Here is a 136,097-nt window from a genome sequence, read left to right on the forward strand (position 1 = left end):
ACACGGTATCTGTTTAAAAGAATATAATATATCATAAAAATCTTTGCCTCTGTTTACATTAATTATTACGTATATACAGTAATGGCCACATGAAACAGAAGAATTCATTTGCAATTGTGTGCTGTTCCACGCAATATTTTTTCCGCTACTTACTAAATATGTTTTAATTTTTTCTGGTGGAGATATACCAAAACTGTCAAAATATAAAATATTTCTTAAATATGGTTTGTTTACATAACATACCCAGTGTGAGCCGTAACAATTAGAGGGTTGAAAATTAATTATGCCTGATTCATCTTTTCTAATTTTTTTTGGTAACATGTCAATTGCAAAAACACCTCGAAAATTTCGCGTAGCTTCATGAATTTTCTCATTTTTCATAATATCAGATATTTCTATATTACTTAACCCCCTTTTCCTATCAATTTTATTCCTTGTCCATACGTCTCCGACTTGTTCAGCTTCTTCGACTTTGCCTCTGGGCTCGCCCTGCCAGTCTTCGTTTTTTTTTTATTCTTTTTTAAACCATCTCCGAAGGCTTTTTGTGCCAATTTAGTACCTGCATATACAGCTGCACCTAATCCCAATGCTTTGGCTACAGCTATTGCTGCAGGAATTAAAGCAGGCAAAAATCCACCTATCTGTGTTGGAGAAAATTTGATATCACAGTATTTCTTCTTGTCTTTTTTACATATTTTAATTTCATCAATCTGTTTTTCTCTTAATTTAATAGTTTTATTAGCTCTTTCTGTTAAATCAAATCTTATATTACAATCTATCCTTTTATCTTTGTAACTTTGGAGATTCTTTATTTGATTAGGTGATAAATATACTTTATAATCAGTCATTTATTTAATTAAAAACTAAGCGAAGCGTGAGGCAGGCTACTTCATTTCCAAGTAAATCTTTTCATCTATGATATTCATATTTGCAATTCTTTGAGATTCAACTACAGCATATATATGTATAGTAATTAACATTTTGATAATCTTTTAATGTCCAATTAACTTCTAGTTCAGAAGATTTTGTTTTACTAAATAAATTTTCATCATTTTCTTTTGTTACATCAAAAGCAACAACTAAATATCGGTTACAAAATTTTTTATAGCTAACACACGTACCTTCATCCAAATCTTTTTTATAATTACATGAAAGGAATGCGGCATACAAACGTTGTAAATCCTCATTATTCACCAGATATTCATAAGTAGGATGTTGGGTACCATTGATTTTAATATTTATTCTTTCTAAATTCATATTATCAAAAATCATCATTGTCTTGGTAAAATTATCATTTCGTTCAGCTCTAGAAAAAACTATAAAAACTCTAGATATTTTATTTTGATTATTTACAACGCGTCAGTTTCCACTTCCAGAAGACCACAAATTACTACGGTAACAGTTCAGTGCGTTCCATCCACAAAGAAAGCTAGAATTGCTAACTAATAATGAAGATAATATTTTTTCAGTTTCTAGTGAGGGTTTTGTTATTGGGATCCACAAACTAATATCAGATATTTCATAATCATAATTCCCATCAACTTTAGCATGTAATATATATTTCACTCGATTTTTACGTAATTCAATGCGAATTTTTCCATTCAAAACTTTGTTACAGTCTCGTACAAATCGGAAAATATTAGATAAAGGAATAAATTTTGTAATAGTTTTTTCATCTTTTGTTAATAACCATCTCTCTAAATATCCTTTATTGAATGCAGAATTATTCGTGATTTTTTAAATAATAGTTTTTATATCAACGTCTAAATCTTTAAATTTTTCAGATTTATTTTGCGCATCATATTTCTATTGAGATGTATCTGCTGAATCTGCTGTGTCTGGATACCAACATAATTGTGATGCTGAAGTGTCAGACACATCTCCTGAAAATTCAATTAGATTTGAAATTAACGTAGCAACACCCACATAATTTGTTTCTTCTATTAATACATCTTCATAGAATAGCCTCACATAGTCAAAATCATTTATTCCATTGTTTGATATAGTTGCATAATTATTTGAATCGTTTTTAATTTTAGATTTGACAAAAATATAAGCACCTAATAAATGTTTCCAACCGCTTATGTTAGTTTCGAGCGTATACTGTTCAAGTTCTTTCACATTGACATTACTTTCTCTTATTTCATTGTAAGTATAACTTTTTGTTGATTCATCAATTACAGGCATTTCATCAATACGCCATAAATTGTCTACAACGTTTTCCATTTATTTAAATAAAAAGAAGGCTGATGGAACTGTCTTTTAGGAAACTTCAGCCTTCAGCAGATTTTTAATGATATCCTTTGATTTTTTAGTCAATCGATTCGATTTGCTTATGGGGCCCTTTTTTATTCCATCACCTCGTAAATGTTCATTCAACGCTTTTTCTTTCATTTTGTTTAGAATGGGATTTATAATTTCCTCTTTATATGCAGAAAACGGCGGTGATTTTACGTATGTAGACGCTATATTTTTAAGCCCTGAAGTTACACCTTGAATGATACCCTCTTTATTATTTTTCCAAAAAGGTTTTAGTATATTGCGATATAAGAAGCCTAATGCTGGTATAGCAAATTTTTTTATAGATTGAAAAATATTTCTGTTGAAGTTGGCGCCGAAACCCGGGAGCGACTGGAGCGACACCACGCGCTTCACTCACGCCACAACGAGTCGTACCGTTCCTTCTTGATGAACAACATAAGTTCACGTGGTCTTCGATTTACTTTTTGTATTATCCTACTTATATTACATTAAACATTACTAACTAAAAACCGTGTTTACTCTATCGGCCTCTACAGGTTATGGGCCCAGAAGTCGCGGTAACACGGGGTGAATAGTTTTTGAGCGAAGTTAAATAAACGGGTGATCGCGAGTGAGTCCATTTTTGTACGGGCGTACCGCAAGTAATGGAAATGGCAATGGCGTCGGGAAGCATGGCCCGCATTCCACTGTTATCCCGGGATAACTACGATACGTGGAAGCTGAGAATGCAAGCCGTCATGACCAAGAACCAAACATGGGCGTACGCGGTTGGACGAACCCCCAGACCAGAAATAAGGAACCCAGAAGACGCAAATCAAGTGGCTGCGCTTTCATCATGGCGCGAAAAAGACGACAATGCGAAGGCAGACTTGTATCTGGCCATCAACGACGCCGAACTCAAACAAGTAAGGAATTGCGAGACGTCGAATGAAATTTGGCTGAAGTTAGAAAGCATTTTTGAGTCAAAGGGGCCTGCCCGAAAGGCGTCGCTATGGAAGAAACTAATGAGTCTTCGACTAGAAGAACACGGGGAAGTGAACCGACACATAAATGAATTTTTCGATGTGATCAATAAGTTGTCCGAATTAAAAATCGAAGTATGCGACGACCTGCAATCAATTATGCTGCTACATAGTTTACCAGAAAGCTATGGTAACTTCCGGTGTGCCATAGAATCCAGGGACGTTTTGCCAGATCCCGAGACTCTAAAGGTCAAGATTATCGACGAAAACAACACGCGACAGCAGAGAGTTCAAAATGGTGACAACGCGATGTTCGCGAAAAACATGAAGAAGAAACCCCTGCGAAGAACTGAAGAGTCGACATTTAAGTTCAAATGTCATCGTTGTAAGCGGGTCGGCCACAAAGCAGCGGAATGCCGTGTAAAATTAACAGAGAAGCAGAGGACGGCGTTAGCCGAAGAAGAAGACGTCGGAGAAATCTCGTTTTTCGCTTCAACGAATGAAGAAGCCAACAGGGTCAGCAAAACCAGTGGCGAAGAAGATAGATGGTGTTTGGACAGCGGTTGCACTTCACACCTATGCGGCAAGCGCGCGAAATTTGAACAGTTAGAACTTTCCAAAAACACCAAAGTGAACATGGCGAATAGTGCTTCGACCGTAGTCAGCGCGAAAGGTACCATAAAGATAGTTGCGTTCGACGGAACAAAAAATCGCCGTGTAAAATTGGACAACACTCTCTACGTACCTGATCTCAGAACCAACCTACTGTCGGTATCGACGATTGTTGACTCTGGCAACAGCGTCATCTTCGAGAAGAAACGAGCAACAGTGAAGAACAGAAACGGGGATGTTTTGCTGGTGGCCGATAGGGTAGGCAACTTGTACTACGTGGAAGAATGTACAGAAGAGTTTGCAGGCGCAACCAACAAAACACCAGAACAGTCGAAACTTTCTGTCTGGCACCAGCGTATGGGTCATCTCAATAAATCAGACCTTCTGGAAATGAAAGAAAAGAAGCGGTTTTAGGTTTAGACTTCGGTACCCAAGAGAATATGCCCTCATGTGAAATCTGTCTTGAGAATAAATTGAGCGTGCAACCTTTTCCAAAGAATTCAAGAAGAAGCGATGAGTTGTTAAACATTGTCCACACAGACATTTGCGGGCCAATGCGAACTGAATCGAAAGGAAAGGCAAAATATTTTGTCACATTTACGGACGATTATTCTAGGTATACGGAAGTAAAATTTCTACGACGAAAATCAGACGTGTTTGCAGCGTTCAAGGAATATTTGCGCTCTGTCGAGCGACAGACTGGAGGCAAATTGAAACGGCTGCAATCAGATAATGGTACCGAATTCAAAAGCGACAGTTTCGAGAAGTTTTTGAAGAACGAGGGCATTCATCGAAGGCTCACTGTAGCATATACCCCCCAACAAAACGGCGTCGCCGAAAGGAAGAACCGCACACTCGTCGAAATGGCAAGATGTATGCTACGACAGTCAAAACTTCCTGAACAATTTTGGGCTGAAGCAGTGGTCCACGCGAATTATATCCGAAATCGATGCATCTCATCTTCTTTGAACGGGAAGACACCTTATGAACTGTGGCACGGAGAACGACCATCCCTGAGTCACTTGAGAATATTCGGGGAAGAAGTTTATTCGTTAAACAAGCAGCCAGGGAAAGGAAAATTTGATTCACGAGCTACGAAAGGAAGGTTCCTCGGCGTAGATGCAAGTTCGAAGGGCTATCGTCTATGGATGCCAGAGACAAACAAGGTAATCATCTCACGAGATACTAAATTTTTGGGAATGTTCAAGGGGGAGCCAAAGAACCAGCAAAAGTCAGATGTACCCCCTAGAAATTTGTATGAAGAACCAACATCTGATGACGAAGAAATACGTGAACCTGTCATAGAATTCATCTTCAACCCCACGACGAAGACAGTCACAACGTTGCCTGATCCAGATCCAACAGAAATTGCTACTGATGCGGATCCAACCGAAGACGAAAATGCACCGGGTCCATCACAAGAAACAACAAAAAGGGGGCCCGGTAGACCAAAGAAATTGAAGACTGGTGAGCGAGGCAGACCAAAGAAAGTCTACAATTTGAGGTCGACATGTAACGAAAGTAGCGTTACCGAAGATGAAGAGTCCCAATCAGAACCGGAAGAATCTGTAAACGAACCATCTTTAACGGAAAGAAAAACACCAGAAGACGAAGTCAATTTTGCTTTAATGGGTGAAATCTCTTGGCGCGAGGCGACGGAAGGACCAGATTCACAAGAATGGCATGAAGCCATCTCCGATGAAATAAAGTGTTTGATCGAAAACGACACTTGGAACATTGTCGATCGTCCCAAAGATAGAAGAATTATCGACTGTAGAACGGTTCTCAGAAACAAATACAACCCGGACGGGACCATACAAAGAAGAAAAGCACGAGTAGTAGCAAGAGGTTTTTCACAACGTCCAGACATAGACTACCACGACACATTTGCACCTGTGGCTCGACTAAGTTCGGTTAGACTGTTACTCGCACTTTCTACGGAACTGAATTTGAAAATAAATCAATTTGACGTCACAACAGCATATTTAAATGGCACTTTAGAAGAAGAAATCTACATGAACCAACCAAAATTGTTAGCGGAATCCCTCCGCGACATAATTGATTCCAGAAGAGCCAACGTTTCCATCATAATTAAGGCGAAGAAGATGTTGGAAGAGATTAAGAAGCCGAATAAAGTTTGCCATTTGAATAAGTCTCTCTACGGTTTGAAACAGGCCGGAAATTGCTGGAACAAACGCTTCGACGATAAACTGAAGAGCATGGGGATGAAAGCTTTAAACGCAGACCCATGCGTTTATTTCACCGAACGCAAAGGAAAAATTGTTCTGTTGATTTACGTGGACGACATCTTGGTGGCTTACAACGACCCTGAAGACTTAGAGTTTATACACCATGAACTGAGAAAAGACTTCGACCTGAAAAACCTGGGAAACGTAAACTATTGTTTAGGAATAGAAATTAAGAAAGGCGACGACGGTTACTCCATGTCACAAAAGGGCTACATCAATGAAGTATTGAAACGTTTTGGCATGATGGATTGTAATCCCGTTTCTACGCCTGTTGACACAAGTGCCAAGTTAACAAAGAGTTCTGAAGATTCGACAGATACTGAGAACCTGCCTTATAGAGAACTCATAGGCGCACTAAACTACATTGCAGTGGCAACAAGACCAGACATTTCATATGCTGTGAGCCACCTTAGCCAATTTAACACGTGCTACAATAAGACACACTGGATCGCAGCAAAACGTGTCTTAAGGTACTTAAAAGGAACAGCCAATTTCGGAATTGGGTATAAGAAGACAACAGAAGAACTAAGAGGTTATGTCGATGCCGATTGGGCAGGCTGTCACGTAGACAGGAGGTCATACACTGGCTACGCTTTCTTATTGGCCGGAGCAGCTATAACATGGGAATCTCGAAAACAACGCACCGTAGCCCTATCTTCAACAGAAGCGGAATACATGGGCCTAACTGAGGCCACACGCGAAGCTATTTATCTGAGGAAATTCTTGCAAGAAGTGGGTTTAGCGGTTCATCAATCTACTAGAATATACAACGACAACCGAGGAGCTCAACTTCTGTCCAAAAACTCGGTACACCACGCCAGAACAAAGCACATCGACATAAGACATCATTTTATCAGAGAAGTCCTCAAAGAAGAAACCATCAAGTTGACGCATTTGGAATCAGAAAAAATGCCGGCTGACGTGCTGACCAAGGGACTATCAAAGGAAAAGCACCAGAGATGCCTGAGGGAGTTAGGTGTCTCTTCTCTAAATAACGCTCCATTCGAGGGGGAGTGTTGAAGTTGGCGCCGAAACCCGGGAGCGACTGGAGCGACACCACGCGCTTCACTCACGCCACAACGAGTCGTACCGTTCCTTCTTGATGAACAACATAAGTTCACGTGGTCTTCGATTTACTTTTTGTATTATCCTACTTATATTACATTAAACATTACTAACTAAAAACCGTGTTTACTCTATCGGCCTCTACAATTTCCACCTCTAATATCTCTGTGATATTTAAGACCAAACCCATATTTTTTCGGAAATAATAGTTTTCTATGAACGACAAGTACCATTTATTCTACAAGAAAGACCAGCAAGGCATCCCCATAGGGGACTACTGAATGTCTAGAACAAAATTTAAGCACTCTCCATTAAAATTTATCAATTGATTTAGCTGATTTGTAACAGAAATGCGAATATGAAATATATAATCCGTACGATTAATTGGTAAATATTTTGGATGCGTTGGCTCAATATTAATTAAAGATCTAGGTGAAATATTTGGAGTAAAAGCGTATATAACATCACTTTTAAGATTGTTTTGATAACTAGATGAAATTAAGGAACAGTGAATCAAAATTTGATCAATATCTTTGGTGATATTACCAATTTTTGTTGCATAGTTTATTCCTTGTTTATATATTTTTTTATCAAATCCTAAAAGCTCATGTATCTTTCCGTGGGAAAAGTCAATTTCATAATCTATGTCGCGTATAATTAGCATAAAACGATTAGTTGCATAATTTACATCAAAATAAAAAGGGGGTGTTTCAAACGTTCCAAAATATTCTTGGATATAATTATTTAATTCATTTTCATCGTACAGACCGTTTGGTAATTTTAATATTTTCCACTCCGATTCATTTCTAACGTTTTCTTTCTTGATTTCGTTATTTTTGGCAGACATACGGGGCACTAGTCCCTTTAGGGACGACCTGTAATTTATTTCATTATTTTTATACTCTTCAGTAATGTTATCCCAACTATACCAGAGACTTGCTGTTTTTAAAGCAATTTCACCTTTTAATCCGAATAAATTAATAAGATTTTCAGAATAATTTATTTCAAAATCATTTTCTTTAGATCTGATGTGTATAAGGCTCATTTATTAATTTAAAAAATAACTTGAAAACATCCTTTTGTGATCTGACTTTTTTATAAGTTTCATTTTAAACAATTTATCAAGTATTTCTACGCATTCATTATATACTTCAATTGAATCATTTCCAGCATTTTTTGACGCAATTAATAGATCAAGACGTTCTACCATTTCATTTGGATCTGAAAAAATACTGCTTCCTGTTTGCTGTCTTTCATAGAAAGGAATTTTTCGAATATCTTCTAAAGCACGTTTATATTTTTTCAACTGTGAATACACATTTTTGCAAAATTCACTGGACGTTTCCACACTTGATTCATATTCTTTATAAGGAATTGAAATCTTTAATCGTTGCAATAGATAGTTTTGTTTGCAAAAGTGATAAGGGTTCTGTTCTCTCAATGTTTGATAATATTTTGTTGGATATCGTTGATATTGTTTTAGATCCACAAATTCAGCACAATATTACTGGCAATGAGGAGTATTATTGAATTTAAGAAGCTAATTAAAGAACATTTTGTCGCTGCAGGCCAGTATTCACTCAAGAAAAATCCCCTAACTAATAGGACTGTAAAGTATTTTCAATGCCTCAACCCTGAAACAGTGAGAGAAGATTATGCATTGGAATATTTTTCTAAAATATGTGAGATGTTAAATATTGTTGTCCCAGGTAGCGCTGTAGACGAGTACACATTATTGAACCAGCACTCGACAAGACCAATGCAATTGATCAGTACTGGATAAGCTTTTTTGAAACAGAACGAAATTTAGAAAAGTACAAAAATTTAAAAATAATATTTTTAGCTGCATGTTGCCTAAGTCACGGAAACGCCTCTGTGGAAAGGGGGTTTAGTCGATCAAAGCTAATTTTGACTGAAGATAAAACTGATATGTCTGTTAGAACATTGAATGCAAGACTGACCGTAGCAGATGCTTTGAAGCAGTACAACAATCAACCAGAGAAGATACCGATTACTGATGATTTATTACGTTTAGCGGGCCAAGCCAGAAAGCACTACCAAGATTACTTAGAGTGAGAGAAACTCAAAGAAAAGGAACAATTAGAAAAAAGAGAAACAGCAGATTGTAACTAAATGAAAACTGACCAAGACTGGTTGCTAGCAAAGCTAGTCTCAGAAAGAACAATCTGCTGACAAATTGTTAGAAGAAGGGAACGTCAGATTAAAAGCTGCATTATCAGTGAACGATACTACTGATGCAAGAATTGCTCAGGGATGGAGAATTATCTTTGTGGGAAGAAGAACGGCAGAGTGGCAAAAAACTCACCGCTTTACAAAAACGCAAAGACAGTGTTGTTTTCAACTATTTCAATAAAAAAATGAAATTTAATTAGCCCAATTTTTCATTTATTGTTAGTTGTTATTTATCGGAGAATTTATGTTTTGTTTCACGTTTTTAAAGCAATAATAAAATTCACTTTTTCTCACTATTTTCTTATTAAAGCTCACTTTTTTAACTTTTTTGGAATTAAAATTGTGTGGAAGCCCTACGTTCGTCTCAGTTGGAAGACAAAGTGTTTGCCCTAGTTCTGCAAACATCTGCTTTAAAATCGTTAAAGTTAATGTAAAAGTTAATGTCATTTTACAGGGCAACATTGATTGATCAGGCTTTTGCAAACATGTGCTTGCAATGTTGATTTACATAAATCGGTAAGTGACTTACTATTATGTATAAACCTTTAATTTATGAAACTTTTGCATATTTGAGAAACTTAAACTTCTGGGCTCAACAGATTTAAGACAACAACAAATAAATGGTTGAGTCAGAGCGTCTGAATACCAGATCAACACCCTGGACAAATTCGGACAAAAATAAATTAGAATTTCCAGCAATGACCGACAATGACATCAAAACTTTGACTTTAGGGAAGTCTCAATGCGAAAAGGCAGTACAATTTACATGTCACCATTTAAAATACACAAAACCAGACCAATCAGTCAAACTCGCATTCAGTCGAAATACGTTAAATCTAAAAAACAACAATTATTGGCAAGTACTGTTTATTCATTTCTTTTATTTTATTATTTTTATTATATTATGGAATTGAATGTATGCTAAAACTTGTTTTAGATTATTTTTGTAAATGCAATTCAGGGGCACGTATTCCGACATTAGTGTGGTTTTTTGGTCGTGGGAGAAATTCGCCAGAAATTATTCCAAAAAAGCGTCATTTTTTCAAATTCATAATTAATGCACGTGAACTAGGGTAAAACTACACTTTTAAAATGACTCTGTTCTAACCACTTTTTAGCACTAGTTGTGCAGAGCAATAATTGCTTTAACATTCTGAGTTAAATTAATAGTGCCACTATTTTTCTGTGCCTCCTTCTAAATTATTATGGCTTTTGGCAAAAATTCGAAAATTCTTGGGTGTAAATCAGGCTTTCAATTCTTTAGGGAGAAAATTAGGGGAAAATTGAAGGTGGAGATTTTTGAGGTTAACACGTTGTCAAACTCGAGTGTATTAATCAATGATTAATTAAAATTTTGTTGTAAAAGAAAGGTTTCAATAGAGATTTAACAAGTTTTGGCGTTCTTGCGTAAGACGCATGCCACAGTTGCGTCAAGGCCAAACGCTTTCGCTGTCAACTGTTACGGATAAAAATCGTTAGGGGGTGCTGCCAACTTAACTTTTTAATGAGTGGACTGATAAGTTTTGAAAATGTTCATTGATTTTACCAGCAGAAAGTGGTGTACATCTCATACAGGCAAAAGAAAATCACTAAATATTCAATTTTGGACTTGATTTTTTATTATTTTTAATTTGTATGATTTTATTCTAGAAGTAAAAATACTTTATAATAAATTTATGAAAATTCAATCATGTTTCTTAAAAAATCGAAAAATTGCTCTGGTTTTTACAAAAGCAAACTTTGATAAAAAAAAACATTTTTCCCTTTCTTGGTAACGTAGAAAAAACCAAAATTTGACATTGCAAATTCTAAAACATATCTAAACATCTTCAAATCCCTAGTGTATAATTTTTCATAAAAAAATCGATCAAAAAACCACTTAAAATTGAAATTAGAATATTCTTTTAATTGATCATTCAATTTATAGGAAAATTAGAAAATTCCAAATGTTTTTGACCATTCTTGGTAAAAAGTGTGATTTTTCACTTTTAGTTGAGCAGATAAACCAGCACGAAATCGAAAAGTGGCTCTGCAACATTGTCATCTTTTTGACTTCCAAAAACAAAAAGGGCACAAAATTTAAAAGTTGCAACACAAATTAGCACAAAGTTAGCACGAAATTACAAGACTAGTTTGATTCATTTTGATGACATATGATGATAGGCGTCAAGTTTGAGTATCATTTTTGTTTCTTGAATAACTCGAAAACGAAAAGAGCACAAAATTTAAAAATTGTAGCAGAAATTGGCACAGAATTAGCCCAAAATTATAGCATATGTTTGAAATTTTTTTTGCGTTGCAAGTTACTCTTCTAATTGCAGAATATCAAAAACATACATGTTTGTAACACTTGAAAAAATTCAAGCGTCATTGACCATTGCGGGCAAATATTACCACCCAAGAAATAAAGACAAAATTTGGTGCTTTGAGGACCAATTTTCTGAACGAATACAAAAAGTATACATCCAGCAGACACAGCGGAGCTGGAGATGACGCAGTAAGAAATTATTATGACTATACAATAAGACAGATTCTTAAAACGAGTAAAATGCAGGTATACCAACCATCTATATGGTATTTTAAAAATTGTTTTTCGTCTTGGAACACGTCAAGCCACGTGAGGCAAACGACTCCTGCAGTCAAGATTCTTACCTGGAACATCAGGAATGCAGAGGAGATTCGCAAGACATTCCAGGGGTAATCGAAGACGCAATTGTGGGTGAAGTCGACCATGATGGACTGCGTGGTGAATGAAGATATTATGCCGAAATTATTACATATTATGCCGAAATTTAACCGGTGCGATGTATTTGGATATGTTGGAAAATACCACTGATCCTATGCTCACAGAAGTAGTTGAGAATAATGACCACTATGTCGAAGATCACGTGATATTTCAGCAAGATGGAGCTCCTCATTTCGCATTGCCGGTTCGTGAATTTTTAGATCAAAGATTAACAGGACGTTGGATAGGAGAAGGGGATCTATAGAATGGCCAGCGAGGTCACCTGACCTGTCACCTTTAGATTTTTTTCTTGTGGGGTTACTTATCAAGTAAGATTTACATCATCATCATTGGATGCTCTTACATTTAACTTAAATATGACTAGAGCTCCACTGGTTTTACATAAATTTACTGTACAACGTCCCATTCTCAAAGAATTCATAAACCAACTTGGATGATGAAGAATTACAGAACGAGTTATTCCAACAGGACAATGCAACTTCACATACAGCCAAAGTTTGATGACCGGTTAATTTTTATGTTAAAAAATTAAGAAAACTACCCTTATTTCTTAAAAATGTGAGCCAGAGGTAACAACTAAATCTGTGGTTCTTGTGGAAAAAAAGAGCATAGGAAATAGGAAAATGACTGAGAAAACTAGGCATAATAATCTGAGTCAAAACTTAAAAGAATTTGAAAAGACCAGGAACACTACCAAACGGTATTGTTAAACGCCACAAGAGATCAAACATCATTTGAAAGAACAGTGGGAAGTTGAAAGACAAAGCTATAAATAGCAATCTAAAATTAAAGAAATGGAAGATGCATTTGCATTGGTGAAACAAAATTTAAATGATCAACTGGTAAATTAACGTAATTTTCATAATTAAAAAAAAAATGTCAATGCTTTTTTTTTAGTGTACAGCAAAATACAAAATTTTATTGACCAATAAACTTCTCAATGTTAGAAGTTTTATGTGTTTCGTCAGAGAAGAATTTCTTTACTTTACAAGAGGATTTGTTTGGTGTGCGGTGTCTCTAGAAGAAAAAACACAACGACATAATTACAAGAAAACAGCTGAAATATGCACAAAATCATCGAAATTCTTACAGAAATCCCCTTATTTCGATGCTAAACGACGATTTCTCGCTGATTTTCGCCGTTTTCTGGCTTGGATTCGCAAAAAAAAGCTCGAAATCTACAAAACCACCAATTTTGATCAAGATTCAACGGCTGAATTGCAAGAAAACAGCAAAAATCTGCACGAAATCAAAATTCTTAAAGAAATCCGCTTATTTCGATGCTAAACGTCGATTTCTCGCTGATTCTCGCCGTTTTCTGGCTTGCATTTGAAAAAACGAGCTCGAAATCTACAAAACCACCAATTTTTATCAAGATTCAACGGCTGAATTAAAAAAAAACAGAAGAAATCTGCACGAAATCTTCAAAATTCTTAAAGAAATCCGCTTCTTTCGATGCTAAACGACGATTTCTCGCTGCTTTTCGCTCTTTTCTGGCTTGGATTTGCAAAGAAGAGCTCGAAATCTACAAAACCACCAATTTTTGTTAAGATTCAACGGCTGAATTGCAAGAAAACAGCAAAAATCTGCACGAAATCAAAATTCTTAAAGAAATCCGCTTATTTCGATGCTAAACATCCATTTCTCGCTGATTCTCGCCGTTTTCTGGCTTGCATTTGAAAAGACGAGCTCGAAATCTACAAAACTACCAATTTTTATCAAGATTCAAAATACGAAATCATCAAAATTCTATGCCCAAGAAAATCCGCACTGGATTCGTAAAACACATTTTCAAAATGTATTCTTAGTTAATATGTTTGGACCGGCATAAATAATCATACCATTGGTCCCTACTTTTTTATGGGTGTCTCAATAGTGTAATGTACTTAATTTTTTTACAAACTGAGTTGCCTAAACTGTTGAAAGATCTTGATCTAAATACCCGAGGAAATTTATGGCTGCAACAAGATGAGGCTCCTCCGCAAATATTTAGATCAAATGTTTAGAAATCGACGGATAGGTCGAGGATCTGAGAATTTGTGGCTACCTCGAAGTCCCGATTTGACAGCATTAGATTTTTTTTCTATGGGGCGTTATTAAGCAAAGGGTGTTTGACACAAATCGAGGGTTATAAAAAGAGTTTTGTTTACTGGTGTCCAATTGAGGGCACTTTATAATTTCGTTTCTAATTAAAATTTCAGTTTGATCCACAAAGCGAGTCCTTACCACCAATCGATATAAGTTATATAGTTGTATCAAAATGGCGGCGCCGTGTTTTCGCATTTCCCCCTACAACGATTAGTCTTCTATATCTATCTTTGTTTATAAAATGAAATCATTTCGTTGCTTATTTCGTGTGATCAATATTGTTTGTAATCGAGTCATCAGCCTTGCAAATTAATTTGTCGATAGTCTTTGATAGATTCGTACTGACAGCTGTCAACTGCAATGCCAAAAGTTGACAAATAGCGAATCAACGTTGACGATGTTCTTCCATTTTGTGTCTTACACCTTCCAGGATTTTTTTTGGTTCTCTTTTGTTGCTAGATTTACCTATTTTCACAGTTTCGGTTGTCAAAGTTCAATGACAATGTTAGATTAATTTTCATGGATGACTCGATTAGTAAGTAACAGTGGTTGAGCAGTTTTCGAATTTACTTAATTGCTACTGAAGTGGACAAGAAAACAGAAGCAATTCAAGTGGCTCAAATACTACACTTTGGAGACACAAAACTACAAAAAATGTATGGCACATTTAAACTCGCAGATGAAATTAGATCAAGAAATTTGACGACCATTTCACACCGCGACAAAATTTGACCTACCTAGTACAAATTTTTCCAAACAAAACAAGGAGCAGCAATGTCGTCAGGTCAGGTCAGGTCAACCAACGATGAAATCAGGCATTGCTGCAAGAGGATGAAGCAGACCTAGAAAAAGGCTCAAAAGTCTATGTGTCAAAAAAGAAAATTCACCAGTCAACAACCATAGAACCCGAAGAGCTCAACAGAATAATTCACACAGGACAGTGTAAAACCCCACCTAGAATTTGTAACTTACATTTTTAGATTGTCAATATTAACAGTTTTAATTATTTATTAATTAAAAAATTGATAAAGTCCAGTTTGAACTTGAGGTTGCCTAATTTCAACCCAAAAAACGAAATTCTGACAATTTGGACGGAAAACTCCACTGGTCAAAATCAAATTTTACTATGATATTAACAAATTTTTGTATCTATCCCTAGAGTTCACACTTAAAAAAAATTAACCATAAATTTCTTCTTAAGGGTCATAACCATACCCATATAAAAGAGCTAAAAAAGAAGAACTTATTAAAACAAGTAGAGAACGAAAGCAAATTAAACTGCATTCAAAGCAAATTAACAATTTTAAAAATTTTTATTTTTTGGCTACTTCTCCATTTGTGTCAAGAAAACTTAATGCTGATCGGGAAGCCTTCAAAATTTTTGAAATTGTATAATTAAAAATGAGTGCAAATTCTCAAATTTTTTTTGGATTCATCTAGAAATGATAATAAAATTAAAAGAAACAATTCGTCTTACTGGGATTACAAAAATCGCAAGAAAGAACCTAAAGTGTTCAAAGACTTGACTGCAAATACAAATCAAAATGCACACAGAAAGCTTCGTTGGATTGAGCAATGAAGAAATTCGAAAGTTTTGGTCGCTGGCTTTGTACATGGATGAGATACACTTCAAGGCCAGAATTTTTAAACTGGCAGATAAAATTCTCTGCAGAAAAATTGTCTACTAAAACCTTAGGACCCAATTTCAAGTCAGTGGCGCAAAATTGCTAAGGTAGCATCAGTTTGACTGGGGTTGCTAAAGTCGGATTCCACTTGCTTGCTCTAGCCTAGACCAGACCAGACATCCAAGATTTGAGTGACGTTTTTATAATTTCTCAGCCCCTTTCTGCGGTTGGACCGTAATAAAACATTAAGATGCAATTGCACCCCAAGTTACTGGTGGTCTGTCCAGGCTACGCCAGACAGCCCAAGTTGGTTCAGTTCCGTGAAACAGCAAACATAAATATGATCCACTTGATTATGACTGATATTCTATTAATTACACAGAAATAATATAAATTTTGTAATGATAAACGCAAGGTGTATTAAATTTTTTGCTGGTTCTGAATTTCAACAGAACGCCCTCCGAACCAAACCAACCATGGTTGTCCGGGAATTCGCCAGACAGGGCAAGTTGGTTCGGTTCTGTGGAACAGGATGATGAATGCTATTCTATTAATTACACAAAAATCATCTAAATCAGCTTTGCCTCTGTAATAAATACTAGACAAAGTTGTTGAAAAGAAGTAAATTATTTGTAGCAATTTGATAATTGAGATTTGATTTGAACTCAACGAGACGTTGATAAATCAGACAAATCCAGACAAAATTTGCAAAGTAGTTGGTATTTTTGAGAAACTGGCATCTGTGGAGTTAATTAAATTTTATTTAATGAGGGCATGATGAAAGCAGTTTATACATATGTTATTTCACAAAATAATGTAATTTACAAATCAAACTTAAGAAAGGCAGTCAACAAAATATGATTGTGAAAAAATTTGCATTAAAATGTGATTTTTTTCTAATTAATAAAATACCAGTCCTCATCACCGTTCCACAAAACTCAACCAACTTCCCGTGTCTGGCGAGTTCCCGGACAACCCCGGTTGGTGCGGTTCGGCGGCCATTGTATTAAAATTCAAAACCAGCAAAAAATTAAGTACACCCTTTTTTTCCATTAAAAAATTTACTGTGTAATTAATCGAATATCAGTCTATATCAGTTATCACCAAGTGCACCATATTTATGTCCGTCCTGTTCCATGAAACCGAACCAACTTGGCTTGTCTGGCGTAGCCCAGACAAGCCATCAGCAATCAGGGGTGCAATTGCATCTTAATGTTTTATTACGGCCCAACCGCAGAAAGGGGCTGAGAAATTATAAAAACGTCACTCAAATCTTGGATGTCTGGTCTGGTCTGGGCTAGAGCAAGCAAGTGGAATCGCGGCTTAAGGTGCAACTTTGATTTGCAATGTCGCAAGGCAACATGAAATTGTGCCACTAGAAATTATTACCCCTTGTCGCGTAAATAAGATCATCAATCATCAAATTTTAGACCTTTTAAAAATTTATAATTAATTTAGAAGATAGCGATACGTTAATAATAAGTGATTCTGATTCCAATTAATTGTTTTAATTGATTTTTTTTGTTTTAATATACAAATTTAACTAAACAGTGATTTATTAAACTATACTAAATTCTGATAGCCCTCGCTCTTTCTATGAAGCGAGAAAATTTCATTTGCTAAATTTTAAAAAGAAGAAATGCAAAAAAGAATTACGAACCGGTTTGAGACCTCTTGGACTACCTCAAAACTAATTTATGAGTAGGATTGAAAACCACGAAACAACTGCCAATGTTTGCGGTAGTCATGATTACCTCTTTAATAACACTGGTCTTAAAAAAACATTTTTTTCCTTTTATTTATTAAGCATATTTTTTATACATTTGATACTCCTGAATAAAGATGTATATAACAAACTAATATGTATCACGTATAGTTTTATTAGCTATTAATTTTTTAAAAACAATACTCATGTTTCGCATTAATTTCAAATAATAAAATCAATAACTGAAAAAATACTCGTTTTAAGACAAAAAAAAATTTAAAATGTTTCATAAGACAAATTTTAAGGCACAAATCCAAGTTTATAAAAATTAATAACCTTATGAACGAGGTTTTTATACTATTTTTCTTAATTTCTTGTTGTAATAAAGCTATTTTCGCTATTTCCGCATTCGATACAAGTACTATAATATCGCATTTCCTAAATTGTATTTGAAACATAACCAAGTTGCTATGAAAACAAAGCTACAAGGTGTTTATAAATGTTTCTAGCATCAAGGGTGGCTATGAAATGTCAAAGAAATTTGTCGCTCATTACAAATGTGGGTTTCGATTTTTCAACTGACATTTGCAGTTAACCTCAAACATGGAGCAAACGAAGTTTTGAGAAATAAACTGTTCTAGTTGTGGTTTAAAACCGGAAAATCAAAAACTTGGACACTAAACTGTAACTGAAACGTCATTGACGGAAATAACATTACAAATAATTTTCATGATAGTTATATTCACTATGAAAACAAAGCGGAAAAATAGTGTTCAACAGGAATTCCAGAGCCACTCTTGATGCTAGAAACATTTATAAACACCTTGTACTATAGCATTCCGTATCGAAATATGATATTGTAGGACTGAAAACGAATGAGAAAATAGCGAAAATAGCTCTGTTACAAGAACAAATTAGAAAAAATAGTATGAAAACCTCGTTCATAAGGCCATTACGGCACTTATTCATTATAAAACTTAGAACCGTGACTTAAAAGTTGCCTTATAAGACTCGGTGTTTTAATATACTATTTTATCACGGTTAGTTTGGCGTCGCGACGCCTAAGAAGTATAATTTTTAGCGAGAAAAATTTGAAATTAGTTCTAGAACTGAGCCTACTGTGAAAGACACATAAATATCTGAAATTTTCTCCAAATTTAAATGTTAATCCTCAAGTTGAGTTAAATGTTCACAAACACTTAGTCGACTCATTCAAACTTTAATGACTTTGATCTTGAAATGCAATTTATTTTGCCCTTATTGAATCAATTACGTGGAAAAACAACTTTTAAAAGATCGACTTAAAAAAGGGCTTTTATCATGTCTTCGTCTTCTGTAAAATTAACATCAATTCTTTTAATATAAATATGCAATGGAGCCGCTCTTGCGTATGACTTTGGCCCAAAATGGATTCAACATTGCTGGAAAAACAAATGTAATAGAAGTCCATATAATAGAATAAAAAGACTCGCTGAAAAAAAAACTTAACAAAAAAAAGTAATGTTACAAGGAGGATTTTTAAAGGAAATGAAAATATTAAAGAGCAGTAAAAAATTAAAAAAAATTATTTAAAGGTAACAAAAAATAAAATAAAATGATGTAAAACACATGATTATTATTATCAGGTGCAAGGGCAACTTTATGTGTGTAAAAAAAAGGCATGCCATTTCGTAGTGTGGACGCCAAAAGGAATTCATCTTGAAATTATAGAGTATGACCCTGAATTTGTAGCTAAAATGAAACAAAAACTTCTGTCATTTCATACAAACAATTTTGCTTTGAAAGTTGTTGATAGTAGACGTTCCAGATGATTGTTCGCGATATTTAATTAATTTGTTAGTAAATTCGTTAAGTAAACTATATACATAATATATTGTTTACATTAAATTGACATTAATGACATTTTTAAACACCAAAAGTTACAAAGCCATTATGGTCTAGAGAAATCACTAGATAAACTATAAAATTCTTGAAACCCGAATAAAGACTTATCTCTTGTTTGTATTAATAATAATGAGGCACTACTGTCTAAATTTCCAAACTGTTCTAAATAGTCAGCAATATTCACTGAAAATACTGAGGAATAATAATAATATAATAGGTATAATTTTATTTATTAGAATAAGAATTTGTTTAGTTTCTAAATTGACGCTGTCAGAAATCAGTTTCTATTTAAGTGAACTTTTTGTTAACATTTTCTCTTCGAACATAATTATTACTAATACGTAAATGTATTACTTTTTCATATACTTTATTTTTATGTTACCGAAAATTACATTACAAAATAAATTTAAACCACTAGCGAATCAGCCAGACTCCGATCTCAGTGATGATGAAGAATCCACTTATGAACAACAACAAGAAATGATCACACATGCAAGACCCAATAAAGAAGAAAAAGCGCCCCCAATTATCATTCACGAAAGATGCAGAGTAGAAAATATATTCGCAATGATGGACCAATTTACCGAACAAGAGGCTGAAATCAAATTTACGCAAAAAAGTACATTAATAATGGCCAAATCCATAGAAGATTTGAAGACGATAAAAATCGCATTATCAAAAAATGATCTGGAAATTGTCTCTCAAAATGCTGAATGTCTTGAAGATCTCGAAATCGAAGAAACATTTTGAGCTCGAACATTGAAAAACTTACGAGTTCTGGTAAATTCTTCTGTTGTTTTTTGAATTTGACATTTCACAAAAAAATCTTGCACAGACGAAACAACGGAATTTAAAAAAGCCAATGTGGAAGACAATGTAATGAAAAAACTGAAAGGTCGTCATTTCTTTCTTGAAATTTTGTTCTTTTCTAAACATCATAATTGAATAATTAATACATTTGCAGGTGAGAAAAGAATCAATTTCTCCACATATTGTGAAAACGCAGGAATGTCATTGAAGACGCAGCGTCTTTATCCACTTGAACAATGAAAATCCATTTTGTTGCGCCTACTAAATGCGAACAGATAAAATCCTGATAACTGTGCTAAAAACACAGATAGCCTTTTAGCTTGGATTCATATCTGATTCGTGTTTTGAAATCAAATATTATTCTCTCAAATTAAAATGCAAAACTGGCTAAAACAAAAAAGAGATAGAGAACGAACGACCACGAATCCCAAAAGCGAAATTATGATCATTGAAACTGTCGATAAATAACACAGAAAAGTAAGAGAGGAACAAACAATAGTGTGTGAGTTGTTTGATGAATATGTTTTAATAAAGCAATATGTAGCCAAAGAAAAGTTATGTGAGTGGCAGAAAAACAACACCAAAGTTAGTGACCGGTGAAATGAAAAACACAGATAAAAGGAGAAACAATTAAAACTATGACGAGAGCTATGATTATGACAAAAATTAATATTAATACGAATTAAAAGCAATCCAGTCTATCCATATAAAAATATTTTTTTAAAGAATATGGAATTGGGTTCTTTTTTTATAGAATTTATTATTGTTTTTCTTTTGGTATATTTGATATAATTTATCGTTTGTTGTTTTAATGTATTTTATGTTCCCTTGTTTTCTTAACTTTTTTAAGTCTTTAATGTCTTTATTTGTTACATTCGTTTTTTTTTTATAATATGCATACAACACTGTTATTAGGAGGTAAAAACTACTGATTTCAAATACTCTGGCATCTAGCATCATTTATGGCTTTGACTTCAACGTTGTTTTAAAATTTCTTGGACTTTCCAACATTTACTAGTATTGAATTCACTCCGGCAAAAACCTAACCACTTTGAGGGTGATGCCATTCCATTGTGGGATTAACTCTCGAATCTTAAAGTCACTTCAGCACTCAGTGTGGTCATTGTGAAATTTAGATAAATATGCCATTCTGATGTGGGATGAAATTTCTTTAGAATCATCATTAACATATAATGAAAAGAATGATATAATTGAAGGCTTTGAAGATGTGGGAAGTAGTAAGGATTCTCCAAAGTCAAACAAGATTGCCGACCATGCTATGGTTTTCATGTTGCGTGGTATCCGCAAGAAGTGGATGCAGCCAGTGGCTTAATTTTTTAGTGAATCAGGCATGAAGACAACTGATTTGAAGCGAAACATAAAAGAAGTGGTAAGAGCTGCTCGAGCTGCAGGTATAAAAATTAATAAAACTCACGACTAACACAGCTGCAAACAACTCTTTAATAAAAGACACTGAGATGTGTCTGAAAACTTGGAAAGTTAAATAAAAAGTATTGTTGAAAAAAATTTTTTTGTAAATAGCATATTTCTTGAGATATTGAGTAGTATTACTGTGCTAATTTGGCAACACTGTTACTACCTGTGTACCTATAAAGGTTAATTTTCATGAAACTTGGTACTTAGTAACTTGCATTTTTGAATTCCGAATTAATAAATGATTCTTGATTTCCATCGCACTTGCCAACAACTAGGTACATTGCACAAGACTCGTTTGCAGAAAATTCTACCATGTGAATGTATGCAAACAAGAAAATGAAAACTTAACAAAAGTCAATTTCATTGACTATTGTAAATCAGCTTTTGCAGTTTTCGTAGTTTCATGTTTTTAACAAAGATGTGATTTTAGGGTGTTGCCATGTTGTACAAACAACCTTTTTTTCAAATTTAACACTTTCAATACCCAATAGTAATGACGTTTTGATTATTAAAATTGGTTGCATTCGTTGCAAATGCTTTAAAACTTCATTATTATGGTTACAGCTTTCTTTAAAGTTCCCTGAATTTCCTAATAAAAAGGTATTTATCTGCTTGCTACAACTGCTTCTATCTTAAGAAGTGAAACTGATATAAAAACAAAAAACAGGTTTTTATGTTTGTGGGGCCCTTAAGAACACCATCCTAGACCAAGGCAGCAGTTTCGTCATAAATATCAAAATACCACAAGCTGTCCAGTTGTGGTAGCACTCAAATTTTGATGATTTTATTGTGCCTCAAACCCACTTGGTGGAACCATAAAGGGCCCCATAAACCTCGTTCTTGCACGACGGTTTTGAACGACGGTTATTTTTAATAATATGGTTTGATACTTTTTTATACTCCCAGCCTACACAATGCTCTTTTAAAATATGTTTTGGCTGTTGAATTTTTATACTCCCAGTCTACACAATGCTCTTTTAAAATATGTTTTGGCTGTTTCACCTTTTTACATACATACCCATACATTTGGGGCATCTCTGTCACCAACAACCCAGGTGGGTTTTCATTAACAAGTTGGAGACATGAATTTGCCACCTCTTATGCGTACGGAAACGTTCACAAAATCTTCCATTTTTCTGCAATAACATAAAAACACGGGAATCAAAGAAAGGAAGTGTCACTTTTGAATTCAAACCGTCAACTGGTGCGTAAAGTGCGTGCGCAGTTGGAGCTTGCTTGCTCCAGGGGGAGGGCGAGGATGAGCGCCCGGTGGAATACGCAAGTCGTTTGCTAACTAACGCCGAGAGGAACTACACGACGACGGAGAGGGAGGCGCTGGCCATAGTTTCGTGGATATCTGGAAGGAGTCCAGATCAGAGTGTCATCGGATCACCAACTGTTAAGATGGCTCATGACATTGAAGTCTCCCACTGGGAGATTGGCCAGGTGGGCGTTGTTACTACAAACGTATGACATCGCTATCCAACTACATCCTGGGACGAAGCAATGTTGTAGCGGATACTCTCTCCCGCCCATCCGTCGACATGGAATATACAGAGGCGCTAATGACGAGTGTGGATTTACCTTCAGCGTCACAGCGTACAGTGCGAGAAGAACAACTGCAGGATCCGGAGCTTGCGGAAATCGTCGCCACTCTCGAGGACTCAGAGAGAGATGGGACAAGGTGGACCGATCGGGGATAGCTGATGAACAACGGGGTTTTGTATAGGTACTCCCCCGACGAAGAGCAGGACGAGCCTCAGTTGGTTGTCTCAAAGTCAAAGATCGCTGAGAAACTACAAGGAGTTTCACGACTCGGCGATATCTGGTCACCCCGGGGTCGAGAGGACCTTAGACAAATTATCACGAGGCTATTTTTGGTCGACGATGAGGCGAGATGTCAGACACCATGTTCAACGGTGTCTGGAGTGTCAGCGTTATAAGAGCAGTAACATGAAGCCTGCTGGTCTTTTGCAGACTCCAGTGATGGCTCAAAGATTCGAGGTTTTAGCAATGGACCTGTTCGGGCCATTACCTGCCACCAGCAAAGGTGAACGTTGGGTCTTTGCTGTAGAGGACACAACAACGAGGTGGATGGAGTTGTTTCCACTCACGTCCGCTACCTCTGAGGCCTGCGGAAAATGCTTGGTGAATGAGGTCATTTTACGTTACGGGACCCCGCGCAGGGTGATAAGTGATAACGGAGTGCAATTTGTAGGCGAGATTGTGCAAAAGGTGTCTTATTGTCTTGGGTTCAAGCAGGCGCTGACTCCTTTGTACCACCCATCGGCGAATCCCGAGGAGAGGAGGAACCGTGACCTCAAGACGCAACTGGCCATAATCGTGGAAAGGGAGCACACTAAATGGAGTGAGGCGCTACCCGCTGTTCGTTTTGCCCTCAACAGTGCACTTCACACCGGGGTCGGACAAACGCCCGCGTTCTTGTGTTTCGGTCGCTGTCAAATTAATATTATATAACAGTGATAGTATTCATAATGCGATTTATCCCAAACCCCTACAGCATGGGATCATTAATGAAGCAGTTGCAGTAGATAGCTTTGAAAAATTATTTAATTTGAAAGTTTAAAAATTTGGCTTATTTGTGACCCAAGAAAAACAATTTTTAGCTGCATCTCCAGACGGCCTAGTAGGCAGTGATGCAATAATCGAGGTGAAATGTCCGTATTCCGCTAGGGATATGACAGTGGAAGAAGCCGTCCGAAATAAAATAATAAATTATTGTTGGCTAGCGGAAGACGGTACTATTCGATTAAAAACTGGTCATAATAATATGTATCAAATACAGGGTCAGTTACATATAACAAAAAGAGAAATGTGTTATTTTGTAATTTATACAAATAAAAATGTATACACTACTATAATAAAAAGAGACGATGAATTTTGGGCAGCAAAAATGTTTGATTCGCTTGAAAATTTTTATTTCAAAGTGTTATTGCCTGAAATCGTGGATTCACGCGTCAAAAGAAATTTGCAAATTAGGACCATTTTAAAGAAAGACTTGCAAATATTACACGTATTTTGTAATATACAAAAATATTCAAGCTTCTACTGTCTGGGCATACAGCTAGCTGCGTAGTTTTCTACCGCAGTTATAAAGGCAAAGAAGTTAAAAATGTTTTTTCCTAAATACATACTAATTTTGACGTTCTAATATAATATTTCGATATCCAAACCCAATTATTGACCAGTTTGCTCATTATTACAGATACAACCTCCCGCTTAAATACGATTGACTTAATCGCAATCAAATTATTGCATGAACTAGATTAGACTAGTGCTAATTTGAATCATAATCAGTAAATTTCGATCTTCTTCGATGTTCCAAAACATTTCGTTTTGGTGCATTTTATGAAAAAAGGGATTTCGACCTGGAAGATTGTAAAACGGTTTATTGGACCCCTTAGCTTGATGGACAGCTGTCGAAGACCAAGTTGAACTGGTTGCATATTTACGAAAACAGATATTTAGGTTGTGGAGATCTCTTCAAGAAGAGACCACCATGTTACGTGGATATTAGCAAATTCAAAAGCGGACAGTTCATTTTACACTTTATTATCAAGAAATAACAAATACCCGATACCGACTGTTCACCAAAATAGACTCGTCCGTGGCGGGGCGAGTTCCTCTAGGGTTCTCTAGTAGTTTGCTAGAAGTCGCTGTTCCGCCACATTGCGGATGTTCGCCAACAATAACATACAAACATAACCTATTGAAAAAATTGGCGAAGGGTGCGACATCTACCGTTGTTCGTCTGAAAAGCCGAAACGGTGAACAACAAAAACGGCCTGTATTTGAAAAGTTTTTTTGAACCGTTTTCGTTCTTGAATTTTGCAAATTAACAGTTTGAAATACTTTTACTTTGTGTCTAGGCCCTTTCCTGCGTACGACAAAAGTGATTTGTTGTTTTGTTTAGTATTTCAATGGTCAAATGTCTCATTGTTCAATAATAAAATGGCAAGATATGTTAACATAACTAAACAAATCAGGCTCACTGACACTGTTAAATGTTGAAAAAAAGTCTTATAGTAACAATTTGTTTCATGAGATATTGAAAATTCGCAGAAAACGCAGCCACTAAAAATATAAAATTGAAAAAAAGCCAAATACAGCTACGTTGATGTTAGTTTATGGATTTTACTTGCAAAAAAATTGTTGGAAAACATTCAATAGCCACAGGTGTATCATTTCCGTGACTATTATACAGGGTCCGGCAACACTTGTGTCCACCCCCAAAATCGTCTTTAATTTTAAAGATAAAATTTTCAAAATTTGCATACGCTCACAGTTGACAAAGCTCTAGAAGCTGACGCAAAAATTTGTATTGTATCACTGATAGTTTTGGCGCCGCGACGCCTTAAAAATGTAATTTTTAGTTAATTGTGAGAGTTTGTGATATCAACCCCTAACTTAATTTTTTTTCAATATAAATGTGTAAAAAATATCTCAGCTGTTATTTTAGATTCAATGCAAATTGTCTTTAAAATTTGAGAAAAAAATGCGGTTTTATCAAGTTAGTTTCCAATTACATTACGTCAAAATTGGGAACTACGTTTACACCCATCTGTCAACATCTTGTGTCACAAATGACATCTATCCTTTGGCTCGCTTTAGATTGTAACAAAAGTCTTAATTGGTGAAATTGTTACTTTGTGGATGTAAATTAACGATTTCTGGTGTCCATAAAGTGCAACATGCCCGTGTTAATCAAAATTAACCTTTATAAGAGTGAATGAAGTGACTTGTGAAATTTTGGTGTAAACGTAGTTTGCCGCTGCGCTGTCATAATTTTAAAAACTAACTTGATAAAACAATGCTTTTTTTCGCAAATTTTAAACACAATTTGCTTTAGGTTTAAAATAAAAACTCACATATTTGTATTACAGGTATGTTGAAAAAAAATTGAATTTGCGAATATTTCCGCAAAAACTCAAAAATCGCTAAAAATTATACTTCTTAGGCGTCGCGACGCCAAAACTATCGGTGATAAAAAACAAATTTTTGCGTCAGCTTCTAGAGCTTTGTCAACTATGAGCGTATCCAAATTTTCAAAATTGTAACTTTAAAATTAAAGACGATTTTGGGGGTGGACACAAGTGTTGCCGGACCCTGTATAGTATAAGAAATATATGCAAGCTTTATACAAAAATAAACACCACTAGTTCTAGTATATGTAAGTTGAATAAAAAAGTTAATGAAATCTTGAATTTTTCTTTTTTCTTTTAGAAATCCGAACAACAATTGAAAAATCTTATTCGACGAAAACGAAAGCAGGCAGAGTCCTTGCTTAAGGCTATACAGAAATTACGATCTTGAGTTTCTACCAAAGAAAAGAAACATGCAGATCTTAAATGTAAAATAAATAAACATGTATGTCAATTAAATGCATTGATTTATTGAATCCCTTGGTTATAATATTGCAAACTGATTAAGACTGAAAACTAGATGACAAAAATTGCCTTGCGTAAGCTATTTTTTTTCCATTGTTAATCATGCAAAAACATGTGGGGAGACTTAATTTAAATACTCAAGTAACTGCAACTTCTTAACAACAAAATTGGAGATAGATACTGTGCAAAAACTGTATTCAGGCTATGGACGGAATGAAAAAGATCATGACTGGAGCAATTGTAATACTAACTAACATTAGTGAAATTTCCAGTACAAACTTGGAGACTGAAAGTTAAAATTAAAACAACAAGAGTTAGAAAAGAATACAGAATTAAGAGCAATTTATAATGATCACGTTAGTAAAGAAACATCGAAGAGAAATAAAGAGTGTAAATAATACCGAGTCCCTTGATAAGAGTATTCAAGTGATGGAATTTACAGAATCGTCTATAGTTACAGAATCGCCTGTAACTATAGACGAAATCAAGACCTTTTTTGGCATCATCTTTCACATGGGGATCTTCACTTGCAAATTCACTTGAATTTGAAGCAATTTACTTGCAATTTGAAAACCGGAATATTTGTCTGCGTCTGTAACCATCGAAAGTCGGCATGCATTGTTCATACATTTTTCAGTACTTAATTAGAAAGTTTTCAAACAAGTTTTTTTTTTAATTCTGCAATGTTGAATTCAAATAGGGCAAAAGCATTTAACTTCTTTGCGCCAACGTTTTATTAGAACTAAAGCTAGGGGAAAGTTAAATTTTAATTAAATGTTTTGTGTTTTTATTTATTTATTTATTTATTATTTTACATTTTACTACTTTACTTTTATCTTTATATTTTACTACTTTACTTTTATCTTTACATTTTATTACTGTTTTCGGCAATCACGATACGAGAGGCTGGCGAACGTAGAGACTTGGAAATTAAGACTTAAACAAAGAAACATGAAAACAAAAACACACCGAAAAAACGCCAAAATTGCTAGACGACCAAAAGTTGTTTTTGCTAGAATAATTTATTGATCATTTTGCCAGGCGACAAAAATGAGAATTTACAAAAAAACAATCAATTTAGTAGGTGCTTCTGTCAGTTGGTTTAAGTTAACAGCAGTGATGAGTTTCACGTGTTCGCACACAGAGACGAAAAATGCATTGCGAAAATAAGATTTTGTCATCAGCAATTCAACTCGAAAGAAAACTGATGAAATAAAAAAGTATTTGAGCAAAACATTTTTACCACACCTTCGTAGAAGATGGCATGAGGCGGGTAGAAATAAAAAAAAAAAAGTTTTCTGGTAAGTACCAGGAATGACACGCAAATGCATGTTCCATAATAGTTGTGGAACCATCCAGTTCCACACAGGATGGTTCCGTTCAAAACTGTTCCTCACAGGGATTTCATGCAGGCTGGTTCCTCGCGAGGAGGTGGTCGTCCAGAAAAACCCTTTGAGGAGTGTGGCGAAAGAGCCAAACGCCGTAAAATAAAACAACTTTTGGACAGTGTTGAAAAAGAATTTTTAATTGCCGCATCAAAAAAATATCTCAATCCCACCTTTTCGTATTCGCCCGAAAGAGCTTTAGCCCTCCTGATAGATGCTTCGTTGTCAAAGCATGATTATAATAAAGTTCTGGGACTCCTGTGTACTCAATCAAACATTAACCTGTGCATTATTCTGCCGAACATAAGATACTACTGATAACAAGCAAATTATTTGGCAAAATCCGAACCCTTCATCAACAAGATATTGTCGCCCAATAAGGATCCAGTTGGCCTAAGAAACTACTAAACTTACCGTGCTAGAAAAAATTATACTCAACAACAAATAGACGTCCTAACGCCTACTACATACAGAACGTCTGACAATCAAGAAATTCTGATTTAGTCGCGCTTTAAACACATCATGTTAAATGTTAAATGTGATCTAATGATGGCAATACAACACGAATAATTTTTTGTAATCCCAAAATATCACCCGAAATCACAAGCATCTCTGAAGACCTAATATTTCGTTTTACTGTAATTTTGAAAACACTTTCTTGTAATGCAGAGATTGACACTAAGGCTTTCCATACATATTCAGTCAGCACTGCTAAGCTCTTTGTGCAAGAGTATGGCTGGTAATACGTGCCCCTCCCTGAGTGTCCACCGAATTTTGATTCATGGTGGCTATCATTGCCTCAGCTGTACTACCTATAGGTCAGCTTTTATAGGAAGCACACGAAAACAGGAATAAGGATTTTAGAAAGTATAGACTGCAATATACATGAATTCATTCCTTCAGGTATAGCGAAAAATACTGCCTTATCTTACTACAGTATTCTACCTTAGTAAATCATAGTAAATCATAATAGTAACAACACAATTCATAGCAGCATTTAAAAGGCTTTTGGTAAATCTGGAACTGAAACACATAAGAGCAATTGTATTGATCAAAACTCAAAACGAAACTTCGATTTTTATTTTTTCTACACAAAATGAGTTGGCGGGTAGCAAGGTCCTTGTAACAATGCAAATAGTGCATTGCTAGCCTTATGGCTCGGACGGAGAACAACCGGAAAGGTTTTCATGTTGCAGCATTATCGAAGAATGTATCAGTTTTGTTTTTATTTTAAAATATATTCAAGCTAGTTATGTTAACAGTTTCTTCGGAAAGTCTGTTTCTTTGTTTAATTATCTCTAATTAAATTTTGAAATCGTGAAGTGTCATCCTTGGAGAAGATTTGTAAGTCAAGCACGTTTTTTTTTGTTGTTCTTCGTTTGAGTATAAACTGTTGCGTCAATCGTCATCGCGGTATTTCAAACTTGAAAGGACATTAAAATTAAAATCTTTACCATTCCCACTAAAACAATATCCACATTGTTCCAATTCGATCAACTCTTCCGTACCAACAATTTTAAAACCGCGTTCTTAAACTATTATTGAAGTCAATATAGTTAACGAAGGAAATTTAAATGTTGGACTCTCACCGGAAATTAAAGTTCACGATGGTGTTTTCTTGGCAAAAGCTATTCTATTTGTAAACAAAGACAAGAAAGCCTTAACAACAATAGTTAACACTACAAACAAATTTGTAAAAATAAATCATATAAATTTACTTCTGGAAGAATTCAGTGAGGACCGCAGTAACATTTTTCTTAACACATCCGAGTCAAATATCACGAATCAAAAACAATACATTAAAACAGGATTGGAAACTCTTAATGCCAATCTTCGACTTGACCACTTAAACGACAAAGAAAAACAATCTGTAATTAGAATTTGTCACAACTATAACAATATTTTTCAACTACCAGGAGATCATTTAACGCACGCAAATGCAATTCGTCATAAAATCATCAATTAAATCAATAAATCAATCAATCAAATAAAATCAATTCAAAAATCTATCGCTTTCCAAAAGTACATCAAGTAGAATTATCTAACCAAATTGATGAAATGCTCGATCAAAAGATTATACAGTCTGTTTCACGAACTTATCCCGATCTCTCATAAAAGCGTTCAGAGCAAGAAATGAAGTACGTTTATGGTTTTATCTCTTTCTATCCGATAACTGAAGCTAAAGCAGACCATGAACACAATATACATTAATGTATAGCATTAAGATTGTGTTTCTCTCTGTTCTTTTCCAATTTAAGAAGTAAAGAGAGACAGAAGCTCTCAAATATGCCGAGTGTTAGATCAGCTCTCAGGGTGCAACTAGGAATGCGAACACCGACAACAATAGAACACAAAAATCACTAAAGAATTGCACAAAATTTACTCTAAGAAAACATAAAAAAATTTACCTCCATGTAAGTTCACTTGAGTACCTGAGGGATTAGTACCCGTGACTCACTGAACCTGACTTGGAACAAAATAATGAGAATTTAATTTTTTTTTAAATAAAGTAATATTTGACAGCGTACTCTGTCAAATACAGACAGAGCGGGATGTCGGTACTTGAACCGTACTCTTAAACTTTTATGAGAGATCGGGATAAGTTGGTGAAATAGACTGTAGAACTCTCAACTTCACCATTTAACGCACCACTATGGATCGTCCCTAAAAAAGTTGATAGCTCTGGTAAACCAAAGTGGCGCATTGTTGTGGATTATCGCAAATTAAATTCAGTTACAGTCGGTGATTCATTTCCAATTCCTAACATCGAAAAAATTTTGGATCAATTAAGGTCATTCATGTTATTTTTCAACTCTTGATTTAGCTAATGGGTTTCATCAGATCAAAATGTACGAAAACGATGCCTATAAGACAGCATTCTCGACACACACTGGACATTATCAATTCACTCGTATGCCATTCGGTTTGAAAAATGCTCCATCAACATTCCAAAGAATGATGAATACAGTTTTAACCGTATTACAAGGCTCACAGTGTTTTGTGTTCGTTGATGATATTGTCATTTATGCTTCATCAATTGAACAGCACGAACAAAAACTAAAGGCTATATTCAAGAGACTTCGCGAACAAATGCGAATTCATGAAAAAGGAAATAACATATCTAGGACATATATCTGCCAAAGGTGTGAAACCTGACCCTATGAAAATTCAAGCTGTTACTAAATTTCCCATTCCGACTAAAGTTCAAAATGTTAAACAATTTCTGGGCCTAGCAGGTTATTTCAAAAATTTATTAAAAATTTCGCAAAAATTGTTAAACCACTCACAAACGTTTTAAAGAAAAATCATTCATTCAAATGGAAAGAAGAACAACAAAAATCATTCGATCAATTGAAACAAATACTAACAACAGAACCTATACTTCAGTATTCAAATTTTGAGAAAACTTTTATCGTAACAACCAATAGTTCAAATTTTGCAACTGGTGCTATTTTATCTCAAGGCGAAATAGGCAAAGACTTAGCTATCTCTTATGCTTCACGCACGTTAAATCAATCAGAAATCAACTATTCAACAACTGAAAAAGAACTTTTCGCTATTTTATTTGCTGTAAGGCGATATCGCCCGTACTTATATGGTCAAAAATTCAGAATAATCACAGACCACTGTCCTCTCCAATGGTTATTCAATTGTTCAGATCAATCATCTAGACTTTTAAGATGGAAATTAAAACTCAGTGAATTTGATTATGAAATTGTGTACAAGCCTGGTCGTCTAAACGCAAATGCTGACGCAATGTCACGAAATCTAGTTTTAACTCATAACCACGGACGACAGACAGTATTCGAAATTTCTCGAATATCACTACAAAAACGACAAAACAATTGAATTTTCCTCTATAAAAGAAAATATCTTTAACGTAAGCCCTAATGCCGTATTTGTAGCCAAAGATCTACATCCAGACAACAAAAATTACGAAATTCTAAATGAAAAATACGATCTAAATGTTATTGAATGCAGATAACATTAATCTTCACGATGTTATTGTTTTACAAAACAACAACAGAACTTAGTAATGAGTATGAATCCCTCATAACGTCAATAATGTTTGCTAAACTAAACATCATATACCCAAAGGTAATCAATCCTCAAAACCTATGGACAGAACTTTCAACTATAAAAATTAGTACCCATTTTTTGTGATCATCTCGTATTCTAAGAACTCTCGTTACCATCCGACTCTTTTGCCTCTTTTGTCGTTTTAATTTTCAGTTTTAACTTGTCTGACCGCAGAGAAAGAAGTGTAAGTACAAATTATTTTTGCAAGTATGTTTAAATTTTTATATTTATATTTTTTTGGCAGCATGTCAAATCCAAGCATACACGAAGAAAGGTAAGTAAATATGTATTATGAAAAAATATTTTATAATTCATATAATATGTTTTTTTATAATTCATATAATATGTTACAGCGAATCCGATGCCGAAAGACCGCCACCGGACAGCGAAGAAGAACGCGAACGTCTTCGTCTGCGGCAGCAGAGCGAAGACGAAGAAGAAGCAGGAAGAAGAGAAGTAGTGAGTAATTAAGAATTTTTGAATCATAATAAAAAGGGTAAAAAATTGCTATTCAAAAAACAAAAACAACAATAGTTTTATATACTATATGTATTCATTAATTGAAGAATAAGTCATTCATAAAAATTTAATTTTTTTTTCTCATTTGCAGGCAGCCCGAGACACGAACGCCATAAATCTGCTATGGCGGTACGAAGTTTCTAATAATATGTAAAGGTTAGTATACAGTACATAAACATAATTTTGAAAGAATGAATAAAAAAGTCACCGTTAATGTAATTATTGTAAAATAAGTGATATTTTTTTTGTTACACATTTTTATTTTACAGACGACTTTTATACCAACACCGTGGTAGCAGTCGTGGCGGCCGTGGAGGCCGTGGGGCTCGTGGCGGTCGCGGGGACCGTGGGGGCCGAGGTGACCGTGGCGGTCGTGGAGACCGTGGCGGTCGTGGAGACCGTGGGGGCCGTGGAGGCCGCGAAGAAAATGGCGGCCATGAAGGCGGTGACAACCGTCACGGTGGTGGCAGGGGAGGGGGTGGCCGCAGCCAAGTTGTGATTCACGGTGGCGGCACACTCCATTTGTATTTTTGATATATGTATATTAGGACTAGAATAAATTATATTTTTGTTTTTAGTTTTTTGTTTTGTTTTTTTTTGAGTATTTTTAGGTTTATTTTTTTATGTATTTTCTGGTATTTTTTAATAAATTAATAAAATATAATAATTCTTTTAATGCCCCTTTAATCGTCAACTATTTTTAATCAACTACCATGTGAAAAGAATAGAAACTCTACAGTTTTATGTTGTAGATAAGGAAATCTTATTTTTTGAATTTTGAAATATTTGTAATCACATTGATTGATGAATAAAAAAAATAAAAAAATGATTTTGTTCAGACTCAACAATAAATCAGCATGCTAAACTTCAAAATTAAATGTAAGCTTACGACTAAGCTTTAATTGATGTATTTTTGAATTGATTTAACTTATACCTAAAAACCCTGTCTACAAAACTTTTCTGTATCAGTTTCTATAACCTTTTAAAAATTAAACCATGATTTTTGTAATAATAAATTGTTATCAATATTGGCTGAAACAAACTTTAAATTTATGAAAATTAAAAATCTAAAATCATCATAATTAATTAAAAGTGGTACTCAAAGTCAGTAATCCTTTTCTAATAAAGCGCCTTTTCCGCGTCCAATCAAGCTATATTCCAAGAAAATATTTGCAATAGTCAGCAGAAAATTTAAAGCGTGTTTCGCAAAGTTCTTTTAGTTGCGCAATTTCTTGTCTGTTACAAAATAACAGTGCTTTAGTCAATTCTTTGCTATTTTAGTTCTTTGGTATAAAATTTGTACTAATTCTAGTTCATTGCTTGATATAGTTATTAAGATATATTGTTCTTTTGGTCGAATTACACAACTGAAAAATGAATTCAATGAAGGCAACGATTACGACCATGTTGTGTTCCTGATTGTGATAATAAGGATCTTCCAAGGTATATATAATTAATATATTGTGTATACTTGACTGTCGATAATTTACTATCTCCATATTATTAAACGTAGGTGTGTATTTATTTGATGTTGTTTAATTGAAACGAACCTTCGTGGTCGTTTTTATAATGGCGGCGCGCGGGACACGAATAAAAATAGAAAAACATGTTAATATCAATTTCATTGTGTTAATTACTTATATTGTTTTTAGATTTAATATTCCCACAAATGAGAATATTCGAAAAATTTGGCTGCATCGCATTAAAAACCAAAAGTTGGAAAATATGGACGACGACTTATTGAACAGTTATCGAGTTTGTGCTCGACATTTTCATGGGTTGTGTTTTGATAATAACAAACTCAAGCGGTTTTCATTACCAACCCTACACCTTCCCGGTAAATTAAATCAGAATTCTTCAATGAGAGTTTGTATGTCTTGTTTTTAGAATTTACATTGGAGTCTACAGATGTGACTTGCTTTTCTCGTCCTAGAGAAGATGCGCCAACTTTCATCACTCCTGAAAAATTGCGTGGTAAATTTGCATTACCCATACCCTATTGTATTATTTCATGTTGTAAATAATTTGATTTCAGAAGCACTTAAAAATGTGCAACAGCCACAATTGACATTAGCTGAAAGTCCAACAAAATACAAACTTGTAAGGGAACCTACAAAAAGAGTATATGGACGATACGAAGTTCAGCTATTTTCAAGTGAAGAAGTAACAATGCCAATGCCTTCAACGTCGACTTTTGATGAGTCCTCCAGATTTTCATCAACAATTCCCACAGATGAGCAGGTCCCATTTGCCTCATCACCAAAAAGTAAGCTTCTTTATTTCATAAATGCCAAATGTTTAAACAACAAAAGTCAAAATTGCGTTACAAGTGAAATTTAAAACATATTCAATGAAATATTTATTTTTTATTTTAGAAGTCATCTGGAAATCGAAAGTGAGGGTATCGGCAAGGGAGAAAACATTGTTACAAACAATAAGAGCTGCCAAAAAACGTGTTCAAAGATTAAAGGCTGGCAAGAAGAAGTTGCAAAGCACTCTTCGTAATCTCAACGATAATCCTCAACTCTTGAAAGGACTGAGTAGACTCAATTCCACTACTCTAAATTTTATAGAGAGCCAAGTCAGAAACCAACCTCTGAGATCTAGAGGAAGAAGATTTTCTGATGAAGATAAAGTATTTGCTGTGTCTATTATGAAACACAGTGGCAAAGCTTACCGGTATTTAGCTAAAGTGTTTAGTTTGCCTTCACGAAAAACTCTCCAAAGAGTTTTGAACCGATTGCCGTTTTCCTGTGGAATTAATTCTCATATTTTTAGCAATTGAAATTGTCGGTGGAAAAAATGAAGGACATGGACAAACATTGTGTACTTATGTTTGATGAAATGAAACTGCAGGAAGGATTATCGTATGACAGCAAAACAAATTCTGTTCTGGGATTTGTAGACTTTGGTGGTGGAAATAGAAAGGCAGCGTTTGCAGATCATGCATTGGTTTTTATAATTAAAGGTAATATTAAAAATATTTTGAACATTAAAGCAACTTTCATTAACAAACTTTTAACTCATATAAAAATCAAAAATTAATAAAAATCACGAGACAATTTTTTGTTTTCTATTTTAAAATCTAAATATTTCTTTACATGTATCTACTTCAATTATAAATTATTATATATATTTGATTATTTATTAAAATGAGCGCGCCTTCATGTTGATAATGTGTATGGGTCTGAAACTGAAACTGACGATGAACCACTAATAAACTATAAAACCTCAAACCAGCTACTAACATCATCTCTACCTTTTGCCCAAGTTTGCGAAAAGACACGCACACTTGAAGACACACAACAACGTTCAACATCTCGGTTAAAAAATTAATTTAACAATGGCGATTTTGTCTTGGTGAGACTTATGCATAAAGCCACAGAATATCGTTACGTAGCTATGTGCACAGGGATTGAAGAAGATAATGAAGTTCAAGTAATTTTCTGTAAAATCTCGGCCAACACTGGTAAAAATTTTAGGATTAATGGCAACGACACTTCTTTCGGCGTATGGGATCAGATCATAGAAGACATACCATCCCCCAACTTAAAAATGAAAGGGCAGCGTATTTATTATGCATTTGACCAAAGTATTAACGTCTTTGAACGGGCGTGATCTCATTTGTTACCTTTTTAAAATATGTTAATTATGTTATGTTAATTATTTCTTATGTTTTAACAGAGCATTCATGCTCTATATTTTTATATAACTACTTGTTAATACGAAAAAATATTGTGATTTTTCTAAATAGATACAAAGTAATTATGTTTATATTATAATAATTAGAGTTATGTTGAAATACTGTTAATTGAAGTCTGAACTGATACTTGTAAAGTATTGTCACGTCTGTGACGGGGTCTTTCAATGACGACACAGTTTTGGGAGTATTTATTGTTTATTCTTAACTAATTCCTACTAACTACATTGATACTAATCTAATAAACTTAAATCTACTTACAATATGCAGATAGGGGTAGGCATTGTCCCGCTTGACCCAAAGGCTCACTAACTTAATAATAGTCACTGTTACCACTCGATGACCGCTACCACTCACTCCGTTATCTCTACTACTACTACTACTGGCTAACTACCCCTTGTACGTTGCTCATGTCACCTCGCTTCCGCAAGCTGACTTTGCTAGTCCTCCGTTTTGGAGTGCTAGCTAAGCCACTTGCGAAAACCCGGTGCAACGTACAAAGGTAGTTAACCTCTTAGTCGCAGCAATTATTAATTGCTGACATATGCCCACCCCTTAAGAATTGTCGTCTCGACAATTAACTTATAGCCTAAACCTTAACTAAATTATCCTAACCATTTAAATCTCTATCTTATGCCTAATCTCCTCTTCTGTCCCGCACTTCCCTCATGTCCGGAAACGTTGACTCCTTGCATCCTGTCACTAGCTTCGACTAGGAGAACAAGCAGAACTTCCCCACACCTCGGAGTGGAACTCTTCCAACCGCACTGACGTGTCTTTCTAGGTGCGAAAACTCGTACTGCTCTGGAGAGGGGCTTCGTCTTGGTCACTCTTGGGTTGTACCTTCTTCTTGACCATTTAGGAACTCTTACTCAGGAGGATCTTACTTAGGTTTTCAGGAAAGTTGTGTGGTTACAGGATTCTCAATAAGGGTGAGGTTAAGTAAGCAGGGAAAAAGAATGGTCGGTCTCGTTGTCCTCGCCGCTCCTTCGGCACCATGTATCAACTCAAGTAGCATTGACCTCCAGCCGTCCCTTCCAGATCACGCAGTTTCTTGTTGGTTCCGTTGAGTGGTCACTCTGCCTCCACTTTGCCCTCCGGTTCTTTGATGGTACTCCTGGAAGTCTGATGTTCCCTCTAGCCTACCACTAGGACAGTCTGGTCTTGTCGTGACATCTCGGACGGTCCATAGGTGATGGGACAAACAAAAACAACAATTACAAACTAAAATATTTAACTCCTAATCTAACCTTACAAGCTATTTACAAATTTCTCTAGCGTTTACACGTATTACCTTACTCTAAAACTGCTGACAACAAGAATGCGAAAATAACATTGTTGTTGTCGACCTTCACCTTTTGATCAGCTGTTCCATTACTCGCGTATATCTCCCAACCCAAATAAAATTTAAAATATCCCTCTTTAAAAAAGTTTCCCGTTTTTCCCCATTCTTTTTTTTTTTTTCTGTGTCTGTTGGCTTACCTTGTTTTACTCTCTCTCCTCTTCGCTCAAATTCCTTGGTGGGTAGAGTGTAATACTGGCACTCTGCCCCTTTGCCAATCCGAGTAGGGTCTCCTTCCCTATCTCCACATGGCACGTGCTCTGCGTTACCCTACTGTCCTCCTCTGGCAGTCTCCGAGACCTCTCTTCCCGGGAAGGGTAACCGTTTTCATCATGCTTCCTCCTAGAACTCTTTCTAATCGTCCTGACGATTAGATACTAAATTAATACGAAACACACAACAGACATCGCTATAATGATCGATTGGTGCCACCGCTGTTCCATCCATGTGCACCTGGAGTGGTGACGGCTAGAAATCCAATTGGGTTTCGGCGGATCAAAACATAGACCAACTCTGTAGATAATACCATGTTCCATATCAGTAGAATCGAATTGTATGGGGTAACGGATTCCAGTACACCCCCATACTGATTTCGACTAAGTCCGGTTGAACAAAGGTGTCATGACATAAAACTAACAATAACCTAAAATCACAAGAAATTTTATCCTAATATTAAAAAAACAAACAAGAAAAAAAAAATGTATGCCTAAAACTTAATAATAACATATTTTAGACGTCATCGCTACTGACCGGACTCGTCCATGGGTCGTAATAACTAAGTATACGACTGACGTGTACAATTTCCCTTTTTGATTTGTTGTTTGAACCCCGTTCGATTTCGTAATTGACGTCGTTAACCTTTCTGGTGATTGTGTATGGTCCGAACCATCTGCACATCAATTTTGGACTTTTACCCTTTTTTCTTGCAGGCATGAACAACTTTACCTTATCATTCACTTCAAATTCCAAATTTCGATGTTTTTCATCATAACGTTGTTTGTCGTATTGTTGACGTTTCGTGATGTTTTCTGCTGCGTTTGCTTGAATCGCCAACAATCGTTCTCTTAGCTGAATAATATCCGCGTTCTCTATCTCAGCCTCCGTGAGATTTGCCTGGGAAGGCAATGTTGCTAACCTACCGAAAATTACCAAATAGGGTGGATACCCCGTCGTTGCTTGCACGCTCGTGTTGTATCCGAATGTGACTGCTTTCACGTAGTGGTCCCAATCTCGCTGGTCAGTGCTCGTAAACATGGCAAGCATTTTCGCAAGAGTCTTGTTGTACTTTTCGACAAGACCGTTACACTGCGGATGGTACGCCGTTGTGTACAGATCTTTTGCGACTCCCATTAGTTTAAGAAGTTCGGTTACCATCTGACTCCTAAAAACTGTTCCTCGATCACTTAGAAAACAACGCGGCGCCCCGTATATACAAATTAAATTCTCAAAAATAAATTTGGCTACACTTTTGGCTGTGGCATCTCGCAGCGGTCCAGCTATCGCGTATCTGGACACATATTCCGTACATACTATAACCATCGTGTTTCCTGATCGAGATTTTGGAAAAGGCCCCATTAAATCTACTGATACCATTGACCAAACTCGGCCAACCGGAATTGGGTGTAGCAGTCCCGCTTTCTTCTTAAAGTCCTCGCCTTTTTTGGATTGACAGTCTGTACAACCCCTAACGAACTTCTCAACATCCTTTTGTAGTTTCGACCAATAGTACCGTTCCCGAATTTTGTTCAGGGTTTTTGTGGTGCCTAGATGTCCGCTAAGAGGATCGCAATGGTGGTTGTAAAGGATTTCTCCAATTAGATCTTTCGGGATAACTAGCAGTTCGTCAATTCCAGTTGCATTTGCATTCTTTTTATACAACACTCCATCCTTTATAACAAAGTTTTTTGACCTTTTCCTGACTCCGATTGGTAACTCATTGTCACTTTGTTTTTCTATTGCTGTTATGAGCTCTTTTAACTCGTGATCTTCCAATTGTTGCTCTCTCAGTTCTTGGTTTGATGTCAGATATGTGGGAATTTCATCTGCCTCAATTTCGTCGCTGATCTTTCCAATCAATACTGGGTTTCTTGACAGGCAATCCGCGTCTTGATGCTTTGAGCCGCTTCGATGCTCGATGCTATAGTCAAATTCTGACAACTTTATTGCCCATCTTGCTAGTTTTCCTGTTGGGTCCTTAATTGTTTTTAACCATCTGATAGCGCTGTGATCAGTTATAATCTTCACATGTCGTCCGTGAATTAGATGTCGTAGATAAGACAAAGCCCATACGCATCCTAAGCATTCTAGTTCCGTAATTCCCAAGTTCCTTTCATTTTTTGTTAAGCTCCGACTGACGTACGCAATTGGATGGCTTTCTTGTTCTTCGTTTTGTTGTAATAAAACGGCTCCTAAGCCTTGAAGACTGGCGTCTACTCTCAATTCACAATCCTTGTTTGGGTTAAACCGTTGTAGAACTGGAGCTGTGGTCATTTTCTCCTTTAAAGTTTTAAACGCTTGCTCTTTTTCGTCGCCCCATAAGAATGGCGTGTCCTTCTTTGTTATTTCGTGCAGTGGTCGTGCGATGGGCGAAAAATTTTGAATAAATTTTCTGTAGTAGTTGCACATTCCTAAGAAACGTTGAACTTCCTTGACTGTACGTGGTGTAGTAAATTTGGCGATACCCTCTATTTTCTTTGTATCCACACTAATACCGTTTGTACCCACTCGGAAGCCAAGAATATCGATCTCTTTCTTCATGTACACACATTTACTTGGTTTAAGAGTAAGTCCTGCATCTTGTAGACGTTGGAAAACTCTTTTCAACTTATCAATGTGTTCCTCTATAGTCTTTGAAAAAATTATAATGTCATCCAAATACAGTAAGATGTCCTTCCATTTCATGTCGAAAAATAACTTGTCCATGAGCGCCTGAAATGTTCCTGGAGCATTGCATAGTCCAAACGGCATGACTTTGAACTGGTACTGCCCCTGACCTTGAGCCACGAACGATGTGTACTCTTTGCACTCTTCTTTTACGGCCACTTGCCAGTAACCACTCATTAGATCTAATGTAGAAAACCAATTAGAGTCGTGCCCAATGTACGTCAACACATCATCAATGTTCGGTATGGGATAATTCCATTTCTTAGTCACTTGATTCAACTTCCGATAATCGATACAAAATCTCATATTTCCATCTTTTTTCTTCGCCAAAACTACCGGAAATCCCCAAGGACTATTACTGGGTTCAATTACATCGTCTTGTAACATCTCCTGGATCTGGTCATCAATAATATTGCGTTCCTTGTGAGACACTCGGTAGGGTTTGCATTTGATTGGCTTAGCATCTCCGACGTCGATGTCATGTTCCACCAATGTGGTTTTACCTAGCTGCGATGGTAAACTGGCGAAAATTCCGGAAAAATCTTTTAACAATTTCTTTAGCTGTTGCTTGGCTTCATCATTCAATTCGTTGTCGATGTTATGGTCTTCTGTACGCACTTGATCAGTCTCGAGTGTTGTTTGCAAGGTAAACTCATCCGCATTTAATGTGACCGAATCTTCTTGTAACCAAGCTAACGTAGTGCCTTTAAAAATTTTTATCGGTGTATTTGCCCTTGTGCTGATGACAACGTCCAAAGAGCCTTTGTTGCAGTCCAATTGTTCCAAAAGTAGGCCTTTTTTGACTAAGAAATTCTCATTTTTCGCAATCACTAAGTTTTCTGCTGAGTTGGGAATTCCCTCGACACTTAACGTCATTTGTTTTTCTTTTCCGGGTCGTATGACGCAATCTTGGGATGCCGTAACTTTAATTCTTTGGTCAGCGTTTATCGTTGTCTGTAGTGACGTCTCGGCTGGGTCATTGAGTTCTGACCTGATTACGTCTGTCCTCGTGTCGTCTTCTTTCTTGAAATCAATTTTTCCCTTACCAAAGTCAATTATTGCTGTTTCCCGCATTAAAAATTGTACGCCTAAAATAAGTGGACTTGGCAAGTTCGCTACAATGATGGCCTCATCCTCGAATTTCTGATCATCCACCATTATACTAAAATCCGTTTTTCCCCACGTCGACACTCTATGGTTACCTACCGTTTTTAGAAAAATATGACTACCTCTTATATCTAAATTACCTACCCAATCTCTTGAAATTAAATTAGAGCTACATCCCGTATCTATGATTATGTCTATTAATTTACCCTGTAACCTACCCTGTATTTTTAAAATATCCTGTCGCGCCCGTATACCTAACAAACTATTTGCGAGGACGACATCCTGACGCGCCCGCAATGCCGCCCTTAAACTTTTGGGACATTTTCCTTCGTTCCTTGATGACTCGATTTTTTGTCTGGATTGAATTTGTTTCTGCAATCCCTAGCAATGTGACCAATTTTTCCGCAAACAAAGCATTTTCTTCCATCCTGGTTCTTTTGGGAATTGCGACAAGCAGCCGCAAAATGACCTGGCTTTGAACACACAAAACATTTGGGACGTCCATCTTTTGTTCTTGTGGTCGGTAGCGTTCTGTTGGTCGAAAATTTTGAATTTCCGGTCTCTCGCGTATCCTGGTTAGTCCATTGGCGATATTCCCTCGTCGGACTTTGAGTTGTCAAAAATGCTGCGTCCGCAGACATGCTGTTTATTAGCGTCAGTTTCTTAACCTCGCTAATTTTGAACGCTAAGCATTTAATATCGTCCTTAGTCATGTCCGGCTTTGCAAACATATAGAAAGTTTCGGCTAATGCCGGTGATAGCCCTCTCTCAAATCGAGATCTGAAAGTCTCGTCTGACATCGCGGGGTCAATTTCCTGTTGCAACGCCAACAGTTCGAAAAAATATGCCTTAATATCTTCGTTTAAACCCTGTTTTCGATTTTCAAATCTAGTCCTAACCGCTCTTTTGGAATCACCGCCTCCAAATTCTTTGAGAAAATCCTCCATCAATTGTTTCCAATTCTTTGTCGCGTTATCCGGTTTTGTTATGTATTTCTGGAACCATCCTAGAGCCGCTTTTTCCAAAAACACAGGTAAATAAGAGATTTTCAATTTGTCGTCCCAGGAGTTCATCAAGGCAACCCTGTCGTACGACTCGATAAAACTGGTGGGTTCGGAACTAGCCGGATTAAATGTGGGGGGTGCCAAAAATTTCGGTAAAGCCGGTGTCTTATTTGAAGACAGTGCATCCCGTAACGTCACGTTCGCCATTCTGGTCTGTTCTTTATCCTCGTCTTCGACTTCGTCTTCGCTTTCGCCCTCTTTACTACTACTAGAACTTTCCAACGTAATAATCTCCGAGTTTTGTTCCTCGCGTTCTAACTCAGAACCCTCTGCTTTCCCCAAAATCCTTTGAATTTCGCTTAAAGTATCCTCAGGTACGTTTCGCGCCGATAATTCAAGCTTTACGTTAGCTCCCGTATTTTGAAATTGTTCAGTACTGCGATATGTTGGCTTGAATTTTTTGTATTCCGCTTCCCTTTGTCTCCTACGTGTTACAGGAGGTGATCCCCGGTCCGTCATTCGAAATTTTAACTAGCGCAAAATCGACTCCCATCACTATGTCATCTTTACTCGACCCTTACTACTCACACGATCACATCGGTACTTTCTCATAGTTGAGATGAAACAAATATGAAGATTTGTTTCCTGAGATCAAAACACCGCGCCTCCACCATATATGTCACGTCTGTGACGGGGTCTTTCAATGACGACACAGTTTTGGGAGTATTTATTGTTTATTCTTAACTAATTCCTACTAACTACATTGATACTAATCTAATAAACTTAAATCTACTTACAATATGCAGATAGGGGTAGGCATTGTCCCGCTTGACCCAAAGGCTCACTAACTTAATAATAGTCACTGTTACCACTCGATGACCGCTACCACTCACTCCGTTATCTCTACTACTACTACTACTGGCTAACTACCCCTTGTACGTTGCTCATGTCACCTCGCTTCCGCAAGCTGACTTTGCTAGTCCTCCGTTTTGGAGTGCTAGCTAAGCCACTTGCGAAAACCCGGTGCAACGTACAAAGGTAGTTAACCTCTTAGTCGCAGCAATTATTAATTGCTGACAGTATGACAAAAACTTTAATAAGTAAAGTTGTTTTTTGTGAATAATATTGTTTTCTTTTTCAATGTATATTTCCCCTGTAAGGTAAAGTATCCTACCCTGGCCTTCATGTCTCTACACTGGACCCTGTATCTCTCCTGGTCCACAAAAACTTTTGTAAAAATCGATTAATTAACTGGCCAACTTAAAACGGTATACAAAATACCTGCTTACATAGGTTTATTCGCGATTTCATTTATCAGTGAGACATCTGGTGGCCAATCTGAGAACTGGCGCTAAATAATACTCCTTCATCTAAGAATCATACCGCTCTACGTCGTTTGTATTGTTGACGCCCGTATTTTGTTTCTAAAATAATACAATTAGTGCAAACTGTTATTTTACAATGCCAAAATTGGATAAGACAACTGTAGCGTGTACGGATGTCACACATGTAGAAAATTCGACAAAAACAATGTTAGTTTTCATTATTTTCCACGACATGGAAGAATGATTGGGAATGATGATAATGGTGATATACGAAAAGCGTGGGAGAATGCATTATTAATGGGTAAACCGGCATCAAATTATATGAAGATGTGTAGCAAACATTTCACTTAAAAAAATTTAAAGACGCGAGAGAGGTCAACGACGCCTGATGTTAAAACACCAAGACGCAAAAAAAAACTGAGTTGTCCTTAAACTTTTGTGAGGATGAGGGTGAGATAGATGAATGTGAAAGAGGAGCAAGAAATCTTGATGATCTAGATGAGGCAGAGCGTCTCACAGTTGCCTTACTCAGTTTTAAACTATCCGGACCAGAACATTGCAAATGCAAATTTGTGTGTAGAATAGATAAAGAGGTACAAGTTCAATCAGGAGATCTTTCATCATCTTTTTTTTCTACAATTAAAAATAAAAATGACTTAAATGCCCTAAGTGGACTCACTAATTTTAAGATATTAGAGGATATTTGTTTTTTAGTTAAGAAGTATTTTCCCACAATTAGAGTTCGAAAACTATGTTTTGGGGATAGAGTGCTCCTTGTGTTTATGAAAATGAAAATGGCCTTAAAATTTAATGTAATTGCTTTTTTTTTCATATACATATGTGGAAGCAGTTGCAGACAAATATTTAATGAGTATGTGCAATATACAGAGTCCGGCAACACTTGTGTCCACCCCTAAAATCGTTTTTAATTTTAAAGATAAAATTTTGAAAATTTGCATACGCTCACAGTTGACAAAGCTGACGCAAAAATTTTAAAGACAATTTGCATTGAATCTAAATTAACAGCTGAGTAATTTTTAACACATCTAATATTAAAAAAAATATATTTAGGGGTTGATATCATTAACTCTCACAATTAACTAAAAATTACATTTTTAAGGCGTCGTGACGCCAAAACTATCAGTGATAAAAAACAAATTTTTAACTTTAAAATTGTAAAACTGTAACTTTAAAATTAAAGACGATGTTGGGGGTGGACACAAGTGTTGCCGGACCCTGTACAACCACTCAACCACTAGATATTTGTCAATATTAACAAAAAAACACTAAAACACAAGAGTAATCCTAATATGACACTTCAAACAGTATGATTTAGAGAACAGCTGATCACCGCGACGGTGGCGCCCTCAACGGTAGTCGAAATCGCGAATATGGGAAAAAGGGATTATTTTAAATATTTACATCACGCCATCTTTCTTAACATCAGATGCACATTTAACGTAGAATGACCCATTTACTATTTGTTAAACTCAAACACGTAAAATTGCTTCAATTCGAACGAAATGTCAAACTGTTAAATGGCGAATTTGACAAGTTGACTGACAAGAATAGTTCAGATTAAAGATTTCCCGGTGAAATTTTTCCCTGGGAATAATTCTTTACCCGACAGATCATTCTGAACACACTCCAGGTCCATATAACCCAAACTTATTCAGTGAGTTATGTGACATTTATTGAATCTCCGCATTTCTGTATCTTTGACGTGTTGTCCCGGTACAGCTAAACAAAACGAAAAAACTATTACATAGGTACTTACCGGTTACGGAACTGCAAATTTCTTACTTTTCTATTCGGATTTTACACTTTACACGCCAGTTTGTCAGTTTAGAACAATAAAAATGTTCAGTTCAGAAACACTAAACACAAAATTACTGTGCAAAATATTCTTAAAGCGTTTATGTTGCACTAATTCTAATAACTGCGTCCCTCGTGGCGCGTGGTTTTCTCGAACAGCTGTTCTCAATTATTGTCTGAAGTTAGCTGGCAACTAGTTGCAGCAAGCGCTGCAGCGTAAGTGGCGCCAATCCAGGGCTTCTGAAACAATAAAACAACGTCCAATCATGGTGATGTCACAATGGCTCGTATGAATAAAGTCGAAGTAAATGCTAAAGCTTCATGCAGTTGCTGAAGGTGTAGGTAATACTAGACTTACAAAGAAAATTCTTGAAATGCTACAACATTTTCTGTGTATACAGTATGTCCTCGGATTGAGTTCCCAAGAGGAAAAAAAAACCTTATTTTTCATTTTACAAAATAATGACAAAGGAATAATATTTTTTGCTTAATTTAAAATAAATAAGTCTTTAATTAAAACTTTAATATTATCAAGCTGCGTTCTTAAAATCGAAAAAAACAAAAAATAACGAAGAACTTTTTTATTTTTAATTTTACAAAAAATGTCAAAGCATTGAAATTTGTTCCTGAACTCAAACCAATTTCCACTATTTGATTCACCCATTACCTGTTTTAGCACATAGTTCAATTCTAACTCGTAAGTAATTCTTTACGACTGTTTCGAATTTTCTCAATTATTGTTAAAGATGCAATTGCATTTTTTCCGATTTTTTAATACTTACACATTATTGGGTATATTTTTCTTTAATTTTTAACGCACTATTTAATATTGCGATAACACGATTACAAAATTTAATAAATAAAAATAATAATAGATATTTCCATAACAAGTACTGAAAGTGACCAATTTCGCACGAGTGTGAAAATAGATGCACGAGGCGCCAACCGAGTGCTGATGTTACACGAGTGCAAGAAGGACACATTCCGACGAGTTATGTACACTATTTTTTCTACGACCCTTTTTCATCAGGAAGAAACCATAAGTTTCGACAATAGTTCATTTCTTATCTATTCTAAATGTCATTTTTCTACAACCTCATATAAAAGTGACGTATTCCACATAGTTAGATAGTTGATGTTTTCGTACATACATTTACGAAAGTAAAACTCACTAGTATGATATGAATTTATCCGCACAGACCAGTCAAAACTGATTTGTCAAAAACGACCTAACCAATTCATTTTTATCATTATGCAAGTTGTTTTACAGTGAATTGTCTACATATTTGGGACAAAACTTCAAGAATTACATTTGTATTTCAAAAAAACTGTCAATTTTGATAATAAATAATAAAAAAAAAAATTTATTTCAAGAGTACAAACTAAAAATTTTCAAATTTTAATTGCAGATTTATCTATTTTCAAATAAGCAAAAAATGTTATTCCTGTGTCATTTTTTTGTAAAATGGAAAATAAACTTTTTCCTCTCTTATGAACTTAATCTGGGGACATACTGTATAACATACTAACAAAAATATATGACTTTCAGAATTTATTAGTCTCAACAAATTGAATCGAAATTTCAAATGGCCTTTTTTTAACTGCTTAGTTTTTTCAAAAAATCGTTTTGAAAACAGTTTTGGTACAGTATTGATTGCATTGGTCATTCTTTGCGTCTTGATAATTAACAGACAGCTTAAAAAATCCAAATTCATGATTAACTGTGACAAGTTTTTGAATTCAAATTCCAATTATATTTTTCGGTTTTGGTAAAAATATTATTCGGAATTTTTTGTTCCGTTTGGGCAGAAGCTGCATCTTATGGATTTTATATATATATTCCTTGACACTCTGTATAAATACTGCATACTACTTTACGCACCCTGTATAAGCAAATTTGTTTGTATTTTTTGTTAAAAAAGAGTCCATAGTTCCGTTTTTTTTACTTTTTAAATGCAAAACGAAGCAAACTTAAGAAGTTTTTTAGACGTTTTTTAAACATTGAGTTTCTCCACTGCAGATGCACTTGAATTTTTAGAGAAAGCCTGGCTGCAGCGCCACTATTAAATTTATTAGAGATAAAAGATAAAAGTTTTGATTTTTTAAATAGCAGGATTCCATTTCAGGAGAGTTATAAGTCACCAATATTTTTAAATAACATTGTTTTTCCTAAAAGTTACATTTTTCTTTTTTAAACAATATATTTTACTTTCCTTTAATAAATTTAAACTTAAAGTAATGAATTAAACTTTTCTAGTGTATGCTATTGGTTACCAAAACATCAATTTGGAAAGTGACTTCCACTCACACTGAAATGGTTAAATATTTTGTAACATAAACAAATCGCTTGTTCAAATGCATGTACTTTTAAATTGAAAATATTTAAAATTCCTAAGATTTGATTTAAATAATTTAAACACTGTCTTGTCTAGTGTATTTTTATTTCTTTGGTCATTTTGTTTTTTTTAAGTTTGCGGTTTTTTGAATTTGGCGGAACTGGGTTTTAGATCATGTCAGTAATGACAGTAATGCACAGACTATACTCAATTTTTAGAAACTTTAGATTTCATGTCCGCGGCTAGAGATATTTTAATCCTAAAACACATAAGATCTTTTAAATCAGTTTGTTTTGCACAAATGTTACCACTAATTTTTTTAATAGGGTCCAATAGTGGCGCGAACGTTTGAAGCACTCTCCTACTTGAAAAAGCTGGTTTAAAACTGAACCTTATGTATAATGTCTTTAAGGATTCAAATATCCAAGCATCTTCTGCTAGCAAATTGTGCTTTTACTTGAAATACAGGGTGATTTTTTAAAAACGGCAGGCGGTGTAGAATTTTTATTTATAAACCGATTTCAAAAATCTAAAGAACAAATTAAATGGTTTTTAATTTACTATAAACTGATAATTTTTGAATTTTTTTAGTCGTTTTAGTATCTTTTGGGCGATATTCAACTTCCTTATTTTAAATTGGCACCCATATTTTTTTACAATTTGAAAGATATTAATTTTTTTGATTCAGAAATGTCTAATATGTTAGTTTTACAAAAATATTTTTAAAAAAATTATCAAAAATGAAAAAAATTAAGCAATAAAAGTTAATAAAATATAGGTGCGTGCTGTCAAATAACACAATACCATAATTGTAATGTCAAAAACCAGCAAATAACAGAAAGAATTGGCAATCTTTTTTGAAATTATTGATAACAAAAGACAATAATAATTACAAATCCGAAGAAACATCTACCTAATTTAATTAAAATACTGTTGAAACGCCATCCTGTTTTTTTCATTGTACAATTGACACCATGCACTTAGTTTTTATTAACTTTTTTCGCCTATGTTTTTCAATTTTGATAATTTTTTTAAAAATATTTTTTTGTAAAAGTAGAACATATTACACATTTCTGAAACAAGAAAATTAATATCTTCCAAATTATGCAAAAAAAAATATGGGTGCCAATTTAAAATAAGAAAGTTGAATATCGCCCAATAGATACTAAGACATTTATAAAAAATTTAAATTTATCAGTTTATAGTAAATTAATAACCATTTAATTTGGGTTTTAAATTTTTGAAATCGGTTCATAAATAAAAATTCTACAACGCCTGCCGTTTTTAAAAAATCACCCTGTATTAGGGAAACTTGGACCTATGGATGTTAGACTTTTATACATTGTCTTTTTAAAAAGCATATAAACTTAAAATATAACGTTAAATATTCTGAAAGACTGAATTAAAACATTTAGTGCAATGCGCCTGCGCACTTCGTTTATTTCTTAAGCCTTCAACAGTCAAATGTCAAATGATGGTTTTGAATGAAGCTTTTCAGCTTTTGTCGGCTGTCCAGACTATTTCAGTGGTTGCTGCTAGGGTCCTTTATGCCGTTATTAGATATTTTGAAGATTTTTGAACAAAAATTAACAATAGGATTTAGTTTCTGAATAGACAATCAACAATATCTACTTTTGCTGCATTCTTGCATTCAAATGTACATTTAATAATATCGACCAGCTTTTCCCGTACCAATGATTTTAGTCAAATTCTTAAATTGAAAGAAAAGTTCGAGATTTATGTACTCCCTAAATTTGAGATCAATCGGACAAATTAGGAAAAATGAGGAAAACTGAAACGCAACTTTCCGAAACTTTGATCGGCCATAACTCAGTTATTTTTTTTAGGATCTAAATTTAAATCCCAGATTTGGAATCTGCAGAAAATTCTGCGTACACTGATGTGAATAACTCAAGTTTACTCAAAAAAATAAACGAGATGTCGATATGAGAAATTTGGCATAGTCTTATTAGTCATAAATTTTCGCAAAAATTTGCTAATTTCGAACGATGCCGCAAACCGCATCTTAATATCTGTAATAGTTTCCGAGATATTGAGCACGAATTCTTTCGAACTTTTAAAAATTTGGCCTTCTGCCGACATCCCAACAATTCAAACTCAGTTATTTGTTGACGAAAATTAAAAATTCTTAAAGCTTTGAATTCAGCGTGACATTTTGCGTAAAGTGAGCTAAAATTTGTTTAACTTGCTTAAAAAATAAACGAGGCATTGGCCAAACTGTTTAGAAGAGACCATTTTGGAGTGATTTTCCATCACTGTTTTCCATAAATTTTGTTCCATAAATCGAAAGAGAAGCTCGAGATCTATTTACTGGCCAAATTTGAAATCGATCGGACAAATAGTTTACGAGTTATGGCCTAAATTAAAAAAATTGAAAAGTTTTTAACGATTGAGTCGTAATTTTTTTTCGCATAAAATTGACTAGCGAATTTTGGCCTATAGATAAAATTTTCTAACGTAAAATGAGCCGAGAACGAGAATGGCGCAAACCGCATCCTAATATCTCAAATAGTTTCCGAGATATTTAATTTTAAAAATTAGGAAAAATGAGGAAGAATTAAAATCAACTTTCCAAAATTTTGATCGACCATAACTCAGTTATTTGTTGTCGGATGTGAATTGAAATCCCAGATTTGGAATCTGCGGAAAATTCTGCGTTACAATGATGTAAACAACTCAAGTTTACTTGAAAAAAATAAGTGAGAAATCAGAAGTTTGGCGTAGTTTCAGTCATGAATTTTCGCGAAAATTGCGTTTTGTATGTATGTGATGTCCTGTTTGTCGAACATTCAAATAACCACGGAAAACGTTTATAAACGCAACAACACTCTGGCCAATCTCAGAGTGTTAATCACATCACTCTGACGTCACACGCTCCGACAGACATGTCACTTTATGAACCCACCTTTGCATTCTGTTTATTGTTTCAGAAGCCTGGATTGTCGCTACTACCGCGGTGGAGCTTGAGGCAACTAGTCGCCAGCTAACTTCACACCAAATTGTGAACAGCTGTTCGAGAAAACCACGCGGAACGCAGTTCGGCTGAAAGCGTGTATCAGTGAAGCTATTTTGTGAAGTAATTTCGTGTTTGGTGTTTCTGAACTGATAATTTTGAATTGTTTTGTTCTAAACTGCAAAACTAGGGTGTAAAATCCGAATAGAAGTAAGGGTGCATCAAAGTAAGAAATCTACAGTTCCGTAACCGGTAAGTACCCGTAACCGTATCCGTAAGCAATAAATACGAAACAATTCAGTGCATAAGATTTATTTATATGGGACTGTGAAACAGACTTTCCATCGGAAACAATTACAATATAGAAAGCCCAAAAATAATTAAAACTTGGCATAGAAATTTTGACCCTAAAGTTTACTTTTAAATTAGCTTTTTTAAAGTAGATTACTTAAAAAAAATCGCGCTTAATGTGACGTCACCATGATGGGACCTGTTTTATTGTTTGAGAAGCTCTGGATTGGCGCCACTAACGCGGCAGCGCTTCGCAACTAGTCGCCACCTAACTTCACACAAAGATTGTCATCAGCTGTTCGAGAAAACCACGCGGTAGGTGGGACGCAGTTATGCTAAAAAAGTGCAACTATTTTGTACAGCAATTTTGCGTCTAGTGTTTCTGAACTGACAATTATTAATAATTGTTCTAAACTGACAGATTGGCGTGTATAATGTAAAATCCGAATAGAAGTCAGGGTCCAGGTAAGTACCTATTATGAAGCCTGGAAACAGGAGAGTAATCTAGGTCACGTGATTGGTGGCAAAAAGCGTCGCGAGCTTATGGGCCGCTGCGCGGTAGCTACTGCGCAGGTTTTAAAACTGCGCGCCACAGCGAGCCAATAAAAACACTCACGGTCGAAAGCCCACCAGGGAATCTGTCGATACTGTCAATGATGACTTTTTGTTTTGTTGGTTATGGTCACATTTTGTTGATGACATAAAAGTGTTTCTTTACTTTATCTACGTTATATGTGAATATTTGTCTAAATATTCCGATTATTTTATGGTTAGTTCCGCCATTAATAAAAAACTATGTTGGTAATTTTTTAAATTAATTATTTTTTGTTGTGTACCGAGGCTCACGCGTTTTAGGATGGCAAGAGTTGTTGCAGCCGAATAGTAATGAATTGTGTTTTAGTCACCGTTCGCAACTAAACGTTTCGAATTCATCGTTAATCAAAAAATGTGAGCGTGCTTTTACTGCGCATCTACTGGAGTGCGTTCATAAATGAGCTGTGTGGTGGAGCGTGTGACGTCAGAGCGATGTCGTGTGTACTGTCAGAGTGTAACGCGAGCGTTTCTTAATTATGAACGATTTTGTTTAAATTTGTGTAGTTGTTACCCGTGCCCATAGTTTTGTAGTATAATGGAAGATACAGTGATTACTATTGTGCCTATGTTTATGCCACTAGCATGTGAAGTGTTGTTTGGTATCCCTATTCAATTAAGTGATAATGAATATGAAGACAGTAGTGAAGAAGAAGAATTGATGACAATGCTATTAATTAACAGAAAGAGGAAATTAAGAACTCCACAACGCTTTCACAATTATATTGAAGATATTGTACCAGGATACACATCCAAACAATTTCAAACACATTTTCGGATAACAATAGAAGCATATGAACATCTTCTGACCATAATTGGGCCAGAATTAGTACGACAAGCTCAATGTGGAAGACATAGGATGAATCCCGAAAGACAATTTTTGTCAGTTTTATGGTTATTAGCTACTCCAGATTCATATAGGTACAGTTATTGAGCAAGGTTAGGTATTATTTTTAGTAAATAGGCCTTTTTTGTAGATCTGTTAGCGAACGATTTAATTTGGCAAAATCTTCTCTGTCTGTTGCTTTTATGAGAATCATAAAGTTGTTGAATTCTCTTGCTCCACAAATAATCAAATGGCCACAGGGACAACGTCGTATTGATGTGACAAGAAGATTTTATGACATATCAAGATTACCAAATGTTCTAGGTGCCGTAGATGGAACGTACATACCAATTAAAGCACCAAAAGACGATGCTGAAGCTTATATTACACGAAAATGTAATTATGCATTTACTCTTCAAGCAATAGCAGATCCAAGCCTCAAATTTACCAACGTCTTTATTGCATATCCAGGAAGTGTAAGCGATGTTCGAATTTTTAGAAATTCAGATATTTATAGTGAAATACTTCGTAACGTTAATGGATATTTTCCCAATGATGAATTTCTGATTGGTGATAAAGCGTATCCTACATTACCGTGGTGCATTCCACCTTACATCAATCGAGGCAACTTCACAGTGCAACAAATGCACTTTAACTCAATTCATGCGAAGACCCGTCAAGTTATAGAACGAACTTTTGGTTTATTATTTGGAAGATTCCGAAGATTAAAGTATATCGACATGAATCGAACGGACGAACCATCTAAATTTATGAAGATATTAAAAACAATCCAAATGCTTCAACATTAATTTACCTGAAATTTGCTGGAGGGAGATTTTTCCATCCGACAGCATTACATCCCCGTTGGAATGGGTTATAACGTGGAAATTTTCAGGGTTAATTTCGAACACAGGATCTGTTCATATTTATTGGTTATATATACATATGTATACATACTACTACATTTACTTACCTTCAGACATGATGGTTTCCACGTTTCAGCTAAGCTCTATCTATCTAACCTAACCTATAAAATGTGTTCCCGCCATCGTTTTGAACTAACCCGCATGCGGAGCGTTTTTCACCGGTGCCAAACACGTTGGCGATTTTCGAGCGCTCTGTTCGTTCACAGAGTGCAATTTATGAACGCTCAGCAGAGTGATCCAAAATCTGCAACAAGTATTTATGAACGTTTTTGTTGCAACAAGTTCGCACAGTGTGCATTTATGAACACACTCCTGCTTTCGCCATCCCAAAGCGCACAACTTATACACATAATGTAAGAAATTAAAATGTATCGAATGGCATGTTAAAATGGCTCGAGAATTTCCATCAGCAGAAGCTTTGCTTTTTGCAATTTATTAAACAGCAAAGATGATCACGTCATGAGTTGACCATGTGATGCTCAGCAGCCAATAGCAGAGAAGATGCGCAGACGCTACCGCGCAGAGCCCGGCAAGCTCGCGACAATTTCTGACTCGCGTTTTTCGACGCGCGGCATACAATATTGACCTCCTGTATACATATCTCCTTGGTACCTATGTAGCAGTTTTTTGGTAAACTTGCGTTTTTGCCCCCCGAGAAATGCGCATGCGTAGAGCAACTCCGATTTAGTCCGAACCATTCCTATGGTTGCCAAATTGTTTGGACGATTATCGCGGTTATAATGGGCTGCCTAATTGGAAGGCTGTTACTGCTTATTTTAGCCGAAATAAACCAAGTTGTAGAAACGGTTGATGGAGATGGAAATAGATTTTGGAAGTGAAAATTTCACATTTTTTGCAATCATAAGAACTCAAGCGTAAAACATTTCAGTACCACAAATTGTATTGCAATTTCAAATTATGTTGCTTTGACTACAGCTTAAAGATTTTAATAAATAATACTTTATTGTTCTATTACTAAGGAAATTTGCTTACAATCAAATTGCAAATTGTAAATCGAGATGTTTTTTAATTTCCTTAACAAGAACGTTATAAATGATTTTCAGACAAAAAGAAAATGGTAGAAAAGGTCTAAATGTAAAATCGGTAATTGAAAAATAAGAACACTTCAAAAATTTTATTTAATTTAGAGGATATGCATCTTTGACAGACAATATAAAACGGCCAAAAATATTTTGGCCTCTAAATTTATTCCGCCACATAAATTCATGTAAATATGATGTAAAAAGGGCCTGGGATGTACCAAATTGCCGCCGCAATTTGCGTTTGGCACGCATCCACATATTTTCAACATTTTGGGTATGAATTTCCCGGTTGTAAGGGTCTACGAAGTTTTCGTCATGAATGATGAACCTGGTGTTCATAAATATTCCCAAGATCTCTTTCGATGGTGGCATATGGCCTCCAGCCGTCGGTGACGATGATGGTGCCGGGTAGGACCATTCTGGGAAAGAAAAATAATTTTGAAAATATATGTTTTTGGTAATATGTAATACGTAATAATAAAACAAAATAAAATACGTATTTAGCTATTACAATAGTGAATGGAAGTGAATACTTGTGTCTAGTACATCCAAATTGAAAACTAAGTGGGTACATATTATTGATATTAAAATAAAATTGATGCAAAAAATTTAAAAAAAGTTTGTCCGATTAATATAAAAAACAATTTGCTTTCATTGACATTCCTTTAGGTTAATATTTTTTTAAATATGTGCTTGTATTAACACCAATTATTATTACTTCTATTAAAGTAGTAACTAACCTTTGTATGATTGCTAGAAGTGTATTCCTAGTCCTATCCGGCACCTCCATCAAAAAACACTTTCCACTGCCCCTTTTTATACCACCGAAAACCCAGTGCCCTTCCCGCCACTGGCCTCGGTGGTATTTACGATGAAAAAATTTGGATTCGTCTATTTCAGCGACCTGTAAACGGAATATGTGAGATTATTGTATAATTATGAAACTTGTACTATGTGCATAAGTATTATATCTATTTACCTTAGACAATCCTTCCTTTGTTAATCCTCCAATTTCTTCCGGGTTTTCTTCCAGGTGCTGTTCACAAATTTCCCGGAAGAAATTGCACCAATCCACCCGCGAATGTGTGGCCCCTCTTCCGATCCTCGCCTCATGAGCAATTTGCTTTTGTAAATAGTCTTGTGACCAATCGTACAACATTTTTAAAATTTGTACGAAAGATAAATGACTATAAGAAAAAATAGAATCAGATCTGATGCTTCCGGATTTGCCACATCGTCTGCATTTCCACTGGAAGCCATCTTTGGTCTTTTGTCTTTGTACAAATGACATTTGGATTAGGCATGTTGGACATATGGAGGTGTTTTTTAAAAGCCTTCTCCGTGCAAGCCACTGGATGACCTCCAAATTCCCTTCAAACGCAAACGTACCAAAATCGGGATCTTCCCTTAAAATTTGGTCCTCCGTTAAAAATTCTGCTGGATCTACAATATTCTGTGGAGCAAATCTTCTTCCAGCTAAAAAATGTCGAAAATAAAATAAATGTAGTCAAATATATTGTCACACCTTTCAAAAAAAAGGTCGGTAGGTGACACCGCACCGGTGCTCTTATAGCCTTTGGTGAGCTGGTGTCGTGGGTCAGAGAGTCTGGGCGCCAAGAACTTAGTTTGATTTAAAAGTAGCCAAGTCGCTCAATGCTACGCGGAAGTAAAATAAATGGTTTAAAAAATTAGGCTTTAATAAAAAATATGAAATTAACAATTGGTGAAAATTGAGGTGATGTTGGTTAGTTAAATTTAAATGACAGGTTCGATACCGTGTCACAGCTGTGATTGGTTTACAGAATGACTATGTTAAAAAAGGTTAAATATTAAAAATAATAATGATCAGTTAAATTGGACTCAAGAAATAAATTAAATCAGATTACAGGCAAGCGAGACACTCGATGGAGTCGATAAAAGCACGCTGTCGGCGACGTCGATAGTACGACTCAGGCGGTGACGCAATGAAACAATAATATCGCAAAAAAGGTACTTATCGCCGTCGGGAACGCTCCAGGTGCCTCTGTCGTCTGGTCCGGGCTATATGTGGCCGCTCGGGGTGGTTGTTAGCGGGCGAGATAGTCTCGGCTACTCCACGAGGTCGATCGGGGACTCAAGGCGACGGGCAAGGGTGTTGTAGGCGTACCGGCGAGAATCGGGTAGTCGTTCGTGCGAGAGTTGTAGGCGTCCGTGCGACCCTAATTTTCTAAATTAGTATCGTCAAGAAAAAACGTGAAATATTACCTCTCTGAGGGTGAACGATACCTAATGCGGTTCTGGGGTTCTTAACCGCAAATACGGGACTTCAAATAGTACTAGGAAGTGCTTAGATGGTAAAGATACGGTACTTTAAGGTAAGATACTACGTCTGCTTCCTTCGAAGCCCAAAACGGAAAAGAGAGTTAAAATACCACGAGGAATCGTAGGTGGCACTACCTGTGATTTCGGGGATGATAAGAAGATTCCGACCTCTGCGCGAGTACCGCGGGCGCTCTCAATGTCGCACTTGTCAAAGAGTCGTGATTGACAGGTTATGTTAGTTTGTTGTTGTTGGTGAATGTCCGCAATAAACGTAGGTTGGTAAGTGATACTGTTATCTAACATAGTAGTCGCGAGAGGGTTGATCTTGAAAACTAAAATGGTTGTTGTAGGGATTTAGAGAAAGGTACGGGAACCAGTCATGACGAATTCCTGGACTGGACAACATAAAGGGGCTTTAAACCACACCGAGTCGCCCTGGGTTCGGTGCGACGATACAAGAAGGAACGTGGGCTCTGAAATTCACTGGAAGGGTGCCAACACCTTCCAGAGGGACAGTCGAAACGCTCAGGGGTGGTCTGCGCCTCACCAACCCCTTCCTGGCGAACACACGAAATTTTTGGGGCAAAGGCTTGATCCAACTTCCCCTAGGATTGGAGCCGAAGAAAAGATAAAAAAGATAAACGCGATAATAGTAAGTTTTGAACTGTGGAGACTTACTAGACTATTATTCATTTTAGGTTGAACACTGATGTTGTCGTGTCAACGGTGGAAAAGTACCCAGGCATTTATGGGACTCCTAAATCGCCTCCCATACCAGCGGTGTCTCGCGTTTATCCCCTAATTCATAAAAATCTTAATAAATGACCTTGTTCTCCTTTTAGAAACGTTACAATATAATCAAATAACTTACCAGCCATTTTAACTTTGTTTAAAAAAATCCAACAAAAAAGAGAGATAATAAAAGGAAATAATAAGAGATAAGTAAGTAATAGGAAAGAAGAAAATAATAATAAGAAAAGTGCACTAAATATATTAAAGGTAAATAGGTGTAATAACTAAAATTAAAATACACTAGATTTCTAAAATTATTATTCTAATATTAACACTATCGCTATAAAAACTATTCGAAAACACTACTACCAAGAAAAAAACTAACACTATTAAAAACTAACTGCAAAACACTATATAACTATTACAAAGAACTAAAATAAACTCAAAAATTTTAGGATGCGATCTAATGCAAGGAACAAAATAGAGTAACAAGATCAGAGAGTGAACATTTCAAAAGTATAATATGAAGTTTCTCTAGAGTGGGGGAGGATTCTACCCCTTTACGCATATACAACCTTAATTATAAGTAAAATAGTTTTAAAAAGTATTGGTGCAAAATCATTTATACACAGCGCCGGAAAAATTATCGCAAAATTTGAAAATTTATTTTTTTTTGTAAATATGTTCTTTTTCTTAATCTGGTTCCTGATACAAGTTTATTAAAGCAATTTGGACAATTTAAAATCAAAACTCTTTTAAAAATTTACTCTTCTTGCAAGAATTACAAAAACAAAAGTGTGGATCGCTGTGATTTTTACCTCAAGTTTTACAGTTAGCCTTGATGGTGTTAATAAATCAGTATACTTACTTCTTACTTGGCAATTTTTTTTCACATTTGTCTTAAATCAGGAAATGAAACTAAAAGGATTGCAAAATGCTGTTGCATCAGTTTAATTTGCATTTTTGGATTATCCTATAAACACTCTTTCAAATTAAAGTCCTGTTAAGTTGGCGGAAATCGTCAATAAAAATTAAAATGAGTAAGTCGATTTTGGCGTTATTTTTGCGGGGCAGTGCAATGTATTTATAAAATTTTATTTAAATAAAATAAATTCGACATATTTTTTTTCACAAAAAAGTTTAGTCCACAAGTTCGCAAATGTTTAAAAATATTATTATTATATTATTGTGTTTAAAGTCTGAGGAAGAAATTATGTTTTCTCTAGTTTATTTTCAAATTCATCAAAATTGGAAACTACGAAACTACGTTTATACCAAACTGTCAACATCTTATGTCACAAAAGTCAACTATTCTTTAGTTCACTTTAGATTGTAACAAAAGTCTTACTTAGACGCCTTTTCAATGTTAATTAACGATGTGAAACACGCTAGCGTTAAGCAAAATTAAATTTCATAATTATTAATGAAGTGACTTATGAAAATTTGGTGCAAACGTTTGCAACTGTTCCATCACAATTTTGAAAACTAACTTGATAAAACAGCGTTATTTTCTCAAATTTTAAACCCAATTTGCATTAGACTTAAAATAAAAACTAATTGTGAGAAATTGAATTTGCAAGTATTTCCGGTAAAAAGGACTAAAAAGGAATTCTTAGGCAAACGAACCGTCAGAAAAAATAATTTTTTGCCTCAGATTGTAAAGCTTGATCAACCGTATTCAATTGAACGTATTCAAAATTGCAAATTTTTATTTTTGAAGTTAAAGATGATTGTAAGAATGACCATAAGTGATGCCGGATCATGTATATGTGACTGTCACAAAACAACAGGGTGACAGAAATGAAATGAATGTTTTTGTTTTGAGGTGAGATGAATATATAATCGATAAATCTCATTACAGATCGTGTGACAAAAATTGTGTTGATCAGTGTAATTTATTTACTTTTGTGGTTGTTTCTTTTGGATGAACACAGTTTTTTGGTTCTAATAAATAATAATACTAGTCAACAAAGTTTTGTTCTGAAGAAATGAAAGTACCTATGTAGAATAGCGCCCTGGGTCCTTTTACTACAGTACGTCTGAATTTGAACATATTTTTGAAAAATGTTTTTCATTTTTTCATGTTCTGCTTGCTGTATAGATATTTATTTTCTTTGAAATATCTTGAGTAATTTAAGTTTTGCATGAGTGTTTTAGAAAGCCAATTATTAGATGAGCTTTCCGACGACTTCATTGCTAGGATAAGTAGTTTCCATGGTATTTGAATAGTGATTTGTGGACCCCCTGGTCCTTTCTTAAAGACCGCGTGATGGGAAATTTGGTATAAATAGGGCGTTGCTAATTGGGATTCTTGAAACTCTTCAATGTGTCCCAACTTGAGGATTTGGACATATGCGTTATTGAAGTTTGTGTCTGTTGGCACCCTTTTTTATAAAGCGTAAAATTGTCGCTGTACCGTTTTGCAAGAATCACTCAAAGTGTCTGTTTTAAAGGGTAAACTAACTGTAAATTTCCTGCTTGTTGTTTTTGTCGTGCTTTCGCAGAAATAACGTTAGCGATCCCGCTGTTCGTGAGAGCAATCTGAATTCTTAATTTCGGTCCCTCTTCCTGTTCCCAAAATATTGTCATTCTTGTTTGTTTTCAAAAAATGTCCTGAGATTGATGCAATTCTCAAAGTTGTGTCCATTTTCAGTGATATTGATAATAATTATCCCTGTTAATCAAATATAATGAAGCAAATTTTTAAAGTGAGCTTATTTGCATTTCAATATTTTTTTATTATTTCATTAACAGTTAACATTTTCTTCTCATTTTCTATTTATGCAAAAGTACCTGATGGTTTCAGTGAAATGAATATTATGCGTCAGGTGCGTTTCTCCTAAATCCTAAATGCACATATTCACAAAATCTTTTCAGCATCTGCAACTTTTAATTATTATAAGACCAGGGGGAATAACAAAGGTTTCGTAGAAAATATCATTTAATTATTAGGCATGAAGTCACACTCCGTTCTTGCTAAAGAAATAATTTTTAGGCAACCCATTATACAGTTATATCCTTAAAATCTAAAATTCAAACGATTTGGCAACAGTGTGTGTCGTCTCTAGCCGAACCGCTGTCGAAAATGTCAACTGTCACTTTCAGGGGGCGAAAACGCAACTTTACCCAACTTTGACCTTGGCACGTTGCAAAGTTTCATGCAAATTAATAAGATTCGTAATTGGCGCGCTGTATGACAAAAACAAAAGATCGTTCGCTTCTTATCGCACCCATTGTACGAGCGCCATCAAGCCGAGAATAAAATGAATTAATTAAACAATAGAGGTGATGTACGTGTACATGATGTATATGATAAGATGTACGTTAGTTCGAATTTCACTAAATTCTATTATATTACATGTGTCTAACACTGTAAGATAACGAAAATGAAGTAGTTGACAAAATACACATCAAGATCATATTTAAACAATTTATTGAGAAAAGTTACACAAGAATAGGTCATAATTTAATGAGACAATGAAAACATTTCAATGTTGAAAATTTCTAAATTTCATACAGTTTAAAAAGTTAACAAAAACTGTTTCTAAGCGGTAGTTTGGTGATATAGTTGTATAAAAATCCACCCCGAATTTCTACAGATGTTAATTTTTTTCAAAACAGAATACACTAAAAATATACGTAATATACATAATTTTAATAAGTTCAAAATTTACAGAATTTCTTTAATGCTTTAAGTAATTGAACAATTTAAAACCAGTAAAAACTTAATATCTACTTTCCCATGAGGCACACTAACGTTTTTTCAACGTTAAGAAACGCCAGTAAAGTCATATACAAACACGTAACCTCGTAATGTTTAATTAACATAAAAATGTCGCTCGTTTCCACGTAAACTTTAACATTGAGATAAATCGTCTAAATAACGTGGTTTTTAAACGTTTAAAAATGGCTTTAATGTAACGTAAGTGACGGTTGAATATTTCAGCCAGTCTTTAATGCAATTGTCTACGATCAAAGAATTTTGTTGCGGTGTTGGGAAGCTCTGTAAAACTGCATCTAAAAAAAATAAATTATTATACAGTGTCCTATAACTCACGCACTTACTTTTAACGGGAATTGTTTTATCAAAATCTGAAATGATTTTTGTATCACACAATGTTTATTCACTTAGTTACCAAGTTACCTGCGAAAAATTTCTCTTATATAGCACGGAAATGTCAAATCTTTTTTTAAAATTGTTCGAACTTGTTTATTTCTACGCCAACGAGAATCAATTATTCCCGGAAGCATTGCTTGCATGTAAAATTTTTCTAGTATGGGTGCCATATTGTTATTCCAAAATTCAATGTCCCTTTCAATTAAACAATACTCTAAATCTACGTCAAAAAGCAAACTTGAAGATAAATTGGCAACTCGATTTACAACTTGTTGACATGGTTCATACAATGGACGATTTATGAAAAACGAAAATGAAATATCATTTGTCTGACCACTTTTCTGACAAAAATAACTGGCACAGTGTTCGTGATTACCAAATATATGTCGCGGTCCGTTTAAAATATCTTTTCTAAGATTTTCAATTTTTTCATCTAATTGACAATTTTCATTTTTACGAAATTTGATTGCACTTAGAATGGCAACTGTGAACTTTAAAATGAACTTTATTTCTAAGAACTGTGAACTTTATTTCTAAGAAAATTTCTAAGCGTTTTGGGAGTTTTTGATATCTCTTTGATTTTGGTACAATAATTACGAAGTATGTGATTTCGACAATCGATTTTTTCTATGAAATAATGCGGACCATATGGTTTTGCGGTTCGAATTTTTTTTAGAACACTACTAACTCCATCCCCTATAATTCGTTTATACTGTAAATTATGCACTTGCTCTGACTTTTTAAACCCTTCTAAAATTAATGCCGCTTCCATTGACGTACTTGACTGTTCCCAATTTTTAAAACAGTTATGTGCCGGGACTACTTTATCTTTCTTTTTGTAAATATTACAAAAACTACAATATTTATTCTTAACTCCTTCAAAAAGAACTTTTTTGGTTCATGCACCTATGATGCAGCGTGCACCGGACAATGCGTTATAGTTTGATTTATATGACCGCTTGCTCCATGCGCCATCCACAATGACTGTTACGAAAGGTACTCCATCACTATCAACTTCCTCTGCTCTAATAGCTAATTCGTATTCTTGTTTTCCGGCCTCAATAGTTTGATCATCGCAAAGATTTCGAATGTGTTCAGAAACACTACTCTCCGCACGGTCGTATGTTCCTTGAGACATCTGAGGGATATCTAAGGCCGAACAAAATTCTGACAATTGATTATAACCTCCACCTGTAGAGATAACACCACAAACAGCCGCATCATTAATTTTACAAATTCTATCATCAGGTTCGGTGCTAAAATGTCCCACAACGCCACACATCGTACATTTATAAAAAAAACGTGCATCGTAAACCGTAACGCTTTTCACTATCAATTTCAATATTATCAAAAGCAATCAAAAATGTTATGCTTTATAGATTTCAGAGTTGAGAAAAAATGACCAATATCAACAATTCTACAACCATCGGGAATAAACGTTTCGGCGTTATTTTTATGCAAAGTTGAATTTTCTTCAATTAGGAAAACATCATCTGAATAATCACTTTTACTAACATTAAAGTTACCGTTATCTGAGCTATTAATTGATTTCTGATCTGTCGGTTCAGACTTTGAACACCGTCTTCTTTTCTTTAAAATTGATTTAACAAGTTGTTTTTTATTTTTACGTTTGGCGAACACGCTAAGATTGTTTTTTGATGTATGTGCCATTTTAGGTAAATTAAAAACGGAAAAGCTACTTTCTACTAATTAATCAGACCTATATCTACTAAAGTCCAGTTTAATTCCTAATTAACTAATTATTGTTGGTTCTAATAACCAAAATTATAAATACTTAGCTGTTGATGATAAGCAGTTGAAAAATCACAAAGCCAGGAAAGCACTATGTGACGCACTCAACTCAAAAACCACCCAATCTCTAGACGCTCAACGCGCTTGCTTGAAACTTGAATAAACAAAATTTTGTCCCTCTCGTGGTTGGGAGAGATAATAATGTCTTGTAAGTCACTAAGTCAAAGAAACGGGTTTAGGTTAGGTTGGAATTTACTAATTTAATTTTAATAATTAAAAAATCAGTCAAATTAAAATCATTTAATTTAAAAATAATTACAGAATTTTTTGTCCTCGTTCCATCCTCTTCTTGCGTTTATTAAATATAATCTTGGCCTTCCTCTTTATGTCATCTTTCTCCAACAACGGTCTTGAATCCTTTCCTCCCAATGTTTTGTTTACAGACTTACACCAACTGTGTATGATTGTCCGGTGCACAATTTTTACTATTTTTGGTATAAGAACACTTTTATGGTCATTGCAAATTATATCAAAATGTAGATTTTCTAAAATGTTCATAAAACTCTCTTGAGCCAAGGTTTTTGTCGTTGCTTTTTCCAATAACGTAGTTTTAATAATTGCGAGCATTTTTTCAAAGAATTGGGAAAAACCTTGACTTGGAGCCATCATTTTGGAGTTGTTTCAATACTTTCTGTATTTTATCAGCATATTTCCGCTGTCTTCGACTTTTCCTTCAGTCATTGTTCTGCAACAACTGCAACCGTCGACCGTTTTTCTAATTTTTTTTATGACAAATCCTGCCACATAATTTGTCGAAAACATGTTTAGGTCCATTTGAAGCATTTGTTCTCCCAAATCTTGTTTTATTCTTTCTCCTGATTCCTTCACAAAAATCTTTTCAGGTTCGACACCGCTTTTCTCCCTTTTTTCCAGTTCTTTGTTGAACTCACGCTTTTTGAACAAAATATTTATTTGGTCAAACAAAAAATCGTAGCCATCGTCTTCACAGTTGTAGCTCGTATTGTGAAATTTTATGGTCGTGTTAACAACAATGGTTTTGAAAATAGAACTAAAGTTCCCTGGTATTGGGTTCGTCTGTTGTGCTCCAAAACTTCTAATTCGCCCAAAAAAGTTTTCTAATGCGTCTTGATTTAAATGACGACCCAAAATGTATTCAAATCCTGCTTCTTGAAGCTGTTTAGTCACCCTCACAAAATTTTTTAGAGTGAATATCCAATTCTTGATAGTTGGAGGTTTTGCCCTGTCCTTTGGATTCTTAGTTTCAAATTCCATAGACTCCAGTATTGGTAATGCCTCTTCAATCCAAAATTTATAATGTGCTGATAAATTTGTAATTCCGCCCGTGAGTGGTTTACCGTTGGTGGCAAATTTAGTCTTTCCATTAACAGAATCAAACAATTTGTCAAAAAATAACAAAAATTCGGCGGTGTCCTTTGCTCCGCCATCAAACACATTGAAATTATCTGTAAACATGTATATATTAAAACAACATAAACAATAAATATGATATACATACCACAATTTCCAGCCAAGTTTAAAGTGACTGCTACACGATGGCTAAATATTTGAGCAGCATGCTTCACTTTCATCTTTTTAATTTTGTTCTTGTAGATGTGTTCATCCGTTAAATGAGGTAATGTTTGTAGCCCATCAATCGTATTATGGGCATTATCAATTTCATAAAGCTTTACAATATGTGCCCATTTTGCAGTTTTGGTAGTCTGGCCTTTCCTAAACTTAACGCTTTTGTTTAAAAAATTATTCCTTATCCCTTTTAGTAGATGTGGTGGGTCAAAAATTGGAAATATTTTTAAGTTTTTTATTTTAAAATACCCTTCTTCAAAATAATTGTTGCCATGTCGAAGCAGCTCTTCCTTTGTCTCAAGCAATAACGTGTTTATTACTTTAACATTAGTACTTGCTTGGTCGCAAACTGTGCAGATTGGCTTCAGCCCAATTTCAATTAATGCAGTCAAAACTTCTTTCAAGGCCTTTTTAAGTTGATGTCCCTTTGCTTCCTCTCTTGAAGAAAATGCATAATAAATTGGCTGTTTCAATCTCCCTTTTATTCCTCTTATCATGAACACTAACACATGGTCTGCAATTTCGTTCTTCCTTTTATTTTCTCCAAAATCTTCAAATCCTTCAATGTAACCTTTTCTTTCGTTGAAGCTAAGATGTGGTTGAATTGCCATTTCATCCCACATGAGGCTAACATACCGATCATTTTCGTTTAGTGCATGAACTTTTTGGAGAAGCGCTTCAAATATCTTCTTATTCATCCCCGGTTCAAAATCTATTTCATTGAGAAAATTTTGGAGGGTAGTCCTACTCGGTAATATGAAAATTTTTGATAAAAATCTATAAGATTTTGGACTTTGTTTATACAACGTGAGAGCTAATATTTTGTCTTCGAGAGTGAAGCGCCGTTGCTTAATGGATTTCGTAGCTTCCCGAAATTGACTAGTCACAAACCGAGCAGCGACTTTGTTTAAAACATTCAAATTGTTGTTGAGAAAATTCTCTTTAGCAAACCTTTCTGCTTCAAACAAGCGTTTCTTAAAATTGTTTTTTGAAGCTTGCACTTGTTTCACTTTTTTCGCACATTTTTTCACCAAAGCATAAAGTTTGTTTTTTCTTGGACTCATATCCTTGCGAACATTTATTCCAACACTCTTCAGCATTTGATGGGGAGTTGGCATTGTTTCTGAAAAATACAAATTGATATGAATATTTCAACAGTCAAACACTAACAGAACAATAATGCGCAAAATATATTAACCAAAACACATTTTGTACGATAGAACAAAAAAAACAAACAACTAAAAAAAGCTAAAATCTTTGAATTATTTGTTATTTCTGACTGTGGACTTAAACTTAATTTGTTTGTTGTAAAAAATTATTAATAATTTCAGGTGTGCTTAATAATACATATAGATAATAACCTCGTAAAATGTTCTTCTTTTGAAAGTGCGCATTTTCCAATTTTTCCTCTTGAATGTTGATCTTCACTTCTTCATCCAGAATCAAAGGTTCAATATGGTTAGATGAAAGTGAAACTGAAGTTATGATTTCCTTCATTGGAATGCTGGCCACATTCGTAGCATTACTTGGTTCTGAAATTTACAGTGAGTTTTAGAACCTGTTCAGAAATACATGTAAATAACTTGCTTGATATTTTTGGCGTTGGTAGAAACAAAGCAGGAATTGCATTGGCGTGCAGTCGTTTATTCCCCAAGTTAAAATGTTTTGCCTCAAAATGGTTGTGGCATACCTTCTTCAGGTTGTAAACATCAACTGGATCCATGGGAGTAAGGAGGTCATTGTTAATTAGGTCAATCCAAATTTGAAATCTTTTCAGATCCTTTTTTGGATTTGGGAATCGATCCTGTGGTTTGAGATTAAGTTCACAACCCTGTACGCAGCATTTTACAGGAGCCATTATTATCTGCAAAATATTAAAATATATAGTTTATGTAAGAAGAAAACATGTTTTATAATCACTCACCTTTTGAAGATACTGAACTGGCAAGTAGTTTTGAAAAAAACTGTTTTTTTTTCAACTCAGAACACAAAATAAAACGTGGAAATCGCAAATTCGCTTGGTCAACACAGAACGGAAAACACAGGAAAACAAGACTGGCTGGTGACTCATTTCTTGTTTACAATTTCAAAATGGGTTTTTCCATTTAGGGTATTTTTCCCAATTCAGGAACTTTTACCTTTTAATCTTTGGTGTTGTTTGGTGATTTTTCTTACGCGACATCTACACTTTGGGAGAAAAACCAATTCTAGTCACGTGATTGGTTCAAACGGTATCATTTGTCGTTAAAGGTCTATAGAGTAGGTGGTTTGTGACTCAACTATAGTGATTTGTTTAGACCTCTTAGCTCATTTATATTCTTCCCTATCCCAATTTTTGTTTTTGGTCATTTTAGTCCAACATCTGGCATCAATATTTAATGTGAAAAATACTTGCAAACTAAAAGTTTGGGCCTAAGATAATAAAATGCAAATTATTTATTACCAAAACGTGCAGTTTTAAATTATTTTAATTTATTACAAGTAGGTGAATTGGGAACATTTCTGACCAAACTGGCGGTTTATAAGAAAAGTAAGAAACCGACCGCCTCGCCCAAGAGATGTTTTACATAATAGGAATCAACGTTGAAAATATGTCATGTATCTACATATTTAACAATTTTTTATTTCAAAAGAATTACCGGGTCTTCAAAATGCTGAATAAAATTTTTAGCACTTTGTCTCCAAGCGTTTTCGGATTAAAAAAACTTTCTTCTTTTATTTACAATGTATTGTTTGGATGATAATAATGTTATTCCGCAAATAAAACTGAATCGCAAATATTGGGAGTTACAACTTTGCTCGGAAAAAAAATGTTATTGTGCTTGGGCCTTTTTGATATTAAATAATTCGTAACCATTTTTTAAGAACAATTTCGAACTTAAATGTACACGGCGAGATGAAATGCGTTTGTTGACCAAAAGCAAGTCGGCTTGGCTTATTACTCTCAAGAAGTAGAAAATCTCTAAATTTTAACAGAGGATTTGCACCCTTATTGATGATTGACAGCTGACAGGTCGACTGCAAGTTGGGTTGCATAGTTACGAAAACTGAAATTTTGCTTTACGGTGTTCCACCCTTAAATGTCTGTTATTACTAAATACCATTATTATTAATACTAATACTATAAATGCCTGTATATTGTGCGATACGGCAATCAATTCAGATTTTAATGACGAATTTTTCGCTAAAAGGAAGTATATAATTTAACTTGATGGAATATTATTGTAAGATAATTATACAAAAAGTGCAATAAGCAGTAGCTGATCCAACACCGATTTTTTTGGGTGCGAGCAATTTCTGACCATAATTGACAATTTGGAGGGAGAGCTATTGGATCCGCTGCAGTAATTTTGTAAAATATACCTCTAATAATCCTAACAAGCAATGTTGTTTCAAATGGCAAAAATACTGACCATTAAAAATTAAGGAAATGAGTGTCGGTAGCGTATTACATCCACTAAAATTTACATTAGTGGAAAGTTACAGGGAAATGTTTTATTTTAAAGTAAAATATTCTAATATATACCAAATTAAATATGGTTATGAGTACATTTTTTCGCAGTTATGATGTTGAAAGAATTATAATATTTAACGTTAGTTAGCAGTGTTCCAACAACATTACATTTTTACAATTCCATTATTAATGGTTACTTAAATAATTACAATGTGACGTTATTTTAACGTTAATGTCATGGGTAATTTTAAACATTAGTTATTATGTTAAAATAAAGTTTTTGGCCTCATGAATTGTAAACGTCAAATTAACATTCAATTGACAGCTTCGGAAACACTAGATTTACAAGCGCCCTGGACGTTTACACACGCCGTGCTGTAAAAATTGCCCAAATCGTCTGCTCTTCACATGCGTTTATAAATTAAAATCTCTTTACCATAATGAAGATTGATCACCAAAGTGGAATCTACCTAAATTATTATCTCAATTAAGACAATATTTCTATTTTTAAAGTAATATTAAAACGTTTTTTATACAGCGCCATCTTGTGTACTTTTTGTGCACCAACTACAAAATTGACAGAATTGACAGATGATGAAATTTACAAATGTCAGATGTGACAGTTCCCATAAATTTTGAAAAATCCAATTATTTAAATTAAAATTTTTCGGCCAAAAAGTTTAATACAACTCTTGTGCGTTAACCATTTTACAGCGCTCAATCATTAAAGCACTCCGGCTACGCCGTCGTGCTTCAAACTGATTTCGCGCTGTAAAATGTAAGTTACCACACGCGACTGTAAATAACTATTAACAATTCCAGTAAATGGTACATAATTGGTTACAATTTTACGTAATTACGACGTTGAAACCAATGGAATGATTTAACGTTAGTTCGAAAGGTTTATGTAACGTTGTGTTTTCACATTTCCAATAAATGCTAATTAAATAATTACAATTTAACGTAATTAAGTCGTTGAAACCAATAGTGTTATTTAACGTTGCTTGCTAACGTTTATATAACGTTTCATTTTCACATTTTCATAAACTGTGTTACATTTAAACGTTATAGTAACGTCATTTAACTAGACGTTTCAAATTTACCATTTGTGTAATGTTTAATATCAACCTATTAACGTTATATTAACCTAGCAAACGTCAAGTAACGTTACTAAAACGTTTGTGTGCCTCATGGGTTATCAGATGGACAAAAAAAGAATTTACCCTAACTAAAACTAGTCTTAAATTTTTCAATAACATCATCATTAAACACCAACAAAAATATTTTTTTAAACAAATTAGGAACCTATGCTGTGTGCACCTGTTTCCATTTATTACAATTTATTTTGCTCAAAAATAAACACTAATTGACGATTATTAATAACTATGTACTTTGTCACAAAAATGTACAATAACACTACAGTTTGAAATACTTACAATAAAAAAAAGCAATGCTTTAATTGCTCTAAATTGAATATTAATTGAAAATAAAATTGTAATAAATACATAGATTTACTCGAAACGATCATATATATCGCCATTTCCAAAATTACTTCCGCAAAACTTCGGTATATATGATGCATTTCTTTCTCCGAAGAATCTGGATTTACCAGCAGCGAACTTATTCAACTGTTTCACATAATTGAAAATGTATATTTTCAAAAACAAAAGATAAAGTTCACTTTGGATTGAGACTCGCTGTGGTCACATGCATGAAAATCAAAATCAATTGTCTCTCGTAGATGACTAATCACTCGAGCTGAAATTTGATCATGATAAACAGCGGAAGGTATTAGAATTTTCAAATGATTATAAAGTTTGAGTAAAACTTTAATCACATTGATGTTCATATACTGCAACCGCGGCTTGTCATCATCACATTCCCTCAACGACACTAATCGATAATGAAGCTGATCCGACTCTCTATAATGTTTTAAGTTACGTAAGCAGATTTCACATTCGTACTTCTCAGAGGAGATGACGTGAATGAGAAATCCACCTACAGTATGTCCCCGGATTGAGTTCACAAGAGGGAAAAAAACTTTATTTTTCATTTTACAGAAAAATGACAAAGGAATAATATTTTTTGCTTAATTTAAAATAAATAAATCTTTAATTAAAACTTTAATATTATCAAGCAGTCTTCTGGAAATCGAAAAAAACAAAAAATAACGAAGAACTTTTTTATTTTAATTTAGCAAAAAATGTCAAAGGAATGAAATTTGTTTCTTAACTCAAACCAGTTTCTACTATTTGATTGGCCCATTAGCTGTTTTAGCACATAGTTCAATTCTAACTCGTAATTTTTTCGACTGTTTCGATTTTTCTCAATTATTGTTAAGGATTCAATTGCATTTTTTTCCAATTTTTTAATACTTATACATTATTAGGAAAATTTTTCTTTATTCTTTAACGCACTATTTGATTTTGTGAATCCACAGCCTGCAATAATTTGAATACGATTACAAAATTTAATAAATAAAAATAATGAAAAAATTAATTTTAAGAGTACAAACTAATAATTTTAAAATTTTAATTGCAGATTTATTTGTTTTGAAATAAGCAAAAAATGTTATTCCTTTGTCATTTTTTTGTAAAATGAAAAATAAACTTTTTTTCCCTCTTGTGAACTCAATCCGGGGACATACTGTATATAACCTAAAACATTAGTGTCTGCTGATACTTCAGCTTCTTCATCAATTTGTGGAGGAAACCACCGATCGCTCCCAGTCTGCCTCCGACTTTGATCATTTGTTTGACGTAAATAATCTCTAATGTTCACCTGGAGTTGTTCAGTTGTTGTTGATAGGATTGAAAATTCCTAATAAGAAGTGTCTTGTAAAAAGGAATAAATGCGTAACAAGATGGATTCGTGTTTCGCACTCCACATTGTCTTATTTGACCAAAAAGGTTTTCTAAAGGGTCCTGGTTAAAAGCCCGAGCCGAAAAAGACTTTACACCTAGTTCGTTTAGATTTTTTTTTATCAATATAAAACCATCCAGAGTGCGAATCCAACCATCCATAACTGGAAGTTGGGCTTCATCAGATGGTTTTGATTTTATGAATTCCATACTTAAAAAGAATTTTTCTCTTTTATTCAGCACTCGAAATGAGGCGATTTCAATTCTACTTTTCCACGCAATGGAGTCCAAGCACACTTTCCAAAACCTCCGTTAACACTATCAAAAAGACTATTCTGAAATGCACAAAGAACGGCAGTCCGTTTGGCATCAGGTGGTATATAAAACCTCTTTAACCAAACCAGTCGCAAAACAGCAGCAGCTACCGATGTGTTAAACACTTGAGCACACAATGACACTTTCATTTTTTGTACCGAATTCGGACGAATATGAATTTCCGAAAGTTTACTCTTGTCCAATTCATATGTTTTTACAATGTGAGTCCATTTTGCCACCATTTGTTCGTCACCTTCCTTGAACTTAAAATTTTTTGTTAGTAAATTATTTCTCATGCTTTGTGGTTTTCCACAATTATTACATTATTTTGTTCCCCTTCATCTCTTAAAGAGGCATTTTGGCGCTGCTGTCGTGTTTGTTCAAGGAGAGTGTCAATCACCTTAACATTTGTGGTATTCTGGTCACAAATTGAGGCGACAATGCACAAACCAGCATCACTAGCTGCTTCTACAATGGCCTTGAAGTAGCGGACTGTTGTTTCTGTCTTCATTGTGGACTTGCAAAATGCAAACCCGATAGGTTGATGCGTTCCCAGCCATAATTTGCAAAACCCATTATTGAATCGAAATAATTTAAATAATCCAGATGCGGTTAAAGCGTCATTTCGTCGGAAAGTAGATTCCAATATTTGAACTCCCATTTTTTTTCTACTTTTTTCCGCAACACTTAAAAAATGGGTTTTGAGATGCCTGGATCGACTGGTATTTTGTTAAGTACAGTCTTTAAGGTACCGACAGTTGGTAACGTAAACAGTTTTGATAAAAGATTGTACGTCCTTGGACCACTCTTCCTTAAAGCAATGGCATCTGCCTTGCCATCGAACGTAAATCTTCTTCTGGCTTAAAAAAAACCTTTGCTGGAATGGTGTTAACTGCTCTAACTGCTTGTGCAACCCCGTGTTCGCCACCGCTTTAGCGGAGTTTCTACTCCGGGACAACCGGTTCAACCGTTTTTCTAGCTTCTGTGCCATGGTGTACAGCTTCTGACGCCTGGTGATGTGAAGCTGTGACTACAAATCTTCAAAATAAACATGAACGATTGTGACTTTGATTATGACAGTCAATTAATGACAATTAAGCATTAAATTTGAATTCTGAATTACCTACATTTGACGTTTTGTCGAATGTGGCGCCTCCTTAGATTTATGCCCACACTAAATCAATTGAGAACCAAAGTCGCCTATAAAGCTTTTACCCCGTGGTTAAATGTTTCTGTCTTGATACTTGCACAGGACTCTCACCCCGCCGTCAAGGGGATGGTGACCACCCGGTTCTCTACCCCCACTAGTGTGGGAGGGAGTACAACCCGACCATGGATTCTAACATACATAATTTGCAATATAATTGCATGTTTTGCAGTATAATTGAGCCTAATATTTGATATTTTTCAGCCGTAATGTTTATTAATTAAAATTCGATGATTTTCAAATGGTTTTTGGTCATACGAATGTAACAATGACTTAAAAATAGTTTTTTTCTACTAACTTGCTGCTTGCTATTTCAAAATGTAAAACAACCGCTATTTGCAAAAATTAAATTAAATTTTATTTTTAAAAATTGATTAGCGCTTTTTACCAATTCGTTTAATTGATTTTTCTGCAGTCTCACAATTACTGATTATATCAGTTGATGGATATATCAATCCGCCCTTATTTTTTACATCAGTGAAGCTTTATTGTTGAGTTTTCTTGAAACTTTTTTTTTCAATTGTGACATTTTCATTTTTTTATAAATAAATATTTGACTACAAAACTTGCAATATAAGTAATTATAAGTTTTGACATGATTGACACATCGGTATGAGCAGTATCTTCGGTGATAACTAATTCTTTATTTTTTTTTATTTTGCTGTTTTGAAGCCAGTACTTTAATCCTGGATTCAGAACTCAAGGTTTTGCAATATAAAATAATGATATACAATTCCCATCAGCGTGTGCTTTTAATTCCAAAGGAATTATTTTTTTTATAAGTCGACATAAATTGTTGAACTGTCGGGTTATTGTTACTTTCCCTATGCATTCTTCTTATAATTGCAAAAACAATTGTGTGCTCTTGACTTATTTTATGGATTGAAGAATTTTTTCATTTTTACAATGTTCTAAAAACATCTGCTTAAGACTTTCTATTCAAATTTAAAAAGCCAAGGAAACAGGTTTTTCTTTCATAATGAATAATTATGTCATTTGAGTCGCTAAATGCAAAGTTCGACTACTGTAGTTTTCTACAACTGCTGGCTTCATTGGTTGGTTTAACGATTTTGCTAAAGCGGTCTTGAATTTTGATACATTTTTACCTCCGCATTTGTAGTTAAGAGGATTTATTTACAACCGGAGGTATTAGTTCGCTCTCAAGGTAATTCCTTTGTTACTTTTGTAAAATTGCAGAAAACCTTAGCCTTAAGGCTAGCTGCGTACACTAACGTTGTTACAAGGGTTGAAGAAAAGCAATTTTTACTAGTTTGGGTTTCCGGCTGCCTAGCTCCAGCTCTGACAAATAAAGATTCAACATTATTAACAAGAGATTTTTTTTTAAATACAATTTCAATTAGCGTTTATGATATAACTGAAAGGTAAATAAATAATCAACCAATATTGCCAAAATATGTTAATTTATCTTCGTTTAATTAGTAGTCTAGTTTATTTAAACGTTAGTATAGTTCACCCAAGTTGGTCTGAGCTACCATTAAAAGCATAAAAATTTGCGGGCTGCCGCAACGGGACAGCTTCAAAAGATTCTCAAGTGCTCATAATGAGGGTTTATTTGCTCAAGTTTGCACCCTGCGATAAGAACAGCATTCCTAAAGGGCCCCACAAACGTCGTTCTTGCACGACGGTTTTGAACGACGGTTTCGACGGTTGGAACGAAACGGTCGGAAAAACCGAGGTCTGTGGGCAAAAACCGTCGTGTTGAACCGACAGTCGGTCATTTATTTTTTGGAAAATCCTAACAGTCGTTTTTGCCGATTAATTGTTTAATAAGGAGTAAGCCAGTGATTGTTTCTGAGCTCAGTTTATTTCTATTTTGTTTTTAATAGCTTTATTGAAGAAAAAATTCGTTCTACATTAGCTAAAGAATGAGGTAAACGCAAGATATTTTCAACAAAACGAGACAACACTGGAAAAACAAGTTCTCCATCGTTTAGAGTAATAGTTTTAATATTTTGCCAAATAACCTGTGCATCGTTGCGAAATGACAGCATTTCTTCATTATTTCTTAATAGTTGTCATCCAGAATCTAAATTTTGAAGCTTGCGGTCACTTATGAAATTAGGAAATAACAAGGCAACATTTGTAATTGTAGAGGAAAAGGACCAAATATGGAATACATAAATAAATTCTTAAGAAAATCGGTACCAAAGTTTTATTTTATTCGGTCTTATGGGTTACAACTAATTGCAATCATAATCACTATTGAAAACTAATAATTAAATTAACAAATAACAAACACGTTTTGTAATACTATTAATTAAAATAAAATAACCAAAAGTACGCATCTCAAAAATGTTAACCCTATTATGGAATAGGGTACTCAATTCGCAACTAAATACGTGTCCCACGAAAACGATTTATTCACAGTAGGAGCTAATACATTTGGTTAAAGAAAAAAAAAAGAAATTAAATTGTTGTTGAACTGGAAATAACTAATTAATTGCTAGATCCGGTACACCGTGGATAAAGTTACCAGCCGCGGATGTGGGCGACTACGCCGGTCCGCGATTGCACAAGCTCGAATTAGACGCACGACGTTACCGCACAAAAAGTGAATTGGCGACCGAGTCCGCTTACAATCTCTAATATTACAACAAACAAAAAAAAATCAAAAGGGAGTTACTAAAGACAGTTACATACAAATAGGTAAATTATTGCGCAACAGCTACGCCGACAAACGACGAACTTCTCCGGCCCGTGAAGGGTTAGACTCCCGGAACAACAAGATAGAGTGGGTCTGACCTTTTCCTTCGCTGGGAGGTGGAGGCTATTCCCTTGGCTGGACGGCCTGATCCGGATCCACTGTAGACTGATCCAAAACTCCGGAGAGGACCGTTTCCAACACTCCTAACGTCTTTCAACCCCGCTCCCTGAGGAGTTCCCGCGAGTTCCTGCGAGGAGAAAAGCCACGAAGATACTAATCGTCGGGAAGAGAAGAGTCGAGTAGCGTAGAGCAGAGTAGAGTAGAGGAGAGTAGAATAGAGTAGAGACGAGGCCCTAAAGATACCTCGAAATTAGTTGGATTCTTCCAGACACGTGGTACTCACTCTAGATCTTGGGCGGCCTCAAGGTGTCCTGTCTCGCCAACTTAACACAAATCCCGGGACAACCGGACAAACTACCCTATCTTTTTATTTTCCACCACTGCGAATTTACTTAACTTGCCTAAAAGAAAGGAAGTTCGAATCGCCAAGATGGACTAAGAGACCAGGAGGGGCGAAAGCGCGAAATTCAGTCAATCTTTCCCTAAATGAAAAACCTCAACAATGTGAGAAACAACGCCTTCGGCGGCCCGCATAAGAGCATTGAAGAATCGCTCCGCCGGTACCACTTGGCTGACAGGTGACAGGTCAGAGGTTATGTGGTGTTTGTTTACATTCGAAGGTGTGCCCCACAAAGAAATATTGACTGCCCCTCGATTTTACAGAGGGAAGAATCCTTCTGGATCAGCTACAAAAAGGGAAGACCAAAAGAAAAGGAACCAAAGAAGAAGAACAACAGGAAAAAAAAACAAAACGGAAGAGAATCGTTTCTGCACCAACAGTTAATCATACTCTTCTGAGACCTAACTTCACGCTGTGTTTTAGGTCACTTCTAAGTTTACGTGGCACGTGACAGACTGAAGATAATTCAGTGTCTGCACGTTGATTATTTTCAACCAATCCCAAAGATTCGTATACCTCGTTGTGTCCTTTTACGGACACCGTTTTTATCATTTCTAATACCGCACTCTCGGCTTCATTTAACGGCTCGTCAAGTGGTTTTCCACCACCAGTATCACATGCATGTTTCTTTTTCTTCACTATTTTTAATTTTGTTCTGCTGCCCTAACATTTGGTGTATTTCAGGCCACATTCAATTTCTTTCTAGTTGATAGTTTGGTTATTGCAAAAGTCTGTTTGGTGTACATTTCCGATATCGTTAAAAAAGTGATCACTTCTGTAAAGGGCAACACTTTTGGAACCGTCCCAATTGCTACAAATCTTAAAAATGCACCATTAAAGGGGCACAACTTCGTTGAACTTCTTTGGAATAGGAAGTTTTGTGTTGACAACCGCACCTCAGAGTAAATCCCATGACAATTGGTCATAATTTGAAAAAAGACAACATTATTATTTATTTCCTACACTAAAATAACATGAAATCTTTGACATGTGAGGTATAGACGTATTCAAATTCAGCAACTCAAAATCTTCGATAGTTGAGGTAGTTAGAATTTACCTAAATACGAATAGAACACTTTATAGTTGACTATGTAAACATTCAAAGCTTTGCTAAATTCTCCATGTGTTTCACTTCTAGCCAGTACTTCTAATAAGTTAACAACTTAAATATTTCAGTTATACGACTGCGGGCCACGGAAATTTTCTAATTTCATCGTCAACAACTAGCAAAAGAATGCACTTCTTTGAAAACCATTCAAAAGCAATTCCAATTTTGAAATAACTTCAAATTTCCGTAAATACGGGAGCCAATTGTCAATGTTTACAAATGATGACGTGTCTGTCAAAGTGCTGTCAGACAAGGTCGTCAACTTTTGGTGTATAAAAATGTCCCTATGAAGTACATTCCTCCACACAAGTTTTTGCGATAATTCCAAATTTCGGGCCAAGTTTGACATTTGGACCTCATTATCAATTGGTATGAAGTATATACGTTCGCCTGGGCTTTTTGCGAACGATGAAATGCACTAGATGAGAATAGATCCCCTGGTCTCTTTTGGGAACCGACACCATATGGCCGAAGGTCCGATATTCCTTGATTCTATTGAATTTACTTGACAAGTTACATGCACACGGTTTGATTGTTGGTTATTACTGGAAATTACTTGACTGGGAAGAATCCAGGTAAACTCTGGTCGGGACCTTTTTCCTTTCTTGGATCTTTACCCGAATTCGTCTGAACAGATGACAAATCTTCGGAACACAGACAATGATATTATTACAAACTGTTGAAAGCGCCGTTTTAGGCTTATGCTGTTTCAGCGCTGGTGGCGTTAAGGTAAAATGTTCCAAAAAAATTTAAAAATTAAAATTTTGTGTTACAAAAAATGGAAAACATTTTTAAAAGTAAAAAGTGGTGTTAAAAAGAAGAGATTATGCTTGGAAGAGAGAAGTTGCATCCAAAGGGCGGTCACGGCTGACTTATGACGTGATTCTCGCATTTGCGTAAAAGACACGCGAAAATAGTGAAAAACCTGTGCCAGAATCGTCTCGCGGATGCAGCGAAAGGGAAACTGTGTTTATGTTGAGTGCTGTTTGACGAGTTCCGAGAAGCCGATGCGCGACCATCGGCTTCTCGGAACTCGTCCATTCTCCGCCACTTTCTGTTGCCAACCTAGGATGTCGAGACCACCTTGGGCGGCTTCGGAGATGGGCCTTTGTCCTGCGCGGCGTGACGGTCTCGTCTGGAACAGAAAAACAGCCAGCAGAAATCGGAAACAAAGACTGTAAATGTGAAGGCGATAGAATTAGAAGCAAGCGAAAGAATTAAGATAAGACGTGTTTATTGGAAAGGAATAGTGGGAGGAGCTTCGGGGTAATTCGATCGCCAAGGTTGTTACTGTTGCGACTGGGCTAGAAAGAGCGGGATGACTTGCATCGTGGAGTAGAGAGAGAAAGAGTCTTAGCGGGATCGATTCCGATTATTTATTACTTACACTAAAACCAACAGTTCTTACAAATATTTAAATATGCCAAAGTAAAACTGAGACGTAACCCTTCTAATCTTTTAAGGTATTTCTAGTCAGTAGCAGTGGTCATTTTGTTCCTCATTCATCATCCTTATATTAATGATAATATTGTCAATTATCAAATAAAAAATGCGCAGCATCACATTTGCAAATAACGTTAAATATAATTGAAAAGTTGTAGTAATTGTAAAAGTTTATATCTCCAATCGTAACATTCATATACTTATTACCTTTAACTATGTGATTTATATGGTTTGCTAATCCATTTGTGTGTAAGAGAGGTATACGCAGGAATGGAATGTATTTATGATGAGCGGCTCGTGCTGAGATCAGCGGAGAGAGTTTGTTACTCGACGTCGGCAGGGCCGGCTTCGATTTGCTTTTAGGATGTTAATTGTTGCGGGGTGGTTGGAAATTCAACCCCTGAAATTTGTGGGGGGCGCAGCAAAAATGAAGTTTTTTTTCTTTTGTCTTGGTTTGTCTGGAAATCTCCATTTGTTGCGACCTGTTGGGGCAAAAGGAGTCAACCAATGTTCTGTTACCAGGAGTTTGTTCCAACTCCCTGGTGACGTTTAGGTAGGTGTGGGGGTAGGGGAATTAAAACGCAATTATATTTTAACCTTCCCACGGAAAGGTAGAAAGAGCGAGGTTGCCCGTGTCGCAAGCGTGTATAGAGGAGGCTAGCCGATATAGGTAGCGCAGAGACCCTCGTCGGAGATGGTGTCCGTAAAGATGGTGCGTGTTGAGAGTGGCTGACCGATATAGTCAGCGCAGAGACCCTTGAAGTTGCTGTTCGTTGAAGGTGGGTAACCGATGCAGTTAGCGCAGAGACCTCGTGTTTTGTTGCTCGACTCAGACTGCCTTCCGTAAAAAAAAAATGTGCGATTTAGTTTTTAAGGCGCTTGCGCCTATGCAACTAATCGGGCATTTTGTGTTCTGGTCTTACCTGTGACTGAGCAGGCTCTCTCGCTTCGATAGTTGAGAGGTCCGAGGTTTTCGCTTTGGGCGCTTCTCCTCCGAACCGGAAAGATCGAGGCGTTTTTTGGCTGGATTTTCGGATAGAGGACCCTTTCCCCCAACTAATGCGCGAGGTTTCGAGTCTTTGGGCGCTTCGGGGGCCGTTTTCTCGATTTTTAAAAAACCTTTTGTCTTTCGACGATTGACATTTCAACTTCATGTTGGTGGCGCTGGTGGCGCTGCTGTCATATGTTTACGTTTTCCACCGGTTTTCTGCTTGAAGATGTTCTCTACCCTCACGTTCTCCACCTCCGGCAGAGTAACCATCATAATCTTTAACTCTCATAAACTCTAGAAACCCTTTTGTGAGTAGAGAAATCTCTGGCGGCGGTGATGGGGTCTGTTCCATTATTATTTCATCGTCGAAGTCATTTGGATCACTGAATACATGAATTTCAGGTTTGTCCTTTCAATTAAAATTATGCCGCAAAAATACTTACAGTTCTAAGTGTTCGCCCGATTGACTCTAAACATTTTATAAATTATTATTACAAACATTAAATAAAAAACAAAAAAATGCTTAACATAACTCACTATTTTGTTTCCCACCTAAGACAAACATCGCAATTAAATAAAATGCTGCGCAGTTTAAGTTTTCTTAAGCTTGAAAGCGCCCTGTCTTATTCAAGTAAAACATAAATATGTTAGCGGGGAGGTTTATTCACATTAATGTTACTTTCGTCTCAATTTGTGACGTCTTACAATTCGTCCATCCTGACATTAGCTCGTCCCGAGATACAGTAATTCAACTTATTACTGCTTCTTAATCCACTAAGCATCCCAATGCTTCTAAGTTTGCTAAACTGCAACACTAGTGCTCTAATCTACAAATGCATGTTGTTTACATTGTCACTAGATCTGCAGACAATCATTTTCTCACTTTCTACACCATCATGACAAGAAGAAATGCTCACAGTCCATTTACGTTAAATTATTTATTTATAATTTGTATTGATGTGTTTTCCACCCCAAGGCCTTTTTATTTTGTTTTTAACTTAACATTACACTCAAAAGAAAACACTAATTAAATTCACCACTTTTTCTTCCTTTGTTTGGGCAGTTAGTACAAACGTGCCATTTCTCGTTGCATTTGAAACAGTAGATTGTCTTTTTCTTCATCGGGGGATCGTTCTGGTGGTGCTCTAATTTTGACGTCTTACACTAGTGAAATTTGTTTCCTAAGCAATCGTCTAGTTTTTGCAGGGTAAGGTGTTTTCCATCCCAAGGCCTTTTTATTTTGTTTTTAACTTAACATTACACTCAAAAGAAAACACTAATTAAATTCACCACTTTTTCTTCGTTTGTTTGGGCAGTTAGTACAAACGTGCCATTTCTCGTTGCATTTGAAACAGTAGATTGTCTTTTTCTTCATCGGGGGATCGTTCTGGTGGTGCTCCAATTTTGACGTCTTACACTAGTGAAATTTGTTTCCTAAGCAATCGTCTAGTTTTTGCAGGGTAAGTGATATAATTTTTATAAATTAATACTTTTAATCACTGGTCTTGCTTTTGCGAGCGCGCCATCGGCGTGTTTTTGCGCGTGCGTTAAAAGTGGAACAACTATTTGCAATGGCAAACTGCTTTTCTCGGACAAAAAAGAACCTTTTAAAACTATCGTCAGACAATTATTTATAACCAACCAGTCATTTCAAAGATGGAATGATCTGCCAAGCATTGCTGTGTGTAGCCAAACAGTGTTCATTCAAATAACATATTCACATCTTTTTTTTTCAATTTAGCAGTTTAGTTATCTATTTTCTTTTTATTTTTATATTTAAAATATATTTTTTATATAGACGCTCAATAAGGCTCGCCTCTGCGTCTCACCTTTTTTTAATAATAAATATGTGCCTTCGTTAAAGGAAGTCTTGATTAGGATGGTGTTCAAAGCTTTTTCGAAATTAAAAAAAATGTCTTTGATGGCGGACAGTTCTACAGCGAGAAAGTCTTTAGGGATTTCTCTCCCGTTATAATCCAAAATTGGCGTCTTACTAAGGGCTTTCATTGCCGACATTACTTCCTCATCACAAAGAGTGACATCAGAGGATTTAAGCTGGATGTATGCCGACTCTTCACAAGCCTCAATGTTGTGACCTTCGTCAAAAACGACGATATTGTTTGCTAACTCCAGACCCAAAGCTTTTCTAGTTTTCCGATTAAGTAGATAGTTGTATGGTACGAAAATTATGTCTTTGTCGTGCTTCAGTTCCTTCGTCATAGGGGCAAAAGCAGTGCACTTGCTCCGATTTCACCAAATCTTCTTTTGATACAGAACAATATCAAATAACAGACTATTTTTTCCAACTGTCAAATTAGTCTATCAAAATAGTTATTTGTGTACCAAGGCCAAAAAGAGTGTCTTTTTTGGCCGAGCTTTTTTTTAATGGCCGAGGCGACAGTCGAAGCCAGAAAGAAGGCGAGGGCAAAATGGCACTTTTTGGCCGTGTTACATACAAGATTTTTTAGGCGACATCATTAAATTTTCAAGTTAATTCATTTTTATTTATGATGTATTGATTTAATCATTTATAACAACTGAATAATTGTAAATATTTATGAATCCTTCAAAAAAAGTTCATATTTTCTTTACATTTGCAGGTTCGGCATGTGTAACTTCACAATTTGGTTTAATGTGCTTTTTGATGTTGTTGCAGCAGCACTACTAGACATGTTCATTTTCAATAATTCAACACGTCTTTGTTGCACTTTACAGCAGTTTGTGGCTTTGATTTTACCCAAATAATTATAAAATTGGGGGTAATGTCGGGTATCTTAATGTAATATGCAAAACTATGGATAGATGGCGCCACCATAGATCGGCCCAAAATGTTTGCGGCCAGAAAAGACTTACTTTTAGGCCGCTTTTGAGGCCTAAAAATTCCATTTTCAGTTTAAGTCGCCTAAAAGATAGATTTTTTTCAAACGTCAAAAATTTGACAGATTGTTTAACCCAATATTCACGGTAAAAGGTTAATTTTTGTGCGTATGCAGACAAAACACTTTTTCTATTTTGCGTTCATAAAGAAGATATTTCGATATGCGTATTTCGGTATCGTAAGGGACCGATCCCGTGCCAATATTTGCAGGAGCATATATTTTTCTTAGGTTTGCAGCAGACAAACTGTCGACCTACCGTGACAGTTGACAATTTAGATTTTGGTTTTGATAAACCATGATAAATCGATCAATACACTATTATTTTTTGTTGTACTTGGTTTAATAATTCATCGGAGAAAAACTCTTTGGATGCAAGAGAACCATCATGATCATGATCAACATCTTTGCTCTCTTGGCTCCTATGCACTCCAGTAACCTCAAAACGTCACTCCTATCAAACTGACTGAAATTGGATTTGGCTACTTCGATTTTTTTTCCAGTTGGCACATGCCAAGTACTCTAAAATTCCCTAGATTTCGAAATCAAGTTTTTTCATTTCATAAGACGAAATAGAAAAAATAGCGCATGATACCTGTTCATAATTCATTTTGCCGCACTTACTACTTTATGACACTCTTCACTGCGCTAGTCATGTCTTAAAAACGTGCGTGCAGCAAAATGTTCATTATGAAACGCGTATCATAATATACTATTCTGTTACTACTACTGTGAGTACTCCAATTAGGTCATACAATCATTAATTGGTGCTGCAATAATTGAAGACATGACGTAATAACCGAGCTAAGCGCCAAAAACGTGTTATTTCTTCCATTGCAACATTTGGATCCTTGCGATGTACAATCACTGGTACTATGATTGTTGCACAAGCAATTGGTACAAAGCTTGAGTTGTTTGATCTCTTGTAAGCGCGAAGCAGCTGGTAATGCTTTTAACTGTTCGCATGCAAAAATTGGATGATCTATTTTGAAGAAAAAAACATTTGATCAACTTCTGGGTTGCTAAGTTGGTCAGATATTTTTCTTGATCAGCTGATTTTTGGTCGGTTTTTTCATTGAACTTGGTTGTTATGATCGCCTTACGTTTTTCAGCGGCAGCTTCGACGAGTTTACAATTATCTTCTAAAAATCGACCAAATCGCTAAATTTTGGTGTTGCGTTGTGTTTGTCTTGAAGATGTCTTTCCCAATAGTTCGTGCGTTACGAATCAATTTGACTGTTGTCATACCGATTAACCAACAAATCCCAGGCAGATTGGTAGTTGTCGTTCGTGACTTCTATTGATTCTAAAACTGTGGCCGCGTCACCTTTGAGGCAACTTAGCAAATAATAAAATTTTCTTATTGTAATAACCCAAAAGGCCCGCCAAAAAGATATTAACATGCACACAAAACATATATTTAAAAATGGCGTTAAAAGACCGCGAAATTTAAAATCCAAAGTTTGGCTGTGATCGTCAAAAATGATTAGGACCTACGTTGTGTTTGAGAAAAACAAAGTTGGAGGATTTCCTCATCCGTTGGGTTTTTTGCCTGAAATTGAATTAATAGCGTTGACAGTTCCTCTGCGATCTTACCTGCGTCCGTTTTTGGGGCGGACTTTGTTTCTGTTTTTTTTGAGGTGTGCGATTCCTTCTCTTCTTTTTTCTTCCTCTCTTCTTGCTGGATTTCCTTCAGTGTTGGCTGCGGCTTCTTTGGGATTTCGGCCCACTTCTTTGGTTCCCTTGGTTTTTCCACTCCTGGTCGTTCGGGACACCTCCTCCAGGTGGAGATGTGCTCTCCCCCGCAGTTTGCGCACTTCGCGGCCGTTGTTCTTAGTTTGGTGCACTCGTGAGTGCTGTGCTTGCCGGTGCACTCGTGAGTGCTGTGCTTGCCGGCGCACTTCATGCAGCGGTATTGCCCATCCAAACTAAATGTGAATAAACAAATGGATGCGCACCAACAAATTTCATAATACGCAGCCTCGCAAATCAGCTGTTCGCCGCATTAAGTAGTAGCAGTGGCGTTGTGTTATGAGGAGCATAACAGTTTAATTTTTCATTTACACGTTTTCAAACCTTTACTAACAACACCTTTAAGTTATAAATTATAAAACGCGCAATCAAAACTTATCATCTTAATAGTTTTTTTTCTTGTTGTCTGCGAAAGCCTGCAACTGCAACTTTATTATGACTTCAAATTTCCTATTCTCGACGCCTATTCACATTTAGTTTGGACGGTCTGTATTCTGCAAAGCAGATCCGCTGCACGTGCCCGAACAGTTGGCATCGGTGACACTGCATTGCCTCCGTGCGCGCTCTCAGCGCCTCGACGGTGACGCTTAGACCTAAAATGTTTCTTTTAGTGTAAATCGATTTGTAGGCCTTACCTATTTCCACGATGACACACAATGTCGTGGTTTTCATTCCCGGACCATTTCTGCCGGATATCCTTCCTGTGCTAGTTCTTCTTTAATTTCTTCTTCGGTGACCTCGTGTGGGATTCCCTTCATCACCACCTTCAGTCGCCTTTGTTCTCGGAGTTGGTGGGTGTGAAACTCGTGGCCTTCTTCTTTGAGGAACCGGTACATTGCCCGGTAATCCTGCACTGTTTCCGGCTGGATTTTGATTCCTTCACGGGTTGACGTTGCCTTGGTCCAATTGATGTTTTTCCTTTTGAGTGCGGCGCAAACTCTCGTCCATTTTGTTCTGTTCCTTAAAGTAATCGGTGTTGAGTTTTGGCCCGAATTGTCACCTACCTTGTTCTGGCGCGATGCGATGAGAATTTCTCGTCGCATGGCGATCACTTCGATCAAGCGATCAAGAGTGTCCACCGTCGTGGCGTTGAGGTCCCAGCTTCCAGTTCCGCCCCAAGCTGATGCGGTGGGCGCGGCGGTTTTTTGGGGTCTTTTCTTACAAAGTTTTGAGATGGAGGTGTGTTCACCTCCACAATTGGCGCATTTTGCGGGCGTGGTTTTCTCTTTTATACATTCGTGTGTACTGTGCGACTCTGCGCACTTCATGCATCTGAATTCGGTGTTACAGTTTCGCTGCACGTGGCCGTATTTTTGGCAACGATGGCATTGGATTACGTTGATTGAGCGTAGAGGCTCGAGTTTTGCGTTGAGGAAGTTTATTGCTTTGATGTTGTAGATTGATTTGTATTTACGTTCAATTTCGATTAAGATCATCTCTATGGGCTTTCCGTGTTTGCCGTCCATGCGAGTGATTTTTGCTACAGGGTAGCCCTGCTCTTGTAAGTCGTCTTTTATTTCTTCGTCGGTCATTTCGGTTGGGACGCCTTTAGCCACCATTTTTAGATGTTTTTCTTTAGTCAGTTGGTGAGTGTAAAACTCATACTCGTTTTCATTCGTTAGTTTATACATTTTTCTGTAGTCAGTGATTGTTTGTAGTTGGATTTTAATTCCGGTTTTTAACGAGGTTGCTCGGGAGTATTGAATTTTGTTTCGCACAAGTTTGGCGGTGACCTCGGTCTATTTGTTTTTTGTGGTTAAAATAATTGGCGTGGTGTTATTTTGTTCGTCTTCGTTTTCATTTTGTAGAAAATCGTAACGATTTTTGGTAACGAAGTTTTGCGTGTTTGTATAGTTATAAGAAGGTTTGCTTACTTTTTTGGGTGTGATGTATTCGTCCTTCATGTCTCGTTGTCTTTTGGTGTCAGAGTTGGGAAATTGGGATGTGATAACCTCTTGTTCGGTGTTGTCAAGAATGCCGTTTTCGGATTCGATGTCCAGAAATCTCATTTCATTTCTTCTTTCTATCGCAGCTTCGATGAGCCGTTCAAGTTCTGCGCCGTTGCGATCGTAGATGGACGGTCTGATGGAACCGCCTCCAACCATTTTGGCACTTTTTGTTTGCACTGTGTCTTTTTCTACTGTGTGCTCAGAGAGCGTCACACTTATTTACTTGTGTTTCTCACTATAACTGTTTAGAATTTGCACTTACTGAATCACTATGAAAGATTAAAACTGCTAACACGATACGTACGCATCGGTGTGCCTTCCGTCGGTCAAGTCAAAATACATTTTATTCAAGTTTACTGATGGTGTTTACTTTGAGTACTTAAGATATTACAGTTTATTTGGCCGCTGGTGAGGCTTTTGGCCTTTTCGGCGGACCTGGTATTTTAGTGAACAATACTAAGGCTTATTCTACATAAAATTGGTTCTTAAATATGACTAACAATGTATTTGAAAAAAAGAACTAGAGATTTAAAGATGGAAAGTTGAGAAAAGGTGATAGCAGTTGAAGAAGTGAACTCTTCGTGGGTTTCCTGGAATTTTTCATGGGGTTCCTAGAACTCTTCATGGGTGTCCTGGGAGTCTGTGGGAATTTTGGGACTCTTCATGGGTATCCTTGGGCTTTTCATGGGAATCCTGAAACTCTTCGTGAGTAACCTGATGATCTTCTTGGGAGTGCTGAGGTCTTCGAGGCTGGAAGAGAAGAGAAGGAAGGAAGTGGTCTCGTCCCGGGAAAGGACCTCTTCATCTCATCGCAATGGGCGTGTCTTCGACCAGCTCCTGGAGAACTGTGATGCTTTACCGTCTCGGTAATCTAAGGATTCTCAGGTTTTGATCCAAGTTTCCTCTTTGAATTGATTGATGTCGCGACGGATTTTGGCACTGAGTTTGTTGATGAGAGTTTTGAGAAAGAGGTCACGAGTACTGACAAAGTTGCGGTAGATTTTACGTTTTTCCTTAATTAGTCTTAGAATACGCGCATTTGTTAAGAATTTGGCAATTAGTGGAAAATGACCTGAAGTTACGGTGGTGCCTATTGAGGTTTCGCTGTCAAACATTAGTGAATTAGTTTGGTTTTTGAGTCGGTAAAAAGGGAATTCGCTAATTAATTGAGAAAGAATTCTGCCGTTTAGGTTGGTTGCGTGGTCTCCGAAGTCTGAGTGTCTGGCGTTAAAGTCGCCTATTATAATTGAATATGGAAGATGTGAAGCATAGTCGAAAAGTTCAGAAGAGACGCGGTTATTGGGCTGATTGTAGTATGAAAAAATAGTGATAGTGAGATTATTTAACTTGACGTCGGCGGCAACGAGTTCTAGAGAAGACAGGTTGTCAGGAAGTTGATGTTTGACTGATTGAAAGTCCGTAGAAACAAGAAGCGCGGAGCCGTGAAAACGGTTTGCTGGCGGTTTATGGTAGCAAGAAAATTTTTTGACTTTAATCGTGTTGTCGGAATGGGTTTCGGTGATAGACAAGATTTTGATAGAGTCTGTTTCAATGAAGTGTTTTAGGGCGTTAAGTTTTCTGTTGATTCCGGAAACGTTAACCGTGACGATATTCACACTGTTAGGAAGGGGGTCCCCGCCGGGAAAGACGGGGGAGGTCGCAATGGAAGGCATTGCAACGGGTGTTGGGACGAGACGTGGGGGCGAATCTACTCAAAGGAGAAGTAGATCCGCTGACCCACATGGTTAATGCGGGTTTTGGTGTGGAGGATGGTTTTTGACGCAGACTCGACGAGCTCTGCGACTTTGGAGCGTTGATGTGGGAAAAGGTCGTACAACATTTTGGTGATAAAGGTGATTGTCTGTCGCACAGAAATGCATGTCAACGTTGACAATTTAGATTTTGGTTTTGATAAACCATGTTAAGTCGATCAATACACTATTATTTCTTGTTGTACTTGGCTTAATAATTCATCGGAGAAAAACTCTTTAGATGCAAGAGAACCATCATGATCATGATTAACATCTTCGCTCTCTTGGCTCCCTTGCGCTCCGGTAACTTCAAAACGTCACACCTGTCAAACTGACTCAAATTGGATTTGGCTACTTCGAATTTTTAACCCGAACATTTTGCACATTCCAACTACCCTAAAATTCTCTAGATTTCGAAATCAAGTTTTTTCATTTAAAATAATGCGAAATAACGTGCGTGCAGCAAAATGTTCATTATGAAACGCGTATCATAATATACTATTATTAGTTTTTCAATAATCGTGGTACAGAAATGTGAGTTTTACAGTGCCAAATTGTTCAAATTTGATTATGTATTTTGAGTTAGTTTTTTTATTCTTTGCTAGTGGTTTTTTCAAAAGATGAACTTCATGTTATAAAAATAGGTTCGGTGACTGGTGAAACTGAATTTATATTCGTGATGACATTGTGGATTGTTCAGTGGAGGGCATTTGGTCATTTCGTTTCTAATCAACGTTTCAGTTTGATCCTGTTCTGACCATTGTCGTGCATGAGGTCGTCTATTACAATTTCTAAGTTGGGAATTAATAAACTATTTAGTGACAAAATTTAAGTCTTCTTCAATAAAGGCAAATCTATTAGTTTTATACAAATCGCTAAGTGTCTTTACTTTTTCTCGTTGACTTTCCAACATTGATTTTAATTTTGACAATTTTGAAACAGTAATGTCACTGGGGCTTGACGAACGGTTACGTGTTGCGGAGCGTTGACATGACGGTGGTCTGCTTGTTGAGCGAGAGTTTTTGAGTTCCGCGACTTCTTTGGTCAGCGAGGTGAGCTGAGTTTGGAGAGCCAAGAGAGTTGTTTGCAATGGGTCGGAAGGCGTTGAGGATGTAGATGCAACTCGTGGAGTCGACGGGGAAAGCTCAATTATACGGTCAGCGGTTTGAGCCAGGGCAGAAAGGCCTTCATCCGAAACAGCCAGAATCTTTTGGAGGTCGCACGGAAGTCTAGAGAGCCAAATGTTTTTGAGGAAGTCGTCTTGCACTGTGTCACCTGCGAGGTTTTTCAAACTTCGTAGCAACTGAGAGGGTGAACGATCTCCTAGTTCTTCGGTTCGTATGAGCTTGTCCAACCTTTTTGCCTCTGATTGTGATAGGCGATCTATGATGGCACTTGTTAGGGCTGCATACCTATCATCTGTAGCAGGCGGGCTGGATAAAAGATCCTGAATCTCCGTTGCCGTTCGTTTGATTAGGCACGATATCACGTAGCTGTATTTCGTCTCGTCAGCGGTGATGTGTCCCAATATGAATTGGCTTTCCAGCTGTGCGAACCATAGTTTTGGATTTTCCGTCCAAAATGGCGGTGGTTTCACCGATATTGCGGTTATCGCCGTCGTTGCGGTCGTCGTCAGCCATTCTAGTAGTCGCACTTCGGCGTGGTCACCAATGTGGTTGTGTTCGTGTAATAATATTTATTCACATATTACATATTAACTTTAGGATAACTAAAATGATTAAAAATCACGACGACATGTTGTGTCGTTGTTCTCGCGTCTCTCTAGGGGGCGTTCGCTCTCGCGGTGTTGCCAGCATGCTAGCGAGGTTGCCACAGTAGTATCGCGCCCCTGTCAACGAGTCATTTATAAAGAATGGTTTAATAATGCGATGACCCAGAAGCCTTATCGAGACGTTTACGGACTGACGACCTTTTCTGTCAATTTCGATGTATTGATGTGGATTTTTTAAAGCCTAAATTCGGTTGTTTTGACCATTGGGTTTCGCACTTAATGTGAATGTGTATTCAAAATTCTTGAATTGTCATTAATTTTAGTAACCATTGTTTTACAGAAGTCCATACGTGGAAAATAGTCATCGGGGCGTAATCGCTGGTGTTTTTGCATCTTGAAGCTTATGAATTTGTGTTCTTTTATAATTCGGTAGGCTGATGTGGATGGAATCCCTGTTTTATTTTGGATTTGGCGAACGCTAATGTAACTTTTTTCTAGGATCAATACTTGGACGACTCATAACTTTTGTACTTTCCAGTTGAGGAGCAACAAGCGTTAAAAGATGTAAAAAACATGGCTTTGTTACTCTGAAATGACTTTAGAATTCTCTATCATTAAAATTTACAACAGTGACTTCCACAAATAACTGAACACGACTAGGAATCCTTCTTTGACCTCTTGCGACACGTCGCCGTTGTCGAGTGGAAATAGCCTTTTCAACTAGAATTTCTTCTATTTGATTATATAATTCACTGGCACTCGCTACTGAGCCTACTATTGTTGCTGCAGCAGTAACTTCCATAGCGAATAATTTTTAGTAGTGGCTTAATTGTTACCCCAAAATAAAATAACAACATAACCTCGAATTGGAATTGACATTTAACTCGCATCAACATTATCATTGCGCATGTTTCACCACTTTCGTCGCATTCCGATGCCACGACGAAAAATGTGATTCGTACTTTGTTTTAGAACGGGTTAAAAGTTCATTTTTTGATGCGACGTCATTAAAATTTTTGAATTTACGAACGCTTCAGCTACTCCAGCTAATGGAGTGCGGACTCTACCGCCTGTAAAGTATGCAACCTCCCACTCTGGAGGATAAACAAACCGTGTCGGTCCATTTAAATGCCATTGAAAGCGTTGTTTAGATGCAGTATTTAATTATTTTTGACTGTGTTTTTACTATGGTTGGGTTAAAATCTTTTAATATGTATTATCTATACTGCCATTGAGTAGTAATTGTTTATTTTAGGGCACTTTTGGCGAAATTAGTGGCCCAAAAACGCCAACGAATGACGACTTTCCAAATTTGATATTTTAAAAATTGCAAAAAAAGTTACAGGCGTTAGTCGCTTGACGATAAAAATTAAAATAAAATTAAAATATCTGCAGATTAGACAAAAAAATAATACAGAGCTTTGTACTTCAAATGAATAAGCTTTTATCTTCCTTAGTTTTAGAAGAAAAAATTTAAAAATGATAGATTGTCCACGAGTTTTTGAATAAAATCAACTTTTCCTTGGTGTTGGACATCTTCGATTTTTAAGAAATGTTGCTCAGAATACATTCCTTGCAAAATTTCAACTTAAAATTCTTATTTCGATTTTTTTAAAATACTAAAATCTTTAAATTCGATCGTTAATTATTGATAATGAAATTATATTATTTTGTTCATTCCTGCTAAATAAATGATTTTGTTTATTTTTTAGTTCCCATAAAATTATACTTAATGGGAACTCAAAATTTGAAGTTGAAAGTGGTTCAAAATTGTGTAAGAGAGCATTGACAACATTGTATGTACTAAAGAATTTATGGCTCATTGTGGTTGGCCAATTCTTATTATACAATGTATTACTGCTTAATTGTATGTGATAAAATAAAAATTGGAAATTTTTCGTTTAAAAACACTCCTCATTTGGTATAAATGAATCTAAAATTCGATTCTAAGCAACTTCTCTTGGAATAATACCTAACTTTTAGAGATATTCCTAACGTGAAGTAAATTAGAAGAAAATAGTCCTCTTTATTCAAAAAAATCTTGATAGTTTGAATTTGCCATATCTGCTGTATTTAGTATCGTCATGGATTGTGCAAAGTTGCAGGTTGCATATAAATATCCCTAAAAAAGAAATTTACGATTTTATCAAAATTTAACAAAAATGCCAAAAATTACTAGAGATAGCAGCATGTATTTTGGCTGAAATGAAACATTTATTGTTCACTGATCAAAATTATCTTAAGGCAATACATTTTAAGTCGTTGCAACCCAACTACAATACCAAAATAATTAAATACTGCGTCTAAACAACTCTTTCAATGCTATTTAAATGGACCGGCAGGGTTTGTTGATCCTCCAGAGTGGGAGGTTGCATATTTTACAGGCGGTAGTGCCCGCACTCCATCACCGTGAGTCCAAACTAACCTCACTTTTTAAAAATTTGGAGATTCTTTTTGGAGGACTAACAACGATGTCTATCGTTTCAAAACTTTGTTCTAAGCTCAAATTGTTGATTTCCGACATAGGTAACTTTAATCTGCGAAAATATGATTAAAATTTAACAAAATGTTGCGAGAACTTTGTACTTTTGAACTCTTGAACTTGAACTTTTGAACACCGATGCTTGACTGTGTTTTTCTGTACGACAGTCCCTGCCATATATTTTTTGTCGGTAAATAAACCTATTTGGTTAAAAAAAAAGTAAAGTAGGGCATTAATTGAATAGTGTTACGCAACAAAGAAACAAAGATTCAGCCGCTGTCGTCTAAAATGGAGATCATGGCTATTCAAACCGATTTTTTTTGTGCAAAACTGTATTAAAACTGATGTAGCACTTCAGTTGGACTATTAGCTTTAAGAATTTTAGGTTCATATACGGCTTAACAGATGGTGACAATTTTTATCGATTTAATAACGTGATAAAGTCCATTCAAATGTTTTGTGGGTTAGATCTTTGTTGCGTAACACAGTACCGCCAACGTTTATTTTTCTCTCAGATGCTTGTCTTGGTATGGATGATATCAAATGATTGATCTAATTTTGAGCCACATCATTTGGAGTTACGTCGAGAACATAAAAGCTCGATAGATTTTGTTGTAAAGGATTGACCAGGAAGTCTTACTTTATTCATATCATTGGAAAATAATTTGGCTACTCTAATTCATGGTAAAACACTGACATTGAGCAAAGTTCATGTATGAGAACAGAAGATGAGTCTAGGTGGTTTCTTGTTGAAAAATGTCTTCTAAAAGCTTTTGATTTAGGGTCAAACACTTTTGCTGTATTTTTTTACACCATTACCCTTACAGTTTGGTCTTTCTCCCCTTTAGCTTTGTTCCTGTAAGTGGTAGTGATCTATTTTCCATTCCAGTCTTATCGTTAATGTTCATGTCACCATTTTATCTGTAAATGGGATAGAATAATGGCAGTAGTTGATATATTAGCTGACTTTTACACTCCAAAGACGACGGTCTAGTTTCGATTGATACACATTTTTGAAGTTGAACGTCTTGTGCTAAGCATGAACTTTTTTATGGTGTTTTTTTTAGAAACTTCGGTTTTGTTGTTTTAACTCATACAAAATGTTCGTGGCTTGTAAACCTATAGTGGAAGGCTTAAAACAAAATATACAGGTAAGAACTTTTGTTTACAAATTATAATAATTCTTTGAACCACATGGTTCATAAATTAGTGGAGGATCTTCATTGAGGCCATTATATTCGCTTTTGTCAGCACGAAACAAAATCTCCATAATTTGTTGTATTTGTGTCTCTTTTGAGTATTTTTGCAGTTCGAGGCAACAAGATTTTCGAAAATTTGATGTTCACGATTTTCTTTTTGGGAGGCTTCTTTAAGAATTTTAAAAGCAGCCTCCAGCTTTTCCTCTTGATTCGTTTTTCTTTTTTTTCTAATTAGGGTTTCAATAATTTCTTGGGTGGCCGGAGTAGAATCTTGCGATTCGATGTCTATGAAATCTTCATCACCATCTTCCTTCCCATTATTAGTTTCAATCTGAAATTTAAAATAAGATAAATAATACTGTATTTTTATGATTTTTTTTTATATACTCCGAATTTTTTTGTGATATATCTATTTTCGACACAACAATTACTGCATTTTGCTGTAACTGTATTTATTATTATATGTATTAACCTGGACTGTGTTTTACAGATCCCTACATCAGCTGAAGGATGGTTAAACATAGCGAAACAATATGATGATATTTGAAATTTTCCACATTGTTTAATTAATACAGGAAGTGAATTCTTCAATTACAAATTGTCATTTTCGATTGTACTGTTTGCACTTGTGGATGTTCATTACAACTTTTTATACGTTGATATTGGTGCTCAGGGACGAATTTCAAACGGAGAAATATTTAAAAGTTCCTCTTTTTAAGAAAGTTCAACGAAATTCTTTAAATTTTCCATTGCCCGAACCTGTACAAGGTAGGCAACAGTCTTTCTTATTTTTTTCTTGGGGATGAAGCATTTGCTTTGAATGAAACATTAATGAAGCCATTTTCTGGAGTACATTCGAAAGGATCACCAGAACGAATTTTTAATTACCGTTTATCTAGAGGTCGTAGGATTGTGGAGAATGTTTTTGATATTGCTTCAGCGATATTTCGAGTACTTCGCAAACCAATGTTGTTAGAGGCCGGAAAAGCTGCATTAATTGTATTGACAATAGCTCGTTTACATATTTTTTTGAGAAATAGTTCAAGTTCTTGCTCTTTATATACCCCGAATGGAACATTTGACGAAGAAATTGAAGGAAATTTAATTGAAGGCACATTTAGAACTATAGCAAATGAATCTACATTCTCGTTACTTCTAATAAGAAACGTACCAAAAAGAGCTTGTATGAATGCTCAATTAGCACGAGAAGAGTTAGTTAACTATTTTCAAAACGAGGGGCGCATAAAATAAATACGCATAAATATGAGTGAGTGCTTGTTGTTTTCCGGACGTTGTTCTTGTCCCAAAGAAACTGTAAACTTTTGAAGGCGTACCAGCTGCTCTCATATATCTCGGAACGTCCTAAAAAAATATGAATTATTGTTATTTCAATTTTTGTAATAAGTATACTATTAAAACAGACAAAAAAACTATAAACATTTAGTTTTAAAAACGGAAGGTTTAATTATTGCTGCTTACCTTTTCCTGTCCGCTGACTCTTTTTCATTTTGGATTTTTCTCGCTGTAGTGCAGCTAGTAAACCGTTTACTTTTTTTCGCAGTCTCCTGCAGTTGCCCCGTCGATCTCTTGGGCAATTGCTTCCGAAGCATCACTTTTTTTTATTTTATTGTAGTATGATGAGTTTTTGGAATCCCTCAAAATTTCATAGGATCTATATTTCTCAATCAATTCCAGCGTAATTTCTTCAGTCCACTCCATTTCAAATGTTTTACTAAACTGACAAAATGACCAAAACTTCTCAGTGGTCCGTAAGTAGGTAGTTGTCGGTTTTTCGCATCAAGCAAAAGTTGCGCATTGATGTTGCACGTGTAACCAACACTCCACCATAGTCGCGTAACTGAAAATACATTACAGTGATCATAGCCTGTAAATAGCCCGCCAGCTTTCATAATTAAATCATATGAGTTTTTATCGGCCTGTAGTAATGTTTGAAAAATGTTTTGCATTATTTTTCGTACACCACGTTTTAATGTGCGAACACTCTAAATTGGTACAAATCTCCCCACTGATATTCCTAACAGCGTTGACAAAATGCTCGATAATTTCTTCCGATGTATCCTTTTTCTTCATGCCGACCACCTTGATACGAGGACGAATTCCTTTGACTTCTAATATAATGTAATCATTAGACAATTTTTCCGAAGCAAGTTTTGAGAATTTAGCTTTGTCCGCTTTAGAAGGGAATTCCACGAGTAGCCCACCTTCTTTGACAGCCTTAACCTTAACAAGATTTAGTTGAGCTTCAACAGGATTAATATTTTTGTATAGGTCAAGCTTAGTGGTAATTGGTTTTCGTTCCAGATCTTTTGGTTTTACTATTACATCTGGATGCGCTTTAATTTGGTACATCCGAATATGCTGGAGTTACCTCTTCATGCACAGGTGAATGAGAATGAGAAAGTTTATTTCGGTTTATTTCTGCATGTAGCTCATGGATTTCATCGAAAAGAACTTCACACTCTTTCTTGAAAATTCTGCGACATTCATCATCATTTATCAGAATGTAAAGTCAAAAAACAAGCCTTAAATACAGTTATAATAATTAGTATAACGATAATATGGAACTTTATAGGAGTTCCAGGCAGCATTTAATATTGAGAAAATATGTAATTTGAAATATGTAATAAACATCGTTTCCGTCAGATTTTTTATTGTTATATAAATATACTAAATAAAATATAGAAATGTAGGGGGTTGGTTAGAACCCTCCGATGGCCAGGATTAAACACAAAATAACATATCTAACAAAAATAACGGTTTATTCAACCACACCCTTTCGACAAATGACACGCCGCTCTGCCAACCTGTAGTCAGCAGGCAACCAACACTGCAGGTCTAATTGACTACAGAAAAAATATTACACTTAAATATATATTTTATATTTGTTTAAACATCATAAAAAAATATATTTTTTTAATATGTGTACAATATCTACGATTATACAGGTGTCCCAGAACTCGCGCCCCAGAGAGAAAGGACTTACGGAGGCAACAATTCTGAACCAAAATTTTGAAACCATAATTGTCTAACTCAAAAAATAACCGAGATAAGACAAAAAAACTGTAGCCAATCCCGAAGCTGAACAGAATTTGAAAATTGGTAACTATGGACACATACAGACAGGTAACTACAGACACATCTATTGGTCAGTTAAACATTAGACTCTCGTTGCCTAGGAAATTGGGATGGCCATTTACTCCACTTCTCGAATAAGCTTTCGGGATTGGTTGTTAACTTTTTATCAGTTCTTGAATACTATTAAACTTAGTCAATTTTTGTTTTGCTCTCTGGGGCGCGAGTTCTGGGACACCTGTATATCAATAAAACTATATATACAGGGTGGCCCATCTAAGACTTTCGGGCTCAATATCTTTGTCATTTATGAACGGATTTTTCTAAAATTTAAAATATAATTTCTTGAATAGGTAAGGATGATGTGACATTACCAGCGTCATCCTTGTCTTAAAAATGTTAATTTTACTTGTCTTATTTTAAATTTTAATCAGTTAAGATTTATGTCATTTTATAAAACATCAATAATTATCCGAGTGTGCCAAAACTCAACCGTCTAGCTAGTCAAGTTGCCGAGAAAAAGAGAAAAAAGACCCTCAACATTTCCAAAAGATGCAAAATCATAGTCGGTTATGAAAAAAATAATTTCCCACGCCCAATTTTGGACATCCCTGCGTTCGGTTTGTCAATAATCGCTGACGTCAGTGACGTTCTTGACATTTGTAATATTTCTCATTTGAGGTTATGTTTACTTTTGAGCATGATGATGAAAATCATTGATATAAACTTGCGCAGAACGATTTATCTCGATCTTTTGAAATTGGAAACTAATCACAATGCATCAGGCAACGTTTTGGTGCAAAAAATTCGTAGGCACAAGGAAATGTGAGTAAAAAAACTTGTTGAAAGTTGGTTATCACCAGAAAAATGATTGCAGATTGGTTTGCTATGAGGTGCAACTAGAATTCACGAGTTTTGTGGTATTTAGTGGCTATGCGACTAATAAATTCGTATGTTTCAATTATGATTTGTAGAAACAAAGTCGAATCGACAAATGTAGGCACAATTCTGCACACTTTCAAGACCGCCATGCTAAAAGGTGTTATCATGAAAGTTTTTTCAAGTCCAAATTGGTCGTACAGTACCATTAATATTCCGTTTCGAAAGATTAGCAAATGAAACTTTGAATAGGAAACCAACTAATGATACCAAGACGTATAAGTAATATGGAAATCAGATACGTGTACTTACCGACAACTAAGCGGTTTTGGATCACCAAAAACGCATAATAGTGAGTTACATTTTCTAAGGTCATTGCAAATTGTAGGAACACTGTTTACATCTGATATTTCAGATTCGTGTTTTCGAACTGAATATGGTGCATGATGTTGCGAGTTGTATTTGTTGCTTCAACAAACCTTGCGAACTACCTAACGATCTAGGACCACTATACCCCCTCTATTATCATATGAAAAATGTGCTTGCACGGTATCAAGACAATTTCTCACTAAGAAAGAATAACGAGTCAAAGAAGTAGTGCAAGAAAAAAATGAAACAAAATGACAATGAACATCATTTTTAACTGCGTTCTAATGAAAATTGCACACATGATATTTCTATCAAAGTATCGTCGGTCGACTCTTTCAATGGGATAATTCTTTAAACAACCAATTAATAACTTGGACGAGTGAAAAAAGACGAACAAGACTGAAAGCAACACACTGAAAATGATGCAGTACTTCAACACGGACTGTTACTTTCAATATTGAACCTGTTTTTTCTCAATGAACCGCCAAAAGATGCAAACATGTAAAGGACTCTTATTGACACCCTATCGTACCCTGCTGCAAGCATTAAGAACGATTGCAGAACGTTCTGGACGGTGTTGTTGACCACCATGAACGACTATGCCACTTGGATTCTTCTAACATGGGTGGATATGTTTGACGGACAGTAACCAAGCTGCTAAAAGTGCAAAACCCTGCTTGTTGATGAATTCGATGAAGAGTCGCCGCAACATTACATGGTAAGTGTTCAGCGAAGGCAAGTGACTAGTACCATCGAAGCAATTGTTCCAGTTGAAAGCGACAAGCGATTTGCTCGGACCAAGGGACCGCAAATTCATTCTTCACCATCACAGAACATATCCAAAAACTTATGCTGCCCCTAATTGTTTCTGTCCATTTCGTTACAAGAAAGTTCAAGAAATGAGTTGCTAGTAAAAAAGAAAAAGCCAAAAGAAGAAGATTTTCAATTATTATATTTTCAAACAAGAGAGAAGCTCAAGATGGCTAATCAAAAAATTCACGTTTTGAAGCAAAAGTGCCGAAGAAATGCAAAGCGCCTCACTAACTTAACAACTCTTCTTGATGAATTTAGACATCAAGATTTAATAAGCACCAGTACACAAAATCTGTTGAGCAGCTCTGCAGAAGGTTTGATTTTTTATACATATTATTTAGGTAGTACTACTAACTTTTAATTGTAGGTGCATCAGAGGCACTACTTGCACGATCTTCTGCAACCACTTTTGCGAGCGGAAAGAAATATCCGCAAAATTTAAGAACTTTTGCATTGACGTTGAATTTTTTGTCCAACAGAGCTTACGAATATATTAGGGAAATGTTTAATAAAAATTTGCCACATCGATCTACACTTAGTAGATGGTATTCTAAAATAAATGGTGAACCTGGCATATGTGAAGAGGCCATTTGTGCCTTAAACCATTTAATTAAACAAGCTGAGCAAAATAATAAACGTAAACCAATAGTCAGCCTAATGTTTGACGAAATGTCTATTAGAAAACGGATTGAATTCGATGGAAAAAGGAATCGCGGATACGTGGATTTTGGGATTGAAGGGAACGAAGCTTTTGATGAAAATCTTCCTGTAGCCGGTCATGCTTTGGTATATATGGTCGTTTGTTTAAATGATAGCTGGAAAGTACCTCTGGCCTATTACTTCGTTGAAAGCCTTAATGCGGAAGAAAGGAAAAGCATAACTCTTGCTATTCTGGAAAAATTAGCTACCATAAATTTACCAGTGCTTTCGTTAACATGCGATGCGCCTGTGACTCATATCAATATGGCAAAAAAATGGGATGTTCGTTGGAACCAGATTTCTTCAATACTCAATTGAACAACCCGTTTTCTAATGATCCATTATATTTTATGTTAGACGCTTGCCACGCAATAAAATTAATCCGCAACTGTTTGTTTCAACAAAAATTACTTTTCGATAGGGATGGTCAAGTAAGGAATTGTTAGTAATTACCAAAGAATTATATTTTAATATTTTTTTCAGAAAATTAATGTGGCATTTATCCAAGAGTTGCATGAACTGCAGATGAAAGAGGGGCTTCACCTGGCCAACAAATTAACATCGCGACACATCAATTGGGAAAAACAACCCATGAAAGTTAAATTGGCGGTCCAAACTCTATCCTCTAGTGTTGCGGATGCGATTGATTACTGCTGCGATTGATTACTGCTGCGATGTTTTAAAACTGCCGCAATTTTTACATTCTAAAGCCACTACAAATTTTATTCGTGTTTGTGATAGGTAATAACTTTATAAAAGGTTTAAAATTTTATAATTTAAAATTTAAAATTTAAAATTTAATTTAAAATTAAGCAACAACAAATGTGTAGTGCAATCGCAGAAGAAAGCAGGATTTCTAGGAATGCTCACCCTTATTGCAAGTACTCAACATATATTTGATTACACCATAAAAGCAGAAGAACCTCTGCTCGAGTAAAATTTTTTTTTTTTTACATTCAATACTAATCAAAAATCATTGTAGTTATCTGTTAACTTATAAGCAGAGCCAAGACCACTTGGAATTATTTTTTTCAAGTATTCGAAGCAGAGGAGGATACAACAATAATCCATCTGCAAAACAATTTGTGGCTGCCTTTAAACGTCTTCTCATCCGCCATGAACTAAAACATATAAATGCAAATTGTCTAGCAGAAGATGATACATCGATTTTAAACGTAACAAGCGATGTTACAAATTTTAAGAAAAATGAGGAGGGTTATAATGATGATAATTTATCATTGAACCTATTTTGTTTAAGGCACATCTATGAAGATCATAATTACTCGGTTGTTTCTTCATCAGTGGCAATGTCCAATGTGGTAGAAGATATTGTTGACTATGTGGCCGGGTTTATAGTTCGGAAAATATGTCCAAAACTTGAATGTGATGTATGCATTAATGCAGTTAAAGCCAATAATTCGTCTGCTAATTTAATTAATTTTAAAAATCGTGGAGGTCTTGTACATCCTTCAGATGACGTTATTAAAATTTGCCGCGAATCTGAAAAAATTTGTCGGCGGGTTTTAACTTTAAGTAAAAATCGTCCTCCCTCAGAAAAGGCTTTTTTTCAAAAAACAGAAAACGTAATTTTTAATAATTTATCACCCAACATATTTGATTCTATAAAAGATCATCTCTTGGACTTTGAAGTCTTTGGCAAAAATCACAATTTTGAATTAATTAAATATATTATACGGCAGTACCTTAAAATCAGATTTCATTATTTTAACAAAATTTTTAATCTTAATCTAACGGGAGAAAGTGTTCGACAAAAATTAAATAAAATTATACTTTTTAAACATCAATGAGAAATATTTTAGTAACATCTTTGACATTTTTTTTACATCTTCAATTATCAAAATTACAATTTATTCCCAAACACCAAATTTCGTCAAAAAAATGCTGACGCGCGTTTCGATAGCAATGCTACCATCATCAGAGCGATGATTAAACATCTTCAAGAATAAGATTATGTCCGTATTATGATCCACAAGATGTCATGTAGTCATGCCTGTGTTGTTATCATGGAAATGTGTCATTTTTAAATTTATTTTCTCAACAGTATTAGAATAATTTTAAATCTGTTTCAAATGAGTGAGTGAATACCACTTATTTATTCGTACATAATGAATAAAAATTTATTAATTAAATTTCAGCTGTTTTCAGAGGATTTTTCTACAAAGTTACTGTTTATCATTTTATCTGGACTTTACTGCGAAGAAAAATACGTATTTGTATTGGGTGTATGATTGGTCTACAAGAAAATTCCGCCAAGTATATGTTTTCCATCATGCTGTAAAACTGTAAAAATTCTTTTGGTTTGTACAAAATTATTATTTTTTACGTCGTGCGAAATATAATCTACTATAATTATGATGAAAAGATTTATTTAACCTTTTTTTCTTCCTTGACATAAGTCGAACATCATTAAATGTAGGATAAAATATTCTCAAAATAATAAACATTGTCCCATTACGAAAATGTTAAACGTTAAAAATGTAAGTAGTCAACCTTTAGTACACTAGTGTAGCATATTTATACCATTGCATACACAAATGCTATTTCCAAGATGGCCCATGTTAGGAACACCGATCTCTACCCCCACCACCACCTTTTCACGGTCTAGGTATATTATAACACGTCACTGTGATTAGTTTTCAATTTCAAAAGATCGGGATAAATCGTTCTGCGCAAGTTTAAATGAATGATATTCATCATCATGCTTCAAAGTAAATATAACCTCAAACGAGAAATATCACAAATGTCGAGAAACGATGCTCGGTTCAATGCATTCTGATTAGTTACTAAAAGATCGAGATAAAAAATCGTGAATGTGCATGTTTAAATCAATAGTCCTCATCATAAGGCTCAAAAATAAACATAACCTCAAATAAATGTCACAAACGTCATGAACGTCACGGATTCATCAACAAGTCAGGGATGTCCAAAATCTAAACTCGCTGTAGAAATCGATTGTTTCATAACCGACTATCAGTTTGTATCTTTTGGAAATGTTGAGGTCCTTTTTTGTCTTTTTCTCGGCAAATTGACTTGCTAGACGGTTGATTTTTGGCACACGCGTATAATTATTGCTGTTTAATAAAATGACATAACTTTTAACTAATTAAAATTTAAAATAAGACAAGTAAAATTAACATTTTTAAGACAAGGATGACGCTGGTAATGTCACATCATCCTTACCTATTCAAGATATTATATTTTAAATTTTGGAAAAATCCGTTCATAAATAACAAAGATATTGAGCCCGAAAGTCTTAGATGGGCCACCCTGTATATCCTGTTTTATCAAACGTGAATACGGCTTCGTACAAACAAATTTCCCTTTTAAAAACACTTAAAATTAAAAATTTTACCTTGTTTTGAATTTTGTACTAGTAGGCCCCTTGAGAACACAGCTACTTTTTAAGGAAAACACCCCGATTTTCAAGGGTTAACAGAAAAGCAGAAAAATCGTGAAGAATCCCGTTTTTAAGATATATTTTAAAATTAACATTTTTCAAAGATTTTATACTGTTTAGAATTTTGTACTAGTAGGCCCCCTCAGAACACAACACATTTTTAAAGCTTTTAGCCTGGTTTTCAAAGTAACTTGTGAAAAAATTTAATTTTTAAAGAATTTGCTCGGTTTTTCAAAATCACCCTTTTCAAAAAAAGTCAACATTTCAAGGAAAATACACCGTTTTTTCAAACAAGAATACAGTTTGGTCCAAACAAATTTTTATTTCAAAAACACTTAAAATTCGTCTTTTATACCCTGTTTTTCTGTTGGGCTACTTCAGAACAAAAATGAATACGGTTTCGGCCAAGAAAAGTTACCATTTAAAAACACTTGGATTTTAAAGATTTTGTCTTATTGTTAGGGGTGGGCCACTTCAGTAAAAAAATGAATAGAGTCGGGCAAGGCAATTTATTGATTAATAAATGTATAACTTAATTTGTTATTAAATTAGGAGAAATTCGTGGGGCCGTCCTAGTGGGGCAGTCCAGGATCCGGAGTGGAACGATTGCTACAAACATAACAATAAGGATAACATAAATATAAGTGTTTTCTTACCTCAATCTTAAACATTTTTTTAGATAAGCAACGAATTCTCCTTTCTGCGTCACTGTATCAAATCTTAATGTAATGCCTTCCTCCTTTTCAAATATTAGCACCACTTCACTTATATTTTCTGTTTGGTCGTTGAAAGTGGCCAAATCATTCAGTTCTACATTGCCCTGAAAATCCTCAGCGGACATGGTAATAATCCCCAAATCGGGGCCTAGGCCCCCTATGATTCTCACTCGTACACCATTTATTTGCTTTGCGCCACGTTGGTAACACACATCAAATTTCAACATTTTTTTATTTAGCAAGATGTTATTTCTACGATCGCGTTGAAACTGGCGAAATTCAGTGATGGACTTTTTCAGATCCATTTTATCTAAAAACTTGGTGAATTTATCTATGTTTTTATACGTACCTTGGAACAACACCCAGAATATGAGGTTAAACAAAATAAGCAACTCATAGAAACAGAAGCAACTGCTAGCACCTACCCCTACGCCAACTTTCGTTGTGAATTTGAACTTGGAACTAAGATTAAGAGCGGGTAAATTTAAAATCCGCGTTGAGCGTACTTCTGTATAACAAGTTCTTCTTCTATTTTTTCGTGTGCTGCGACAAATAACCAATTATGAACTGTTTAACCCAGGAACAATAATAAAGGATTATTAATTAGCAACTAAAAGAATTAATATCCAAACGGTATTGTATCAAAATTTTCCAGAATAACTCTCTTGTCATAAACAAAACCAAATTCCTTTGTTTCTATTTTATTTAAAAGTTCTTTAGTTTTAGTATCTCTGGTAATTCGATTATATTGTGTACTGATTTTACTGTCTTTGTGTTCTAAAATATTATTCATGCTATCGGAATTAATCTTTTCGGACGTTTCATAGTTTAATGTAAATCATTTAATTTTGCAAACAACTTTACCTGTATTAGTTTTATAACAATAACTTTTTGGACCTGTTGATACCCAATCAGCAATCCATCCTAATTCATCGGTCCAATCTTCCAATAGACAACCTGTTTTAACAGTGTTTTTACCATTATCTATATATACAATGCTATCTGTATCATAATATATTACACTTTCTCCTAATATGTCTAACATTTCGTACAATCTTAGTCTAGCATTTGCGGTTGTAAAAGCCGCTATGAATATATTGGTATTGAAATCATTTTCTACATAGCAACCTTTATACTTGTAATCAATTTGTAACATATTTTCGTTTAATTCATTGATATGTATATTATCAAGTCTGTCGTCTAATAAGATCTCATAAAATCTCTTAATATCTGTAACATACTCTGTTGCCCCCATATTTTGTCTTTGACCAAATTTACCCCATAAGGAATTTAAACAGATTTTTGCAACAGCTCTCTTTCCAGGATTATTTTCTATTTTACCCAATTCAATACCTAGATTTTCTTTTACGGCTTTTCTATATTCTTCTTCTGATTCAAAATCATTTCTCCATTCACTTGTCTCTAACTTTATTTTCATAAATGCTTTTACATATCCTTTAAACAAATAACTCGATTTTTGTTCAAAATGCCAAACTTCATCAATAGTTATTATTTTGTATCCTTTTTCAATTGCTTTTCTTACTTCGTTTGTACACCAGGTTCCTCTGATAATTCTTTGAGATTCCGTATGAGTACACTTATCTTTTTGATTATTTAATTTTGCACACAATTGACATAATGGGAATGTTAGTTTTTCATCGCCAGATTTCCTTTTATTTTTAGCAGGTAAAATAGGGTGATACAAACCTCTTGGTGATAAAATTGCACATTTTATTAAATTATATGTAGGAGGTTTGAATATTTTAGTAGGATGTCCAACTGGATAATCATCATAACATTGTACTGTTGGATATCAACTACAAATATCTATATAATTTCATTTTCTTTCCATTAACTTTTAGTTTTGTAGCATTAGTTCTTCCTCCGAAGAACGCATTTCTAGGATTAAGTTCTTTAATTTCTTTATATTTGCTTTTAGTTTGTTTCATTTCTTCTTTATATTCTTTAGATTTAATCCAATTGCATTCCCACATTTCTATTAAATTATAGCCAGCTTTTTTTATTTGCTCGCTTCTTTCTATTGTTTGTTCATAAAGATCTTCCATAGTTGTTTTATTCTTCTTATTAATAAAATCTGAACTATAACATTCTGTACAACCATGCCAAAAACAACCGTGATATTGATAGACTGTATTAGTTTTTTCATCAAAGCCATCAACTTTTGATCCACATATTCTCACTTCACCATCGTTTAATGCATGTTTTATATTTGGATTATGAAAACTATTCAACCAAGAAATTGATTGTTGAGAATATTGATCTTTTTTTAGATTATCAACAACTGCAATAGTATCTTTCTTAATATATTTCGATCTATATATAGCCATACAAACACCTGCAATTGTAATGTATCTAAAAGGATCTATGTTAGCTATTTCTAGAAATTGTTTTCTTAATTCAAGACATCCTCTTCTTAATATATCCACATCAGAATTACAATAATCATAAAGTTCATTTTTAAAATCAAATAAATAATTTTCTTTTCTTTTTTGTTTATGCCATTCTAAAAACTCTTGCCTATCTTTTATTTTCATAATCTTTTAGCGTTAGTAGCACCTCTAGGCATATTAACAACTTCTACATGAAATGTACAACCGTATATATCTAAATCTTGATTTGAAGTTAAGATACTTTGAATTTTGTTTAATAAATTATCAATTTCAGAAGTTCTTGATAACCCTGTGGAAATAGGGGACCAAAGATCATTGTGATTAACTACTATGTTTAATAAATCTCCTTCTTTGAAATTTGTTTTCTCTTTTACTATTTCAATCACTTCATTTAAACCCTCTCTAATGACAGTAATTTTTTTCATAATTATGTCTGAAAGATCAAACTCGGATCCTCGCCTGTCTTTCAATAATATAACTTTATAGTAAACTTTATGTTTCTTCCATTTTTTGCTGTATTCAGCTTTTGTTTCTATTATTTTAATTTTAGGATTGCTCACCAATAATTCTGCCTTTTTCATTTTTGAGTAACCTTTAATATTTCTTTCTTTAGCAATTTTTCTTAGTTCTTTTAACGTTTGATACAGAATTGTCTTCGGCTCTTCTTTCAATAATTCTTTTAAACTAGGCGATTTGATTTCGTTGAGAAGAATGTTTATATTATCATTGTTTACATTATCTGAAATTTGATTCAATAGATCTATTTTTTTACTATTTCTCTTTATGTTTAAGTTTAGTTTGCTAGCAATTGATTTTAATTTTTTAATACTAATCCTGCTTAGTTTGTTATGCCAATCTCCAGCATTGAGTTCTTCTTTTAAAATTAATTTTACAAGATCTGATTTAGTTTTTGAGTTATATTTTGAGTAGTTCTTTAAACCTTGCCTTCTTGCAATGGTTTTTAATTTTTTCAAATTTAGTTTATTTAGTACAATTTCATTATCTGATGTTGGTGTTAAAAAATATTTATTCATCAATGACGATTCATTGTGAGACTTCGCTGAACTCTGCAAAGCTTCGTGGGCGTCCCTAAAAGGGACTACTGCTCCGCTGGCCAAAGGTGAACTCGAGGACGGGATTATCTTTATTCATTTGTTCAATTATCTCACCCACTTTTTTTTAAATCCCCTTTAGTAAGTTTTACAATTTCCTCAAGACTCATTTTAAGAAGTTGATCTTTCTGTATCTCCATTTATAAGAAAAAAGTTTTTGCAAAATATTTTTTTCAAAACTCTTAAACTTTATCAATGATTATAATATGTTAGTAAGATATGTTTTGGATAGTATTGCTTTCCTACTAATTACACTTGCACTTACATAACACTTTTTTACCTCTATATTGTTTATTCCAACATATGTTACACAAAGTTGAATAACCACCTTTGCTTTTTTTATTTGGATAAAAATTGTCTAAATCTTTTTCAGTATTGCAGTTTTTACAAACTTTTTTATCCATTTATTAGGAAGATATTATTTCATAATAAATGACTCATAATACCAAAAGGGAACAGTCAGCTAAACAAAGGATAAACATAATAATTAAAAAAGATTACACATTAACAGAGTCTAGTATTCCGTCAGTGAAGAATTTAAATAATATGCGATCAACACAATTAGCATTAAATTTTTTAGCACAAAAAGGAGACCCTACTTCTAAAACTATTACCTTAAAAGAGTTTGCTAAACAGAATAAAATTGGTGAAAATACAATTAGGAATCAAATAAAATTTCTCACTGGTGAAACATTAATTAAACATAACAAAAAATCAAACAATATAGAACAATATAACAAAAAACAGAAGCAAATTAAATCTAAACACAAATCAAACACATCCCAATCAGATTACAAAGCGTCCCTGAAAGCTGGCAGTACAAAAGAAGCTGAAGAAGAATTTGATAAAAATTTTAATAAGACTATGAATTCCCTATCTAATAAATAATGGCACTAATTGATGTTGCAGACAAAAATCAGGTAAAAATTATTCAAAATAGAATAAAAAAAGACTGCATTGAGTTTAATAATTTATCTGTTGGCAATAAAGTTAAAGCATCTAATCAACTGTATATGAAAAACAGAATTTTAAAAGAATTAGGAAATGCTGCAGTTGAAACAATAGAAAAGATGGATGAAGAAATCGAGCATAAAGATAACAAAATTAATGTATTGGAACAAGAATTAAAAGATGTAAATAGTTATGATGAAGAAAAAATAAATGCATTACTGAATAAACATCCTGTTATTGGGTATAACAATAAAGAAAGAGCAAAAAGACGTTTAGCAAACACTCTTTCTCTAGTTAATAAATGAATACAGCGAATTTATTAATCAAGGCAGACTTAAAGATTGTTGAATTAAAAAAAGAAAAGAAAAAAATTATATTTATTTTTATTTGTATTATTTCAATAATTCTTATAATAATGTTAGTTGGATTTCTGCTTCGTATATACCCTCTTTAATTTTTTCACCATTAAGATCAGAAACAAAATAAATCCAAACATTATATACACGTTTTTCTACAACTGTAAATATTTCTTCTGTCCAATTTGTTTTTAATTTGTTACGATATACGTCAACCATATTAGATAATCTAATTCTATCGCCAACTTCAAATTTTGGTTTTTTATTTGTTAATGTAATCATATATACGGTTTCTAACAATTTTCTGTCATTTCTTTTATTTACATGTTTTGGTTTCATTTTAATAGTAGTATGATAAGAATTGTTATAGGATTTTATAATTTTTGGAAGTGGTGAAATCCAATCAAAACTGTCATATAAGATTGGCTTGAATTTATTTCCTAAAGTACGGTTGAACCTCTCAACAAAGAAAGCTTTATTTTTTGTTCCTGTACTGTAAAGATTGATATTGTATTTATTTAAAACGATCCTCATATCTTTATTATAAAACTCTTTTCCTTTATCAGCATGTAAATTTTTTGGCGGATTGTGTTTATCTTTAATCGCTTGTTGTATGATTCTTACAAATGCATTAGCTACTTCTAATCCTGATTTAGTTTTTAAAGGTTCTACCCATACAAATTTAGAAAAGGTGTCTTCAGCAACTAGAATATAGATAAATCCCTTGTTAATCTTTTTAAATTTATTAAAATCATTCGTCTTCGCCTTTGGCTCTGGGCTGGCTCTGCCAGTCTTAGGCTTTGCCTCTTTTGTTCTTAAATTATAACTTGGATCTTCTGATTTACCTTTTGGTCTATAGAAAACATAAATATCTATTTGCCAAGTATCATCAATACCTTTGTGTTGGAATGCTCGTGTTTCATAGTTTTTCCTAGCAGGTTTAAATAATTCAATAATTAAAATATCTTCAGGTGATTTTGAAAAATTATTTTTCACTGATTGACAATTTCTGCAAGTTGATATTCTTCTCCAGCGTTTATATTTTACAATAAATTCCCTTCGGTCATGAGCGCTTCGCAAGAATTCTGGTTCTCCAGTGGATTTAGTTTTCGTTTTGCATATTTTACAATAATCCATTTATTTGATTCTAATTCATGAGCGTCCCTGAAAGGGACCACGGCTCCGCAGGCCGATTCTTTTATATGTACTTTTCTTTTTACCGCATGCAAGACATACTGATGAGTAATAATTCTTACCCATTTTATCTTCTTTAACAATTATATTTTTGTTACCTGTGTTTGTTTTACATTTAACACAATAAGTATTCATTTATAATTATGAAAATTATAAAGAGTTTAAAAATGTTTTCAAAAGTTCTTTCCGAGGTTCTTTCATTTCTTTATAAGGTAATTTTGTTAATAATATAATAGCAATTTTTCGTAAAATTTCAACTTCTTCATATTCTGTCAGAGTAAGTTGAATTTCTTCACCATTTACTATATTACGTTATATAGAAAACTTGACTAACATATAAAAGAAAATTGGAATACTTAATAGATAAGGTTTATTATGGTTATAACCACCGAGATTTTCATCCGTGTTTACTTTTTCTTTTTTTATCATAAAAGATAAAAGATCAGATTCTCTAACAATAAATGGTTTAGAAACATCTATTGTTCCTTTATTATTACTGATATTCAAATCTTTCAAATTAGCCGTTGAGTAGAATTTTACAACTTCCACATCCATTGGCAATCTAATAAATCCTTCACCATCAAAATAAAGGAAAAGCACAGTAACAGTCTTTTGTCCATCAACTTCTTTAATAAAACGAATTTTTCCTACAAACTGTAAAAATGAATAATGTCCATAATTGGTTAAGGTATCATCTAGTTGTCCTTTATTGACAACATCATACTTATCAATTGCATTAGCTAATAATCTTCATTATTAGTTAGCAATTTTAACTTTCTTTGTGGGTGGAATGCGCTGAACTGTTACCGTAGTAATTTGTGGTCTTCTGGAAGTGGAAACTGGCGCGTTGTAAATAATCAAAATAAAATATCTAGAGTTTTTATAGTTTTTTCTAGAGCTGACCGAAATGATAATTTTACCAAGACAATGATGATTTTTGATAATATGAATTTAGAAAGAATAAATATTAAATTCAATGGTACGCAACATCCTACTTATCTGGTGAATAATAAGGATTTACAACGTTTGTATGCCGCATTCCTTTCATGTAATTATAAAAAAGATTTGGACGAAGGTACGTGTGTTAGCTATAATTAAAGAAAAGAAAGTTGCTCATAAAAAGTTCAAACTTTCAGGACTAGAAGTAGATTATACCAGTTTTAAAAATTTACGTACGGAATGTAAACGGCTATCTAAAGAATGTTACGAAAATTTTTTATCTGACGCAGAATACAATATCAATAATAATCCTAGAAAATTTTGGGATTTCTATAAATTAAAAAATCGTACGTCTCCTCTGCCATCTGTTATCATTAAAGATGACGTTGTTTTAAATGATGATTTTCAAATAGCCAATGCTTTTGCTTCACAGTTTATGAATAACTTTGTAACCTCAAACAATCACCATTCTGTATCAAACGCCATACCAGGTCAACATCAATCGGTAAACTTAAGCCGATTTACTTTGACACCAACAGATGTTTTTGATAAGTTATCGAATCTTGACATACCTGGGAGTACTGGCCCAGACCAAATTCCTAACTTGTTTTTTAAATAGTGTGCTAGTAGTTTGTACCTACCAATATTTCTAATATTTAACATATCTTTGCAGACTTCGGTTTTTCCATCAGTATAATCTCTTCTTTACCTAAACTGTTTGAAGATATTTTGGCTCCCCAGTTTGCGTCAGCTTTCAGAAATATTATCCGCCCAGAGCAACATGGATTTTTTAGTGGTAGATCGGTTGAAACCAACTTGTTTGATTTTGTGTCTTCTGTTTTTTCTTCCTTGGTTCAGGGAACTGATGTTCACTCTGTCTAGACCGATTTTTCAAAGGCATTTGACAGAGTGGACCATGGAATTTTAATTTCGAAGTTAAAGCAGTATGGAGTTGGTAATTCTGTCACTGATTGGTTTCACAGTTATTTAAGTGATCGTGAGGCTCAAGTAGTTGTTAGAGGTTCGGTCTCTCGCACAATCAAAATTACCTCAGGTGTCCCCCAGGGATCTCATTTTGGTCCTCATTTATTCCTTGCTTTCATTAACGATGTTTCTGCCAGATTAAGTTCCAATTTTCTTCTTCTGGCCGACGATATTAAAATTTATAGAAGTATTTCATCTGAATCAGACATTGTTTGTCTTCAACAGGATCTTGATAGATTATCTGAATGGTGTGTGGACAACGATTTGCACCTGAATATCAAGAAATGTAATAGTTATTTACAGTCGCGTGTGGTAACTTACATTTTACAGCGCGAAATCAGTTTGAAGCACGACGGCGTAGCCGGAGTGCTTTAATGATTGAGCGCTGTAAAATGGTTAACGCACAAGAGTTGTATTAAACTTTTTGGCCGAAAAATTTTAATTTAAATAATTGGATTTTTCAAAATTTATGAGAACTGTCACATCTGGCATTTGTAAATTTCATCATCTGTCAATTCTGCCAATTTTGTAGTTGGTGCACAAAAAGTACACAAGATGGCGCTGTATAAAAAAAGTTTTAATATTACTTTAAAAATAGAAACATTGTCTTAATTGAGATAATAATTTAGGTAGATTCCACTTTGGTGATCAATCTTCATTATGGTAAAGTGATTTTAATTTATAAACGCATGTGAAGAGCAGACGATTTGGGCAATTTTTACAGCACGGCGTGTGTAAACGTCCAGGGCGCTTGTAAATCTAGTGTTTCCGAAGCTGTCAATTGAATGTTAATTTGACGTTTACAATTCATGAGGCCAAAAAGTAATTTGTTTCTCAAGGAAAACTCTACCATCTCGTCCAGCTTACTTTTTGTCAAATACAGCTCTTGAGGTCGTCAATTCTATACGGGATCTTAGTGTTTTACTGGATTCGAAGCTTACCTTTTTCGAACAATTCGATTACATCGTGTCTAAAGCAAATCGAATGCTTGGATTTGTTTTCCGTCATTGCACTGAGTTTAAGAATATTAGAACTTTGACTTTACTTTATACTTCCCTTGTAAGATTTCATCTTGATTACTGTAGTATTGTGTGGTCTCCATTATATCAGTGTCACATAAACCGATTAGAGAATGTACAAAAGAGATTTTTGCGTCTGGTTCGATACAAATTGCTTACCAGTAACGATGTACTTCTGGAGACGACCGACGATGTAAGGAAGTATTTGGGGATAATGACCCTCCAAAATAGAAGGATTTATCAGTCTCTTCACTTTTTCTTTAAGTTAGTAAACGGATTTTTGGATTGTCCAAATATTTTGGCAGATCAAAAATTTTTGGTACCTGCGTATCAAGTGAGAATGAATCGTTTGATAATGGTCAACTACGCTAGAACTGATTACTATGAAAATAGTCCTTTAATTCGAATGTTAAACAATGTTAACGCATGGCATGATAAAATCGAATTTTTTGGTATGTCAAAGGGTAAATTTAAAAAAACCGCTTCTGTTGTCTTAATCTAGTTGTACTTGTATTGTATTTGTATTGTACTTGTATTTTCTTGTTGTATTATTTTTAATCTGTTTGTGTTCTATTTGTATTTTATTTCATGTACAGTTTGGGGAATTGATACCCGATGAATGGGAACAATTTTAATAAGAAGTGGGAGAGGAGTAGTGTCAGTGGGTGGCATTACTCCCCTCAATGCATCCTAGCGACAAAGTTCTCGAAAATTGTAACTCAAATTCATTGAGAAATACAATGCCTATCATTACTCATAAAAAAATAAAATTGTTGCATTTTGCATTCGAAGGACCAAATCCCTCTAATAGCGAAGAATTACTAAAGGAGCAATCATGTTAACACCTCGTCTTGCCAAAAATGATAAAACAATGCCACGACGCATGCATTCGCGCTGATGGGGGTAAATTATTTTTATCTTCCTCGCTCCAATGGCAATTATGGTTTTCTTTGTTGCGCTCATCTATTTGTCCATTAATCGGTCTTGGACTCACCGAAAATTCATGTTTCTTGATGTGTGTGAGAATGAAAGAATGCAAGAATCTCTTTCTCGCTCGGTGTCCCCCACTTTCTATTAAATTTAATTCCATGCATCGGGTGTCAATTCCCCAAACTGTATAAGTTCTGCGTCAATAAACATTTATTATTATTAAAGATTTAAAGATTTTTGTAACCGATATTTAGTTGTTGCTTTTGATGTAACAAAAGAAAATGATGAAAATTTGTTTAGTAAAACAAAATCGTCTGAACTAGAAGTTAATTGGACATTAAAAGATTATCAAAATATTAATTACAATATATATGCTGTAGTTGAATCTCAAAGAATTGCAAATATGAATATCATAGATGAAAAGATTTACTTGGAAATGAAGTAGCCTGCCTCACGCTTTGCTGAGTTCGCCTGAAGTCTGGTGTCGGAAACGTCAACCAAGTCACCGGCACAAAATGGTCGGTAACTAGTGGTAATTTGGCAAGTGCGTGAAAACCTTCGGCGGGAAAGCATCATAACCTACTAGTTTGCTACTTCGGGAATGTAAAAATGTGTAAAAAATTTAATAAAATGTTATAGAACTTGAATTATTCATTGTAGGAAGTACAAAATGACCCTAAGATACGCTGCGGGCATTGAAAGCTTGAAGTGGGATTGCTTTCGGGTATTAACGAGGGCACTATTTTGGCTGAACATGCCTGCTTTGAAAAGTATGAAGAGTTAAGCATCGATGAAGAAAATTATGTGAGGGGCGATAAAATAAAAAAAAACTGAACATGAAACTTGGACTTATCACCACATAAAAAAGTTAATCGACGAATATCTTACACATAATGAAAAGTTTATGTCACCCATGTATAACAAAAAACAAGTGTGGGACATCATAAGCAATAAGTTGAAAATGAAAGGAATAAATAAATCTGCATCCAAATGAAAAATGGCGCAATTTGAAAAAACATATGATAAAGTTTTGACTTCGAAAAACACCACAGGCAACAGTAATGTAAGCTGGAAGTGGTTTGAATTATTCCACAACATTAACTTCAAGGATCGCCATTTCAAACCGTTATTTACGTTATGCAGTACCTCTTTGAAGCGATCTATTGAAGGAGAAACATCAAATCCGTCCAAAGATGACAGTGAAGACTCTGAAGAAACTCCAAAGAAGAAGAAGAATCGTTTCATGGCTGCTGATCTGGAAATGAATCGTCAAAAGCGTCATGACGAAAAAATGGCCCAAAAAGACAAAAAGTTTAGAATTTCTAATTTCGTTTAAGTGTTAAAATGTTGGAATCTTTACTAGTTTTTGAGTTAGTTTTTAATAGATTAGTTTTTTTACGTCCGTTGAGGTGTGATTACTATGAAGCATTTGCAATAATAAATATTTTGATTTATAATTAAACAAAATTTTTATTACTACATATATAACAATACAATTGGTGGTACTGGATGTCTGCCAACACCACGTTCTGGAATGATCCTGTCATCCCTTGCATTTTTGCTCCCAAAAGTAGAAGTACCAAAAATTAAAAACAGGTACCAAAAACTTATTATTCCAACACTACATATATGTTTAAACATGTACATAGTAGCTATGTAAAAAATATTACACTTCAGTATACTTGGCACTACCTGTACTATCGAAACTCAAACAGAATTTTCAAAATTCCCGGTTGATTATACGAACATTAACACCAAACTATTTATATTTAGTGAAGTTTAGAATGTTATTTTCACTAAAGACGCTTTTAGTTAAAAATTCGTCTGTCACTGTTGATGAAACAGCAGGCCGCTTTATAGAAGCCCTTAGCGTAAAAGTGCCTTTTGTTGAAGGCGCTTTTAAGGCCCGATTATGAAACGGCCCTTAGTCAATGCTGAGTTTATCAAGTCGGTGTAATTCTGTGACGCGTCACAGAAAGTTACCAACCATCTCATCATTCGACGAAAGAAGAACCCAAACAAAACCGAACCCTTGGGTCCTGGACCCTCGGAGCGTACAATAAGCAAATACGCTATAAAAAGTATCGTTAATCTAACAAATTTCTTAACCCCAAATCTTACGGAAATGACAACACCAAACGTTGATAACGAATTAATCGACATGGAAGAAGATGATACCTATAAATATCCCCCAAGAAAAAAAACTCTCCTAAGAACTTAAGAAGACCCCCGAAAAACTCATAATTAGCACCAATAAATTTGAACCGCTAAGAAGCAAGAAGCCATCAGATGAATCGGAGGACATCCCACCTCCAAAGAAAACTTCACCTAAGCCGCCACTGCTAATAATACTGCAATTGCAACCAGTTAATTGAACTGCTCTAAATGACCAAATTAAAACCAACACCACGAACGGGTTTACAAATTAAGTATACTCGAAACAAAACAACCATCCAAACCTCGAAGAACTCCGAAACTCCCAATGTACTCCGTCGTCATCAGGAATGTGGAACAGGACATCACATCTGATGACATCGTATTCGAATTGTCCACACAAACCTTGGAATTTCAAAAAAAATCTCTGTAGAATTAAATCCTGAAAAACCATTGAGCCGTCAAGTCCTCCAGCTCCAACTCCCATCATTTGTCAAAAATGTTTTTAACCCGGACACAGCATGCCTGAATGCCCCAATTCCCAAATCTGCCCCAAATGTCCAAACACGCATGTCCTAAACAAATGTCCTAATCAGAACAATCCAACATGCCCTTTCAGCAAAGAGACACATCCAGCATGGTCCCAAAAATGCCCCAAACTTCGCGACTTCTGTAGAAATGAAGTCACAAAAAAAATCCTAATGATGCCAATCCAAATAACAAACAAACCGGAAACTCATCGCGACCCCGAAACCGCAGAGAACGACGAAGAACCCATCGTCCGGCCAGTCACTTCCAGACAAATGATCTCCTTCATCACTAAAGTTCTCTTTGATCTTTTCCCTCTGCACCGCCCAAAAATCCTACAGTGCATAGAAGTAACCTCCCTCAAAGCCTTGACACTTTGACCAAAATTTGCCACTAGGGAAATAAGGTCTACTTTACTTTCTCATACTACTAACACAATCAATATAATAACAATAAGAAGTTACTAAAAAACATAGTTACAAGAACGAATAAAGAGAAAAAAGCCCCTCCAATAATCATTCATGAAAGATGCAAAATCGAAAACATATTTGCAATTATTAACCGAGTCACCGAACATGAAGCTGAAATCAAATTTACACTAAAAAGCACAATAATAATGGCGAAATCCATCGAAGACTTTAAGATCATTAAAATCGCACTATCAAAAAACGATCTAGAATGGCACACTTTTGCCACAAGAGGAAAAAACATATGGTTTCGTAATCTTCGAACAACGAGAACTAATTTGAAAAGGAATCAACGCGGTCAACACATACAGAATGAAAAATACTAAATACCCAACGTATAATAACAGATAACCAAACAGAAACAACCGTCAGCGAGGTCCAGACGAAAGGCCGCACCATCTCTCGGATTTTGGCCGGATGGGAAAAATTGCGGTCAAAATCGGCAAGAATACAGTGTCACAAATGTCAAGGCTGGGGACACTCCACAACTCACTGCCAATCAAGACCACGGTGCCTAAAATGCGGTGAATCGTACAACACTAGCAAATGTTTAATACAAAAAGATGATGCAAAAACCCAAAACAAAATCATATACGCAAACTGCCAAGAAAGGTACCTTTCCAATGATATTACCCGCCCAGCAGTATACGAACAAAGAAAAAAGTACATTGAACTAGGACGGCAAAAAACACAAAAGCAAACCAAATTTGTCGAAGCGCCATTGACCAAAACCCCACCATCACTCCAATAAACAAGCCAAACCCCAGAACCTCCACAGAAAATAACCGTAACGATTTATTCATTCAAATGAAAAAAATGCATTAATGTAACACGATTAATATGGTAAAAACTCTGAAAGAGATTAAGCACCAATAAAAATCAATTTGAAGTTTTCATTAGTTGTTTTCGATGTGTTTCGCAATAAACCGTAAATTAATATTAACAACGTGGAACGCTAACGGCGTTCAAAACAAAACAGATGAATTAAAAATGTATCTAGAACAGCAAAAACCGGATAATACTAAATATAACTAAGACAAAACTAATTAAATCTGACAAACTTAAACTACCAAATTACACAATAACAAGGCAAGATAGAAACATAACAGCACAAACGAGAGTCGGAGCATACAACAGACCAATTCATCGTTTAAATTCCAAGAACTAAACAAAATCTTTACCATCGATGACAAAATTATTCTTGGAGACGACTTAAACGCAAAGAGCATTAGGTGGAACTGTCCTGCAACGGGTATCAGCGCCTATATTATATTGCCCAAATGTCGATCTGCATTTTTTGGTACAGACGGACGCTAGTGACTTTGGATTAGGCGTGGTATTATCACAACGAGAAGGTGATTGCGCACATTAGTAGATCGTTAACGCCCAATGAACGCAAATTTTCTACAACCGAAAAGGAGTGTCTGGCAGGGTTGTGTCATTGAGAAATTTCGACCCTGCCTGGAAGGGTACCAATTTAAGGTAATCACGGACCACTACGCGCTGAAAAGGTTGAATAACCTCAGAAACCCGTCGGGTCGATTAGCTCGTTGGAGTGTTCGACTGCAACAGTACGATTTCGAGGTTGAGCACCGCCGACGTGGTAAAGACCACCAGGTGCCAGACGCATTGTCCCGATCGGTTCCGAAGATCAATGTATTGAATGCACCTATTGTCGTGGAAAATCCGTGGGTAAAGGGTACGAGAGAACCCGTTAAAGTACGCAAAGTGGAGAGTAGATGCGGAGGGTATGTTACACCGTCGGGTGAATAACCTGGAATAACCACTGTCGGGAGACCTCGAAGATAGTTAGAGAATCGTTCCACCAAAATGCCGGCGCCAAGAGATAATCGTCTAAAACCATGATCGACCGCTTTCAGGAGATTGTGTTTTTTTTTGCCGAAGATGCGGTGTGACGTAGGCCGCTTTGTGAGATCCTGTCGCACCTGCTTAGCCACAAAGCCAGAGAGTAAATTTTGTACTTACCGTTTTGTTTATCTTGGTAACCAGTAAACTCAACTTACTGTTCTAATAGCAGGCGCGGTATCTAAGCAAAATTGTTCTATCGTGCAAAAAAGTTGTTTGTTGTTTGTATAATATTGAAAACGTAAACTGCAACTTGCTCTATTGTTAGGTTAAGGCTGTAGAGGGCGTTTGCCGCACTTAATATTTGTCCATCACTCTTTAGAGTGCGCTTACGCACCTCCTACTCAACCACCCCAGTTTACTTGGGAGGGTTGCTTTCATTGTACAAAGAGTCGGTTCACAACCCTCAGAAAGAAACCAAGAATCTATGTCAGTTTCCAAATAAACGGTGAATACACATTTCCGAATTAGCGCATTATTTCCCGCACGACGCTAACTACGTGGTTACGTGCACCAGTCGCGTAGCCCAAACATCTATCTCAGGCAAAAATTAAGGCAACACCCTCTATCTCAAGCATTTCTTCAGACAATTGTTTTATTTTATTGAAACTTTTAATAATCGAAACACAATAAAAAACAAATGTAGAGGATTATTATTCCAAAAATGTATTTAATCTAAAAAAAAAAACAGTTTTTTTATTTTCCTGTAAAGTTGCAAAAATTGAGATTGCGTAAGTTGCCACTTAGACGACGATATATGCTTATTAGGTAAGTCAGAAAGATCTGTTAAAATATGATTTGGGGCCCGTTTCATAAATCTAGTTTTTTATTAAGATAAAATATGGACTTAAATAATAAATTACTATTATTATAAATTATATTATTTAATAAATGATTGTTTTCTTAAAATTTGCTGTTGTCATTATAAATCACAATATAATTTATAAAATTTGTATATAGGGATGAAATTAAAACGTATGGGAGTGACCATGACCAAATAAAAGTAAATCTGTATGAAGAGGTCAACAAGCCGGATAAATTATTAATTTTTAAAAACAATGCACAACGCGTGCAGATTGAAACGGCATTAAGGCATTTTATAGAGTACAGGTAAAAAAAACTTGTAAATAAATATACCACACCCTGTATTTTTTCTTCAATTTTGTTGGCAACTATTCGATTATTTATTCTCTTGCCCACTCACATTCTCAATTCAATTTCAAACCTCGCTAGTTCTACTGGTTTCATAAACAGAAAATAGAATTTTTGTTCTGAAAATACTATCTATTCTCTAATCAATTGCTAAAATCAAAGAGTACTTAAAATTTTCGGAATCTGTATTGAAATAAAGACAGTGGCATCAGAATAAAGGAAGTTCTTCTCTGCTAACTCAAAAAGAATCCAGTTCTTGCTTGCACAAAATCGGCATATGAAACTGTTCAAAGTAGTTGGTTTTTACTACTAGACCAAGCTACTACGGCTTCTTAATATTTTGGTTTTAAAAGGACTTGGGCGGACTTACTCATTTACTTCATAGTGCCCTTAGACAACATCAATTCGAACCATTTAGCATGTTTTTAAAAAAAAATTGATCGGTGAAAAACAAGTGTGAATTTATCGTCATATCGAAAAATATGTGGCAACAACGCTTTAATTTTTACGCTTGGTGAAAATCCAAAAATCACTAACAAAACCAAAACAGAAACAATAACAATAGCGAGTTTCTCGTGAGGAGAATCAAAATCGCACCCAATATCTTTGTTAAGACGTCATTTTGCCATATTAACAATAATTTTAATTGTCTAACTGTTTAATCAGCAATAAGTAGTTCAATGATGTAGTAATAATTGTAAATAAGTTACTTTATTGTTGAAAAGTTAAAATAAAAACTAGTGTTAAAATAACATACATCAAGAGCGGTTGATTATCTCATTCATCTACCCTCTATTCCTATACTTCTTTAAACATGGTACTTCGAGCCTAAAAATTTACCCAAGTCCACAAGTCGACGACCTTTTTCCTTTGCATTCTTTGCAAATTTGTGTTCAATTTTTCCGTGTCGCGTCTCATTAACTTTCGCGTCTTTAGTACCGGAAGTGTATACTCCAACAGTGGAAGTATCAGTTGTTAACTTGAGTAACCAAACGCGTAAGAAATTTCACGTGTCGGGCTGTTTGTCGTCCGTCGCCGTCGCGCATCCTTTAAATTATCTTCACGCCCAAGTGCCAAAAATAACTAGTGTGTGGACAAGTCAAACCACAAGAATTTCAACAATTTAACCATTATTTCCAAATTGTGAAGTGCAAGAGCCGTCATGGATACATGCAACGAATTCGTCAAGGCCCAAGAAAAGCTGCACGAATCAATAAAAAAAGTCCTCACCAACATGTGAAAGGACTCCAGTGCACGTAAGACCACAGAATATCTGGACTAGCGTCAAGATAAAATAGATAAACTCTGGGACAAAGTGGGTCGTAACAAGGATAAATTGGAACTTCTTGTAACAGTGCTCAAGCCAACTGTGAGCCAGGATTACTTTAAAAATAACGTGCACGAAACGATAGAAGACATAGAGGTAACTCAATACATTGCCCAAAAACGAAGCGAAGTGCTCAATCAAAAACAACAGCAAACTGCAACTCCTTTGAATCAAGAATTAAAGCTAATGAAGGAACAAAAAATCAGAACAAGAAATTTGTTGAAAATTTTCTTTTTACGTATTTTATGAGGTTTCACCGGAAGGGTTTCACCCCCACCCTCTTCAAGGGCTGGCGTCCAGGCCATTCTCTTAGTACAGTCAAAAGAGTCTTACAGCAACAGTGAGACGAATAAGACCACTCTTAGTACAGTAGAGTGAGTCATGTACAAACCGCAAGAAATATAATATACAGTAACAAACAAAATAGTGCATTTTTATTCTCTGGGAAATCACCCTGGGCCAACCCATTATCGCCCCAGCAGTACCGGAAAGGCGCGACAACGAATCGCGGTGATCACAAAACATTTGGTCCTTCGAGCCGGATCGTATCCGGATTACGTAATAAACTAGTGCTGTGTCGACGACTCCAATCATCGAGGCTTAGTCAAGTCCAGGTGCGCCTCCAGGTCCAGATCCAAGAAGTTCCGGTTCAGGTCCCGGTCCATTGGTCGCATTCCGGCAAGTCCTCTGTTGTGTAGACACATTGCATCACATACTCAAAGGTCAGCAAAATGATTGAAGAGGAAGTAAAAGATTTAACAATACGCCGCGGTCAGATTAAGACAAAGGTTACCCGCATTAAAACGTTTGTAGAAAGATTCGAAGATAGCGACGATTCGTTCCAGATAAAATCGCGGTTAAACTTTTTGTGTCAGGCCTTCAGCGACTTCGATAAAATTCAAAATAAAATCGAACTGTTGGATCGTTAACAATTTAGAGGCGAAGATACAACGATTAATTCAATCGCAACTGCCAATTCCGGGTCGCAATAACCCGTCGACGAATACATACCGCAGGTAATACGGAACCTCGCGTGGTAAACCCCGTAAGATTGCCCACCTTGGAGTTACCCAAGTTCTACGGTAGCTACTTGCAATGGACGTCGTTTTATGACACCTTTAATTCGTTAATTCATCAAAGCCAATTATACATGACAATCGAAAAGTTTCATTACCTAAAATCGTGCTTAAAGAGAGACGCGCACAAAACGATCGAAATGCTCAAGTCAGAGCGGAAAATTATAAAATTGCATGAGGCCTTTTGGAAGGTTTAACAATAAAAGGCTTATCAAACAAGAACACGTTTTAGGCATCCTAAATTCGCCGATCTTGGTTAAGAATTCCGCGGTGTCAATGCGCAAATTATTGGACGATGTAATTGTAAATATAGAAACCTTAAAGGTACTTCAACCAGAAAGTCCACCATTGCTGCAAAATTGCGCAAGATGGAAGAATCTCAGAGAATTTATTGCGAAAATATTATTAATTCAGCTTGTTATAAAGTATTACCAGGTAAACTAAATGAAAACACAAGGCTCTATGAGTAAGCGAAGGCTGTGTTTGCACCAACTGTGCATTCATCTAGTCAATATACAGTCGACTCTCGCTAATTCGAAGTTGGGGAAACCAGTAAAAAATTTCGAATTACCGAGAGTTTCGAATTACCAAAAGGTTCGAATTAGCGAAAGAAAAAAGAAAAAGTTTGAATTACCAAGAGTTGTGATTATATGTTATGTATTTATTTGTATGAAAAATGTATTTCAACGTCATTTAGCCTACATACATCAACGTAGTATAGTATGTTCGTATACATATTAGACACTTTTATTCTTTTGAAGTCATGATGCTCGTGTCAAACTCAGACTCGATATCTTATTAAATTATAAAACCTACAAACAAGACAAACAAAGAAAAACAATGCAAATTAATACATTTGCAGACCCCGTGACTTCGAGTTGTTGAGAGTTCTTTGGGAGGAACTTCGAATTACTGCGTGTTCCCGGTCAGCCTTGCCTCCGTTTCAACTTCGAATTACCAAGTGTACCAAAATGCATTGAAAAACTTCTATTTAGCGAGAGATTCTCAAGGAACTGAGGTTTTGCTTTGAAATACAAAGAGTTTCGAATTACCGAGAGTTCGAATTAGTGAGAGTCGACTGTACATCAGAACCTTCTCGTCAGTTCGTTCCAATACACAATTTTTAAAGAAAAAGTGGAGGATCATTTCGAAATTTGCTCCGACAATCAAAAAAAAATTCAAAGATCGTTTTACTGGACACTAGAAATTGGCAAAGATCTGATTGCGATTGATTACAATACGCAGCGTTATTTTGAAGTCAACGAAAATGAGCTAAATTTTGGTTCCAAAACTTCAAATGGATCGTTTATCGTTTCTCCTTCTAATGTGCTTAACATTGAGAATAGTCCACAGTGCATCATTGATGATGTATGACACAGGCAACAATCATTCTTGTCCCTTTAGTGGTAAAAAATTGTCTTCGAACATCTGTAAGCAAGGAAAATTTATTGGATCAATTCTTGGTGTTGACAAATTATCAAAATTACAATTTATTCCCAAACACCAAATTTGGACAAAAAATGCTGACGCGCGTTTCGCTAGAAATGCTAGATAGAGAGAGTTTAATCATCGCTCTGATTGTAATTTTGATAATCTGGAAGCAACTATACACGAGTTGGTTGTTTATCTTGCCCGAAGTGGCTACAATTGCAATTATTTGCAATGGTAATCGCCAGGACGAGTATTTAAACAAAGCTGGGATCCTGACAATCTCACAAAACTGCATCGTTTTCAATAATGTTCTTCGCTCTTGGGTCCCTTGTCACCAGCTTATTTCCCCCCACTGACACTTAATATGCTTTGTTCGAATTTGCCGCTTTAATAGGTCCATTAGAGTACTCAATTACTCGTACTCGTTTATAGGTATCCAGAGAACTCAAAGTAGGAAATTTAGTTTTTTAAGAATTGGCAGAACTAATTAGTCTGACTGTCACCTGTTTCTTGTCAAGTTCTTCGTCAATTTCACCATTACGATTCGTTTGCGAGAATAAAAAATGTCCTTTCAGCCAACAATATATGTACCTAAATATAATAGATGTGAATACAGGTTGTGTGTTAGGTTACGTTAGGTTAAAATTCATTGATGTTAAAACTCAATAAATGTCAAATTTTAAATTGAATTAAAAATCAAGTGGCAAATCGTGGTTACAAAACCATTACCAATCGTGTAACACGAAAACTTTTCGAATTGGAAAATTTCAATTTTTTATTAAAAAATGGGTGCAAAAAATAGTATAAAGGACTTCTTTTATAATGGCATTGGTGCACTCGTCCCATACAGCCTACAGCTCATTTTGTACACCGGGAACTTGTGCACCAAATTGGCCACTATAAAACACGTTCTTTAATACCCTGTTTATTCTCCCCAAGTCCAACCCCCACTAGAAATAGTATCAAAGTTGTAAACTGAATCTAGACTGAGCTGGATATTCATTTGTGCTAAGAACTTTGGAAGTGAACAACAGTGCTATCATGACTAGTTCTGAATTTTACGATTATCAAAGCAGGGTACGTATAATAACTTAAATTATTTTGAACTATTATAGTTATAAATCTTAACTGATTGCCTTTTATTTTGTCTTCTTAGGGCCCAATTTCATGTTAACTTGCGGAAGTACAAATCAGAGTTGCGCCTTAGCAACCCCAATCAAACTGATGCTACCTTAGCAACTGCGTCAACGCAATTTTGCGTCACTGACTTGAAATCGGGCCCATAAATTACTAGCCTTATGGTATTCTACATTGTACTGATACACAATTATTTAGATTTTTAGAATGTTTGGGCTAACTTCAAAGAGCTAGAGACCGAATTCTTCCACTTCGGAGTACAGGACGTATATCCAAACATAGAGGAAGTCCGGCAAGACATTTTCTTGATGCCTGAGTACTTCTCATTGCGCATTGCGGAGAACCTCAGGATGGGGCGCGGTATTGCTGTGAACTTCCGGTAAAACGATAATTATAATTCTTCGTCTTCATCATTATAACATCAACGTATTAGGCTAAAATTCGGCAGAATTGACAATCTAAAACGGCTAGGCCAACGAACGGGAGGTGTTGCTGTGTTGCGGTTTCCTGTGCGTAATATTTTTTACCTCATTACTAAAAACTTTTCGCATGGAAAACCAACTTGCTTTTCACTTTTCCGTTCGTTGGTCCAATTGAGGGATATAGTAATGTGAGAGCGCGACTCCCACATGGCCATCCCACTAATCGGATGCGGACTCGACGGCCTTGAGTGACCGAAAGTGAAGTTCATGTAAAATATTCTATTTCGGTCAACCAATCTGCACATTGCGGTGTGCAGCTGTAATACCATAAGTTGATTTTTAAATGTTTTCTATTTTTATTTTTTTTCAAGCTTCGAGGCTAGCTACGTAATTAATACGTGGTCACAGAGGCAAAACATTGTCATACACATTTTTCGTTATGTAGAAAATTAGTTAAAAAAAAAAAGAAAAAGACTTGCTTTTGCAGGTTTACTTAAGATAATAACGAAGTTATGGTCATAAAGATTCAAAATATATCAGAAAAACAAGAATTTACAAAAAATGATAAAAATCAATGCAAATCATAACTGGTTTAGACCGCCAACTTTGATGCGCATTTTTACACTCACAAAAATTCGTGCTTTTCAAACAAATTTTGAATGAATTGTGTTTGAAATGTGTAATGATTTTTAAAAACAAAAAAGTTTAATATACATCATACCAATTGATAGTGAGGTCCAAATGTCAAACTTGGCCCGAAATTTGGAACTATATCAAAAAAATGTCTGAAGGAATATATTTCATAGGAACAATTTAATACACCAAAAGTTGACGACAGCACTTTGACAGAATCGTCATCATTTGTAAATGAAATTATAAAATTTTCGTGGCCTACAGTCGAATAACTGAAAGAATATCAAAACCTTGTCACCAAGTGTAATTAATAAATTAAAAAAAAAATTATACAACGTTGAAAAATATTTTAGGGCTTGTACAAGTTGCACCTTTAAATTCGCAGACGCTCACTGAGAAGTGTTTCTAAATTTTTTTTAATAAAATTTAGATTTGGCAACTGGGCGAATTTCCTCAGCCAACAGCAAGATTATTTGCAAGAAACTACTGGAAGACACAGGTCTGTATTATTTTACAAAAAACTTGTTTGGTGTTATAAATTTTATAATTTATGTTATAAATTTTATGGTTTGAGGGTTGTTGAAAGACTGCAAATCGCAAGTATCATAAAAAAAGTGACTAAACAAGCAAGCTAGTCATGGCCCGACCCGGCGGGTGGCACTTTTATAGCAGCTTTTAAATGACCTGCTCGTATTTGATTATGACGGTTTGTGGTTTAGTTATTGAAATTGTATGTAATGTTAGGCATATTAATGTATTGAATATTCGCAGGACAATCGGCCACACCTGTAGAAACCACCACTGACACAATCTCAGCCAATTACATCTAAGATAACTACTTTGCCCAAAACACGGTTATTTAAAGAAATGCCGACAATTTCAAAAACTAAGGGTACTCCTAGAAAACTTCACTTAATGGATATGATTCTAAAGAGAAAAGACCAAATAAAGAAACTTAAGGCGCAATGTAAACAAAGAGCGTCTGATCTAAAAGCACTCTCGGACTTAACTAATTCAAATGTAGCTCGGAATTTATTTAAGGGAATGTCCAAAGTAACTGCGGATTTTTTGGCGTCCCAGGTGAGATGCGCCGTCGAAGATCCGCAAGCACAACGATAGACACTAGATGTCAAGATTGTTTCGTTGACAATTTTTGTAGAAAAGTCCGAAGTGCTACAATTTTCTTCGCAAGTTGTTGGCTTTGCCGTCGAGAACTACGATACTAGATCTCCTAAAAAAAGTCCCTTTTGAAACTGAATTAAATATGCACATATTTAAGCATATCCAAAAGACGACCCAGCAAAAAACGAGAAATTCTGCATCATAATGTTCGATGAAATCGACATAAAAGAAAATTTTCAAAATGATGCAGATAAGAATCGAATTGAAGGTTTTGAAGACTTCGGTCGACAAAATGATGGACGTCTAAACCCCGCAAATAAGGCTTTGGTCTTTATGCTGCAGGGAATTAATCGATCATGGAAGCAACCTGTGGCGTATAATTTTTGTAATAATGTCTGCTCGGCGGAAAATCTTGTGCAGTGCATCGCCGAAGTCGTCGAGACGGCGATGACTGTAGGCCAATTAGGCGTTGTTGTGTGTGACATGGGCACCAACAATGTAAAAGCACTAAAATTGTTTGGCAGCAATTTAGACCGCCCATACATCGAATTAAATGGCAAACGAATCTTTACAGTGTACGATCCCCCACATCTCTCAAAATCTACAGTTGCCCTGTTTAGGAAATATCGCGTGCAGATACAAGTCACTGTTGGAGATGACACTGTACAAAATAACTGCTGACTTTGCGGACATTATCAAGGCCCACGAAATAAATTCCAAGTCTCCATTAGCATTTAGAGCTATGTATAAAATTAAACAAATTCACTTAGCACCCATTTTAAACATGGCTATGAAAGTGTCAATAACTGCACAAGTGATGAGCAGAACTGTGGCTGCTTTTTATACACACTGCTTTCAAGAGGTATTTATATGCTGTGTTCAATGCAACAACTCATAATAATGTGGAATCGTGTTTTTAGGTGAACTTCCGCAAAGAGCCATTGCTACCGCTACGTAGGTTTCGAAAGTTGACAAGCTGTTCGACAGCTTTAACGGTTCTAATGCAAGGCTAGGTGACAAACCTCTAAAAGCATGCTTAACATTCCTATTGGAAAGATGGCTACAGAATGGTGGACCAATAGAAATGTAGGTATATTTTATTGCTACTTTATGAGATAGGTTAATGCATCTTACATTACCAAAAAGAGGCGCATTACCAAAAAGAGAAACATCAGAGCAAGAAAACCACCCTCACAGATAGGATGGTTGACCACCATTGCCAGCCTTCAAAAGATCTGGGCATATTTAAAAACCAATGGTGTTTTTACTTAAAGAAGTAGATCAATCAATCAAGACTCATTGGAAAATCTGTTCGGTAGAGTGCGTGGTGTTAGTGGTAGCAACGATAATCCAAATACTGGCCAATTTATTGGAAGTTTAAAGACAAATTTTAAACGGCCTAGAAGGCTCTACTTCCACACGCCACAATTGCGAAAGTGATAAAAAAATTTAAGTGATAAGCAATTTAAGAGGTTTTTTGACGGAAGTGACGGAAGAGGAACATCCGTCAAATATAATACCAGGAGTTGTTCCGTTAACCGCAGAAACCCCACAGGATTTCATTGCTTCCATAGGAATTTTAAGTGTGGCATATGTCAGCGGCTTTATTCCGAAAAGAATAAAAACGACAGTGTCTTGTCCCAACTGCCGATACCTTTTGAGAAAAGCGAGGAAGAATTACAGAATTCGTTTATATCATTCAAGGAGTGATCAGACGAAAAAAAGCTAGAGTACCCTTCTGAGCATCTGAGCTTGAGTTCTGCTGTCTCCTTTCTATAAAAATTCTTGACTTGTAAATTTTGTCATGAACCGATAATGTCTAGAGAGTACAATGACAACAGAGGCATAGAAGACAAGCTAATGAGATTGAAGAAACATTTAAGAAACTGTTAAATGAGTAATAATGGAAATGAACTATGGTGTGTCATACTGTTGACTATGAAGGCTATATCTATACAGGGTGTCCCAGAACTCGCGCCCCAGAGAAAAAGGGCTTATGGAGGCAACAAGTCTGAACCAAAATTTCGAAACTATAATTTTTTAACTCAAAAAATAACCGAGATAAGACAAAAAAACTGTAGCCAATCCTGAAGCTGAATAGAATTTGAAAATTGGTAACTATGGACACATACTATCATTCATTGGTCAGATGAGAATTAGACTCTCGTTGCCTAGGAAATTGGGATGGTCTTTTACTCCACTTCTCGAATAAGCTTTCGGGATTGGTTATTAACTTTTTATCAGTTCTTGAATACTATTAATCTTAGGCAATTTTTGTTTTAAAATTTACCATCTGTATTGCTGTCGGCACCCTCCCTTGCTCTATGGGGCGCGAGTTCTGGGACACCCTGTATTAAGAAAATCTGCAGCAATTTCAGTCTTAGTGTTCTTAATAAACATAATAGGATATTCAAAAGCTGAAGGGGAAATAAATGACTTCTTTTCATATGAACAGACTGAAGCTAAAAATAACAACTGCAACATTCTAGATCTCACCTTAATGTATTTTGCTTTAATTCTGTGCTGTGTATTCATTTTTTTGCTCAAGAAGATTTTAAAAAAAGCATTAGGTTATTGCATGATCTGCGAAACAAGAGGAATATTTAAAGATAACTGTTTTTGTAAAGATCAGAAGATTCGAATTTCAGGGAACAAAATATATAAAGATCAAACAGAAAAAAAGTGCTAAATAATCGAGAAAAAACAAGCAACAACATAATCAACATCTTAACCTTACCAACATTGATTTTAGTTTTCTCCTTAATGTCACAGAGATGTGAAGCAGTAAGTCATAAATTAGAAATGAAAATTGTGGAAAATGATGTCAAACTTTATTAGAAAAATTCAAGATGAAGGTTTCTCTTTTCATCCTTTTAAAGCAAGATTTTCTGGAAATTATATAGATAGGAAAGCAGACATAAGAGAGAAAAAGTTAGTGAATGGTGATGAAGCAGAGGTGAAATTAATCTTATCATCTGATTTTAAAGTAATGAGAGGGAAAGAATTCGGCTGTTTATTCTCCAAAATACAATAAATCAGCCACTATAAGATCCAATGTCAAATTTGTAGAAACAGGCTTAATCTGCAGTTACAAAGAAATTTACGGGACATATAAACCAATACATAGATCAATGAGTGGTGATACAAGCACTGATGGCTGTGAAGAATGCTTGAAAAGTGTAGATTCTAAAAAACTTGATCAAAAATACCCAGTTTTTAACATTAAAAAGATGGTACCAGTAGTTGGAGCTGTGATGGAGCAGCAGTCATCCTGCTCCATCACAGCTCCAACTACTGGTACCATCTTTTTAATGTTTAATGTTAGTTTAATGTATGTCTATAAACAATGGGTGCACATGTGCAAAATGTTGGTGTGAAGAAATAAAAGAAACAAGAACAGAACTTCGAAAAGTTAACTTACTACTAATTTCACCGACTATTTTCAGCCAAAAACGAAAAAGTGTTGCGACTACACATAGTCCAACACGCGCAACTAAATGATATAAAAAATTTTTCCTAAGTTTATCAACTACGTTTTAAGTATGGCAGCGATAACCCCAAACACCCTGTCTACTACTAAACAAAGTCGCAAATTAAATTCCATTCATAAAATAGATTGACAGTTGCCATTTTCGTCACATAATTGCTTCTTCTCAACCAAGCGACTCTTCGTCTTTCTTGGGCATAAATGATTCTTTAACAAAGTTCATAGTTTATTGTTAGAATTTAGTTAATTAAAAACCCTTTTAACTACGCTAACAACACGCAGCTAGCCTAATAGCTAGGGCTTTCGAACATAAACAAAATTCAAACCAGAAAATTGTTAATAGATATTAAATATTATTAGATAAGTGATTTACCCCCTTATTCTCTAAAATTTCGGTCACCAACGAATTCAAAACTGATTCTCAACAAAACAGTCAACGAAAATTTCAAAATAAAAATTTCTCTATATTATTGGTTGAAACAGTGGCTTTGATTAATATTATTTAACGAAAATAAAAACATGCAAGAAGATATACGGATTGCCGTTGTTACAAAACACATGAACACTTTTTGTGAGCTTGTCTCATTATTATACCTGGTGACAAATAAAATAACGTCCACCGCTGCAGAGTTCGCAGTTTTTTCTAATTTAAATAAAATCGTATGGTGTAGGAAAACACAAGTCCAAAAAATGTCAACGCACCATTGATTAATATTAATAAGAAACACCCTGTACAATAAGAGCGTCAACCAATTTATCATTGACTCCAACCTGCTCGTCGTCGATCCCAACAAAACTACAGTAACAATATGAAAAGTGCGAAAAGTCCAACTCCCGAAGATCATGATGCCACGTTAATATCAAACTAATTTCAGTATAGGGCAAATTCAATGTATTTTTCCAAACACGATTACTCGAAAACTATTTGAGTAAATTGCTTTTTGTTTTATGCATATGAATCTGTTCAATGTGCACTATGTTGAATGCTATATATAATTTTTGTAAAATGATTCTTTAATGACTTTTTGATTAATTAAATATGAAAACTTGGCTAAAAGCGAAATAATTTTTAGCACTTCACATGCGTAGACTAAATTTACATAATGTCGACCAAACCGATTTTTTTGAAACTTAATAGTTTTTGTGAAATTGTGTTTGGAAAATTTTATATTCAAAACATGTTATTTTTGTCTAGCAGTGACATCTCTTTTCTCTGTACCAGAGAGGTCTGTCTGGTAGGTAGAAATGCGGGTACCATAAATCAATTTTGTAGCCGAAGGGATAGTTTACAACTGAAGCTTTGCCATAAACACACAAAATCTTAAATTTGCCTGAAACAAGATTTTTCTCTTTCATTCAAACTGAACGTAGCTTTGATAATCATTTCAAAATTTTGAACTTTATATCTGATGAATTAGGATTTTAAATTGTTTTAGAATAGTTTAGATGATAAATAGTTGCCTTTATCTTTATTTTTCAAGGAGATCTCGAACAAATTTCAATATAAGGCAAATTCAATGTATTTTTCCAAACACGATTACTCGAAAACTACTTGAGTAAATTGCTTTCTGTTTTTTGCATATGAATCTGTTCAATGTGCACTATGTTAAATGCTGTATACAATTTTTGTAAAGTGAATATTTTTTTGATTAATTAAATACGAAAACTTGGCTGAAAGCGAAAGAATTTTTAGCATTTCACATGCGTAGACTTTTCAAAATTCACACATACGTATTTTGAGAACAATCAGACAGTAGTATAACGTCTTGTTGTCAAAATTATGACTTTGGGGTGGTGAAAAGACTGAAAAGTTTCTCGCAATTTAAAGGTTTTAAAAGATAAATCAATCACTAAAACAACAGAATAATAATTATTATTTATAATTTCATTATTTATAATTATGTTCACTATTTTTTGTTACATTTGCAAAAAATTTTGGACAAAAATCGAAGATCTCAGTGCATCTATTAATTCTTCAATTTTTGCAATTACACAAATCCCACCTTTTCGAGAAAAAATTTATTTATTTATGAAGATAAACATTAAATAATAAAAATGAGATATTGTAATTATTAAGTTTCATAGGTGTAATTTGTAAAGTATCGGACTCTACTATCCAAGTATTTAAGATTTATTGGCTATGGACAATAATAATTTGGCCATCAGTGCAGTTAAAACTATTAGCTATTGTCCTGACCACAAGATGACGGTAATAATAATCTAAACCATTCGGGCTGGGATTTTAGAAGTAGTTTTTATTTATGGTTTTATTACCGTAGTAAGCAGACTGACCATGGGTAACTCACTAAAAAAGTGCCGTCTACAAATAATGAGGGTTGAAGGGAGATGCTACATTTGACGTTTGGATGTTTAAAATGTTTCATATAATTTTTCCTTTACGCAGAAGTTTGAAGCAGAATTTACCGTTACAGTTGGTTAGATATCCCCTTAATTTAGAGACAGAAAAACCCCAAAAAATGATCTATGGAATCGGCTAGCAAAGGTTCTGGAATGACTAAGATTATTTTGTGGGAGATGTTGAAAGTCGTAAGAAAGTAAGACTAAAATTTGTAAACTTTTACAGTTCATATTTAAAGTATTTTGACATAAAGAAATGCACAGGCGAAGGAAAACTCACGATCCCCAAATATTATGAAGAAATTGACAACATTTTAGGGGACAAACATAAAGTTCACCTAGCTCTTATCATCGATTTCATCAGCGCCGTTACCAGAAGCATCAAACGCAGAAGTGGAGGATGAGGCACATCGTTTTAACAAAGTCAAAAAAAAAGTTCAAAACGTTTGCGCCATCGTTTTTCTCGCGATTTTTTTACATAAGAAATAGTTCATGACTAAAACTATGCCGAAGTTTTGATATCAATATCTCGCTTATTTTTTATAGTAAATTTGAGTTATTATACATCAGTGTACGCAGATTACAAATCTGGGATTTAAATTTAGTGTCTTTATGATGTCATGGCTTTGGTAGCATCATAGAAGGATTAACACGTAAAACTGTTTGGTTTGTTTTAGGAAGCGCCACTTGCGATGGTTTGCCAAAGGACTAGCACCTCAGCTCTTGGATTGCCATCAAATGGAATTTACAAGTTATTGTAATCAGTTAGAATTAGAGCAATAATCAATTACCATTAATTAAGAATGGATAGTTTCGTCCATTTCAGATTGTTTGCGTCGTCTTTTTTAGGTAAGCTAACAAACATGTTCTTAATGAAACTTTTTCACACTTTTGGCAAGGAGGGAGGTTCTTGCAGAACTTTGTTAAGAAAAACGTTAAGAAACTGTTACTTATAAATGTTGCGTCATGTTTTTTATAATATAACTAATCGTTTTCTTTCAGAGAGAAAAACAGATAGACTGACTGCAAAAAGTTGTAGAAATTAAAGAAGGCCAGCGTAGCCTGCACAAAGTCGAGTCAGTGTACCCAAGTGCCAAAGTCTAAAGGAAATGCGAGATGCCAATTCTTCATATTTTAACAGGGTGAGTTTAAAGAATCATTTTAGGTTGTGTTGCTAAAATTTGCATGCCGCATGTTCAAGACTCATAATTCTTACTAATTAAAACTTATTTTCAGAGTACAACAAATGATTAACAACGATGCTGCTTGCACAAGAAACAACCAGAATTCTTTACCGTTTACTTTCTCGTTTTTCTCGGCATGGTACGAAAGAAATTACACAAGTTTAGAAGTTCATTTGAAGCTATTTAGAGTTGAAGTTGATTTGCAACAAATTTATGGGTCTTTATTGAAATTTTTAAACGCACGAACCGCGAAAGAAAATGTTTTACCGCTCATTCCTAAAATTTCGTTCACCAACGAATCCGTAACTGAACGAACGATGCTCTACGAACGTTACTCATCAAAAATATTTCCATATGAAATTACGTCAAAAAAAGAGTGAAAGCAATTTTTTTGGAGAACTACTTCAAACGACAATCCAACACCGGTATATGGAAACCTCAAATTATGGGAATGGGGTAATTAAAGCCAAAGTGACTCGACAAACCATTGTGCTTGGGTAAAACCAAGTACATAAAAGTGGGACAGGCCCCGTTGTTGCCTAAGAAGACCGAAAAAAAGATTCCATTGCTTTGTGGATGATATATGGTGAAGTAGTAATGTGACGAATCTTGAAAAGTTTCCCGTAAAAAAAAAACTCAAAAGATTTGACCCATATGATAGATTGCCAGAAGTTACGGAAATCCCATGCATAATGTCAGCAATGTAGAAAAGGCCAGTAAATTACAGATGTCAACATAACCTTTCATTTAGCATAATAAAAATTAAAAATGTAATAAATGAGGATTTAAAAAAAAATATGTATTGAAAAAAGGGATCTCAGAAAAGTTTCTTTATCAAAAAATGTTACACCAAAAATGTTTATTGCCTTGTACTCCGCAAGTAAATCATAAGTGTTAGAGAAAAAAAAAATTACACCAAAAATGTTTATTGCCTTGTACTCCGCAAGTAAATCATAAGTATTAGAGAGAAATAAGGGAAAAAAAAGGGGATTTACAAGATGGTTGCGGAGACAACTGCTATAACGTACAAAATATGAACGACGCTATCAACTTAAGGAAAGATGTTTTTGATTTTTTATTTGACTTGTGTATTTAATTTTCCATATTTAATTTGTATGAAACAAATTACAAGTTACACCGATAAAATCGTTCAAAATATTACTCCGTAGTATTTTTTTATTTCATTTTAAAATGCTAAAGTAGGCCATTTTCTTCTATTTACTATTTTCAAAATTAGGTGACCATTTAGATTGCATTTTGCGATTTACTCGAAAACTCTAAAACATTCAAATGTTACATCATTGTTACATATTCGATAAGATTGTTTTCAATTTTTTATTGAAGAATGTGCACAAATAATAAAAACTAAAGTAAAAAATTCATCAGTTTAAAACAATTATCAATTTTACCCAAAAACTGAAATTATGTCTAAAAACATTGCTTTGTTGCACACTTGGCATAAATGTTCCATCATTGAATCTGTCAAATCCACATAATGATATTGATGAAGAGTGCAAAATTCTAAAAAATATGGATTTAACAGCTTAAAGCGATTTAAGTATTAAACAAATTAACATTGGTTGACGATTCAGCGTTGTCGGCTAAATTGTGTAACTTTATTTTTTAAATGTTCACTTTGCCACATTCCGGAGCGATAATTGAGCGCATTTTCTCCCAGCTTAATTTAAACACAATAAAAATACGAAAACAACTTTCGACAAAAACGTTAACAAAAATTCTCAACACAAAAACTGCTCTTGCTACAGTTTTTACATTAAATGTGAATGAATTAAAAATGTTAAAATATTTGATTTGTTCATTTATATTTGGTTGTCACAGTTTTGTCAATACCCTTGAAAACATTA

At 35.1% G+C, this 136,097-nt stretch overlaps 5 protein-coding genes and 3 long non-coding RNA genes across 8 annotated transcripts; 2 read left to right on the top strand and 6 right to left on the bottom strand.

Moving 5' to 3' along the window:
- Positions 1-55,272: 55,272 nt before the first annotated feature.
- Positions 55,273-56,006, bottom strand: LOC148170667 (uncharacterized). Its single transcript, XR_015770517.1, has 2 exons — positions 55,934-56,006; positions 55,273-55,612 (listed from the first exon to the last, which is right to left on the bottom strand). It is a non-coding gene; the product is annotated as an uncharacterized LOC148170667 (long non-coding RNA).
- An 863-nt stretch (positions 56,007-56,869) lies between these two features.
- On the bottom strand, positions 56,870-57,849 carry LOC148170668 (uncharacterized). Its single transcript, XR_015770361.1, has 2 exons — positions 57,438-57,849; positions 56,870-57,391 (listed from the first exon to the last, which is right to left on the bottom strand). It is a non-coding gene; the product is annotated as an uncharacterized LOC148170668 (long non-coding RNA).
- Positions 57,850-64,410: 6,561 nt separating this feature from the next.
- Positions 64,411-67,558, bottom strand: LOC148170669 (uncharacterized). The gene is made up of 7 exons (XM_088042217.1): positions 67,288-67,558; positions 67,048-67,232; positions 66,981-66,986; positions 66,899-66,938; positions 66,796-66,823; positions 64,784-65,506; positions 64,411-64,750 (listed from the first exon to the last, which is right to left on the bottom strand). The coding sequence occupies exons 1-7, from the start codon at positions 67,556-67,558 to the stop codon at positions 64,411-64,413; spliced, it is 1,593 nt and encodes a 530-aa protein (XP_087898343.1).
- Positions 67,559-89,403: 21,845 nt separating this feature from the next.
- LOC148170670 (uncharacterized) lies at positions 89,404-90,689 on the bottom strand. Its single transcript, XM_088042218.1, has 4 exons — positions 90,663-90,689; positions 90,512-90,565; positions 90,342-90,441; positions 89,404-90,233 (listed from the first exon to the last, which is right to left on the bottom strand). Exons 1-4 carry the CDS (start codon positions 90,687-90,689, stop codon positions 89,404-89,406), a joined length of 1,011 nt encoding a protein of 336 aa, XP_087898344.1.
- Positions 90,690-95,854: 5,165 nt separating this feature from the next.
- LOC148170671 (uncharacterized) lies at positions 95,855-96,680 on the bottom strand. The gene has a single exon (XM_088041464.1). It carries the CDS (start codon positions 96,373-96,375, stop codon positions 95,935-95,937), a length of 441 nt encoding a protein of 146 aa, XP_087897590.1. The 5' UTR covers positions 96,376-96,680; the 3' UTR covers positions 95,855-95,934.
- Positions 96,681-98,020: 1,340 nt separating this feature from the next.
- LOC148170672 (uncharacterized) lies at positions 98,021-98,628 on the top strand. The gene is made up of 2 exons (XR_015770429.1): positions 98,021-98,329; positions 98,393-98,628. It is a non-coding gene; the product is annotated as an uncharacterized LOC148170672 (long non-coding RNA).
- A 7,915-nt stretch (positions 98,629-106,543) lies between these two features.
- Positions 106,544-107,655, bottom strand: LOC148170673 (uncharacterized). The gene is made up of 2 exons (XM_088042456.1): positions 107,577-107,655; positions 106,544-107,478 (listed from the first exon to the last, which is right to left on the bottom strand). The coding sequence occupies exons 1-2, from the start codon at positions 107,653-107,655 to the stop codon at positions 106,544-106,546; spliced, it is 1,014 nt and encodes a 337-aa protein (XP_087898582.1).
- Positions 107,656-110,685: 3,030 nt separating this feature from the next.
- LOC148170674 (uncharacterized) lies at positions 110,686-113,516 on the top strand. The gene is made up of 7 exons (XM_088042219.1): positions 110,686-110,698; positions 110,777-111,091; positions 111,153-111,533; positions 111,629-111,792; positions 111,838-112,225; positions 112,754-113,410; positions 113,461-113,516. Exons 1-7 carry the CDS (start codon positions 110,686-110,688, stop codon positions 113,514-113,516), a joined length of 1,974 nt encoding a protein of 657 aa, XP_087898345.1.
- The last annotated feature ends 22,581 nt before the right edge of the window (positions 113,517-136,097 follow it).

This window comes from Gnatocerus cornutus, chromosome 7, assembly GCF_029298725.1.
Source record: "Gnatocerus cornutus isolate USDA-ARS CGAHR chromosome 7, icGnaCorn1.1, whole genome shotgun sequence".
Classification (NCBI taxonomy): Eukaryota; Metazoa; Arthropoda; class Insecta; order Coleoptera; family Tenebrionidae; genus Gnatocerus; species Gnatocerus cornutus.

What these genes read in the sequence shown, in the direction of transcription:
- LOC148170671 (XM_088041464.1), bottom strand. Translation starts at nt 96,375, where the DNA reads ATGTACCAAATTAAAGCGCATCCAGATGTAATAGTAAAACCAAAAGAT.
- LOC148170673 (XM_088042456.1), bottom strand. Translation starts at nt 107,655, where the DNA reads ATGGAGATACAGAAAGATCAACTTCTTAAAATGAGTCTTGAGGAAATT. An exon ending in TAAAGGGGATTTAAAAAAAA is followed by an intron (nt 107,479 to 107,576) that starts GTGGGTGAGATA and finishes ACGCCCACGAAG; the next exon opens with CTTTGCAGAGTTCAGCGAAG.
- LOC148170674 (XM_088042219.1), top strand. An exon ending in GAATCTTGACATACCTGGGA is followed by an intron (nt 111,534 to 111,628) that starts GTACTGGCCCAG and finishes ATATCTTTGCAG; the next exon opens with ACTTCGGTTTTTCCATCAGT. An exon ending in GCACCTGAATATCAAGAAAT is followed by an intron (nt 112,226 to 112,753) that starts GTAATAGTTATT and finishes ACAATTCATGAG; the next exon opens with GCCAAAAAGTAATTTGTTTC.
- LOC148170669 (XM_088042217.1), bottom strand. Translation starts at nt 67,558, where the DNA reads ATGGCTCCTGTAAAATGCTGCGTACAGGGTTGTGAACTTAATCTCAAA. An exon ending in ACCAACGCCAAAAATATCAA is followed by an intron (nt 67,233 to 67,287) that starts GCAAGTTATTTA and finishes TGTAAATTTCAG; the next exon opens with AACCAAGTAATGCTACGAAT. An exon ending in ATCGTACAAAATGTGTTTTG is followed by an intron (nt 66,824 to 66,898) that starts GTTAATATATTT and finishes TGTATTTTTCAG; the next exon opens with AAACAATGCCAACTCCCCAT.
- LOC148170670 (XM_088042218.1), bottom strand. Translation starts at nt 90,689, where the DNA reads ATGACTATTTTCCACGTATGGACTTCT. An exon ending in TTTTCCACGTATGGACTTCT is followed by an intron (nt 90,566 to 90,662) that starts GTAAAACAATGG and finishes AACCGAATTTAG; the next exon opens with GCTTTAAAAAATCCACATCA. An exon ending in CAACGACACAACATGTCGTC is followed by an intron (nt 90,234 to 90,341) that starts GTGATTTTTAAT and finishes TGCGACTACTAG; the next exon opens with AATGGCTGACGACGACCGCA.